General features: G+C 42.1%; 3 protein-coding genes across 11 annotated transcripts; 1 reads left to right on the forward strand and 2 right to left on the reverse strand.

Moving 5' to 3' along the window:
- Positions 1 to 18,966: 18,966 nt before the first annotated feature.
- BAMBI (BMP and activin membrane bound inhibitor) lies at positions 18,967 to 23,678 on the reverse strand. Its single transcript, XM_038129499.1, has 3 exons — positions 23,339 to 23,678; positions 20,220 to 20,510; positions 18,967 to 19,767 (listed from the first exon to the last, which is right to left on the reverse strand). Exons 1-3 carry the CDS (start codon positions 23,412 to 23,414, stop codon positions 19,349 to 19,351), a joined length of 786 nt encoding a protein of 261 aa, XP_037985427.1. The 5' UTR covers positions 23,415 to 23,678; the 3' UTR covers positions 18,967 to 19,348.
- A 26,854-nt stretch (positions 23,679 to 50,532) lies between these two features.
- Positions 50,533 to 108,863, reverse strand: WAC (WW domain containing adaptor with coiled-coil). 5 transcript variants are annotated; one of them, XM_038161956.1, is made up of 14 exons: positions 108,733 to 108,863; positions 107,674 to 107,710; positions 106,091 to 106,286; positions 88,053 to 88,159; positions 87,162 to 87,277; positions 86,473 to 86,585; positions 84,735 to 85,043; positions 68,937 to 69,182; positions 66,873 to 66,995; positions 65,791 to 65,939; positions 62,234 to 62,352; positions 57,317 to 57,503; positions 54,100 to 54,227; positions 50,533 to 51,776 (listed from the first exon to the last, which is right to left on the reverse strand). In XM_038161956.1, the coding sequence occupies exons 3-14, from the start codon at positions 106,227 to 106,229 to the stop codon at positions 51,707 to 51,709; spliced, it is 1,806 nt and encodes a 601-aa protein (XP_038017884.1). In that variant the 5' UTR covers positions 106,230 to 106,286; positions 107,674 to 107,710; positions 108,733 to 108,863; the 3' UTR covers positions 50,533 to 51,706. The 5 variants fall into 5 exon arrangements, with proteins under 5 accessions (XP_038017884.1, XP_038017875.1, XP_038017859.1 ...); XM_038161947.1 differs by lacking the exon at positions 108,733 to 108,863 and adding an exon at positions 108,458 to 108,594; XM_038161931.1 differs by lacking the exon at positions 108,733 to 108,863 and adding an exon at positions 107,850 to 107,985.
- Positions 108,532 to 111,257, forward strand: LOC119711595 (Sjoegren syndrome nuclear autoantigen 1 homolog). Of its 5 annotated transcripts, none has more exons than XM_038161974.1 (2): positions 108,532 to 108,669; positions 109,633 to 111,257. In XM_038161974.1, exon 2 carries the CDS (start codon positions 109,674 to 109,676, stop codon positions 110,016 to 110,018), a length of 345 nt encoding a protein of 114 aa, XP_038017902.1. In that variant the 5' UTR covers positions 108,532 to 108,669; positions 109,633 to 109,673; the 3' UTR covers positions 110,019 to 111,257. The 5 variants fall into 5 exon arrangements, with proteins under 5 accessions (XP_038017902.1, XP_038017911.1, XP_038017937.1 ...); XM_038161983.1 differs by having other exon boundaries at positions 108,533 to 108,665; XM_038162009.1 differs by having other exon boundaries at positions 108,535 to 108,665; positions 109,636 to 111,257.
- Positions 111,258 to 121,896: the final 10,639 nt, after the last annotated feature.

Raw genomic sequence — 121,896 nt, forward strand, 5'->3', positions numbered from 1 at the left:
CAGGATATTTCTCTCTGAAGTTAACCCTGTTAAATCATTCCTAAGCTGTCTTCAAGTAAAGAATGAACCCTCTGAATAACCCTTGCTTTGGTTTTAAATACTCTCTTTTCCCTTTGCAAGTCAGCTGATCTTCAGAGCCTTCAAATCTATCAAAGCTCTTTCAGTTAAATAATCCCTATTTCTCCTGAAATGGTGCAAACATTCAACAGGAAAGCTTAGGAGAGACATTAAGAGCTGGTAGAGTCTAAGTCAAAGCTTAACACAGCTTGTGCAGAGAATATGTCCAGTTATGCTCAGCCAGACAGGATACTTTCACTCAGTTTATATCAGAGTTTTTTTGCAGAGCAAAGATTACATCAAAGCCTTGGCCAGGAGATCCAAATTCAGCTCTTGGCATTCATGTTCAGCTAAACTTTGTGCAGGTCTGAGTAGAAATGGCACTGAGCTGTGGAGCTTCTCTGCTTCACCTGCATAAATCCAGTCTGGCTCAGAAGTGGCTGTGGCCCATTAGATGACAACCTCAAAGTAGCTATGGAGAAGTGTGATGCCCAAAGAGCAAGCACCCAAGGGACTAAAGCCATGATAATGCTAAAACTAATACCCTTCTTGTCCCTCAGAGGGGAGAAAAGATGGGTAAGGAACACAAAGCTGTGATAATCTGAGTCCTGCAGTCCTAGAGGCAACTCTGTTCAGGCGGGCACTGAAACCTCCCTGGCTAGCAAGAGGTGATGCCACCCAAACCTGTGTCGTGCTTCCTCTGCAGAAGCAGAGCTCTTGGAGGCAGACACTACTCAGAAATGTTCACCTGGCCAACTTGCTGAGGAGATGCAGGTCATAAAAGACAGCTAATGCAGGCATTCCTTCCACAGTGATACATACTGATAACCTTATAAAGCCTTTTTTGCTTTGAACAAGTAACTGAAAGTTAAACAGTGTGTCACCTCATCCCCTTGCTGGGTCCTTGCATCTGTAAACTTGACTAGGCTGGGAAAGACCCCTATGCACTCTGGGCAGCCTTGACCTGGAGACAGCAGGGGCTCCAGAGATACCCAAGGAGAGGGAGGCTGCACAGCAGAGGGTTTCATCACCACAGACCCCCATTAAGAAAGAGCTGGAGATAGAATTGCTTCTAACTATTCAGGCTTCCTTTAAATTCAGTCAAGGTGAGTTTGAGCATTGATGTTTTCAGATTACCATATAAAGAAACAGAAGCAATTTTAAATTGCTCTTTTCATATTTCTCTGAGTGAAAAAAAACAAAAGGATCTTTCAAAACATATAATTTAGTTACTGCTAGGGCAAATTCACTAATATTTAGGCCTGGTAATTTTACTGTGTAATGGGGAGATAATGTTATTGTCTTTCCCAATACACTTTCTCAAGCTCAGTCCCACAGCATCCTCCACAGCTGCCCTCTCTGCATCTGAGCACGCTTGTGCCACACTTGTTGGTTTTTCCCACTGATGGACTCCATAGGGAGCCAGGGATGGGCTGAGCAAGCAACTGGGGCATTAGCAGCACTTGTGGGGCAGCTGAGGGATAAGGGGCCTCAGGGACACTCATGCTTCTCATAAAGAAGCAAATTCAGACCTGTCAGGAAGTCTGAAGACTTTTCCAAGGCAACAGAACTTATCAAACTGCAGAGAAGTGGTTGATAGAAAAACTTCCTGAAAGACAATGAAACTCTTGCTTTGTGGGGTGTCCAACAGCAGTTATCAAAGCTCTGCAGCAGGCAGTGCTGCTGAGACAGAACTGGGGAGATAAGTCACCAAATCAGCCTCTGTTAATTATCTTGGCCCTGCAGTCATTCTTTGCCAAAGTCAGGAAGGTTTCATTCAATGTGCCAAAAAGCCCTTTCTATGTCAAACAGCATCTATCCTGACCTGAAGGGATGATGGGAAGGGAAAGAAATTTTTCAATTAAAAATAATAATAAAAGGATTCATATAGACAAAGCAAAATACCTTCTGTAAGAATTGAGCAGTTCCTAAGAGACATCTTGGAGCAGCAAAGGAGTTGGGCAGGGCAAACTTTAATAAGGGAATTCTTCAGAGACTAGAGCTTTGCTTTAGTTGCTGGCTGCCTCCTGAGGAGAGAAAACACTACAGAAATGAAATATGACCTTGTATCCTTGTGGCAGTTCTTTCCCTTGCCCATGTGAGTAACCCTTCCTTGTGTAAGGAGTTGCATTTAATGGTGACCTGCATGGCAGTGCTTCACCACAGGTGACATTCATTGCTGCACTCTTTTACCTGGTACACACCACCTGGAAGCTCTAACCAAACTACTTATTTTTCCCTAAGGTTTGAAGGATGTGACTCACTTATAGCACTTGCTCATGGCATTAGAAATTTCATGTAAGTCAGAGTTTTGAGACAAAGCTCTGCTCACACGTGTGCTTTGCAGCCACTCCTGCACAGCGTGTCCTCCCAGAGCCAGCGTGCATGTGGAGAAGGGTGTCACCCCAGCCAGCCCATGCCCATGCAGAGTCCCCCCCATCAATGCAGCCTGTTCCTGCCTGTCCCCTGCCAGGGCAGAACTGGGACTCAAGTACCTAGCCCTGAGGAACAGCTCGGTGTGGGTAGAAATCCCCATCAGCCCATCTCCCCAACCTTCCTCCTAATACAGTAACTTCCAGCAATCTGTTGGTTTTGGGTTTGTTTTTGGGTTTTTTTTTTTTACTTATTTGATCATCTTGACTAAAATAATTAAAAGGGAAAAGCATTCCTCAAATAAAAATATCGACATGTGAGCTTCCCCACTTTAATCTGTGCTCCTCTGACAGCTGAAACCCTTCTGTTAGCACTGTGCCAGTGATTTTGTTACCTGAGTAGCTATTATAGAGTAATTACAACCTTCCCTGGGCTGATGATTTTTTCTGTTTGTTTCGATTTCAACTTCCACAAATAGTGGGAAGTCCCTTTTTTGTTCCTGCCTTACCTAGCTGAGGTCTGTATGTTCCCAATCCCTGATATTCCCTTCCCCCCCACCCCATAAAGGGAGGGCTGGATAGCCCTTAAGTGTAATTCCTGCCCCCACCACGTGTAATTTGGTACTGAATGAGTAAATGTTCCTGCAATTTCAGAGAGCAGCTGTCTCCCGTCTGGATGGCACCGTGATACCGTTACCTGTTTGTCTCCCGGAGGTAGAAGCAGTGCTGGCAAGCCCCTGCCCATCGCTGTTTATGTGCACGGAGTTAATACCCCAGCATTACAGTGCCCCTTGGTGAAACTATAATTAGGCAACGGTTTTATTTTACTGCCTGTGAACACTCCCTGACAGCACAGCCACTGGGTGCTTTCCAAACTGCTACAGTTTCAGGTCCCAACCTGAAATTCTCATTTAGAGGAGGACTTTTACTGCAGCTAATCCCTCAAGTACCTCACCAAGGCCCTAAATTGCAAGGGGGTGCTGGGGCGTGGGGCTGGACTGGGGCAGGGTGAGCCTCTCTGCTCTGTGCTGTGTGACGGCAGGACAGAGCCCCGGAGGGACACGGTGATGCTGCTGGGCTGAACAGGCAGGGCAGGGGCTGCAGTGCCCAGCAGCAGAGGTCTGAGCAGGCTGCTGGCCCTGGGAGCCTGCTGCTGAGTGTCGATATGGGCACGGCAGCTCCACGACCAGCAGCACTGGTGCCCATGGGAGAAGGGAAGGAGCGGCTGAACAGCAATGCTCTTTTTGTCAGGGGAGCTATTTTAAACCATCTGCTTTGTGGGTAGCCCTTTTGGCTCCCAGGTCTGTCTGAGGCAGAGGTGTAGAACATGTTGGAAGGCAGAACATCAGAGCAGCATTACAGGAGGACAAAGACAGTCTGTCTGCTGAAGCACAGGCTCGCACAGGACTGAGAGGCACACACACATTTGCTCATCTGGGACTAAGGGAACAAACATACCTAAGGCTTCTGTAGTTACCTGAGAGCTACTGTTATTAAGGCATTTATTTGGCTTTTTCTTCTCCTTCCAATACCAAATACCCATCTTGTTCCACAGTCTCCATACAAACCATGGAAACATGCAAGGCCCAGGAGGACATCAGCTCACAAGGACCTAATAAAACAAAAACTTCTTCAAACCAATGCTTTTAGGCCTACTCAGATGATAGGTAAAGGAGCAGAGTATAAGCAACTAGGGCAAAGATTTATTGGCAAGAAGAGTCACTGAATCTTTTGTCTACAGTGTTAGGGAAGAGGAAAGCCAAAAACAAGGCAGGGACAGACCCTGGAACTGCAGGCATCCCTGTGGTCACAAGGGTTGCCTAGCCTTGTTAAAGCACCTCTGCCCCCTTAGTGGGACTCATGTCACCAGCTGGGCACCTAGCAGCCCCTGGCCAGGGTCTGGAAGTCTCTCATGGCAGGGAACAAGGGCTGGGAAGTTTGAGGGGAAGGGCAGAATTGAGCCCCTGAGTGTTGGATGGCTGCCATGCCACAGCACTGCCTGAGGAGCCCAGGACCCATCTCCTAGGGGATGCCCACACTGTGGGACATCTGCTTTCTCCTGACACACTGGGCACTGTCATTCCTGGCACACATGGCAGTGGAGTTGGAAGTAGATGATCCTTTAAGTCCCTTCCCAAACCATTCTACAGTTCTGTTTCAGTCCAGCTTCAGACACATCAAGCAATTAGAGAGTGTCCAAAGGAGGCCAACAGGGATGAAGGGCCTTGAGGGGAAGCCATGTGAGGAGTGCCTGAGGTCACTTGGTTTGTTCAGTTTGGAGAAGACTGAGCAGAGACCTCATTGCAGTCTACAATTTCTTTATGAGGGGAAGAGGAGGGACAGGCACTGATCTCCCTGGTGACCAGTGGCAGGACATGAGGACATGAGGACATGAGTGACTTCATGCCTGAAGTTGTGTCAGGGGAGGTTTAAGTTGGATATTAGGAAAAGGTTCTTCACCCAGAGGGTGGTTGAGCCCTGGAACAGGCTCTCCAGAGAAGTGGTCACAGCACCAAACCTGACAGAGTTTAAGAAGCTTTTGGACAATGCTCTCAGGCACATGGTGTGACTCTTGGGGCTGTCCTGTGCAGGGCCAGGAACTGGACTCGATGATCATTGTGGGTCTGTTATAACTCAGCTTGTTCTGTGATTCTGTGACCTCATGACAAGCCAATTCCCAGCTTTCAAAAGCCTGTCAGACTGTATTTCCTTCACACATTTGCTCAGCAGTGACTTACATTTCTGACATATGGACAACATGCTTGGCTGTCCCAATAAAATATGTCTATGCTTTCCCATCTTCAGCAGAAACTGCAGGCATTTCCAGTTCACGGCAGAGCTGCAGCAACTTCTGCCTAAACTAACATTTCATTTCCTTGCTACAGCTCACTTCTATTGTCATCACTTTCATGCCTCGAATTAACTTGCATCTGTTTCGTGTTTGAAGTTTGTAACACTTGCCCACTTTGGCTACAGTAGTTTATAACCCAACGCTAAACATATGTTTATGTTTACTGCACACTAGCTCTGGATCCTTTGACTTAGCATTGTATCAGTTCATTATACCACTAATGGAGAACCTCTGAGGCAGGGCTGAAGCTTAAGTGGCAATAAATTGGGGAATCATTTGGAGGTGGTTGAAGAGAGGTGGCCAGTGAGGACGTGCCTGGCCTGACATCCAGAAATGTTGAGCTCTTGCCACCCACCCTGTAACCACTGGGATTTTTAGCACCTCCACACATGAAACCACAACAGCTTTCAGCAAAACTGTCATCTGGATCTTAAAGAAAATACTAAAATCGTTTTCCATCGTTGTTCCAGAGGCCTTCAGTACATCCCACCTACCTGTAACCTAAGCCCCCATTGTCTTTGCAATAGGGATAATGAGATCTTCAAAAGTATTTCAGAAGGCCAAGAGGGAGAGGGGCCTGTATAATGTACTATATTACACATATAATATATAGCATATTGCTAATTGGTACTTAACGCCTGCCCTAGCTGTTAGGGCTGGTATTCTGGCAACAGCTGAGGTGAATTTTAAGGTCCAGTTGGCCATTCAGACCAGCTTTACACCCATTAGCATCAGTGGAGCTTCTTCTATTTCCCACCAGGAATGGTAATGATGCCAACATCGGTGAAGTAAGCACACCGCCTCTTCATAGCCAGAGCCATTAAGGTGGTGCCTAGACAAATGTGTTTATTTTTCATACAGATAACAGGATGCTCCTTACAGCTAATAAGTATTTACTTTGCCTTGCATTGCTATTATCTCCCTCATTGAGAACTGTAATTAACATCATTGATCATTTGTGTAGTTTGCCTTCTAATCTTTTTTTTTTTTGTGCTATAGTGGACTGAAACTGCAATGTGCATTATGTCAATAATGGAAAAGTTATGTTTGATCTCTGCCTTTACACTGGTCTGATCTGCTTGGGAGCTGCACTGTTCCTGTGACACACCACAATATTTTACACAGTACCTCCAATTTAAAAGGGACAGCCATATATTTTCCATGCAACAAAAGTACCCTTGCTCATAGCACTATCACCAAACACTTGAATTAGTTGCTTCCACTTTGCTCATCGCTTCTTGGTGGGGATAGACAGCCAGACCCTGAGGTTCTTCTTCGAGCAAGTTTCTATCACCAAACCACAGGGCACATGGCATGCAAATACTGCTGGGGACCCAGAGGTGAAAGGACCTTCCCCTCACTCTCTCTGCACAGGCACCATTCTCACGAGGTTGCTTCAGACAGGACAATTTCCGCAAGAATGTGATCCCCATCCGACAATTGAAAATGTCAAGAGTCTTCCTGTTGCTGCCTTTATACAGTGAGGATTAAATAAAGCCACGACCACGATGACAAGGACATGGCTCTCTCACAGAGCCCGAGATGCAGAAATCGGTGCTGTCTTGCTGGTCAATGCCACAAAGCTGGTTTGCAGCAACAGATATTTGCCCAAGCATCTCCAGGGCTGCTGTTCTTCCTGTTCAGGAGAAAGCATCAGTTGACAGCCATCGATGGTCATTTGTTGAGAGCAAGAGCTACACAAATAATAGATTAACAATAACAAAATTTGTGCAGTAAATTGGCCTGGAAAGTAAAATCTCCTGCATGGCTTTTAATTTTTTTCTGACTCCCATATACTCGCATGAGTGTGAGCACACACTGGGAGGCACACTGTGAAGAACGTCTGCTTTCCGGAGAGTCTCTGAGGAGAAAAGCCATCCCAGGTATGAGAGCCATTGCAGGACACCAATATCCTGAAATTGTAGCTGGAAGGGGTGTCAGCTCCCTCAACATCCCCCTGCAGACAGGGCCATCATTAGAGTCCAGTCAAGGCAGTCACAGCATCTCCTAATCAAGGACAGTCCATCCCAAAGCCACTAAGCTCTGCTTCCCTTCAGTACCTGGCTGTATGTGCCTCACATGTGGGCTGCTTTCCAGTAAGAAGCAAGCTGGAAGAGAGTCACCCCAATTTCTGTTACATCTACCTGCATTGCTTCCTAACCTATTAGAAATCTGGAATGGGAAAAAAATCTTATTTTTTTTGTTTGCTTTTCTCTCATCTTGTTGGCTAGGAAATGCCCAGACTCTTCCCTAATTTGGCATAAGTTCAACGCACCTATTCTCAAACCTTCAGAGCAGAGAAGAATCCATTAAGCTTATTTCCATTTGTTCTAGCAACAAATCAGTATATGGAGACATGAAGAAAATAATTTTGAACTGCTTTTTCCATTATCTAGTTCTCACTTCCTGCCATTTCCCATTTGCCTGGCTTCTTTATTCTCCTTGTGTCTAGCCCATAGCAATTATCTCAATATCTAGGAAAAAGCATTAGGTTTTAAGATTTCAGGCTCTCTTTTGACAAAGGCTTTGCAATCTGGAGACACTAAGGGGAGAGGATTAAACTTCCATCTGTTTGCCTTGAGGGGGCAAAGCAGAAAAATCAGAGAGAGGTTTCAAGAGATGCTTGTGTGATAACATTGCACACTCACTAGGCAGGAAAGTCTCAGATAAGATGTATTTGCTTGGGAGTCATCCCAGTCACCAGCTGGAACAGATTCTTAAAAATTCACTTTATGCCCAGCAGACTAGAAAGATTCTGTTGTGGTGCGTTTTGTTTCTGTTTGTATATTCCCGGTTATGTATGCAATTTCCCAGTTATGTATACTTTCCCCCATGGTTGGTTCTGGCCAAGCTCCCTTTTCCCACCAGAAGCTCTGTTACCCCCTGGTTTCCCCAACTTGGTATTCCCCGTTTTTTGCTGTGCCATTCCCCTAACCCCTCCCCAGCTCCCTGTCCGTCACTCGGCAGCCTCTCCCCCTCTTCCAGAAGGTTCCCTAGGGATTGTTGTGTGATTGGTTCAGGGGCTGGGGCCCCTCCCGTTCCAGATACCCATTGGTTGTATCCCTTGCCTATCTTACTCCAGCCACACCCCTCTGTTATTTCATTGGTCGACTTGCTAGCCATGCCCCTTCCTGTACTACCCTTTATAAACCCTTGCGATGTTTGTCACCCTGGCTTTGCCTGGCTGGTTCCCCTGGGTTTCAGCCCTCATGCTGTTGGGAGTTAATAAACCTGGTTTGCATCCGTGGATGGAGTTCCTCTTTTCTCTGCCTTGCCTCCACTGCTTCTCACCTGCCAGCTCCAGCTAGGCGCCCCTCAGATCCTGCTGTGGTTCTGAGGAGTGGCCCCCTCGCTGCAGCACGCTGTGTCAGAGCTAGCCGCCGGCGATCCGACTCGCCCGGAGGGAAGTCGTGAGAACACACAGCGTAGCAGATTCCTGCAGGTCCCTTCCTCCAGACTGACTGGTTGCCTCTCTAGACCTTTGCATCTGCAGCTGCAATTTTTTCAGACAGCAGGGAGGAGGAAGTGGCTCAATCCTGCACTCTAGCTGGAAGCTGGAACAGAAACACCAGTGTGGCTACACCCAGAGGGAGCAGAGAAATCCCACAGAAGAGCAGTCATGTCCCTTTGTAGGCTGATCATCCCTGGCACAGACAGGGCAGTAGGTGGTGGGACCAACACCTGCCCCTGCAGCACCCCAGTCCTGGGGTCACTGCCCAAGGAGAGGGGGTGCAGGAGCCATTGCAGTCTGGCTCCTCCACCCTGAGCTGGCTCTGACCTTTCTGGGGACAAAGCTGAATGTGGCTGTGACTCAGCAGCCTCCTCTCCCTCACCAGTGGCTGGTGACTAATTGTATTTAGTCCCTTTCTTCATTCTTGTTTTGGGGAGAACAAACATAAACAGATTCAGCAGTAATTGTTGCTATGTCTCTACTGTTTCCTCCTCTGGCCGAGTAGGGGTTTTCCCACACACTCATAATTTTAAAGCAGCATTTAAAGTACTTTTTCTAATTTTTAAGAAATAGTGTGAACATTTCTTGACTGGTTGGAAAAGAAGGAAGGAAACTTCAAAGAATAATTTCTGATTTTGTGCAGAGTCTGGGGGCAAAGTTTCTCCAACCTGTCTGCAGAAGAGGGCTGGTCTGCTCTGGGCAGAGAATTTTGCCACAACACAAAGCAGATTGCTTACCAGCACCCTGGAGAAGTCCACATCAGCCCTGGAAAGATCAGTTGTAAGGATGACTTCTCTAAGGACATGGCCCAGAAACATGGTGCCCCTGGAAAAAGGTCTTCTATTTGAGGATCTCTCCTGAGATGATCTCCATCGACCATCTCAAAGGCTGATTTGGAGAACTGTGGCTGCTGCCTGGGAAGTACAAACCTCCAGACCTGTGCCTTCTCACACATGCTTGTGTATATACATGTATCACTGCACATAGTGATCCTATATTTGGGATCCCATTCCCACACCACATATTTGGTGGGAATCTGCAGTTTGTATCTGGAATGGACCTGAAAAGTTCTTAGGAAGTTCTTCGTCCTAGCTGGAGAACATATAGATTGTCCAGAGAAAGCAGGGAGAAGAGCAAAGAATAAGTATGTGGTCAGCTGGACAGGGCACTCCACTCAGGTTCTATTGGATATATTGCTAATTATACAAAAATATTTAACAATTACAAAATAATTTATTTACTACAAATATAAAAATTAATTACATAATCCTCATCCTCATACAGAAGACTAAGATGATTTTATTTATAAATTTTATAAACACATATTTTTCTGTACTTTACAATATGTTTACCCCATAGCTCACCAAATCAGATGCTTTCCTGAGAGACAGGAGACCTTTGGTCCAGCTTTCATTGATGCAATACCCAGAGGACTGTTTAGTGACAGCAATGGCAGTGACAGTGACAGTGCCCCTGCAAGGCAATGTGACCCAGAGACTGCCAGCCTTTCCAGCTTGCAGGTAGATGTTAAATTCAAAGTGTGGGATTATCTCTGTGCTCTCTCTGCAAGCTGGCCTGTTGAAGGAGCAGATCTCTTGCTGCCAGACACCTGCCTGTGCTGTGCACCCAGCGGCTCCCACCACTGCTGGCTCTGGTGGAGGATTTGCTCCCCTGTGGGAGTTATGAACTTTGGGGGTGATGCCTGGTGCAGTGCCCATGAAACACAGCATCACAAGACCCAAACTCACCTGGTCCACATGCTGTGTAATCATAGCATCAGCAAAGAGCTGTATGCAACTGAGTTCAACTCCATATGCATCCTCACGCTGGCTGCAGCCATCCCATCAGATCTTTGCCCAGTGCAGTCATCCACAGGCTGCAGCAATAGCCTCCATATGCCATGGGAGCACTGAAGGCTAAAAGCCAATTCGTCCATGTTGTATTACAGTGCTGGGATAAGTTCATGTGTTGCTATTTCTGCTAATTTTGTATAGCAACATGGATATTTTCAAGGGAGAAAATAGGTTTTCACATGCTGTGATCTTCCCTTTGTACCGAATTCTTCCGCCTTGGTCTGGGCAAAAACTACCAGTGACTTTTGCTGTCTGTACTCCACTGACCTGTTCTGAAACCCCATATTTCACTGCTGTTCAACTGTACCAGACTTTTAGAAAGCTGTTGGCAAAACACTAGCAGAAATCAAGGAAAAATGGATTTAGTATCTATGAATCCAGGTGGGCAAATGAGGAAAATGTCTGACTGTGGAAGAAACCAGTGAGATAAGATACTCAAGTGAAGACTGGAAATTACCCTTGTATATTGTATTTCTGATTAATTTTCACTCAATAATATATGTAGCAGACCCTTGTAATCTTGCTGTTGGATGTTTTTATCCACTGTGACACAAAACCACTGACAGCATCCCCAGCTGTGATCAAGCAGATACCAGTCCATCTGTCCTCACGAAGAGACAACTCACAAATCCCAGTACTGGCAACTACATACTTACAAATTTCTCTTAACGCAATGAAATACTCTGGAAACTATTTGTGAGCAAACAGTTCTCAGGATATTTCATTACTCATTACAAATTTGCAAATTGCTCATGAATGATCAAATATTAATGTGTAGCTAGGGTGCAGTCCCAGAAGGGATCCACCGCTTTGATAAGGATTAGCCATGTTCAGCAGGCACCAGCTCGCTGCTGTACTCAGGACTCCTGCAGACTCATCGATTGCCTGTGAAACAGGGAATGTCACTGAATGCTGGCTGTGTGTTGAAGATTACTGGGGCACTATAACCTGCTTGCTCAGACACTCAGAGGAGAAAGTCTAACGCTCCCCACAAAGGGCTGCTGGAGCCCTCGGGGCAGCGGCTGCGCTGGCTCCAGCACGTGTGCAGCCCCGAGGTGGAGCAGACTGTTTTTCTGATACCATGTACATAACACTCCACCCAAGCCTCCCTGTGTAAATAAAAAATAAAGTCAAATCATGTCAGTAAAGAGTGGATTACACTGGTCACTGGGAGTGCTTGTGTATGTTCAGCCATAATCTCTGATAAGGTGCTTGCCATAAAATTCCTCCTGGAGCCTGCAGCTCTCCTGGGAGCTGCAAGATGCCAGCAGAACCACCAGGGTTTTGCATCACACAGTGGGGGCAGCAAGGGGAGCACTGAAGAATGGGTCAGAGACCCAGAAGGCTGCACAAGTCCCTGGGGCCGTGGGGATCCCTCTCCCTTGCAGGAGAAAGGCGGGAGCGTCAATTGCCACCAGCAGATACAAGGAGACAAAGTTCAGTTCAAAGAGGTAAAGGGTGACAACCTTTCTACAGACAAAATTATCCTGCAGTCAGTAAAGCACAGCAGCAATTAGGACAGATAACAGAGCGAGTAATGAAGGCAGAGATTACAAAACTCCACAACCAATCCATCCCATAGCAAAAAGCTGCTGTAAAGCAATTTTAACCCAGCCTATAAACACAATTAGAAACATTATGCTTTGGTACAAGATGTTTTTTAAAACAAAAGCATATGGCAAGTTTCATTTGCATTATGATAAATGAATGTCTGAGCAGGTCCCAAATTCAGTGCATTTTTTACAAACCAAGAAAATTTATTTCTGTCATCTGTTGATGCAGAAAAAGAAAGTGTTTCCAGCTTCTGATACAAAAGCTTCACCAAAAAATCACTTACAAGAGTGTGTTTTGTACTTTTTATTTATGAAGAGGAAGACCCCCACGTTTGGGCCTGTCCCATCCTAAGAGGAGACTGCTGCTAGTCAGTGGAGGCTGGCAGAGCCTGGCTCTGGCCACCCACCTGGGAGTCTGTCGTGAGGGAGCCACTCTCCTATCTGCTCTCCCACTACCAAACAGCCAGGTGGAATTGGGTTGGAAGAAACATAATTGTGGCTGTCCCCTAGGGTCCCCCCAGGGGGAAAAAAAATCAAATAAGGGAAAGGTTATTGTGGACTGATAACAGCTAGGGAGGCTGGGAACGATACCTGTTGCCAGGGAGAGTTTGCTCCAGCGCAGGCAGGGCGCCCTGCACCTCTGGCCCTGTGAACAGAGCAGAGAAAGGCATCCAGGGGAGGGAGAGCCAGGGCAAGGACGTGAGATGAAGAGCTGCAGAGAGATTGCAGCCAGCCAGAGCAGGATCCAGATGGTTGGGGGGGAGATTCAATAAGGAGGTTTTGTGAAAAAACCATTGCATGCATTCATGTAATTAAAACCCTGACCATCATGGACTGTGTGGGACAGAGGGGGATGATGGCTGAGAGCACAGCTTTGGGCACTGGGTAGGCTTAGAGGGCTGGTCAGCTGCAGGCTTAGCACTCATGATTTCTTGTGTGCAAAATCATAAAAGGTTTCAGGTGATGGAAACCTCCCTACACCGCCTGCAGAAAGGGGCAGCAGCAGCCTAGGACAAGGCTCCAGAGCCAGGTGAGATGCTGCCCTGACAAACACACATCCACATTAATTTGGCCCCTGCATTGTGTCCAGCGTGGGCTTTTGCTCCCCCATCACTAGCCACAGCCAGGCCAGCCCGGTCACTGCTCAAGGGAAAACACCGACTAGATGGCCACCAGTGGTGTGACTGTGACTGAGCGCTGGCATTAGCTCTCAATTCCCCTCCATGCTTTAGCCAAGCAAATGCCATGGCCAGGAGGGACTCCTGAGCCTGCTGCAGCTCCTCAACAATGAGCCTGCTGCGAGAGCAGGTACCCAGCATAGAGCTCAACAAAGCCCTGCCAGCAGCAGGGACAAAACAGCCCCTGGGACCGGAATGAATTATGCACAACCTTAAGTATTTGCAGGATAGAGGCCTTAGCTCACTGGGTTAAAATACCAGAACAATATAAAACACCTCTACCTCTGGAACCCACTGCACTTCATAAAAATGCCTGGGACCCTGCTGGAGCTAAGCCATTGTCGATAGCCATAAAAAATTGGTTAATAAATCTTCTTCCACTGATGAAATAGCTACTTCACAGCCAGAACTCAACAAATTGAGCATTTCAAAGCAACCTGCTTGACACAAGCCCTGATTTGCACACCAATACAAGCATACCCAGCCTGGGCAGGACCCTGAGTCTGTTCTGTTCCTCCCTCCCTATTGTCACAGTCAAGTGCCAGGAGGAGATTTAGTGCATCAATATTTTCCTCCCGAGCGACAAGAAGGGGATTTACATCTGCAACCAGCAGGCCTTTGGAGTGAAAAAGTCCCAAAAGCAGAGACTAGCCTGGCACTCAGTAGCCACACTGGCTACACCACTGGCACTGCCAGGGTGACAATCCCCTGCCCCCCAGAGCCTCTCCCAGACAGATGCTAGTTCATCACAGTGCCTACTTTAGTTCATCATAGTGTCTACGTTTTTTTTGTTTGGAAAACAGGTAAAAATTAATGTTAAGAGAAAGGCAAGTGTTCATCACCTTGCTGCTCCACAGACGCTGTCCTGAAATTTTAATCTAATAGGTAAAAAAGCAATTACAGGAGAGGCTCCATTCTTAACACACTGTCACAACTCAGTATTTTTAAACACAGCCTATAGCCAAGGGGAATGAAACAATACATTTCACTCCAACAATACATTTCACTCAAACAATACATTTTTCCCAACTGCACAGCTGTTGATCTATTTAAGTAGCGTGATAACTAGAAAGAGGAAAATACTGTAACATTTCAGTTTTAATAAAAAACTTCTTTAAAAATTGAGTCACCCTATATTCATGCCAGTGTGGGTTTTTATGAAGTCAGGGCTGACTTGTTCTCTTCCTTTCTGCCTACAGGGAAAAGAACAGGGCTCGGCTGGGAGACAGGACCTGCTTCCAAGGCAGAAATATTTATTCAGTGAAAACTTGCATTTAAATATTGATGTTTCAACATAACTTACTATTTGCTTAGCCAAATGTTATCGATTTGCCTAGACAATCACAATGGGGAATTTTTAGGCCCTTTTAGCAACACTGAATGATTTAGAAACAGTGATGAGCAAATCCTAAATTTTTCAAATCCATGTGATTTGTGGCTCAGATTTCACGATAAGTTGTTAGCGTTTGGGTTTGCAAGACAGGTGTTTGGCATTTCTAACTCCCGGCTCCCTTTAGGAGACATCAAACCAAGCATTAAACTCCTGCGGTCTTGAAAGTTCAAGTCAAGGTGGTTTTTGTTTTGCTTTTCCCCCTGAAGGTCAGCTCAGGATTGAATCCTTTTGTCAAGGTTGGCTGGAGAGCAGAAGGCTCTGTTAATCTGCAGGCACTGCGGCTCCCTCCTGGCTTCCTTCCCTTGCAGTTTGTTTTACTTCAGGATTCACCCCCTGGGATTGTAAAGGCTGCAGATGAGGGTTAGAGGTGAAACAAAGAAAATGAGGTTGGGTGTTTATTTAGAGGGAGACAGAATTTATAATGTTGGAGACACTGGGCCCCTCCCAAGAGATAATCATAATTTACCAGCACCTCTCCACCACTTGTTTTTCCCCAGAAATAAAACACAGTGACAGATCCAAAATACTACTTCCCCAAGTAGCTCCTAGAACCAAAACAAGGAAGAGGGTTTTTTTTTTTGAAAAGTGACCAGACACTGGAACAATACAAATATGCTTCCAGTGATCTCCATGTGTTAAAGTACCTGAAAAAAGAAACAAAGGCAACTTTGCCTCCTTCAGAGACTTTATTTTTTTTTATTCACTCAGCTTGTGCCTGATGTTTCTTTCTTGGTAGATTGCCTTCTTATCGCTCCCGCCTTTTCATGAGAAGGCCAAATTTAGCTTTCATTTATTCACTGTGGAACCCTACTGACTGGTAGCTAAGGCACATCCCATCACACAGGCAGCCCGGTGATATATTTTCCCTTCTTCATACCTTGTTTTAATTATCACAAGAGCAGCGAGAGAAGGTGTAGATGCATCCATTACACCTAAGAAAAAACCTTGCTCTTTTCCCAGCCTTTTTTTTTTTTTGGTGTTTGGCCTCTAGGGCACCATCCATTTGCAATGAGATCCCGGGATTTACAACAGAGCAAGTGGTCGTACAACAAAAACTGGATTCCGGGGTCCTGATAAGAGAAGACAAGCGTCCTGCCACCTGAATCAGCTGACGTCGGGGGTTTGTGCTTAACACACAGCGGGGTGAAAAATGAGAGCGGCGCTCAGCGCCGGCAGCGCAGCCCCAGCGCTCCGCTACCAGAAGCGGCTGCTTACTTTCAAGCTCTCGGCACAGCCTGTAATCACTCAATATTGAAACCAGATTTACAAGCTCTTTAGAGGAGAAGTTTGTGATTTCCAAAGCAGACGCATTTGGTATTTCAGAAAAAGGTCAAGCCCCCTGTGGAGTAAGGGGTTTTTAATAGAATCAGTTCAGCAGGAGTTAAGAGGAGACATACCAACCCAGCGGCTCGCAAAGCCAGGAGCGGCAGAGACGCAAGAAAAGCTACAGCCATTATTGTTTTGAGGAAAGAATCAGAGAAAGAGAGAGGCACGGGGTATGCCAAACTAAATCTTGGACATTTGATTTCATTTATTCCAATCTGAGAGACTTTCTCAGTTGGAAATAGAGGGCTGTCCTTTCGCTCCCAGGCTTGCAGGGGTTTCAAAGAAAGGAGTGCTTGTTAGTGTCTGCAGGGGAAACCTGAGAGCGCTTAGCACAATGGCAAATCCAGGCTCTTAACTCAGATGCATTTAAATGGATAGCCTTCGATCACTGTCTCACCTCTTCAGCCTCCAGCCCCTGGCCGGGCTCTTCAGCTATGAATACTTGTTGCCTGCCTCACCAGGTTGGGTGAAGCGCTTTTCTAGGACTGCTTTGTTTCATGCCGGTGCAGCACCTGGCAGCCGGGAAGCCCAGGGAACACCACTAAGGACCCTCCTCGTCACAGGAGTTTCTAAGCAGTGCTGGGGCCCGCAGGCTGTGCACGCAGCCGCTGCAGAAACGCCGGCCACGAAGCTGGCTACTGCCGGCTCCAGCGCCCTTTGGACTCTGCACTCAGCGGTTTCAGTGAAAAGATTTGGGGCTCATTCCATAACTCACATAGCTGCTGCCAGACACGCCAGAGCTCGTTACACAATTTCCTGAGTATAAAGGCTTAAAAATAAATTGGAAATCCAGATTTCATACTGTCCTGGTTTTGGCCGGGAGAGAGTTAATTTTCTTCTTAGAAGAAAGCTTAGAGGACTCATAGCCCAGAAACTCCTAGGCCATATCAGCTACCAAGCAAACTCTGAGTACCGCAGCAGGTAACAGAACCCCAGGAGATGGCAGCTGCTAACCCCAGCCCCAGCGTTCTGTAGCCCTGCTGCCATGACTGCAGGGGCCGGCAAACATGCTCTTCTTTAAAACATCTCCGCAGCAAGGGGCCAATTAGAGCATCCTGGTCTTACTAGCCTTTTAACGGCAAGCATAAATAGGCCCTTATGTATTCAAATCAGCAGCAAATGAGTAGTGAAGGTCACAGGATGCTTAAATGACTATACAACATGCTCCCTCTGATTGCTGGAGGAGGCATTTAAAAGGTTTAGCCATTAGATTTTCTAACTTGTCTAGTCACAGTAACTACTGGTGCAGCTACAGACGGTATTTCAGGTTTGTCTCTTTCAGCATCGAGTTCCCAGTCAGCCATTCCCAAAAAAAAAAATAAAAAATACACTTGGCAAAGCAGACAACTGCCCTAGATTTTCAGATCAGTGCAAAGGAAGGGCAGAGCTCTTATAGGAAAGCAGCACTTGGAAAGGTCAGCCAGAAGACCACAGGCCAGATTCCAAGAGAAGTTGTGGCCACGTAATTTCTTAAACTTCAGCAGCACAAAGAGGTAGAAATCAGATATAATTCTCTGCCTTAAAAGCAACTCTCCAGGCACATTGAAATAGTAAGAAGGGTCAGCAGCTTGAGGTACACAGATGAAACTAATCCTTCTGAACTGCACTTTAATATTGCAAACATGGGCACAGTGGGACCTTGGCATTCCCAAGGCTCTCACTGCACTTGGCCCACATGAGTGTTTAACTGTAGAGGTGAATTTGCAACTTCAGTACCTCTGTTAGCACAGGCAAGTGACCATCCTATCTCCAACAAGAACCCTACCACATCGTTTAAATGTACTTTCAGGCCCATGACCCTGTGACTTAGAGGGGCAGTTTTCCTTGCTTACATCCCTTTGCATTGCAGCCTGCACATCCCAAAGCAATCTACCACAGCACAAGGGATCAGAGAATTGCTGCAAGACTGTTGTAACTCCATGTGTGCCATTCCCTTCTCACTACTGGCAACAGTAGCACCTCAACTCCATAGCCAGAACAGGAGGAAGAAGCATTTCTAACGCTTCTTAAAACATAGATGAATACTAGATTGGTGCCAGGTTTTGTCTTCTGAAGCAGCATTTTGGATGCTTCTTTCACCATGATGTGGCTTCAGCCTTTTAAGCAAGTATACTTATTAATGCAAAGTCTTATATAGCAAGAAAAATAAATACAATAAATTCCTTGAATAATCCAGAGGTTGTTTGTTTCCAGCAACTAAGTATTGAATAAATGAAATGATAAAGTGCTGCCAACTAGCAGAAGGAGTAAGAAGCAACTAAGTGCACAAATATTGGCCAGGAAAGAAAAGCCACCTATGCAAGTACAGCATAAAGGAGGAGCCAGAGATTAAAAGTACGGTGTTGTTTCTTCAGTCCCACACAAAACAAGGAGCATATGATACTTAGTTACATGATAGAAGAGCAAGGCAGATGCTTTCCACTGTGCCCAGAGGGGTTATAAACAGAAAAAAACCCCTCCACCTAACCTAATAGGCAGTGCGGTTTTGGGGTTTCCCTCTCCTCCCCAAAGAAAAGTTTGGGTGTAAAAGGTACAAAAGGAAAACAGATCATAGAAACAAGAATTGTGAGAAAAGGGAGGAAAACCAGCTATAAAGAATTAGGAGTCACTTTCTCACACATTTTGCACAGAGAAGTGTTTCTTTGTTAACAGAGGAAGAAAAAGTTATCACACAAAGCTCTGGAAGAATTCACTGAGGTTATGAACAAAATGCAAGAGCCAAGAACCAAGGATGTGGGTTCACTGCTACTTGAAGTATAAAACAAAGCTGCCACCTTCATTCTCAAATAACCACCTAAAGTCCTTTGCAGAGTAGGAAGAGTCTGCTTTCAGAATCTAATTGATATGCATGGCATTACCATGTACACCTTGATTTGTTTTCTACTGTCATCCACAAGAAAACCCATTTTCCAAAACAGAAATCACAAGCAAGTTTCAGAGAAAATATATATATTTTAAAAAATCTTTACAATACGTCAGGAAACATAGGAGCTTGCATACAGTTTATTATAATAACTCAGTTCTCGGCTCCCTACAGTTCAGATAACCCTGGTGACAGTGTTTACAACTTCTAACTTTTGCTTTCACAACTCTGAAGCAAACAATACATTTGAGTGTATTTTACTCTGTGCAAATAAGACAACTTTTGGAATCCTTCAGAAGAAATATCCAAGATTCTGTTTGCAGAGGTCCTTTGTTTCTCAAAGATGATTTATGAGAGTTTTTGTTTTAAGATAAAGTGCTCCTGTCCAGCAGAACCCAAAGGCCTTCAAGAGTTCAGAGAGTAAGTTTAGCTCAGATTAAAAAATAATTGGTCATACAAATTCCAGCTTCCCATGTCCGCTGTACATTCCCCAGTGGACTAGTGAAAGAATTTTATCATTGCTGAGGTCTGAATGTCTCATTTTATCACAGGTCATGCAGCAGTTCTCGTGACCAGTCACAGGCACCATGCATTCCAAGTCCAATTTTGCCACCTGCCCTTTTTTCGAATGATGTCCGTGAAAACTGTAGTGCAAACGAGAGAGCATTTGCTGTCGCTGATCCTGCAGTCTCTTGTTTTCACTCCTGAGCATCCTTAAGGCCAGCATGATAAGGAGCACCAAGATTAGCCCACCAGCTATTGGAACAGCAATTACAGCTGCCCTGAACCATAACTCTTTTGAAGAAGTCAATTCTTGCACCTTGGTGATAAGATTCCTACTGCTGTCGTGTTGATATCTGCTCCCTTGTCCTGCAAAGGGGAAAGATGTAAAGCTTATTTCAGGATTTATATATATACTTATTTATATATAAGCACCTCCCTTAAATCCCACACTGACAAGTTTAAGGAGCAACTGCTACACACTGCAGTATCTACAGAAAATACCCCTGTAAAGAAAAAAACTCGTCTATAAGTCTGCTTATAACATGGAATTTCTTACTCCAATAGCCACTTCAACTAGGAACACCACTGCCACTGACTCTTAGACATCATGTCAAGATGCAAGAGAAACTTCCAATATTAATGCAGACAAAAAAAAACCTGATTGGCTGAGATGTTCTCCTGCATCCAGCCACCTGCTTCTCCCTCTGGTGTCTCTACTTACATTAACAACTGAATCAATAGCAGCAGATGCACAAGGTTTTGACTGTAGCTGGCCTGATGGCCAGAAGAGGGGCTTCACTGAAACTTTATTGCCTTACCTGAAGCATCGCCCCTGGAAGGAGACAAAACATCATGTAGTCCTCTGTAATTGCACATATCTTCATGACAGCATTCCAATGTGGACATGGTGGTGGTGCCAGAGTGGTTTTGTGCTTGTTTGGCTTGGCAGATCTCAGCTGTGCTTGCAATAGAGTCCAAGCAGCCATGAGTAAGTGGGGAATGTGTATTCTGAGGATCAAGCAGTCTGGAGAAGCAGGCACTAAGCTCAGATTTGCACATATAGCCAGTTGCAACACAGTGTGCAGCATCACAGTAGCATCTGATTTCACCTAAAAAACAAAAATTGTGCAAGAAAGGTAAGAATTTGGTCCTCTGAGGACACCTCACCATATATCCTTCTTAGCTACATGTATCACACAACCAAACTCGGTGCCAGTATTGAGATATTTCTTTAGGCTGCAGATCCACAAGAGCTGGGGTTGTTCCCTTCCCATCACTGTCCAGAGCCTACCTCGCTGAAACCTTAATCCTTGTAAACGCCTTGGGGCACTTGCTTTAATGACTAGTGCTATAGTCCTTTGAATTAAAGCAAGAGCATTTCACTAAAACACGGACTGGGGGAGGGCTTGGGGGTGGGGGGGAGGTCACAGTGGCTTTTTTTTTTCCAAGGTAAATAACTAACAAGACCATTTTATATCTACTTCCACTCGCTGTCAGCAGTTGCATTTAACCACATTTAAAGTGAAATACCAGTTCTAAAAGCAACACACACTTTCAGTCCTAGAAGGAAGTCACATCTATGTTTTTAACCATTACTTCGGAAAGAGCATTCTATTTTTATAAAAGTAACGTTTCTTTAATTGCACATAAGCACACAACAAAAATACCAGGCTTAAATATTTATGTGACAAATGAAAAAGAAAAACTCGGAACTGCTGAATTGTTTATTACCTCTCAATACTGCCCCAAAATTTAAAAGGTTTAACTAACACCTTATAAAGCTATTAGCTAGAACCATTACCATCTAAGTCCCTCTGTCAGGAAGGTTTTACTGTGTGAAACTGAGCAACTATTTCTAATTTCTACAGAAAGAGAAAATCTTTAACTAGTTATTCATGCAAAAAGACTTTTTAATCAATATTATAGAACAAAAAAGTTTATTCTGCTCACCAGAGACAATGACTCTCAACTCAAATGGGAAGTTTTTTAATTGAGTGAAACTGCAATGCTAAAGGCTCCCCGTTGCCTCTCCCCAGTCTCGCATGCAATTCAACATGCAGCAGAAAAGAGGAAACACTTAAGACTGAAAATCCTCTACCGGCTCTATGAAAAATATCAGGAAACCTCAAAAATTTCTGAAGGAAGCGATAAAAAAGTTCCCTTCATAAAATTCCTCATTTTGTGCTCTCCAAACGGCTCTGGTATGAATTAAACATGACCTGTGCTGTAGCAAAAACTTACTCTTTCTAGGCAAGTTGCAACTCAAACATAATTCAATGTGCCATCGAGCCAATGTTTAAGAGAAAGCCAGATTTTGGAGACATTCTTGGAAGAATGGACTTAAAACTACTTCTGGTGTGCCTACTGTGCTTGCCACCACAGTAGCTCCAAGGCTTTCAAAGCTGACTGAACAGTCAGATGTCTTCCTCCTACAGTCTGCACTTCAAAAAAAAAAATCAATCTACAGGCTGTCCTGCTGCCACCCCTTCTTATGATGTTACCTACCACCTATATCTTAAAAAAAACCCAACTGCTCTGCAACATGTTAAAAAAATCCTCCCAAACGAGTTAGCTTCCCCTCGTCAGGCTACCTTAATACTTTCCCCAAAATGCTACTGCAGGATCCAGGCCTTGAAGTTCCCGCTGCTCTTTAATAACTCTGCTTAATAGAAGCCAAATGATGGAGTGTCTCACTGTCTCCAGTCCAATTCCCTTGGGGTTTTAGACCAAGTAACCTAATTTTTCATGAATTCACACTCACTGTCATCCAGCATGTTACAGAAAAAAAGACTCAATCATTTTCTAAGCATTCTATATGAGGTCTCCCCCCTACCCCTCTGAAAAAAATAGTTTTCCTAATTTATGCACTATTAAATTTAAGATGCAAACATGGCACAGTACCAGAGCTGACAGTTCTTTCATAAGTCTCAGCACAGTATGGGAAGAAAGAGAAACAATACACATACTTTCATTTCAACTGCTTATATAATCACGTTCAAAAATCTACATTTTATTGCCTTAAGACAATCTTACAAACAAAATCTGACAGGCTAGTCATCAGGTTAATTCAACTGCTTTTTAATTAAAGCCACGTTTTCAGTGAAACAAAATGGACTTTGTATTACTGTATTTCTGTCAATTCATAAAGTTTCTTCCTGTGCTATGCAAAAGGCCAGAAAGGGTATTTAGTATTTTGAAACAGTGAACAATGCCCTTCTGTTCCCTCCTCTTTCTTGTTACTGTATGTAGCTATTAAAGAAAAATGTCTGCTTTTAGTCAAGATGGCTACAGGAGAGACTGCAGGCTTCTCTTAAAGCTTTTGAAGTCAACAGCAGCCAGAAGTCTGTGATCCCCTAATTATATCATTATCAGGCACATAGTTTCAGTATCTGCGACTTCACATCACTCAGTCACTCCCTGTTCTGCCCGCTTTGATGGGGCCAGCAGGCTCCCCCCTGCACGCTGCAAGGCTGTTATTTAGGGTTAATTACAGCCTTCCTTCCAAAATAAATAAATACCGTCGCACATCACCACCACGCTAACTTATCCTTTACCCTCCTCCCCGGAGCACGACGATTACCGGCCGCCAGCGGGACGCCTGTGCCCCCGAGGGCGCTCCCCGGGCGGCCAGACCACAGACCACGGCCCCCAGAGTCCCCAGAGTCCCCGCGGCCCCCAGAGCCCCCAGAGTCCCCGCGGGCGGGGACAGCGCCAGGCGCGGCTGCCCCGCCGGCACACCGCGGGGCCGTGACGGCCCGGCACCGGCGGCCAGGTGGGAGGGCAGGGAGGCACAGGCCCGGCGGCTCCACCGCCAACACCGCTCGGCGCGGGATCCCGAGACAGCGCCGGGCCCGGCTGCCCTCGGGCGGCAGCCCCCCGGCACGGCCCCCGCGGACCGCGAGCCCCGCAGCGCCGGGTGCCCGCCGCAGCCCCTCACCTCTGGTGAGCAGGACGGCCATGGCGCACAGCTCCAGTTGCAGCCAGATGAAGATGTAGCTGGAATGGCGATCCATTTACCCGGCGCCGCTCGCCACAGCCCGCAGCGCAGGCACGGCCGAGCCGCCGTCGCCCGCCCGCCCGCCCCTGCCCCGCCGGAGAGCCGCTCGCCCGCGGGCAGAGCCGTGGTGCGGCCACCGCTGCGGCGACAGGCCAGGGGGGCGGCCGCGGCTCTCCGCTCTTCCCTCGCAGCTCCGCCGCGGCCGCAGGAGCAGCAGCAGGAGCGGCGGCGCTGGCGGGCCCGGCGGGCGCTGTCTCACTGACACAGCGGCGGCGGCGCCCGCCCCGTAAATACGGCCGGCGCCGGGCGCCACAGGGCCCCGCCCCGCCTCCCCTGCCCCGCCCCGCCTCCCCATTGGCTGCGCCTGCCGGGAGTGGGCGGGGACCCGTGCAGCCCCGCCCCCTCCGGCCGGCGGCGCGGCCCCAGCCCCCCCCGCGGCGCCCCCGGGCGGCGGCGGCGGCGCCGGGCGGGCCGGGAGCGCGCTGGGGCTGCGGGCTGCGGGCTGCCCTCTGCCTTCTGCCCTCTGCCTTCTGCCTTCTGCTTTCGACCTTCTGCGTTCGGCGAAGGGCTCTGAGCGCCGGCAGCCCCGGAGACCTGCCGGGACAGCGGCCGCTGGCGGCACCGAGCGCCCTCGCTCGCCGCCTTAGGTTCGGGGCTCTCCGGGGGCGGGGGAACGGGCTCCGCCGGGTCCCCGAGATAATTCCCTACGGCAGAACGAGGTTTCACTAAAAAAACAAAAAAACATCGTGATGTGACTGCGAGTTCGGCGGAGCCGCGATGGATGGATGGATGGATGGATGGATGGATGGATGGATGGATGGATGGATGGATGGATGGATGGATGGATGGATGGAGGGACGGACGGATGGATGGATGGATGAGCTGTCCTCAGCCCCAGGTCGCGGTGACGGGCAGCGCCGGAGCGGATCGAGGCGGTGTCCGAGCCCTCCCGCCCTCGCCGCTGTCCCGGCGCTGCCGCCAGCCCTGCCTCTCCGCTCCCGGCCCGCCGGGCTGCGCGAGGGCGCCGGGATGCTGCCCGAGCGGGAGCAGCGGCAGTTCGCTGCAGCCGGGGCTTTTCTCCCAAGGTTATGGAAATCCTGCGCCTGGGCTCGGCGCAGCGCGGAGCCGGCAGCCGTCGGCTGGAACCGCGGTGCGGCTGGGCTGTCCATCCCCGGCCCCACGCCAGTGTCCCGGCCTGGGATCCACCCTGCGGCTCGGGGGCTCCTGCACCTCGCACTCAGCCCCGCAGGGTCTCACCCGCTGCTGTCACATCCACGCAGCAGGGACAGGCCCATGGTACAGAGCTATTAGCGAATATACCCTGCAGTAACTACTCTCCTTCCAGAATTTCGTTTCCAAGAACAGCTGTTGGGGATGGAAGGACGAGCTGGTGCTTTACCAGTGAGCTCCGATACGGCTCCTGTGGGTCCCGTTTAGCTTGGACAGTTTTCCTTCACGTGTTGGTCCTGAAAAAAAATGTGCTCCTCAATTAAAATTTCTTTGCTAACTTAGTTTTCTTCTTTCTTTGTTTATTGCGTTTTACAAGCCTTGATTTCTACGGCACAGACGTTTCCCATTTATGGGCAAAATGCTTTACATATTTGGGTCCGCTAGTAGTATTAAAGCTGTTGGATAATGTGTAGATAATAAAAAAAAAATACTTGAGAATTTTCATTTGAATTTTTTTGTGAGTCTTTAAAGACATTTTCAATAGGGGACATAATACCTCATGTCGGAGACATTCCTCCCTGAAAGAGAAAGGAGGAAATATGAAATCTGAGATTGAGATAACTCCAGTTTACTTTGGCAGAGAGCAACAGACTGGATCTCTGGCTAATTACTGCTGATGCCATCACACGTTATAATGGTTTTACTGTGAGTCTTGTGATTTGCATATGTATAAGATAGATGCACGTGTGCTGCGAGCAGTCTTTACACTTATGTTAGACATATTTGCACTCCACCACAAAGTAATTTTCTAATTCTTGTTTCTGTTTAGAAATTACAAAAACAGCAAGAACAGCCAAGTCATATCTCGCAGTCTGGCACCGGCTATCAGACACTCATTTGCAAACATACGAAATATCATTCATTATAACTTAGAATCATTACAGCAGCATGTGCAATTCTGCTTCTCCTGTTCCTATCAACGGTGACAAGCGCATTTAACAGATCTCATTTGTTACATGCAGTACCGACAGACTGGAAATGGCTTTTATTCATGGAGCCACATTACTGCACTAAGTAACATGAGAGACTCCCTGAGTATTATAAACATCCTGGCCAAGGGAGCACAGACAGACTAACCAGAGGGCAATGTGCTTGAGATCAGTTTTGAACGGCAAATTTCATTGACAGCTGTCAAGTTTGAATTGTGAAGTACAATTTACTGTAAAAAATTTTCTAATTCTGTGTGCTACTAGTAGGCATGAAGTACCAAAAGTGAGGGAGGGACAGCAGGGATCACTACCCAGCCTTAGCTCCCCCCAAAGCAACTAAAGAACCTTTTGTATACCTGTGGATCGAGTCGAAGTGTCAGGAGGGTTTGACCGACGTACTGTGTCTCTTCACTCTCTGGTACACTGCTCAGAGAGACGTGCAAGGTTTGTGTGGGGTCCTCTGACAGACTGTAACATAAACAAGACCATTCAGCTTCTGCAGTGCTAATTTGCTTTTGTTTTAGAGACAGGAGCTAACAGGGCCAGATTGGCCTGTAAAAAAGGGACAGGAGACAGACCCAGCACAAAGCAATAATAACAACATGTTCTGCAACCAGAAGGAATGCGGGATAATGACTACAAGGAACCATCAAGGAAAGCGTCAGGAGCCTGAGGCCGCATTACGTGTCTCCAGCAGCCATGGGAGAGCAGCCTAAAGCCTCCTCTTGAACGGACTACAGAGCCTGCAGTCAGAGCCTGCAGAGCACAGCGCTGCTCCCTCCCACCAGATACGGTGAAGGCCTTTGAAGCCAGCATGAACAGAAGGACCTGGTTGCAAAATCAGCCTCTGGGCACCTCACGGAAAGGGACTGCTTTGGGCAGCATCTCACAGGAGCACGTTCTCTGCATCAGCTCAGTGCTCTGTCACAGATGCAGAATTTTGTCTTTAAGAGGAAGAAATTGCCAACTTAAACAAGAGATCCATCCACCGAGTCTTTGCAGGCCACACAAATGCTGGTTTGATTCTTTTACAAGCCAGTAGTTGCAGTGCCATGTTTCTGGCAGAAGGACTTTAGAACTGACAAGTCCTTCTAAAGGACCAATTCAGATGAGCATCCAGTGTCCTGGGTGCTGTTCCAGACCAGGATTTCTCCTATCAGGCAAGGAACAGCTCAGGACAGTACCTGCTCTCCTCTACAATCTCATTCCAGAAGAGGCTCACTATTTCCCACCAGGATGGTGTGAGCACTGCAGCCATGCAAGAGTCTTCTTCCAAATGTCAGGGTGCAGTCCCTCCAGTGAAATGCCAAACGACATCCATCACCTTCTCCAGAATCTCTGTGTGCCTGAGTCCCAGCACAGGCATGAGAGGATGGCTGCCATGAGGGCTTTAGGCCTTTCCTGCATCAAGGAAGAAAATAAAACAAGCCAAGATAGAGGTCAGCCTGGCAGCATGTTCTAAGTACAGAACTCCGAACAAGAGAAAAACTCTTCTCTGGCTGTGGGAACCCAGCTTTAGAAAATTCAACTTCCTCCCATTGTTTTGCTTCTTTCATATATTCTCTTTCTCTTTTTCACATGAATTGGCATTAATGCCTGTCCCTGCTGCTACTGCCTGCTGCTTATGTGCCACCACAGCAGCCTGTCTGCAAAATGAAGTTACAGCCTCAGCCTGCAGGTGCCCCTGATTTAGGTAACTCACCCCAGAAAAACAGTTTGGAATCAAAGATAATGCTTTCATCTGAGAGTTTTAAACATTATCATGAATTCCTCACCCCTCTATAAACTTTCATGGCATGCTGGCAACTCACCACCATTTCCCCCAAATGATTGGATGTAACCCTTCTGTCCATTTCTAGCAAAAATCCCCCTGTGTTTTCACAGTATTATTGTTTATTTGTTATATGCTTGTTTGAATCTTTCAACAATGAATGAATCCCCCCCACTCCCCCCCCAAAAAAAAAAAATTAGGCAAAAATAAAAATTTGTTAGAGCTGCAATTTGGAAATCCTTTCTACAATCACCTCTCTAGTCAAGGAATCTCTGCAGCCCTGTCCTGGGGAGACTCACATTCCTCAGGAAGATGAGGATTTGCATGCTGCTGGATCTGCATGCCCACACCAGCATTTGTCAGTACTGCCACCTCAGATGCTCACTGCACTAGCAAGGAAAGGTTAGTACTGCTGCTTTGGAGTAATTTCAAATTGGTGTCAAAAGCAGCATTTGCACCATATCCATTCCTTTTTGCACCTCGCAGTTATGATTCAGCTGGGAATTCCTCATTTGGAAATGATGTGAAGTTAAAAGCATTGGGACTGTTTAAAGCATCTTTGGAGCAACATTAATCAGAGTAGTTTGGGGTTTTTTGTTAACTGCTTAACACTAGCCAACAAACAACCATTGCTTTTTGAGTTGCTTTGCTAGCATTTGGGATATGATACACAAATGCTAATTCTACTGAATTACATTTATTTATGCTGATTATTGCCTTTAAAAAAATAATTAAGGCTTAAGCTAGCTTAGCTTGGCACAAAGGCCAGGGGGCAGGGAACATAATGTGACTGTGCAATCCTTTGGCTTCCCACTTCAGGGTCTGGCCATGGATTTCCTGAAGCAAGTAGCCATTTCAGGATCTAAGGCTATGCAGATCCCAAAGGCTGGCTCCTCCAGCCGCTCCCCTGTGACAAACAGGCTGCTGAGCAGGTTCCCTCAAGGTTAATAACTCCCAAGGAGCTTTATCCCTGTAACTGGGGCAGTTCAAGGAGGTGGATAGAGGCCTGCACATTAGTCCCTGCTCATTTTCAGCAGCAATTAGCATGTCCCAGTGAAACCCAGTTACCTTCAAACTGCAGGAGGGGAGCTGCGTTCCAGAGATGATCAGTGATACACGTTCACCTAAAATAAGTAAGAAACCAGACTGGTGTCTGTGTCGCAGGATCCACCTCTCCGCGCACGTGATATATTATCCAGATGGCACCAATCTGCATCCCCCTCAGACACAGGACATGATAAAGAGACACTGCTTAAGAGGCCCAGAAAGTGAAGCATTTCCTGCCATGCTCATCACTTTACTTTTTTTTTTTTTTTTTTTCGTTTAAAACTAATCCTCCCTCCCCCAAGCGAGATGCGCTCCCACTCCTCCCAATCAATAGGGCGATTTGCATTTATCCTCCTGGAGGCATCGCTCCTAGAATCGGGGCCAGAGCGATCCAATCGATAGGAGAAAGCTGGAGCAAGACTGGAAAAGAAGCAGCAGAGAGATTTCCCCCAGGGAGAAATGCAAAACACTGGAGAGAGGCAACAATTATTGTAATTGAAGGTAATGAGGCCGAGGCGCCAGCTCCAGCCCTGCTTAACATCATTCAATACAAAGCGAGACACGCAAGAAGGAGACGGCCCGAGCCCGGCCGGCCCCGCGGCGGCGCAGCCCGGCTCCCGCAGCCAGCCCCGCACCAGCCCCGCGGCAGCAGCACGGACGCTCCCGGGACAGGCCTGTCTGCTGTGCTGCTGCATTTGGGAGAGTCCCTCCGGACATGACTGCTGCCAGGGTCCCAAAGGCCTCCTTCCCTTGCCCTAGGAGACTCCCGTGTCCGTAAAATTCCCGGTGTGTTTATTGTCGCTGCGGTGAAAGTCACGCGCGGAGCCCCAAATCCTTCGGCCAGGGCCAAACGCCGTCCTGTCCCGAGGCAGGACAGGCTCAGCCCCAGCCCCTTAACTTTCCATCTATCAACGATTTTACACCAGTTTCGAGCCTATTTTTAACAAGCCCTTCCCTGCAGACACCCACTCAGCTCCCGGTGCGGGGCGCGTCTCCCCGGCAGCAGAGGGGCTGCGGAGAGGCGCTCCGCTGCCCTGCGGCTCTGCCGGGCACGGTGCAGGTGCTGCGGTGCCTCTGTCCCTGTGCCCTGTGCCCGCTCGCTGAGCTCGAGCACCGGCCTGAGGCGAGGGGTCTGCACTGGACGCACGCAGCTGCGCCTTCGCCTTGGATTCCTTGGGCACAGAGCCTCGGCCGCCGGGGTCAGGGAGCCACGCACACCGGGGCAGGTTTACTGAACTCTGCCCGAGATTGGGGCAGCCGGGGCCGGCGCGGGGTGGGAGCCGCAGAGGCGGCCGGAGCCCCGGCGGGGCGCGGCTGCGGCGGGCGGCGCTCCCCGGGCCCAGGGCGGCTCAGCGCGGGCACCTCTTGCCCTCTGCCGGCAGAGCCGGCCCTAGCAGGGACAGCCGGACCCTCTCCCGCCGCGAGGAACCTCTCCCCTGCCCGGTCAGGGAAAAAGAGCGCCGGGTGGAGGTACGGGAGGATGCGGCTGCCTGCCGGCGTGGAGATGAGCAATCCCATCGCCAGAAGAGTAGGAGCAGTGCGGATACACCGGGGCTCACATCAGCATCTACCCCCAGCCGCATCCTGCACACAGGAGTTAACATCCAGTATTCAGCCATCACCTTCTGAAACATCCACATAAAGGTGTTACATGTCAGGATTTATAAACGGTACCTAAAAAGTCAAGCACCACCTATCAGATCTGAGTTATCAGGTGTCTAGAGATAAGGAATGGCAAATATTAGGAATTTGCTTTAGATCCCAAGCATAAGAAACCATTAGTTACATCCTGTCACAGCATAATGTGTGTGGGGGGGAGGAGAGCTGACACTGGACGTGGCCAAAAATCCCTGGAAATCGAGCATCACTGTAGCAGGACAGAACATACAGTTCAAGTCACATTTCTTACAGAAAGCTATAGTTTGGATATAGGACATGTAGCAAAACAGTCGTGTTTGCCAGTGAAAGCAGAGCCTCTTTTGAGTAAGAGCTTATTGCCTAAGCAAGAGTCTCAGGCTTATATTTGCACATGCAAGACAGACTGTCCATGGGTCTGAACACAAACACCAGTTCCTTGAGGACTTATCCTAGCCCTTGGAAGACTTACTCCCAGCAGTCAAACCCTGCGTGCTCGGCAGGGCTATGCGAGACTGTTCTACATTCTTGCAAATCTATTGTCAGCAGCCCCTTCACAACAGCAGCTCTAAAAGCTTTTGATGCAGATAAAGAAACTCTCCAGAGATACATTACTTTGTATTAGTCAATATTTATTGCTCCAGCTGTATTTTCTGAGTCGCATATTTCAGAGTCAAATGCCAGAGCCAAGGCAGTCAATTCACATCAGGAAAGCCTATACAGATTGTAACAGACTGGAGTCTCAGCTACTTAAATAGGCAGCACTCTGCCAGATTACACCGAGCTCCAGGTCTGACAGACATTTGTAAATACACTAGAAAAAATTGAAGGCAGAGCTAGATCTCAGAGCAAGGACCAGCAGTTTCAAGAAGATGGATATGTATCTTAATTGTATCTTAATAAGATTTTAATAGTTCAGCCCCACAAAGCTGCTATTTGAAAAAGAAGGCAGCAGGACATCTAAGCATAGATGTGCAACTAAAACAAAACCTTATTTCTCACTTTATCATGAAAAGGAAAAAAAGTATTGGTGGGAGGGGACATGAAGAGTGAAGTCAGTAAAGGCTGTGGACCCACTTAAATTCTAGCAGCATGAGTGCTCCAAAGGGAGAGCGTGGACAATTCCCTGCCCTGGCTTTAGGGCAGGATCAGTAAGTACATCAGAGACAGCTTGTAATTCTGATAACTCTGAGCCAGAGCAATTGTAAAAAGGACAACTAACAGGGCAAGGGGAGCTGCAGTGAGCTTTGGCAAATATGTAAGAAGCTGAAGGCATTCAATATCCGGGATGCCAGGCAGGGCAGCATCTGAAGACCCAAGCCCACCACCTCTGGTGGGTTTAACCAGGGAGGGTGAAGGTAGTGATACCCTCAGCTTTCTGCTAGCCCTCCTTGAGGGACTCCCACCCTGACAGGGACTGCAGATGGGATCACCCATCCCTATCACCTGCAGCCTGGCACTGAAGCACTCAAGAAACAGGTTTGAGCACCCTCTGACTGAGAGGATAATCTCAGGCAGAGGAGAAGGATTCACAGCTTGCTGCCAGGAACACCTCAAGAAGCCACAAGGGTTCATCTGTAGGAGCACTGTGAGATCAAAGGCAGATCAGGCAGAGGAAAGGATGGGTGGAGAGAGAGCAGTGTTGGCAGAAAGTGATACCAAGTGCAACAGAAATTCCTCACAGTCCAGACCTCAGAGGCAACAAGGAGCCAAGGGGGCTTAGTTCAGAGAGCTGAGTGCTGGAAGGGGGGAGAAGTGTGGCCCCTATGTTTTCATAACCACGAGTGCAAGACATTAAAGTTACACAGGACTAAAACAAAATTAAGAAGCCTCATAGAGAGAAAGCAGTCCTGATTATTCTCAAAGCACATTTTGTAACAAAGAGTATTATATAGCAGAGTGGGATATTAAACCGAGGTCTTCTCCACAGGTTGCAAGGCAGTAGTGAAACATGAGAGTTGAACACACTGGAGGTGGGGAGCAGAAGAGTGCTGCCCAGAGCCCCAGAGCCAGAGCTGCTGGGCAGCCACCCCCAAGCCTTGCCCCCAGCCCCCAGATTCACATCTCTGCACTGCAGAACTGAACTGGTTCTGCCTCCACCAGGCTGCCATCCTCTTCCTCTGCCATCCCTCCAACATGCTGCTCTTCTACTTTGGTGTGTTCAATACTGCTACATGTTTATGGACAAATATTTTTCCTTCAATTTGACAGAAAGAAAGTTAAAAATGAGGTGGTGAGTGTTGCCATCTGAGACCCAAAGGGAGCTTCAGAGATGGAGTTCCAATGTACCAAAAGCAATGAAGAGACTAAACTATGGCCTTCAGCAAATCACCAGTCTGCCATGTGAACAGGCTGGCCAGCTGCTTTGTCTTCTTTGTTGCCTTTGATGGTCATGGCAGCCCTGTGCTCCCTGTGGCTGCTGCAGCCATGTCTGGCACACCCCGCTCTCCCAGCAGCCCATCTATGACCACCTTCCTTTTTAATCAATTCAATAATAACCTAGTTTTCACTTCCATCTTCATTATGGAGTCCAAATGAAACAAGATTCTATCAATCTCTCTAAAGACACATTCAGACTGATATTAGTGTGTCTCTTTAGGTCCCCATGGAGAGCCTGGCAGGATGGTTGATAAAGCACAAAATGTCCTTTTTCCTCCTAAGGGCAGATTTTAAACTCATCTTGTTTTAACCATGGGAGTAACATAAGGGCTGATACTAGGAGCCCAATTAAGGGAAACTGCTGCTGAGCACTTAGCAAGTGAATGGCTATTAGCATGATAGGAATCAGACACACCGATCTGCATTAATTAGTCTCCCTGTGTTAACACTAGATACATGCATTTCTAAATAAATACATGTAATATTCATCTGAATTGCATTCCCATGAATAAAGCTGGACTCAAGCTCTGTGCCAAAGGAAGGAGGACCCTGTGGGTTGGTGTTTTCAGAGCAGGGCTGGCAGAGGGGGACACTGGCAGCAACTCTGCCCTTGTGCCCTGTCCAGCCAGGACCATTTCATTTAACCAAATCTCTTTGCCTTTCCCGAAATCCTCAGGTTAAAACAACATTGGCTGATTCATGGCACAAATGCCAACTGAAACACATCTCTTCCAGTAGCAGGAGGTAACACTTGATTCAGCTCTGAGGAGGCTGTGCAGGGTTTCTCTGCCTACCCAAATGGTGAGGAGCTGAGAATAACTACCCACCAGCTTTGCTGGGCTGCTGGGCACCCGTGTACATCTCTGCTCTTTACGTGTGGTCAGAAACAAAGTTGCTCAAGATCAGCCCTACTGACATGCTCTTCAAGCCTCTCCCCAAAAACTTGAACTTCCCTTTACCCCTGTCACTCACACTTTTTTTCCCTATGTTTACACGTGAAGCTAGAAAGTAGACACAGCAAGAAGAACTGAGCTGTTGAAAAAAGTGAAGTGGAGAGAAAACTGGCTAAAATGGAGAGGAGTCCAAAAAGCTAGCAGGGAAGAAGGATGAGGAATGAGCCACCCAAGTGAAAAGCAGTGAGAGGATCGGAGCACAAACCCTACAGTGAGAAAAGCTGGTCCTGGCACTCTGCTGAGGGAACAAGGGGTGATGTGCCAGGAAAAAGAGATGTGGTAATGAAGGCTAAGGACAGAGTGACTGACAGGCACTGGCACTGCCAAACACCGACGTGTGAAAAATTGTCCTCACCGTCCCCTCTACTGGTTTGCTGCTTGACAAACCTAGGAGCCCAGCTGGCACTGAGGAGGTGCTTGGAAGAACTGGAGACAAGGAGTAGGTACAGGGAGCGCACAAAGATGAGGTGCACCTGAAATTTGAGGAGCAGATATTTGGCAGGAGGACAGAAGCATTCAGGGACACTGTGTATGTAGGACAGTGCTGTCAGGATCCCTCTCTCAGCTGAGAGGGCCCCTCTACATCCATCTTGGCAAATCTGCAACAGTGCTTATACTTTCATTCCTAAAATCTTCTACCACGATCCAGAAACAAATCATTATTTCCAGCATACCAAGCTCAGAGTTTTTCACTGTGCCCAGTAAACAAGTTTCCCCATGGCCTACTCCATCCCTGACAGTCCTGCAGGAACGCTTGGGTGAGGAATATCTCACTGTGGCTGACTCAGTTTTTCCTTTCTGATTTCAGTGACATAATTAGGAAAGCACAAGTGATGAGGCTTTCTGAGAAGGCATGCTGCTTCCCTCTTTGCTGGCACATCTGTAGTAGTCCTCACTATATTTGTGTCATAGATTTACTTCATTTTTGTTGAAAGAAGGGGTTGTCAGAAATCTGAAAATGGAAACTGAGCCAGGGTCCTACCTTAATCCCTTAAAACTACACAGCTGCCTCAGACTCCCTCGCCCAGATTGCTTAAAAATGTGGTGGTATGCAATGACTTAGCATCATCAACCAGCAGGGAAAGGCAGATAGTGTGTCAGGAGATACTTTCAGCTTATAAAGCATCTTTCTTCTAGAACGTCCCTAAAGCCCAGTATTAAAATCAGTCAGCAAAAATTAATAATTCTCATTATATTTGATTAAAAGACCTGCATTTTCTCAACTGTGGTACAGGTGATGATCGTAAATAAAAATGCACATGCCAATTCTGAAGCAAGAGAAATAAATGTTAATTGATTCCCTATAAATTGGAAACACGTAATTCTGTCACCAGCCCCCACGGCTCTCATCACAATATCAAACTTCACTGGACCATTACCAAAAACAATCCTACAGCTGATTCAGAAAGCAGAATAACTCATTCACAAGCTTCTTATTTCCTCCAGACTCAGTGATTAAGAGTGGGACCCTTGAGGGGAATTTGAAGGTGCCAAGTTCCCATTTGCCACAGAAACCCTCATATATTATCACAGGGTGATGGGGACAGACCAGGTCTGAACGTGGTGGACACGGGAAGCAGAGCAAGTTGTCAGTAAGAGCCATGCAGCACCTACAGCCAAAATGAGCTGGTGAATTTGCACACCCAGCAGTAAATACCCATTCAAGTATCCCCACTGGAAAACATCCCATTTACTTCAGCAGAGGGTTTTCCCTCAGCAGAGGCAGTGTCCTGTGGACAGTGCTCCACTGCAGGGGTCTGGTTGACCTCCGTACAAAAGACCTTCTCTTCACCTGGCTTTCCCTCGAACAGTGCCCCTACAGAAAATCTTTAGGAAATACTAGGCATGTCCCTGCAGAAATCATCGGAGACTATCCTGCTTGACCCTTTAAGAATATATGAAAGGAACAGAAATGAACCATATTTCTCAATCGTTCTGCAGAAATAATTCAATTATTCAAAGTGCTGCCCTACCCCACACTAGACCCTTGCTCCAGTACATAAAATAATGTGTGAGACTTGTTCAGCATCCAAAGTTGAAGTCATCAAGTTCTACAGATGTTGAAAGTTCATCTACAGTCATCCAGAAATGACAAGGAAAGAGCTGCAGGCAGCTATAAAGTATCATGGCATCCATAATCACTCCAGAACCAAGGAAAAATAAAAGTAACAGTTGACTAAAAAGAGTCCCCAACATACTGCGGTCAGAGCTGCTTATTCCTTGTCCTACCAAGGACACAGAAAAACTTATGCTTCTTGCAGCAACCCTCTGCATATTTGAAGATTTAAATATTGCATGTTCCCCTCTTTCACAGGCTGCCCCAGGCTAAGCTGCCCCTGTTCTTTCAGCCCCCTCTGTCACGTCACGTTTTCGAGATCATTGTCCTCGTTCTCATCCAGATTTTTTCCAAAGTGCAGTCTACAAATACAGACTCCACCCTACACCTCAGACCCTCCTTGCCTGATTTTGCAGACAGGAGCATAGCATATATCTCTGAATTTGCTGCTTTCCTGCAACAGCAACACACCAAGACATATCCTGAACTGATCTCCACAAGGAAGAAGTTAATCTCCCTGTTGCAAATTTTAAGGCTATTCCAGAGAATATTGTTGAAGAGTTGTCTTGCTAAGGCAGTCCAAATTTCAATGTAGGAGGTAACTGCTGGCTAGGAAAGGAGTCTGGGAAAGCTGGCATCAGGCAAGGTGTGTCTGACAGATGCACAGCCAGTACCACATTCAGCTTGTGAGATACAGATGGGCTCTCAGACACCTTCCAAAGCTCTGCTCCCCAGCTGTGTTCCTGCAGTGGGCTCTCCTCTGTGCACAGTTGTTCTTTTCACCAAGGAGTTTAATCCCATGTTTTTTCAGAAAAAAATATTTTTCACTTACTGTACACCCCTGCCTTGTGAAAGAAGAGACCACATTGCAGCCAGTATAACCTCTTACTGCTTTTTCTTTCCTTGGTCCATGCTGGAACTTCTTGGGACCCATATTTTAATTATTATTTAAAGGAATTGCCAGTTCTGCTTAACTCCTTTTTCCTTCAGGCTTCCTCCCTGAAATTACCTACTAATTCTGATTTTACTCCAGACTTTTGTCTGTAGTTTGCTCTTCTCTCACTTTGTATTCCTGAACAGCAAATACTTTACCTTTTATCTTCCTGGTCAACCTGATCTGTTTTACTGGTTAGACTCAAACCTAGAATTTACCTTTTTAAATTACTTTATATATATATAAAGAAAGAGAAAAAAAATTTCCATCTCATTCATACAGGTAGGAATAGGCACATATATTTATGAAACACATTATGGCAACAAGTGCTGGAATTTCTCGCCAGTCTGCATCCCACTCATCCTCTCCCAGCCGATGTGCAAATGATTGTAGCCCTCCGTGACCGCCTGCCACACTCTGTGCTTTGGATGACACTGAAAGGCAGCCTGGTCCTCCTGATTTTCCTACTACAGAAGCCTGCAGGAACATGTGCAGCCACAGTGCTCCTTCTGACAGAGCCAGTATCTCCTGTGAAAGCCTTCAGCTCCTCTTGGGTGCAGCAGCCTCAGATCACGCAGTCACTGAGGCGTGTGCTGTTTCCTTCTGCACTGATGGGGTTCAGTCCCCACTTTGTGTTTGGGCAAGGATCTGGTCAATTTTTCCTGCTAAGGAACAGGTTCTGACTTCCCTTTGCAGCATTCCCTCTCTCATTAGCAGTGCTGCTGCAAACTCTCAGCTTCCCAGCTTTTGCATTTTCAGCATCCGCTCTATTTGGACCCCTGGAATGACGATCCTTTCTCTACCTGACTCTTCCCCACCCAGCTCTTGCAGTCTGCTTCCCCAGAAGTTTTTCCAGAACTATTCTCCACACTGGAGCATGTTGGTCTCCTCACCCTCACCTGGAGAAAAATGTGGAGTTGAGTCCTTGGTAACCCAGCCCAGGATCCAGGCTGAAACACACGTGTTTGTGGTGACCATGCGGGCCTGGCCCTCAGAGAGCCAGGTCAAGGCAGATCTGGGCTCTGCAGCACTGTGCCCCACCATTCCTGCCTCTCAGGCTGTGTCCCAGCCCACCTGTTAGCCGTGTGGAATTCTCTTTGTTACCTTATTCCCTCACAGATGCTGGGGCTGGGTGTTCACAAGCTGTCTCCCAGCCCAGCTGCCTCCTGCTCTCTTATTAGGTAGCAAAAAGAGGGCAAAGATGCTACTTCTCATAAAACTGATGTAGCTGGGGAAGCTGCAGCAGATGGCCCTGGCTGGAGGGATTATGTGGCTATGCTGGGATTCCCCATAAATTTGTCTCAGACGGAACCAGTTTTCTCGTAATCTGAAAAGGCTAAATGAGAAAGTCTCTGAAAGCAGATGAGGAGTAGGAGCAGCATTAGAGCCACAACAAATCCCCTTCATTAGTTTCTGAACAAGGGTATTGTTTCTGTCTGCCAGTGCAGCTTGTCTCACAACAGCAGAAATGGGGCTGGCTGCACCAATTCTAGACATCAGCTCTTTTCATTACAAGATTCCCTTATCAGAAGGAAAGCCAAGATTCACCTCGGTGAGCTGGTGTCTCCTCTAAGTAGGCACTTGCATTTGTGTAAGAGAAGCCCAGCATTTGAGAGACCTGTTTTTTCCTCAGTGTGTACAGGTACCATTGGCTTTGTTAGCAGATACTATCTGTGTCGGGCATTTAAACCCCTAATATTCAAAAGGAGTCAGGTAAAAGTTTTCAGCTGTGTTATTTTAGCTTTCTCACCATTTATGTTCAATATCTCTGAGAACATTATGAGGTTGGCTCTTTTTGTGTTGAACATTATGAAAGAGATGGTAACTACATTTCCCCCTACATGTCCCCCTACATTTTTACAGTCTATTCTCTATCCAGGTCATGTTTTAACCTACTACAGGTCACCAAGTTTCTCCAGTCTCACAAGGACTGGGTTAAGATCAAGGTTGTACCTCCCTAGCCCAAATGTGGGCAGGTGGCTACTAAAACAGGGCTATTTCCCTGTTTACGAGCTGATGCTTTAAATTCTTTTCCAAAGAATCAGAAATAAATAACTCAAGTTTGTGTCTCCTCTCAATGTTGAAAGAAGTGTTCCTGTGTATTTAAGTCAAGAGACTTCTGCAAGCCTATGTATTTTTCACATCTCCAGAAACACTTAGGGGTTTGGATTTTTTGTTTTGTTTTTTAAATTTGTGACACTGTGAAGTGGGCATCTGCACCATGGTACCTAAACTACAGGACCTGGGAAAGGCTGAGCTCTCAGAGGCAGAGACTGCTGGGGAGTGGGGGTGTGATAGGAAAGGCAAGCAAGCTTGTAGAGTTGTCACTGATGGGTAACTTAGATAGAGTAGCATATGCATGGGGGGAATAATCATGCCTAGGTTAGAAAATCTATTTCAAAATTCATTACTTAGATAGATGCAAATGTTAAAGGGAATTTTAGACAAGATAATTCACCTGATATACCAAATTGTTGCTGATAGGGGTTTAAACTGATTAATAATCAAGCCAAGATACCCAGTTTCCTCTTTCTTTTCTCGATACTTGTAGTGGTTGTCATTGCATCTTGTTTTAAAACATACTGGCTGTGCAGTGTGAGGGTTATTTCCTAGATTCTGAAATGCTCCAAATCTTTTTTGGGACTGAGAAACAACTATTTCTTATCCTCAACTAAAATTTTGAGGGCCGTTCCCATAATTTCTCCCAAATCTAGGCAAGTTTTCACTCAGCCTGAGCCCTGATCTAGTGTTGGCACAACTGAAACCCACAGAAGGGTCACATTGTGACCCTTTCAGCTGCAAGACTACATTTGACCCATGAATGAGCAACTAAGGGACAGGATCACCCAGGTCACTCCCAGGGAAATGTATTCTTAATTCAAGATATGGGATTGTGGCACAGAGGAGGTATTTTGGCTGAGAAACCAGCCTGTGTCCAAGCAGATTTGGGAAGTCAAATATACAGGAGCCAAGTCTCAGTTCTCACATTAAAATCAATCAGTTAGGTTGCAACATTCTGTTTATGCTGCCAAGCTGGGATGGTCAAAAGAATTTGTTTTGTCTCCAGTATAGTCCAGGATGAGCATAACAGGCTAGAAAATCCCACATCTTGTGGGAGCTGCCAGGGCCTCTTCCTTTGTGAAGACAGAAAGATGACAAATCAGGGCAGAGAGCAGAGCAAAGAGAATGGGCAGTCACAGCATTCCCAGTCTCTTATCCAAATTGTCTACCTCCCAGATTGAAAAAGCCAGAAATAAAAGGAAGTTATGCAGCCCTATAAGAAGCAAGGGACATTTAGGCAGAAATGCAGAGGAGAGCTGTGGTCACGCGGCAACAAGTTGTGCTAAAAGAGAAGATGCATCCAGGAAAACAAAGCTGACTGGCAAGGTCCAAGGGAATCTTCTGGCTTTGCACCAGTATGGATATTAATCAAAAGCACTTTCAAAAGCACATATTAACCTTCCTTCAAGAAACAAGGATTCCCCACAGAACTGCTCTCGTCCATGAATAGAAGCACCTTGTGAAAATGTCTCTGGGAGTCACAGCCTGCAGTCCCCCTGTCTCACCAGCTTTGCATTGGGAATGCACCTCCAGCAAATGCCAGCAGGAGCCAGGGCCTCCCCAGGAGAGGCTGAGCACTGCCACACTGCCTCCAAGTTCTGGGTTCTAGGCACCTAAGAATTCAAGTTCTCATTGCACAGAATGTTTTTGGCACAGGACTTTTGTCAAGCCATAGCCTTAGTAAATGGAACTTTGATCAAAAAGTATTCCTCTGTCTCTAGATACCCTCAACCCCCAGGTATATTCTCTCATGCTCAGAAACTATTAGTTTCACATCACGGTTTTTTGGCATGGCACCTCTGTAAAGAAACAGGTTGCAGCTGAAGCCAAGCATTTGGCTTAGCTCAGCACAGCAGGAGATGCTGGAAGCAGGGGGTTAAACATGTTGGAGTAACCACAGCCCTTCAACTTCCCCTTGCAGCCAAACTCAGAACCTGCCAAATGCTGCGTTCCAATAAAATGCAACTCACACGATCTGTAAGTGCAATAAAATAGCTGTTAACAATTCTGTAACTCTCCCTCTTTTAGCTTGTAAAAGCCTGAAGGTCAGCTGGAAGTCAAGCTGCATTTCTTTGGAAAGAGGGCAGGCCAATCCCGGGTGACCAGTTCCTGTCCTTTTGCCTCCTCCTCTGGGGTTTCTGAAGGGCAAGCACTGTGCCTGGAGGGGTCTTCTGCCTTATTGCCACCACAGGGGAGCAAACAGAGCATAAGGGTGTGTGGCCAAAGGGGAGCAGCTACCAAAGGACCTTGCCCATTCCGGGGCAGCTCAGCTCTGCCTTTTATCAGCAGCAACACTGAGTGAACATCTCGGTTGGTGTTCCTCCTTCTCTGGACTTGACACTGCAGACGCTCGGGACCGTGGAGTGAAAAGAGAAGCAATTTCAAGCCCTGTCCCTTAAGGAATGAGCAAGTCTTAAAATCACCTGGTGACCTCCAGGTTGGCTGAGGCCTGGGGCTAGGTATGCACACCCAAACACAGCGCTCCTGCAGTCACGTATGTTGAAATTTAGGGTCACCCATCAGGGGGCTGAAGCAGCTCTGCCTCATATGAGAGTGGGGAAGCAGGATGGGTGCAGAGAGGAAGAGCAAGGGTAGCGGAGGCAGAAAAATCTCATCACCACTCCCTCATCACAAGACACTTCATTTCTAGTTTGGCAAATCAAGTGAATTTATTTGTCATCTCCAGGGTCAAAAGCCCCCTCACATAATCACTGAGATTTGGAGGGACAGAATGTGCCCACGCTAAGAGTAAAAACAACCAGTATTAAAGCAATGTTTTCCCCAGTAATTTCCCAGTTGTGTTCCCAAGTATATAAAATTCTCGAAAGAAAGAACACTCAGACAGGCCAGACAGAGGGCTGAGCCACACCGCTGGAGCAGCCCTGCTGAAAGCTGCAGTCGTTGCAAAATGGCATAATCCACATCAGTTAATTACCAGTTGAGACAGCAAAGCCTTCATGGCAGGATCTTTTTATTGCTTTAGCACATGTTATGTCATTATATTTAAACTCTGATTGTTTCAGCTAGGAAAGGAGAGACTCAAAGGGGAAAAACAAGGAAGTGCACTGACCTGCAAAACCAGTTCAAACACAGGCTTTGAAATCAAGCATTTTTTCCAGGATGACATAGGAATACTCAAAACTCTGCTCTTCCTAACAGGCTTTTGCTCACCTTTATAGTAGCTGAAGCTGGGGCCTTGAGGGGCAGATTTGGATGAGCGCTGTGAGGGAGGAGGAAAGGTGAGGCTGAGCACCATCAGCAGGCTGAGTATTGCCCTCCCCTCCAGGTGCTGCAAGCCCATGTGAGCCGAGGAGATCCTGAGGTTTAGACAGATCTGCAACATTCACACAGACCAAGTGCCGACCTTTTAATTTTTTCTTTTTCTTTTAAGAAGTGCCCTTTAGAAATTTAATTTGCCGTAAAACTGTTGGCAGAAGGATCCAACGGCAGCTTAGGTAACAGCAACATGCACCAAAGTAATGATGAAACACATTCAGTTTTTCACCCAGCCTTGTGTCTTCAGTCCATTTATAATCAGGGAAAAATCTGGGTCCCCTGGGGGTTTGGTTACAGAAAACCAGCTGTAGTGCTGGAAGAAGACAGAGCTTTTCCAGAGGGAGCTGGTGGGGTTTGTGCCTGATGACAGAAGTTCAAATTGGCCTCGAATCGAGCTCTTCTTTGCACCCTTTTCTGGGAAACACCATGGGCATACGGTTAAGGTGTGGGAGGCAAAGAGCTGGGGAAACAGCACATGAGTATGGAAAACAGCCCCAGGATGTGTCTCTCAAGGCTGGCATTCCATCACCTTCATCCACCAGTGCACGCCTCCCCTCCACGCTGCTGCTGCCACCACTTTGGGGAAAACCACCGGATGAGGCGAATTTTGTCCCAAGCCTGGTGGGATCCCCGCAGCCCGATCTCACTGCGCTGGGGCAGCGCGGGGCGGAGGGAGGTGGGGACGGCGGGAGTGATGGATGCGGGGGATGAGGTGGAGGCAGAGGGAAGCGACGGATGCAATGGATGCGGTGGATGTGGTGGATACAATGGATGGATACAATGCGGTGGATGCGGGGATGCGGGGGATGAGGTGGATACGATGGATACAAGGGATACAATGGATGTGGGGGATGAGGTGGATGCGATGGATACGATGGATACAATGGATGCGGGGGATGCAGGGGATGAGGGGGATGAGGTGGATACGATGGATACAATGGATGCGGTAGATGCGGGGGATGAGGTGGATGCGATGGATACGATGGATACAATGGATGCGGGGGTTGCGGGGGATGAGGTGGATACGATGGATACGATGGATACGATGGATACGATGGATACGATGGATGCGGGGGGTGAGGTGGATACGATGGATACGATGGATACGATGGATGCGGGGGGTGAGGTGGATACGATGGATACGATGGATACGATGGATGCAGGGGGTGAGGTGGATACGATGGATACGATGGATACGATGGATACGGGGGATGCGGGGGATGAGGGGGATACGATGGATACGATGGATACGATGGATACGATGGATACGATGGATACGATGGATACGATGGATACGATGGATGCGGGGGATGCGGCGCAGCCGCCGCTGCCCCGGGCGGACGGAGCCCGCGCGCGCAGCGCCACCTAGCGGCGGCCGGCGGCTCCCGCCGAACGAGGATGTCCCGGCGGGATCGGGATCGGGATCGGGATCCGGGAGCGCTCCTGGGAGACCGACGTACATCAGCAACAAAAGGAGTTCCCCGACCTCCGCTGGGTGCGGGACGAAAGGCAGTGGCAAGGGATGAGGGACAGGCTGAGGTTCCCAACGCCGTGCTGGCGCAGGGCTCCACAGAGCAGTGGCACTGATTGTCCCCCCGTGCTCTGCCCCGGTGAGGCTGCACCTCGAGCACTGGGCTCAGTTTTGGGCTCCTCAGCACTAGAACGACAGGGCTGGAACACATCCAGAGAAGGACAATGAAGCTGGGGAAGGGTCCAGAGCACAAGACTGATGAGAAATGACTGAAGAAGCTGGGGTTGTTTAGCCTGGAGTAAAGTAGGCTCAGGGGAGACGGTACCACTCTACAACTGCCTGATGGGAGGCTGTAGCAAGGTGGAGGTCAGTCTCTCCTCACACATGGGAAGGGACAGGATAAGAGGAAATCATCTCAAGATGCACGAGGAGAGGTTTAGACTGGATATTAGGAAAACTTTCTTCATGAAAAGGGTGGTCAAGCACTGGAACAGACTGTCCAGTGAAAGGACGATCCTGAAAGTGTTTGAAAGATGTATAGATGGGGCACGTGGGGACCTGGTTAAGTGGTGAATATGGCAGTGCCGAGTTAACAGTTGGATACAGTGATCTTGGAGGTCTTTCCCCTTATGATTCTGTATTTCTACATGTGCTGTCCATTGAAAACTCTGTGGGAAGGATAAGGGAATTGCCCTTTTACAGCAGAAGGAGACCGACAAAAGGGAGGTGAAGAGCAGCAGGAAAACAAACTAGGCAAAGGAACAGAGAAAGCCATGAATGTTACCTCAGAGAAAAATACAGAGAGTTAGGGGCTCATACCAAAGATTATTCTAGGTGGGGTATCAGAGCCCTAAAATTGGTGATATTGCTTTTTAAGCAAAAGGAAGCCAATTTCCAGAGGAACAGGGGTCTGGCCTAGCATTACCAAAATTAGATCTGAGTTGGCCATAATAGCAGTGCTCAATGCAGGTCAGGTGAGTGCTGACCCTGATGTGGTTTTCTGAACCCGACTTTGGTGCTTCTCTTGTTGCTCTGACCCTCCAGAGCTGGATGCCTTGCATGTGCCAGAGAGATTCCTGCACTTTGGAGCTTCCTCAGCTACTACTGCACTAAAAACTCCAACTGGGTAAAGAAGTGCCAGCTGAAGCAGAGGCCTTTTATCAGGCCATGCACTAGGTCTGTCCCTGCTGAGCCAGGGGCAGCACTGGACCAGCTCAGATACCACGTTCTGCACACCTTCCCACCCAATCTGGCCCCAAACAGTTTCAGCTGCCACAGAAGTGAGGCAGATCGTCTGGAGAGGGAGAGAAAGCCCGTGGAGAGACAGAGCCTGTGTCTCTCTGTACCAGCACAAGGCAGAGCTCTGCTGAGCACCTGAGCTGGCCAGGAGCTGTGGCAGATCCCCAGCCTGGCCGGCTGCTCAGGACCTGCAGCCAGGGCACGTGCTTGCTCACAGGGCTCCCACAGGGGAGCCTGCAAGGTCCTCACACAACAGCTAAGGAGTTCAGGAAATGCTCCAAACTCATCAGATGGCAGGTGAGGACAGCCAAGCAAATTTTCTCTCTCTCTCGAGGTTTGGTATCTGATGATACCAAATCCAGGAAAATCCAGGACAAGAATATCAGTTCAGTGTTAGTTTAACATGGAGTAGTAGTTGAAAAGGAATAGCATTTCTGTGGAGACACTGTTTCCTTTACATACCATGCCTATCAAAGATGCAGAGTTTATTTTGGGATGGGTGCTTTGTTTAAAATATATTAAGAACATGCTTGACAGTTAGACTTTGATTTATTCTCACCTGAAAGATCATGTTAAAAGAGCAGTTTGATTGTTAGAATTTTGTTCAGATGCACAGCAGGTACAAATTCAGAGATGAAATTTTCAGATGAAAACATACACACATCCAAACCCCAGAAAAACATGCTTAACTTGGAGCAGTCTCCATGTCCTAAATCCTTGCTCTCTGCATATGTAGCTCAGAGTTTTAAGAGCATTTGCCATTTGAGCTTACAGCTGACCCAAGTGTTACTCTGACCTGCCCTTCAATGTCAGAAGGTGTCAGCCCTGCCCTTGCTTGGCTCCTTGGTGTGAAGCCTGTCAGCCTCTGAAGTCAGTGACATATTTTACCAGGCAGGTTTCTGCTGGGGCTTTACTTCCTGGAGCATTTCAGGGCTGGCAAAAAGGCCTCAGCAGGAGCACATCACCAGGAGCAGGGAAGCAGTAAGCAAGGGTCTGTTCTTTCCACAAAGAACTGGGTGTCAGATGAGTGAAGAAGCCTGACCCTCACTGAGCAATTCCTTCAGTGAAACAACCTGTGAGGCAAACCAGAGTCCTGAAAGATCTTGTCCTATCGATGTGATGCATATATTCCACTCTCACTACACACTCCCACACTCCCATCTCTAATTGTTCAGGTGAGGAGGTGTCAGGGGATGTAAAAATAAAATACACAACAAATTAAACCTCTTCTTTAAATTAAATGAAATTCAGATACCACCCTAGGTCAAAGTGAACTCTGGGAGTTTTTACCCTAAAACCAGAGCAGTATCGAGAGGTTATCCATGTTTCTACTGGCAATGTTACTGCAAGCAGAAAGGCAGTTTTATTTAGCAAGTGAAGACAGGGACATGCTACCAGCGGCTTAATAACTTTTCCACTTAAAAAAAGATAGAAGACTTACTGTGAAATTGAATCTCAAACATGAACAAGAAGTTTAATAAACCTTCCAAAATATGGAAGAAAGGAAAAGCCTTTACGCTAAGGATGCAGAGCAGCAGTTAAAGAAACCTGGTGGAACTGATGGACATCGGAGCTCCTTGGCACCATCACGTAGTCCAGACTTGCTGACAACACATTCACCTTCTGTAGCACCATCTGCCATAGGCTTTGGTCATTTTACCAAGTAACTCTTCCCAGGGTAAGTTTTCTGCTACTAACAAGGATGCATCCAGCAGAACAGGAACCCCAGTCAAAGTCTGACAGCATCCCAATCACACTGAAAAAAGATCCAATCACAGATTTTTGCCCAAAGAAGCATGTAAGACCTTGTCAGCAAATCTGTCCGGCCAGGCAATAGAACTGTCCAGGCATTTCAGAACTCTGAGGCAACACACTAACTGACCTCCATGGGCCAACTTTGGATTTCGGAGAATGAGGACAATCAATTTGTGACTTGCCCTTAAATTCTAGCTGCTGATACAGAAGACTGTGACAGTATATTCCATGAGTGATTTTCTTGTAATATACAGTGAAAAGGAAGATGAGCTTAAATGAACATTCTGAGCGTCACTGTATTAACACACTTTTACACAGCCCAGATTGTGAGATTACAAACTGGAGCACAGGGATTAGTCTTTGAGCATGGCACTGCATGCAGGAGTAGGTAGCATCCCTTTTGGAAATGCTCTCTGGCACGTGTGACTAACAGAAGGTGACAAAATGCTGTCACACATACTGAGTAACTGCTGGAAAGATCAGGTTGTTCAAGCTGTGTTTGCAAACCTGCCGTGCTAACTCTGGTAAGCAGAGCTGTGTAGTACAGCTGCACACGGCCCATCAGCTCCAGGCAGGACCGTCCAGGATGCAACAAGACTTCCCAGGATGTACCTAGTTCCCATGGGAGACAAAACCTGACAGTTCATTCTCTGGAAAGTTCTAGATCAGGTGGGTTAGTGCCTTTATTAGGGAGGAGAAAAGTGCTTTGTGACTCAGATTCTCAGCTACCTGGAGCCCTGCATGGTAGAGAGTCTACATCAGTCCTTTCCCTCAGACAGGCTCCCCAGACAAAAAAGCCATAGTTGGAAAATACAGAAATCTGTATCAAGGAGCATCTAGGAAACAGTTCCAGCTGGGTTAGTACAGCAGCAGCAACACAGGCATACATGGAGGTTAGGAGGATAAAGCTGATGCCTACAGCTATGAAAGACTGAATATTTTCGAGCATCTCTTGCAGACCAGAGACAGAAGATAAACTTAGCAGATATCTAAAAAGAGCAATGTGTAACTGGAATACAAAACTAACAATGCTGAAAATATTTTTTTGCAGAAGTCAACGTCTATATGGATCTAAACTGCAAATTAAAACTTTTGCTTGACTGACTACAGAAAAACAACTGTCAAAAAAAGGGATTTTCTTCTTTTGCTAGGCAACGAAACAGATTCCTTCCACATCAAAAGCTCAAATTCTTAAGAAATAATATAAAACAAGTAAGAAAACCAAAACAAAATAAACCTCCACGCATCATTAATCAGCAGTGATGGGCAGAAGAGTAGTGCTGACGTCAATGTGATGGCACTTTCGCGCAGAAATCTCCTCTGCTGCAAACTTCCAAAAATCGAGGCATTATTTTTAAAATGTCCAGATTTGCCTCGTTATAATCTTTTATCTGTAAATGAGATTGATTTGGTCAAGGCAAAATATTATTCCAGAATCAGCAGTAAGGATGACATATTCACAGAAACATCCAGCTAATTCCAGGTGGACTTGATTTTTAACTATAACTATATATAGAACAGCTGTGTGTTGATACAGAGGTGAAGTGATTGCCCCTTACACACAGTGGACTCGCGAGTCCCTGGGCACCAGGGCAGTGATGTTCAGGGTACATCATCCCTTCCTTCCTTGCAGCAGAATATACAATACTGGCCATGGCAGCCAAACTCACAGCAACAAAGGACTCTGCTACGTCCTCAGGTTGGGTGACGCTGGAATAAAAGGGTGACAGTAAGTCATCGCCTTCTCTGAGCCACTGACTTAGAAGGCATGGCACAATGACCCAGTATTTTCTCATGTATCTTTGGGGATAGTCCTGCAATGAGGCTGCTCCAAAAAAGAATGGATATTTTACAAATTCTTCCTGGCCTCTGTTATACACTCTTCCTGAACATATTTTCAATTGCAACAGTAAAGACAGCACCAGTATCCACCAAAAGATAAGATGCTCCTGCCAAAAGAGATGCAATTAATGAAACGAGTCTGAAAAGAAAACTGCATTGCTACTGAAGATCAGTGCAGGCAGGGAAAATTGATGCAAATTGAGTTGCCTACAGCACCTTCAGGTAAGAGTCAGTGAATTCATTCACCTGCAGAAGTATTAGAGTGCCTTAACAATAAAGTAAAAATAGGAATTCCTTGGGTCAGTCATGTAATTTTATAATTGTATTAAGCTGCTCCTGCTGTAGTCCTTGAGCATGCCACAACATGATAAAGCACTAGCTCACTGGCAGGCACTGCTTGCAGTATGACTGTACCAGCTCAGACAATCTCCCCAGTCATTCTGAAGGCTGCTTTTCTATTCTACTAAATAGGTGCTGAGCAAATGCATAACAACAAAATCAAGAGCAACATATGCAACAACAGTTCTTTCCCCAGTTTCTCATCATTTTTCCTTGACCACCTCTATGAAGTAATTAATACAGAAAACACATCTCACAGCTCCAATCAACACCTTCTGAACACCTGCCTAGGAAAAATACAAGGTTTGATCCAGGGGAATTTCACTCAATTTGACTTACAGTGCAAAAGGTACAGAGCAATTCAATAAGGCCCCTTTAATTAACCAGTGTGAGGGATAGCATCAGCTTTAGGATGGATAATTAATGATAAGCTGGTTATCTAGTAATAAGTCTCAGCACACCTGCTCATTTTTGTCCAGCTTCAGATACACGATTTAATAGGGAGGAGAAAAATCCATGTTTCTTCCCCAAGAAGTTTACAGAATGTTGGTTTTGGCACACTACAGAATTCCGAGAGGGTCTCCGGATCACACAGTAAGGCCAGGATTGCATTTGCATCTTACTGAAGCCATTTTGAAGGACCTTAACCTTATCTACTTTTTGTTTAATGCTGACTTCAAAGCAGTGTCTGCAAATCCTCTTCTTGCCTATTACTAGCCAAAGTCTGGCAGGCTGTCTCTCCTCACCCAGCAACAGCTCCAGGTGTTGGAAGGGTGTGGAGGATGGGGAGGAAAGCTATTGCATGGGGAGCAAATACAGAACCCAACAAGGTGTGGACATGTCATCAGATGATGACAAAGCAGACACCTTTATAGCAGAGCTAGGGAGGGCATCACCTGAAGAAAGAGCATGTCTCTGTGCGATGGGTATTTATGCAGGTGCTTTGAGGGGGTTAAAGTGGCACATTAATCCTTGTGACTCCCAAATTATCTGTGACCGTTCGTACTTTTATGAAAGTTTTCAAGTGATAAACAGACTAGCAATTTTTAGGCTGGAAAGGACACTCTTCTGCAAAACTGCAAGATCAACAGGCAGTAGTTAAACAGAAGAAAATTAATTCAAAACAGATTTAAAAAAATTATTCTAAGTAATTTTCTAAAAATAAAATTAACTTCTGAGGCTCATTGACATAGGATGTTATAGAGGGCAATAAAACAAGCAAAAGGAAACAAAATAAGCTAATGGAAATAGACCCAGCATATCTATTAAGACAGAAACCACCTTTGCCTCAGCAAGTAACAAAACAGCAAAATACCTAAACTAAGGACAGCCACCGGTGAGAGATCCCTTGCACATCCCCATGCACTTCACATGCTATCTCCCTACACTTGGGCAACTTCCAAAAACAGAATGCAAGGCAAATATTAAAGTCTCAGGAAGAATTCTGTCACTCAGCCTTGGATCTCTAAAAACGTAGAAACAATGTATGTTTCAATTAATTCATTCAAGATTACTCCCATCTTCTGAGAAAAATCAAACATTTGCATGATATGAAACACAACAGAACATACTGGGTTAAAGAGTGAGGAAAAACTGCAAGTTCATCTGTCCCAACTTCCCATTCTTGTTGTTAGGTATTTCACCTTGCTCCATTTGCAATGTTTTGTTAAATCAGAGCATTCAACTTCTACTGATGAAAACCTGATTTTAAAAATCAGTCCAAGCTCACTCAACACAAAAATCGAGTACCATTTCTGGTGCTGAGATTATTTTTTAAGAACAAAACACAAAATATCACATGTTCACATGTCAACATCTGTATTATTCTTTTCTTTTTTTAATCCATCTCCTACTATCTTTCCTACTTAACAGACTGCTGTGACATATACACCTCTACAAATATTAAACTAGTACTGCCATCACGATTTCTGTCATTTTTAAGCAAAGAAAAAGTCACATTTATTTTGTAGTAGCAATAGTTTCTTTTTTATTTTTAATATACTTTAGGAAACAATATACAAAGCTGAGCTTTTCCACCATTTTCAAACGGTGAGTTGCTCCAATTACACAAATTCAGCGTTTTGTGATGGTTAAGAACAGCAGTCAGCACCAGACTTAAACAGTTAGCTACAACACAAACATCCTTCGAAATGAAATGTCATAATATCAAGACAGGTAAACCAGGAGTTAACATATGACAACTGTTGGGGAGGTGTCTTAAATCATCCTTGTTGAATTTTATATTTCCTTAAATATTTTATACATATTTTCCTGTTTACAAGGTTTAAACAAAACCTCCCTTGAGGAATTATTTAAGTACAAAAATGTTCAACAAGAACAGTTCTAATAAAGAATCCCCAAAAAGACCAAATTTTAATGTGTTGACCAAAGGAAATGAAAACCAGTGTTTCTTTGCTTTAACATGTTTATTACAACAGATACAATTCACATCTGACTAGCTTTTTTTTCCTCTTTCCCCTCCCACAACCATGTTAACATGTTCATTGGGCTATTTCCTTATATTTGAGCAAGTAATGTACTTTCAGCACACATGCCCAGCAGTACTCTAAGTCCATTCTTACAGGGTGCAAATGGAAATACGTTTCAATAATTTATACAAACAAGTGGGTTATGCTCAATCACTGCAATTTTAAGCTACTGTACACAGGAATGAAAAGATTATAGAAAAAGTGCCATAGCAACAGTGCCTTAAGAAAAGAGAAAATTAGAAGCATTAAAAAGCTGATAAAATCAGATTTAGGATTTCACGGGGAAATGGAACACAGAAGATGAAAAACATTTCTCTGTAAAACAGAAATGGAGAAGCACTGCTCTCGACTCGGTGCAAGTGTGGAAACAGTTGTTTCGTGGTATTTTGTACATTGCCCAAACTGTTGCAGCCTTAGACACAAATCGCCTGGCGCTTGCATTGAATTTTAGGAAATGAAAAATTTCTGAATGATAAATTAACTAAAAAAAAAAAAAAAAAAAAAAAGAAAAAGAAAAAAAAAAGAAAGAAAAAAAAAAAAAAGAAAGCTAATTTTGCAGACAGGTTTACATGTAAGAGGCTAGGTATTTAGCCACCTCAGCATTGATTAGTTTTGGATGTCTAAGCTCTGATACACATGGCTTCCCATGGCTTCACTCTACAAAATATATTTACAACGTGAAGAATACATCTACAAGAAATCTACATTTCAAGGGTTTTACAAATCATTCTTGTATCTTTCCCCTGAATTTGACTCCCTCCTGTCCCCTTCCCCATGTCAACTTTTTTTTCTGCCCAGCTCAACGGTCCAAAGTCTACTCAAATGCAGCTCAAAAGTGTTAAGACTGGGCATCAGTTTAATAGTTCCTGTACTCAAAACCATGTGCAATTGTTTACAATTTTTCACACCATGAAGGAATTCTGATTCTTTAGCTTTTCAAGTTCTTTAATTTGTTGCCTCAAAAATAGTATCCTGCAAGAGAAAAGAAATTAATTAGTATAAACATTTCCACTATACAGATGTATTAAATAAGCATCTACACAAGTACTTCTACAATTTCAGTTAAAGATATCAACTTCCTTAGCCCCATCACAATATTTAGATATCAAGTTAATTCCCAATCTGTTCAATAACATACAGCCATGTGCAGATGCACAAAGGCTTGGTGCGTTTGACACCTTAGTTCAAAAAACTACGTTGCTGCATTTCTATTACGGCTGATACACATTTGTGTTTAGGTCTGCTCTTCTCTTGAATGTAGCTCCCAGAAAAAGCACAACACTGGCAAGTAAGCCAAGTAACTGAATAATGTGGAGAACAGCATTATGCCATTGTCATGTAGTTTTCCAAATCGCAAAACAACCTGAAGTGCTCTTAAAAAAAAAAAAAAAAAAAAGTGAGTCTTCTTCTCACTTGCTTTTTTAAAAGTATTTGGCTCTGTGGCTAATGGTAGTCACTATTTATGGTAAGCTCCAATCTCAAAAACATTTGAAGCATCATTAAAGGTTATCTAAGATAAAAAGTTATAGCTACACCTTGCTTAAAAATGAATTATATTGCTCACAATTTCTTATACCTTTTTTTCTCTTCTTCTGAACTGACATAAGCAATTACCGTGACTAACAAACATCTGATTCACAGGACTGCCTCCCAGAGTTTTTAATGAACATTTTGAAACCACTTTTCATGATGCTAAAGTGTAATGCAAACATGTCAGTGAAATAAGAAAATAGTCAGCGAGAATTTAGGTTTTATATAAATATTCTATGAAGCTGAAGCAACTTTAATAAATGCAGAAAAAGAAACAATTCAGCAGTTTTGTGGAACACTTTACAAATATGTGCCCAGTTCGTTAAAAATGAATTTTCTACTGAAAAGTAGGTGGAAAAGGATATATTAATATAGAGACACTGAAAAGGTAGCATTGAGCTTCAAGGCATGGGCCATACAAAATATATCAGCCAATGAAAAGTGCCTTTTTACATGCTGTCAGTTATGATTCAAACAATGCATGTGCTTTATCTAGAGATGAAGTTCCTTCTTGGAAGGAATTTAAGTAGCACTCTCCGGTGCAGAAGTACAGAAACAGTATCAGCATTTAAATGTACTGATTTGGATAATCCCATCCTTTGCAAAAGCCTCCCCATCAACTTGGTTACTTATGCCTTGTATTCCACATCTTTGGGATTGCAGCAAAAATAAAAGATACATGTTACTATAGGCTCAAAGTCATAATAATAATTATCCATTGACAGTTTAAGGATACAAAGTGTACAAGAAAGAAGGTGCTATTTAATGAGCTGAACAATGACATTTGACATGTTATTTCAGATCAAATGTGCAGAGACAAACCTTAGGAAATTAAAACTGTAAGAAACCAAGCCATTCATGAAATACAGAAATCATAATTCATGTAGTGAAGTTATGAAAAAAAGCTTCAGAAAGAATGCGTGTTTTCAATTCTTTATCAGGAAAGGTTTACAAATATATTATAGCCTGCTTCTAAAGGATTGTTTCACTATCTCCCAAAATGCAAGAGCTTCTAGAATAAATGCAGCTATTTTAGCAGCATGCAACACAATTAAGGTGGCTTCAAATATTAAGTCAGAAGCACTGTATTCGAACTGTGGTGTGACTTAATAGTTGGGATAACATCACTGAAAGAGGAAACTGAGTATGAAAGCAGATACAAATTCATGACTACTGGTGAATATTTTGAGCATGTATTTTATGATTACAGTTTCCAATCTTGCATGAAAGTATTCAAAAGCCTGGCTGTGTATCACTGAAGTGACACACAGGACACCTGCTATCACTGACTTCAGATGCAAAATCTGCTTTGCTATAAGCAAACATTGTATTTCTCCTTTACTTGTGATGTAAATTACACCTGCTCAAACTTGCTCTGGCTTTAGATCTATTGAATCTCTCATATCAACTGTAGTGTTTCAGATCAGGATAAACTGTGCACACGTGTACCTATGTGATCTATGCATTATGTATGGGCTGATATTCTAGAAGCATGCTGAAATACTGTGAGTTCATCAGTTCTTTGTAATGCACTAAGGTTTCTGCAAAGAGAATTCTTTTCTATCCAAGTAAAAGCAGATACAGAAATTGCATATCTGGTTCTGTTTAGTGGAGAGAGACAGGCAGAATGTACACAGGCAAGAGAGCTTGCAAACACGGCAACTACTGGTGTGCTTACAGTCATCAGTAAACAGAACTCATGCAAAATAATGCAAGAATGAAAGTCTAATAACACCCTAAAAACTGAAGCAGAGCACACACTTACCTTTGCTCACGCAAAGTTGCTTGAATTTCACATACTCGAACTAAAGACCTTAAATTCTTTAATTCAGTACAAATTTCTGACATATGCACACTTCCCATGTTATGGGCTTCCTCACGTAATCTTGATGCCTGCAGTGGTTAAACAAAGGTTAGGATTTTGAATCATGCATTGGAAACAACTGGCAGTAGCCAGAGAATTGCTGCATCAGTGTCTCTTCAAACAGCAAAGCACTCTAATTTCAAAAGGCAGTATTAAATCAGAAGCACATTAAGTTCTCTACAAAAGCCCATTATGAATCACAAATAAACAACACTGCTGCCCAGAAACTGTCTAACCTACGCCTATGCTAAGGCAGGGCTAGTTTAGACTTTCTTGATCCCAAACATTTACCCAACCTAGTTGAAAGACAGTACGTGACAGGGCTTGGAGTTTCTAAAATAATTTTTTCAAGTAATTCAAAGTCTCCAACCATGATTCCAATGGCAGACTTAAATTTCCCATCTAATTAAGCCTTAGTGACAAAAATAACAGAATGCCATCTTCTTTCCAGCTACCTTCTACCTTACAAAAAACCAAACCACTTTGCACCCCTCTTCAGGTGTTCTCTAACAGACCAACTCCATTACTTTAATATTCCCACTCAGTCAGCTGGACATAAGCAGAAGTGTAAATTTAAAAAGCACAACCTATCCAATTCCCAATTTGTGCATTTCTTGAAGTGTACTGGATATGACTCCAGAGAACTCAACAGCACCAAGGAGACCAGTGTAATTATCTGAGGCCCAGTGTATTACACTGCAATAGGGAACAGGACTTCTTTCAAGTGGCACATGGAAAAACTGTTTCAAAATACAGCCTTCCCTGCAGCATTAATGTTTAGCAACGTTATCTCTGCTGCACTGGGTCTGGCTGGGATGGAATTAATTCTCTTCATGGAGAAGAGAACGGTGCCACATGGTGCCATGTTTTGAAGCTGTGACCAAGCCAGTGCTGTCAACACAGTAACATTTTAGCTATTTGTAAGCCGACCCTACACAGCATCAAGGGTTTCTCCCTTTCTCTCTCTGACCTGCTCTCCACCCAGCATATACATGGTGGGTGGACAACAGGCAGGGAGGGAACAAGCTGACTTGAACTGACCTCAGGGATATTGCACACCATACATGTGCTATGCTCAGCAGCAAAACTGGGGGACAGTGTTCCAGGGTTGCCATGGCTCAGGGACTGGCAGTGCACTGGCTGGCTGGAAGTGACTGCTTCCACATCACTTTCCTCTACCCTCTTTTACTCTTTGACCTGCTTTTACCTCAACTCCCAAGTTTTCTCGCTTTTGCCTAACTGCTTCCCGTATCCAACTGGGGCAGAGTGAGCAAGTGGCTGTGTGGTGCTTAGTTGCCTACTGGGATTCATCCACATCTGCTTAGGTACTTGTACACTTAATTTTCCTTCCCAAAAATAATGCTATTTAGCACAGGCCTTCATTAGCTTTTGGCATTTCTCCAGTTCAAAGCAGCATTTTGTGTTCTAATTCCTGACATTAAAAGTTTTCATTTCTGGAGTTTATTAACATCCAGGAGTACCCTGGTCTCCAGTAGGATGTAACTGCCCATGTCCTCTCTGCACAACTCCAGTTACTGAACTGTTTTTCAGTTTCCCATGTTAAGTGCTTTTTATGAGTTCTGTGAGGTAATTGCTGTAATTCAAGAATGTTTTAGCTATTAACTACTGCACAGCACATTTCTTCAAGTCCAACTGCTTTAGCACATACTTGTCCTGACTCTTCTAATTTACTTATTTATTTATTTTTCAGTTTACTCCAGCATGTGCTCTTCTGCTCTAAATTCAAATTACACTATATACCTGGCAGCTATCTGAAGAAACCAAGGCACAGGATTTTTAGTCTCTCCACTTTATCTATCTTAGCTTCCTCACTATGTACTGCACCTGTACTTTCATTCACTTTTATAACAAATATCTCACTTAAGTGCCTCACTCAAGTGCTACTATTCAAAACTGGTCTATAAACAACATCACCATGTGAAATCATCTGAAACAGCGGACAGAACAATACAGCATGCAGCACAAAGGGAGAAGTACCCAACTGAGTACATGACTGCTGAGATTTTTGATCTCTTCATTACCAACAAGGGAAAAAGACCCCAAAACCTATGCACTGCATAAATCTCCTTTCTATATTAAGATACCTGTGAATTCAGTAGACCATGAAAATAACACTTTCACAACCACAGACCAAGGCCATAGGTAAGTGCCTGTGCTACACCATTTCCTTCAAGACACTCCACAGCAATGCCTCAGTGTCTGACTCAGTACAGGCTGGTAATGTCTGAAAACCAACTTTAACAAACCAGTGAAAAGAAGTAAGAATCCTAACAGGGTCTCAGTTTAGACTGTGTTTGTGAGAGTCATCTCACAAGTTACTACCCAAAAGTCTCCAGTGTAGAATTGTGCCAGCACGCATCAACTCTTAAAAAGACCCAAATAAACTGGGCTAGGTAAGATTATTACCCCAAACAGACTGCATCAGATATGGCTGCCTGTGGAAATAACTTAACTAGATTCAATAACCAATATGGTTCCTTTGAGTAATACATTCCATGCAGCTGACATGCATCCAGTTTCCCTGTATTACTACAACAGAACAGGTTTCATGCAACTAGCTATAATATATGGATGGCAGTTTGACTGGATTTCCCATTATGTATTAATAGCCCAAATTCAGTCTGAGTACTCTACATCAATTCACAAACAAGGCAGAGTTTCTTTTACACTGTGTAGAACTAACACGTCAGTAACTAAAATCATGGAGTATTCTCAAATAGTTTAACTCTGTACCTAATTTATAACATTTTCCACATAACCAAAATATCATTATGAAAAAATATGTTGAACTCTATGTTCTCTGTAAATTTCAACAGAACTTCAGTAATAAGAGAATAGTTATGAGGATACCTATTCTCTGAGGGCATTTCAAAAGCACTGACACTTCAAGTGAGACTGAAAATACCCAACCACTGAAAGGCAAACACATGTAAAACCTGCAGGTCTGGCCTAATCTCCCTTTCCTCTCTTCTGGCTGAGGACAAGAATAAGGGTTTTAATACTTTTAATTCCTAGAAAAAGCAGCATTAGTAAGAAACTCAAATTTTAAGCTACATATTATGCACTCTCACAGGTAACAAAGCAAAGGAGCACTCACCTGCTTTTCTGCGTGATCTGCAGGCCAGCCTTGAACATGCTTTATAAGGTTTTCATTGAAGTGTGCTGCTAGCGTAGGTGTTAATGAACATGTGGGTCGTACAGATGTATTCTGTGGTGCAGGTGTTGAGTTTGATGCACTACTGCTAGAGGTATGATTTGGACCTGGTGATGGACTTCTTTGACTACTAGAAGAAAGAATTGAAAAAAGCAAGTGAGCGTTTAAAAACATATGTGAACCTATAGAGAAATGAATACTGAAAATTCATTGCTTCCAGGCAAGAAAATACATAAAGTGCTCAAACCACAAGTAAATACTTCTGGTAGACCAAACCTGTGCCACCTTTGCACAAACCTCGAACTTTAATTGGAACTGAATGCTACAATGTAACAGGAGGATTCTGTTGTTAGGGTTTTGTGTTTGTCTGGTTTTTAACTCTTTGAGTGCTGTTCAAGAGATGTAAGCTGTGCCTAAATGGTGCTGGGTAGAAAATATACATATATTTATGTTCTTCCTTTGAACAGCTGTAAATCTAAGATTTTCAGTAATGATGGATCAGATGGGAGGCAAACAGGTTTATTCAAAAGAGGTTTGCCAGAATAATCATTAAGAACAATGCCTGATGTCCTGATCTGAAAATACAGCCATATGGGATTTGAGAAGTTTACTACTCATGTCAAAACACAATCTACATGGTTTTGTGACATTGCATATCTTTACTGAATGCACTCAGGAGAATAGAAGTATCACAGGAGCAGGGTGTTTGTAGCCATGAAACCCGACTGCTTTACTGGAACATACTCAGCACAACAGCGACGGTACCTCACAGTTAAATGTTCTTAGGCACTACACTTACTGAGAAATAGTAGCACTAATTGTGTAAGTGCAACTCTCCCACTGGCAGAAGCTTTTCAACACAGGCCATAATTTCAGCCTATTTCTTAAAACTTTGTATCACTTACAGGAAAGAAGAAAGTATTACAAAGGAGAACCAAATTTTAAAGGACTTCTGATTCATCACCTAACCTGTCGGTCCCTTTGAAGACTGAAAACATCCTTACATAATGCAACTATCTCTCTAGTCCAATGCCCAGACACTTACCCTAATCAACTCACACTTGCAAAGAATTACAGCATTAAGAATTACAGCCAACAAATTGGATGTCTGACTGGACCTGCTGAGACAAAGCCAGAGAGTCACCAAGCCGACAAGAGGGATGAAGCACTTCTCCTATAAAAAAGGCAATTCCTCCCCTCTTTTCAGAGCTTATGAGATTCACACACAGTATCTGGAGCACTGTGAAGTGGGAAGCCTAAACGGGACAGGAATTAAACTGCTATAGCAAAGGAATATGGCAGAGGACCACACAGGTGACTAAGGGGCTGAAGCACATGCTGTATCAGAAGAAGCTTAAAGTTTATTCAGTCTGGAAAACACAAGACTGAGGGCAAGAGGACTGAGGGATCTTCTTGCAGATTTTTACTACTTTTGGGGAGAAGAGACTCTCTTCAGAGATGCACAGTGACCGCACAAGAGGCAGAGACAAGCTGCAACAAGGGAAATTCTAATTAGACATGAGGAAAAAAATCACCATAAGGGCAGTCAAATATCAGAAGATATTCTGAGATATTAAAAAAAAAAATCACCTAACTAATGCCCTTAGCAATTCCAACTTGCCAGTCCTACTCTAAGCTGGGACCAAAGTAGACCACAGCTAGAATTCTGTTCCAAAGTAATTATTCTAAGTTTCAATGTATTCGTTTACCATCAGCATAGTGACGGTGCAGAAACAGGCTACTTTTATTAATTAAGGAGAATTCAGGCATAACCTTATTTACTCCTTAGTTCTACTATAATTGAATTTGCCTCAATGACTTGCCTCCTCTTCATTTATCAGCCTGTCTTCTCCTATTCCTACCTACTTCATTAGTAAAAATTATTCTAACCTATCAGAAATGTTTCAAGAAAATAAATAAATAAAATCTGTGGGCTTCTCAAAAATGAAGCTGTATCTTAATTATGACTAAAACATACTGTCACAAAATATCCTAGGCACTGCTGTGTTAGCAGCAGGGGGAGCTATGAATGCAGCAATGACGGTTCCAAACTACCACAGTATTTTTAAATGCTTCACTAAAGGGAAATACTTGCCTTAGCTGAGTAAAAGACTGACTATGCCACAAGTAACAATGCCTCCAGAGAGGCAAAAATATCTGTATCAAGGGTATTAAAACATGATGGTTCTGAAATATACTACTACAAATGTCAGAATTTTACAACCTACAAAAAATGAAATACCTCCCTTCCCAGCACTTTCCCAAGGCAAAGGAAAATTCTTCTCAATCCTTTCTGAAAACAGAGAGAAACTACCAACCTGATAAAACCATTAGTTATGGAAGCACTAATTTAGTTTCATATTTAAACCAGCCATAATTGATTGTGTGTCTTTGGAAAAATCTCTAACAGTGAGACTTACTGTATGCCTGCACTGTGTTAATTTCCCAACTTAAAATGGCTGAAATGTTCACTTCTTGAAAGTTAACAATAGCTACTCAGGTTTTCTCACACTGTGTTTCCACCCCAACAAGTCAAAAATAATTTTACATCCATTTACTTGAAACTTTTAATGAGTCAAGGAAATGCAGCTGTGATGAACTTCTGCTCAATTAATCAGTATTTAAGCTGGAGAAAAATGCAACCTTAATTCACAGAGCTAAAAAGATTTTGGACCATTTGTCCACAGTTCACTTTGCTAAATTGTTGTTCACGCCTATAAAAGTAAAAATTGCTCCCAAGAGCAATTCCCAATCCAACCAACTATTTTCACCTACAAAGGAATCATCTGTTCCGTACCAATTCAGACATACTGCCTGGACACAGCAAATCTTCTCCAGGTAAGTAAATCAATACCTGAACTGGTCCACTTTCATTCAACTCCACTGCACTCAACAGCAGAAAATACCAGCCACACAGGTTTTTCCAAGTCACCTGTTCCTTTATCTTCCACTTGCTGTGAACGAGACGCTACCAAAGCAAACTGAAATCACATCAACTCACGATGCACAATACAGCAGAGTCACAAACGTATTAATTTCAGAGACACAGGACACTGAACAATACTGAGACTGTCTCAGTATCTTTCACCCTGGCCTGCACACTGGCTCCTGCCCTCAGCCACGGGAGTGTGCTACCTGCACCATGCCCCTGCTTCCAGCAGTGCTGGAGCACACTCAGCTTCCTCCACCAAAACGCTGATGCCAAATGGAGCAGTGGGTTGCTCCAGAGGGACAGCAGATCCCTAAACTCACTGTAGGTAAGGGTCATGCCAGAGTACAAAGCCATGTGTAACCCAAAGGAAGGGCGAGATATGGACTAGCAGGCCAAATGCCCACCAGTATTAACTCACAGAGACTCAAAGCCATGGTAAAGGTTTCCAAGAATAAGACCATCTTTCCTAAGAAGATTTCCAGTGCAGAGAAGGTGATGAGCAAAGAAAAAAAGGGTCTGTGACTGAGAGCTGTCCCCCAAAACCTCACCACTCCTCATAAAAAATAGCTTATCTTGCTGCAAAGTGTAACTTTATCTTTGGTACTGTAATTCATAAAGATTTAAATAGCACCATTCATAATTACTAGGGAGTGGAGCTGGACACTTTGCCTTTATTCTCCTAAAAGAGATAAATGAGTTATAGGCTTGTAATCAACCAAAGCTTAGAATCAAGTGTCTGTAAAATAGCCTATATTAAAAACTCAAAACTTCTGACTTGCTGGTGTTTGTACCCTCGAACTGATCAATACTCCAGGGTCTCCAGTAAAGCCAGCTTCTGGGACAGGACTGCCAAGCACACAACAGATAACCTAGTCCCCCAGAAAACCTCAAAATACACATCTCTTCTCCCCACAAAAACAGTCAAAACCAACAACAACAATAAACTACACAAAACAAACAAACAAACAAACAAACCCTGAATCAAACCAAAATCCCCTTTGTTATTAGTCCCAGAAGGGCAGACAAAAGTATCTCACTATTTTATGATCTGGAAAGCACCACCATGTGTAGCTTCAGGTATGCTGACAATACAGGAGTATTGGGTTTTGGTTTTTTTTTTTTTGTTTTAATACCATACCATACCACATACCTTATTCAATCACTCCAAAAATCCAGCTATTAAGAACTGCAGATTTACAGAACCTCTAAAAAAGTCAACTTCTTCCTACCACCATTCTATACCATGACTCCATCACATATCTGACACGACTCATGACACATCTTTGGTTAAAGTCCCTGGAACCAATGTGACAAAATGCAGAGCATCTGACACTATGAACATCATTCAAAAAAAATTTCAAAGATACAGATTCTAAACCCACCTTGTAAATCAATGGTTAAATGTTGGTATCATGCAACATCTTAATAAGTTGCAATGTTGATAAAAATATCTGGCCAAGGAAAGGTATTTGTGAAACTTACTAATTTAAATGTTTTCCTTTAGAGCAGCAATATCACCTGATAAACCAAATAATCATGCTAATTTCAAAATCAAATTACACTACAGCAAGACACTACAAACACCTAACACTAAGCATCACAGATTCTCTAACTGCAGAGAGACAAACTTCAAACTCTGAAATCACAATACAAGGAATCACTTATAAAATTGACACCAGAGTGACAGAACACAACTATGAGCTCCATTTTGCTTCTGTGAGAATGGTCTAATGATTACCCCAAAAATGGAGAATCTACCACATTAAATATGTAACAAAGGTACTTAGCTGCATCATCTCAGTAGCAGCAGATAAATATAGCAGCAGTTCAATAAACTGGCCAAAGAGAGTCCACTAACTGCAACACATACAACACACACTGAATGCAGATAAAAACTAATGACAGAACAGAGAAGCATTTCAATATACCTTGAACGCTGAAGAGTTCGTGGAGAGGCAGGTTCATGACCTGCCTGCTTGTCAGCTATTACTGGCTGCTGAGGTGCTGCCTGGGAAGCTGGTCCTTGTTTAACACCTGGAGTAGCAACCTGCAAAGTTCAAAACTTTGTAAGAAACAGAGAAAACCAAGGAAATTATAGCTTCAACATCTGTGGGGCTTTTTGATGCAAGGCCTTTTGCTTACACAATTATTATCTTCACAAGGTGTTCTTTTAAAAAAATTCTAGTTCTACAGCTGTGACAGAAAGATATTTTTTTACTAAGAAAGGGTTATTAATAGACGTAACAGAAGCAAATTTAGACCCATGTGACTTGTCAAAACATTGCAAGCTTATAAGGCAAAACAGTTCAACTCAATATTATTTTTGATTGTATCTTCCATCTGAGCACTGAGCTCATTTCAACCTCAGAAGAGGTATTCATTACCCAAATAAAATCTTCATGTACAAATTTAAGAGTTCCCTACTTGAAAACATATTACACAGTCTCTAGAACATAATTACATCACAAGCATATTAAAAACATCTCTAAACAAAAATGGAAAAGAAAATCTAAATAATATTTATCAGTTTGCTGCTCCCTTTTCTCTAAGTTCTAAACTCATGGGTGACTACAAAAATAATCATCAGTGCCTTCTTGCTTTCCCTTTGTAGTACACATTCAATGCAAGGTATTAAGATACCAGAAGTAAGATACAGTCTTTTCTGTGAATTTCTGAACTACATCAGGATGAGAAGTTTGGGAATCTAGTAATGTCTAATTTACAGCAAATGAAGTTCAAGATACTTCATCTCACCCAATGCTTTGCATACGTCATACTTCAATTTTGAAGTACGTACAAGAGAGGTTGAGCTTCAAAACTTATCCTCCACTCTGCAAAATTGAGCTAACAATATTGAGAGAAAAGGGAGAGAGCAAAGAAAAAATGGCTTCTAAGGATCCATAAAGACAAAAAAACCAAATTGTCCATAGGGATCCATAAAGACAAAAACCAAATGTCTCTCTGGCATTTGCTGACTTCACATTAGTGTAGATTACTAACTAGTGGTCTCCCAAACCTCCAGAAATTCTCTACTTCAGAAACAGACTTCCATGAAACAAACCACAGATGGTAAGGTAAACTCAAGACATAACTTGATTTATTTAAATATGCAGGGGAGGTTCTTAATGCAAATTCAAACTCTTAAATATCTAAGAGGAAAAGTCACCTTTTAAAATTATCATCAAAATGAAAATGTGTTCCTTTTGGTTTTCAGATTAATAGGTATATACTAAAGAAGTCTGAATAGCACATGAGAAGTCCATGGTACTAAAAGGGAAAAGCAAGATAATTGCAAGGTCACTCTGCTGTTGAAAGAAACAGAACTATATAGTTCAGGAGGGTGAAACAGTAGCAGATCGTAAACTGATTAATGAGAACAGACTACACAAGTACCTTTATGAAACATGTAACATGAAGAACTTTGCTATTAATGCCTGCATTTTGCCCAGTGTGTGAGCAGACATTAAACCATCAAGGCTGTTCAAACAGAACAATTTCAAAAGGGAAGTCTATCAGCAATAAAGGAATCATGCAGCAGATCCAAACTCGTAAAGTAACCAGCTCCTTGGCTGGTAAAAAATAACAAAAAAAAAAAAAAAAAAAAAAAAAAAAGGACCATAAAGAAAAGGTGGGATTTGTAAAATAAATGTACCACAAAACCTTTCAATTACTCTATGTTTTCCAAGTGTTTCAAAGACTGTAAATACATGTACCAGAAACAGAAAAATAGTAAGGGGTAAATAATTCAAAATTCAAAAAAACAAACAAACCAACCAACCAAAAAGCAACATTCTCCCTGAGCTTGACAAGTCTGTATAAAGTGCTTTACACAACTACTTTGCAGAAATTCAGAACAGTTTCTGATCACACAATACAGGCACAGCTAAAAGGCTAAAGGTGACCCCCAGGCTCCTGGAGTCTGTGACCCCTGAGCTGCCACATGCACACAGCACCCCCATGGGGAGCCACAGCAGCTTCAGACTGAAAGCAGTGCTGACATGTTCAAGCAGTCCTAAGCAGCAGCACTGTGCCAATGGCACTACTGTAGTCCCACAGCCAGCTCAAATCCCTGTGCATCTGGCACTGGGCTCTTCTTGCACAGGGCTACTTCAGCTTTGTCTGCTCTAAGCCCATGTGCTCTAAAACCAAGTGTGTCCTGGCACAGCAGCACATCTGGATTAGACATAATTTACCTCAAACTGTACAACTGGACAAGCTAGCCTGACTCACGCATCCAATGGGCTGCTACAACAAGACATGCTCACACCGGAGCTATCACCACCTAAGTTCTCATCTCATGGAACTGAGTTACACAAATACGAGAACTATCAAGACAGTTCTTTTACTGAACTGGCAAAGTATCTGCTGCAGAACCAAAATTTGTTACTTCTGGGACTAACAATCAATCTCTGGGTTGTAGAGACCAGAAAAGATCTACTTCCAGTTATTGACAATACACAACTTAAGAAGATTCTTTTTCATATCTCAGGATTTGGAAGTACCAAATATCTCAACCCTGCTATTTGATAATTTCATTACTTGCCACCTAGCTATGGGATGTGAGCACAGATTGAGGATGCAATCCAGGGTCAGAAACCAAGATAACAACCAGTACTGGTACACACATGAAGCTCTGCAATCCATTGTATCACTGTTAGTCAAAAGAAACTGGGAGAATCACTTGGTTTTCTTTGTACCCATGAAAAAATCTGATGAAAGAAAATAAAGCATTTTGAATATAATGAGGAATGCAATGTGCTCTCCTGAAGAGAAAAGTATTCCTCAAAGGCATCCAAGACATTAGAGGTTCACTTTTAAGTAGAAAATCGAGAGAAAGACACCTCAGCTAAGCAAGAGTGGTGACAGAGAAGACAGATTTTAGGAAGGTGGGGGTGTCTCACCCCAAAGTCTACAGTTATGCTTTTCAGGAAGAACCTCAGGAGCTTGTATGCTAACTTCAATTAACATTTCCTAGTCACTGATCCAATGAAGGAATTCTGAATGAACAGAGGTGAGGAGGAAGGAAAGGAAAGGGACATTATGTTATTGATCTGTAAACACCTAGAACACTTCTAAACAGAATCTGAGACAACTTCAAGTTAATTTCCCCAAGAAGTTCTCTCCCATTCCAAACATCTTTTATTGGGTAAGTCTAAATAATTGTATCAGTTGGTGCCTTTGAAGTATGCTTTTGTTTCTATTTAAATATGCTAGAATACCAATGCCTTGGTAACATCTCCAGACAGCATCTGAGGCAAGCATTAAGAATTTCCTCAAGAAAAGTAAACTAGATTTTATTCTGGAGCTGCACTGCCAAAATACAGTCAAGTAGCTGCTTCTAATTCTTTGTTTGTATTGGTAAAGAAAACATCCATATTTTATTATCCTACATACAACTGTTAGCACATGGATGTACAGGAACAATATTTAATATTCCGTATAATGGCTTCTTACTACAATATGACATAAGTCAAAAGGAGTTTACCTTCTGCTGGGATGATACTGGTGGCGTAGTCATCAAAGGTTTAAGTGGAACAGTGTTAGTCTGTGGCGTGCTTATCCTTGGAGACACATATGATCTTGGTGATGAGGCATCAGATGTTAAAGACATTGGAGACTGATTAGATGGCTGAGCTGTAAAGGAAAAAAAATGCTTTTAATTAAATCATGTCCTATCATAAATGTGAATTCGATTTTCTTTTGGTACTCTGGAGTATGCTGTATTTTAATGATACAGAAACATGCTCACTGTGAATATCTAGAACAATCTAATGTTCAACAACAATCCTAGCTAAGGAATTGTATTTCCCCCAAACTCCCCACTTCTAAAATTTCAGGGGAGGGGAAAGAAAAGAAGCTATTAGGAAATGCTTTTTACAGATGCAGAGACTAAATCAACTCCTATTTTAGAGTGCTCAACTTGATTTAACCAAAAGAAAGCATGAACAGTTTAAATAGAAACCTATTAATCCATTCTAGGCATATGCCAACAGCTCCCCATCCATGGTTAAAAATTACCATTAGCATTGCTTACCTACTCAGTAAGATGACTGCATTTATTGTTTTGGTTTAAGTTTCTAAACTTAAGTTTTAAAGGTTTTTTATCAAGTTACAAATCAGAACATATTGGAAATACCTGAAAGAGTACCTTGCCTGGAAGATGAAAAAAAAAAAGTCCCCACCAGAGAGAGGAAACTTTCTTTTAAGAATTTAAAGCCTCTCCCAAGAGTCACAGTTGCACAGTACTACAAGATGGGTTGAAGTAAGGAAGAGTTGTGTTTTATACTGTTAAGTAACACCTAATTCCAGAAGTTTCACATAACTCATGCAGAATTTCTTAACATACAAAGAAAATCCTAAAAGGTGAGACAGAGAAGCATGTTTACTTAGTAGTGGGTCAGGTTCCTGCTCCTGAATAACAGTATTTTATCCTATCTTTGGAAATAGAAGTCATTCCACATTCTCTACACCGTGTGGCCAAGAGACAGATTCCACAACTCTATCAGCCTTTTTAAAACGTTGTGTAACAAATTTACGTAAGTCAAAAACAAAAAAACCTCTGAATACCTTGCGTAGACAGTTGTGCAGCTTGAGAAATTAGGGAGGTGATATTGAAAGCAGATGGTCCAGCAGTAAGAATTTTATGGAGTATAGACTGCAGAGAGGCTTGTGTCACAGCTGCTGTTAGAACTGAAAACAAACATTCTGTTTTACTGACAATTCTAGAACAACACTTTCAACTGTTGAAACTGGCTAATTACATTTAAGGTATGTTTTCTTTCAGATTTATTTCCCATATCTACCATGATCAAAGATCCACCTGAACTGTTCTTCAGTTACTTGATTTCAAGTTGACTTGGAATGTCTAGCAAGCCCTTTCTTTAGTAGTTTGAACTTTAAGACATACACTCAACAGAATTTCTTTAAAAAAATAACATCAAGTCTTCCAGGTTGCCTTATGGATAAGTAATAATTCTTGAAACAGCAAGAGAAAATTTGTTCAATTTGCTATTGTAGGAAGCAGAACGTGTGTGAACATTTTTTTATACTACAATAATTTTTTAAAAAAGCAAAAAGCAGAATCACTAATTCACTAGAAGAGATGTGGGGCAGACTTCATGTTCAAGAAGAAGACAAATCTCTTTCCATTAAAAATCCATGTTTCTTCTTATTAATTAAAAAAACCATATCTGTTCTGGGTTTAGCTGTCCCATGTCATCCCCTCACCAGTAAAAAAACCAATCCCTCTTGAACGATTTTAAAACTGCACAATACAGGAAAAGCATATTGCAGTATGAGATGACAAGACTCTGAACTTCAAGCTTCTGAACTAATCTTTCCAAAAAGCTCTACAGGCTCTGTGGGATACTTCCTGAACATACCTTCCAGCCATGCACACTCCTAAAAAAACCTGACTCACGAGCAAAAGAACAGAGTAACTCTGAATTGCGTCCACAGTAAGGGCAGCCCTGCTGTGCAAGGTGAAGTCACTCTGCCCACGTGGACACAGCCAGGCCTTCATGCCATCAGAACAATTCTGAACACTCTTGTTCCAAGACATACACAGCTGCTGCTCATGTGGTAAGAGAAAATTACTAGAAATTTCACTGGGCAGCTTTTCAAGAAAATACAACTGGAGTTGAGTGGACCTTTCATTTTTCAACACAACCATAACACTTTTTTTTTTTATTCCAGCCTAATGCACTATGGTTTTAAAGACCTTTCCCTGCACAGGAAAAAGAAACCAGTGACCTACTCACTTATTAGTACTCAATGAAGATAGAAAATTTGCTGATTGAAAGGAAGCAATTGACCACTTTTTCTGATGAATAATTGCAAGGTATAGAATACTTTGTAAGTATATTCCCTTACTTGATTTGCACTTCCAGAAAGTTAAAGACAATTAACTCTCAGCACTCCATGCAAATGTTTTACTTCCTATTTAAATCAGTGATCCTTGCACAAGAAGCAAACAAAAAAATCCTACACCACTTTATCAGTAACCTGTCACATGCAGACACATTAGATAAAATTGCATTCAAAATGCATCAACTTTACCTGCTCTTGCAGCAAAAGGCACTACAGGAAGTGATAAACTGACTTCTAACAACCCAAGCCAATGTAACAAAAATCTAAGGGACACTGATTAAATGTACAAAATTTCACTGGCCAGTGAAGTTACTGATACGCTACCGTATTCAGAGAGGCTTTCTTTGTTATGCTAAAGAAAAAAGTTGTTAGGCAACAAGATTTAAGAACCCCTAGAAGTTTCACTATTTGCAACACACATTAATAGAACAGCAGCACAAACTACAGAAAACAAAGCACAGTGCATGAAACAAAAGAACAAAGAGCTTTAACGAAATTTGTGCAACAGACAAATGCTGATATAGTGATTAAGTCACCAGTTTCAATTACACTGCTCATGTACATCAACGTTTATTAATTTGAAAACCTTAAATGTTGAGAAGGTTAAACAGAAAAAAAAAACCATAAAAATCTCCACTTCACCTAAGGATTCATTTATTCACTTTTCAATCAAAATAAGGCTTTCATTTACTACAGCCTGGTATGCAATAATATACTAATGTATGTAAACGAGAGATTACATGAACTTTAAAGAATCCTTACCTTCATTGATTTTGGATATATCTACGCTAGAATTATTAAGCTGCAAGGTGGCTTGCAGAGCAGGCAGCAGCTGTCGAAGGAGATTTGGGTCCTGAAGTAATGGAGGAATTGGTGATTGTGGGATAGGTGAAACAGGAACTGTAGGAGCAGATGAAGCAGGCGCAGAAGTTGGATTCAGTCCAGAAGCAGAAGATGTAGAAGGAGTTGTGCAAGAATGGGATACAGACTTGTCCACAGATGCAGACTCTGAACAGAAGACAGACAGTATTTTTCATTTTCCCCAATACAACCTGACAACTCACTAGTACAATACTCAAATTCAGAAGATCAAATGCCTAACTACCATTTTAAGAAAAAAATCACACATTAATAGAACAAAAATTGAAGATAGCTGATTTCTAACGCAAATTACGCTACTGAGCCTAATATTTATTATGAGCACACAAACGCAACTTTTCCACTTAAAGATACTGGATGAAAAGCACCCAGTATTAAAAATGGGATTTTTTTTCCTTAACTCTTATGGCAAATGTGGGCCAAAAATTCCTTACTGATCACCTACACTCATATTCTACATTTTCATTTATGATCTCAATCTTTCTTTGGAAAACATACTATGAACAAAAACCTTATAGCCCATGGATTTTGCATGTAGGCTACTGCGTCAAATTTGACAGGAGGGTATAAGCCATGCTTCATTTATGAAGAGACCAGTGCAAGAAGCCACAAATGTAAGTCTATTGTACAAAATCCAGCTACATTGCTGAGGATTTAGAAAGGATAATGAGCTGTACTAGAAATGTAAAACAATGCTGTTAACATCCCCACAGCAGAGTGGAAAAATATCTAAAAATGCGTCTGCCCATAAATAATTTTTAACTTGTCAGCTTCTTCTGAAGCATTTATACTTATATTCTTTATTTTATTAATACAATTATACTATATGGCAATTTGTTCCGATTAATATGTGTTAATTAATTTTAAATATGGCTTCCACTTAGCAGAAAGTTGCTCCTCCATTCCAATATGGTGAGAAATCTCTGCAATGGAAGTATTTCAACCTACTACAGGTGTACCATCAGTCACTTCAAATATCCTTCCTTTAGGAAACCTGGACCACCATATTTCAATCTTAGCTCCCCCTTCTCTCATCCTCATTAAACCCTCAGAGACCCCTGCCCAGAAATTCAGTCAAGACTAACGCATCTATAGCACCAAAGAAGTTGGATGCAGAGCATAAAGCTATGGATCCAAGATCTCATACAGGATGTTTGCCCACAGTAATAAAGACACAGATTTTAAACCCACCTCAAACCGGGCAGAGAAAGTCAACCTGGATATTCTACATTTCAGGCAAAAGTCTAAAAGTTTTTCCCAATAGTATGGAAAATGGGCTGGGAAGTTCTTTCACTTTAGGGTGTGCTTGGTTTTTTTATTTGGAGAAATGGTCAAAGTAAGATGATGCTGACTTCATTAGTAAAGAAGTGATATGATCTGGTTTGTTTTCTATTCTACAGAAGAATACAATGTCACAGAATTTCTAACAGTTTTTGTATTCCAATAACCTTAACTGCAACTTCCAAAACTAATTTGGAGAAGAACCCTAAAAAAAAACCAAACAAAAATTATGGAAGTAACTACATGTATATCTTTTCACTAAGATTTCTAATCTCACTGGGAAGAGGATTTCTGCTTCTATGCTGTTACAGTATAAATAGCATATAAAGATCACAAATACTCCAGAAACTTTTTCCAGATAAGTAGCTGAGAAATCTGAACCAGAAAGAAAACCTGCTGAAGAATTTGAAAGCTTGCAAGGATGCAACAGCTAGGACACAGAGACATATTTAGGAGTTTCAGGCGAACTTCTGAAAAAAAATGTGCCCCTATCTAGTTACAATGGCCTCAGGGTTGGTAGCAATGTATCTGTGAAGGGATCTGGTCATTTGGCTAGGAGCTTTGGCAAGAACAACTTAAAAAAGGTACAAAGGGGTTATGAAGATTGAAGATGGGGGGAAAAAAGAAAAACCTGTTACAAAGTTTCTGTAGGGTTTTCAGTAACATGTGAAATAGGACAGCTGATTAGGTATTAGTTACCACGAAACAACAAGTCATTAGTGATAGTTTTTGTTATAAAGTATTGCATCCTATGTTATAGCATTCAAAGTGAACATTAAGACAACTTCAGGTCAAGACATATCCAACAAACAAGAATCTTCTTATACTAAACAAAAACGTGTGAAGTTGAAATTGAACTTGGATCTTCACAGTCCAAATAAGATCAAGATACACTGGCAGACAAAAGCAAGGAAAATAAGCACAATGGAGCACGTTAGTACTTACATGTACAAGCCTGCTACCTACAGTTTTGAGAACCTTACCAGAAAAACCACCATTAAAAATCCCAAAACACCCTCATTTCAAAATGAAAAAATACTGCAACTGCCAGCACTAATTTTAAAACATATTTAATGTATTTAGGCTTGTCTTCACAGTTAAATATTTAAGTTATTTTAAGTAAAGAAGTAACTCACTACTGTATTATTTACTCATGTAAGCAAATACCTGATCCTCAAACCACACCACCATACCAAACAGCTGGAAGTGCTTCTCACCCATGCTGCAGTTCTGAACAGAAAATACACTCAATCAAAGGCAAACTCAAGCTAACAATGCAGTTAAAATAAACCTCATACCTATCCAGTCCTGGGTATTCACTTATTTCTTGAATAACAGAACTCAAAACATGTCACTCAAAACCACCGAATTCCATGAGGTCTGTAAAACTACTTTAGTTAGAGTTTTTATGCTCTAAAAATGCACACTGAATTGCATCAACACAATACAGTCAAGTCATTTCTTTCAGACAATAAGGAGACACTATTTCACACAGCTGTAGTACTGCAGGTATTTTGAGTTAAAATGTATCTGTGAAAGGTATTTTTGTACAATCACCCTATCAAACCTAGAGAAAGGATACAAAGCAAGGATAATGCCTAATGCTAACATTCCAATATTCTGAGATGTTTAGCAACTCAAAAACAAAGCACTAAATGCGCTAAATAAAAGAATAAAAGTATACAAAAATAAATAAAGAAAAGAAAAAATAAAGAAACTAAAGGAAAGAATACATCTCTATGATTATGACTACATGTACATCACATTAGAACTGTTACTTAACATCGTAGAGGATGCAGAGCAAAATGACTGTTCAGAGCATCACTGCATTACACTAATTAATTTATTATCAATGAAATTTAAGTTATAAACCTGTTTCTGAAAAAAAAAAAAAAACAACAACAAAAAACACAAAAACCAAAACCCAAAACAAACTTGTAAAAATATTGGTAGAAATTCAAGTATTTCTCGTCTGTATTAACTAGCTGTGCTGGTTCTGGCCAGGACAAGGTTAATTTTTGAAGTAGCCAGAGAGGTTGGGTTATTCTATACCACCTCACTTCACTACCAGAGGCAGGGGTAAGGGAGTTGTTTTCCAGTCAGTGTAGCATGAATTGTCTCTTTTGTACATCCTTTTATTAATATTGTTGCTGTTAGCGTTCATTTCTTATTTCATTGCTGATTCCAGTAAGTTTTTTGTATCTCAACCTGCTATATTTTCCTTTTGTGCCTCCAATTCTCCTCTCTAGCCTGTCACAGGGGAGAGGGAGGAAGCACTGAATGAACAGTGCATGGGGAACACCACTCATAAACCTCAACACCGTTATTTGGCACCCAAATGGTTGAGATAATCAGATCTGACCAGAGCGGTTTGAAACAAATTTGATTTAAGCATTTGTTGTACTGGGCAGGGAGTCAACAGTCACAATGTTGTTTAAACTGTTCCCATGGTTGTGCACATAACCCTATATATATTCCTGTATACACCCTGTGTGCCCACCACGGTATCTTTTCATAGCAGGGAGAGAGAGGGATCAGGGTTGCTGTGTTGCTGTATTGTGGGAGACCAGTTTATGGCATGTGGGGGGCAGTAAGAGTCATTTGGGATGTGTGCTCAGTAATGCTCTTTTATCCTTCCTTTGGGGCCTACCTCTGGCAGTCCATTAAATTGTACCTAGTCTGTAGGGGAACAGGGGCAGCTAATTTCCCCCAGCTTTTTATGCCCTTTGTCACTTTCAGGCCTACTAAACCAGCTTTTGAGAATTTTGGATTTCCTTTGGTTGTTAAAAAAGCATGGTCTTGCTGCTATGCCTGTTGAGTAGAGTCTGTACCACATTTAGAGTCAGCGTGGCCCACACTACGCTTAGAATCCAGAGAGAGATTTCTAAGGACGTCTGCTCCACAGGTGGATTGTCACAAGTGGCATGGAATTCTGGAGAAAATGGGCCAGTTTTGGGGGAAATTCTCTGCTTCCATGGTTGGAAGTTCACCCCTGAACAACTACAGGATCCTGATAAAGCAACAGTCTATTTTCAAGGAGGATGGCACGACATCTCCAGAGGGGAGGAAATCATTGCAGTGTGTTGGGCACTGGCCATTCTTTACCAGACATAGTTCAATAATAGACAGTCCCTCGGGGAGAACAGGAGGAAAACAAACAGCAGCTGAACCATAGGATGAATCTGTGCCACTAGCAGTTGCCCTACACATAAGAAGAAACCCAAGATCAATTCAGTTCAGTTAGCGAGGGATGAAGAGGATGTAGAACCCTCACAACAGCAGGAAGAGGAGGGGCCAGAGATAATTACCCGATCCCTGTCCCTGAGTGAGTTGTGAGATATGCAGGAAGATTTCAGCTGCCAGTCAAATGAACTCCTGGTGATCTAGCTGCTCCAAGGCTGAGGTATGATGGCTCATCATATGAAATTAGATGGTAGTGAAGCCAAGCAACTGGGATCCCAGTCAAGGGACGTGGCATTACATAGGCAATTGGGAAGAAGATAAACGCTCAGCCTTTGGAAGTGACTCCTGTCATGCAGGAGTGAAGGTATCGTCTCAAGGACAATCTAGTAGTGCACCCCAGCAGGTAGAATGCCATGGAAAAAAGGTATCCAGTATGTGAATCAGATGTGATGGAGGTAATGGACAGAGATTCAAATAAAAAGGAGTCTCCTGTAGATTCAGATCAGATCCAGTGCACACAATCCATGTGGCAGAAGTTTGTACAGAGCATGCCACTGTCATACACCAACTCACTCGCATTAATGTTCAGAGAAGGAGAAACAAATAGTACTTCATGAGACTATCCAACACCAGCAATATGAAGATCATCTTGACCCACATCTCGGCTTTGGAGACTGTTCAAGACTTTGGACAGATTTAAAAAAGTCAGTGAGGTAACATCCCATGCCCTGCCAGTACGGACCAAAGCCTCTGCTATTGGGAGCAAGCACTCCCCTGCTCAAGAGAGAAGACACAGACCAGGTAATCTGTGTTTTTTCTGTAAGCAAAACAGAGGACCTGAGAAGTGGGATGGAAAATCCACCTCTGCCCTAGCAGTATGGGTATGTGAGCTGAATGTTTGGAAGAATAACCACAACAAGAAATTCTTCACAGACAAACGCCACTCCAGTTTTCAGTGGGCAAGTCCTCAGACAGAAGAGATGATGTTACATATGATTCTCTAGAAGCGACCTCCAGTTCATATTTACAAGGGGTGAGCAATTACAACTATGACCAGGACTAAGGGGGCCCTGCTCCCAGCCAGATGGGGGAAAGGGACAATCAGATCTAATGACCCAATAGAACCTATAATGGATCCAATGGCCTGGCACATCAGACCCACCAGAGTAGAAACCTTTAGTTGACAGCAGCACACAATGCACCCTGATGCCATCAAGATACGTAGAGGCAGAATCCATCTGGATTTCTGGGGTGACAGGGGCATCCCAACAGCTAAGTGAATCTGACTGGGAATGAATGGAAAAACTACCCCACTGTGACTGACCCAGAAGCACCATGCATCCTTGGCATAGATTACTTCAGGAGAGGGTATTTCAAGGATCCAAAAGGGCATTGTTGGGCATTTAGGACAGATGCTCTAGAGACAGAGGAAATTAGACAGCTGAATACCTTGCCTGGTCTGTCAAAGGACCCTTCTGTTCTGGGATTGCTGAGAGCTGAAGAACAACAGGTACCCAATTACTACCACAACAGTCACCGTCAACAATACCACACCAACTGGGACTCTGATCCCCATCCATAAAATAACTTGTGGGCTGGAGAGCCAGGGAATGTCAGCAAGGCTCACTCGTACTTGAACAGCCCATATGGCCAGTGTGTAAGTGCAGTGGAGACTGGACTGTCGTGGCCTGAATGAAGTCACACCAATAATGAATGCGCCTGTGCCAGACACGCCTGAACTTCAGTATGAACCAGAGTCCAAGACAGGGAGGTCGTGCCACCATTGACATTGCCAATACATAATTTCTCCATTCCTCTGGCAGGAGAGTGCAGACTACAGTTTGCTTTCACCTGAGGAGTGTGCAGTACACTTGGAACCAACTGTCCCAAGGGTGCAAACACAGCTGCACCATTTGCCATGGACTGATCCAGAATGTACTGGTAAAGGGTGAGGCTCCAGACCATTTGCAGTACACTGATGATATCATGGTATGGGGGAAAACAGCAGAGGAAGTTTTTGAGAAAAAGGAGAAGATAATTCAAATCCTCCAGAAGGCAAATTTTGCCATAAAGCAAAGTAGGGTCAAGGGACCTGTCCAGGAAATTCAGTTTTTAGGAGTAAAATGGCAAGATGGACATCATTAGAGTCCAACTGATCTGGTCAACAAAGTATGTCCCCACCAATGAGCAAACAGTAAGCAAAAGCTTTTCTAGGTGCTGTGGATTTTTGGAGAATGCATAATCCAGATTACAGACAGGTATTCAGACCTCTCTATCATGTGACATGGAAAAATGATTTCAAGTTGGGTCCTGAACAACAAACTTTTAAACAAAACAGAATCATGCAGACACCCTTGGGCTAGTCAAGACAGAAGATGTGAAAAATGCTCTACATTGCAGCCAGGGAGAATGGTCCTTCCTGGAGTGCCTGGTAAAAAGCACCTGGGGAGACGCAAGGACAACCCCTGGAGTTCTGGAGTCAGGATACAAAAGATTCAAGGCCTGCTACGTCCCAACTGAAAAAAAGATACTGGCAACTTATGAAGGGGTTCAAGCTGCCTCAGAAGTGATTGGCACTGAAGTACAGCTACTCCTGGCATCCTGACTGCCACTGCAGGGCTGGATGGGCAAGGGAGAAATCCCTTCCACACCTGATGCCACTGATGCTACGTGGAGCAATTGGGTCATGCTGGTTACACAGCAAACTCAAAAAGGAAATCCCCATCACCCCTGGATCTTGGAAGTCATCACTAACTGGCCCAGGGATGAAAATTTCAAACTATCGTCACCAGAGGAGGAGAAGAAGGTGACATGTGCTGAGGAAACCATACCGTATAATCAGCTACTACCAAATGAAAAGCAATAGTCTCTTCACTGGCAGTTCTTGCTGTATTGTAGGGACACACTGAAAATGGAAAGCTGCCCAATTCCTATGAGGCAAGCCACAGAAGCTATTGTGGTACAAGGTGAATCAAGTCAGGTTGTGCAGCTGAAAGCCATCCAGCTGGCTTTAGATATCACTGAGACAAAATGGCCAACACTCTTCCTCTACAGTCGCAAGTGCTCTGTAGGGGTGGCTAGACTGATGGAAAAAGACCAACTGGCACTGGAGAGGGAAAAACATCTAGGCTGCTAGTGGCAAGACGTAATTGGGTAAGGAAGTTGACTGTAAAAGTCTGTCATGCTCTCTCTGTACCTGAGAGTTGAGCTACTGAAGAACACCGCAACAACAGAGGGGTGGACCAAACTGCCAAGGTTAAAGTGTCTCAGATGCATCTAGAGTGGCAACCTAAGGGTGAATTATTTATTTCTGGCTCAGTGGGCTCATAGCACCTCACATCATCAGGAAAGAGATGCATACTAACAGGCTCAGGACTGAGGGCTGGATTTAACCATGGACAGTATCGCACAGGTTATCCACAACTGCGAATCATGCACTGTTGTACAGTGGATGATGGTGAAAACTACAGGGAAGCCTGGCAGATTGATTACATCACACTTTCACAAATCCACCACGGCAAGCTCTACATGCTTACAATGATAGGAACAACCACTGGATGGCTGGAGACATACCCTGTGCCTCAGGCCACTGCTGGAACACCACCTCAGGCCTTGAAAAGCAAGTCCTGTAGTGCCATAGTACCCTGAAAGAACTGAATCAGCCAATGGGACTCATTTCAAAAACAGCCTCATAGACATCTGGGCCACAATACTGAGTGGGTACAGAATATTCCCTATCACATAACAGCCTCTGGGAAAACTGATCTGTACAACAGACTGCTAAAAACCACATTTAAAGCAGTAAGTGGTACGGCCTTCAAATACTGCAAGATAAATCTAGCCAAGGCCACCTCGTTAGTTACCACGGGAAGCTCCACTAAGCAAGAAAGCCTTGTCCAAACAAAACTTTCATGTACCACAGAAAGAGATTAAGTCTCTGTGGTGCACATGAAGAATGTGTTAGTGAAGACAGTTTGGATTAGTCCTTCCTCAAGCAAAGGCAAAACCCATCCACAGGGTAGGCAAACCCATCCATGTTTTTGCTCCAGAACCTGGGTGCACTTGGTGAGTAATGCAGAGGGATAGGGAAACACCAGGTGTACCTCAAGGAGATTTGATTCTATTGTGAGAACAGTCTGTAATGTTGAATTTTAAAACACTGACTGCTGAATGACACTGTCACTATATGCTATAGCTACCACGGACAGTGAGTATGGACTGCTTCAGATATACCAATCAGGAGATTCTGATACATCTTGCCATTAGCCGGGAGCACACCATTTGGAAGGTGTAGGATCTGGGCATGATGTAGGAGGTGGTATAGAATAAGGAGTGGATAACGTCCTGGATCTGGCCAGCACAGGGTTAATTTCTGCAGCAGCCAGGAAGGGCAGTTACTCTGTACCACCTCACTTCACTGCCAGGGCTGGGGAAAGCAGTCTTTCTCCAGTTGGAGAAGGTGGCAGCAGCTCCCATATTGCAGCTCTCCCGTGGTGAGCTTTTGTTTGCAAGTGAATTTTTCACCTCTCTTGTACATCCTTCTAATAATATTGTTGCTTTTACTGTTCATTTCTTATTTCATTGCTGTTTCCAGTAAATTACTCTGATCTCAACCCGTGATCTTTACCTCTTCTCCACAAAGGGAAACTCCTCTGTGATGGAAACTCACACGTTAAAAATACAGACTACAAATTAGTTGCAGTTGTATACAACTTTCTTTAGCTTAATTTAAACCCATCTATCTTACTTCATGGCTCAGACAGGATACTAAATCCTAGAATTGCTGCCAACAAAACAAAGCCTCCAAATATTTTCACATCCACTTCTGAATAATCCAACTACAAAGTTTAAATAAAACCTGGTTTAATTTATGATGCTGTACAGAGCCTGCAAGTTTTGCCTTTTGAAGTTAATTTAACTAGGCAGAACTCCTCAAGATGAAATATTTGTCTGACATAAACCCTGAGATATCACTCACTGGGGTGTATGGATTTCCCCTGCTTTTTGCACAAATAGAAGCAGAAACCTCTCACTCCCTTATTTTCCTCCCTAATTGCCTTTTTCTGAGAGACTGTTTCATTGTTTATTTTGCCACAGAATTAAGTTTACTTTCCAACATCTAAACACTATTTTATGGTTTATCAGAGTTTTTAAAATGCCTATTAATAATACAATCCTGTGGCTCTTAAGTGCGCTTGAAGCCCTCAAACATCATGAAACACAGTCAAGATGAACACAGCATGCTGAGAAAAGTTAAACATCTCCATAAATTTAAATCCTGTAATTTTACAATTCTGACACACTGGTTGGTCCCTACACCTGTGTCAACATCAATTCATGGTCCCTGACAAGCAATCTACACTATCATTGCAGAATAAGGATTTGGACTACATGGCAGTCATTCATAAACCTAACCTGAATCATTAAGCATCAGACTAATTTTGAAATGACAACTGGAATTCTACCAACACAAAATGCAAATGAATCCACGTCTTACAAAAATTTTTTTGTAAAAACTTAAGACTTTTGCAGGCTTTACAGCACAGACTACGGCTGAAGAAGTGGAAGAGGGCAAGGCTACAGCCTCCTTATTGTCAACATCAATTTCAAAACAAATGCTGTGCAAATGACTCTGATCTCACCTAAAACTTTTATCATGGAAGTCCAAAGGAAAGTTTCTTAAATAAAAAAAAAATGAAATAAAAACTAAAACTAGAACACAGCATGCTGCGATCTCTTCAAGTTTAAGAACTTCATTAAATAAAATTTGGTTTATCTCTTCCTCTGAATAACTAAAAAAAAAAGAAAGAAAATTAGGTAATTTTTAAAATTACTTTTTGTCATTTTAAAAATATGACTTTGAACAAATTTTTCCATTATAAGCTATGCACAATATAGTCTCCATATCTGCAGCTTTTAAAAAAACTTTAAAAATCCATTCCTTTTGTGGCAATAACGTGAAAATACAGTTTGCTTTCTGACAATTATGCAAGTAAGTTTATTAGACGCAGCCTACATACAGACCTGTATTATAGAACTAAACAACTTTCTGGACCATCAACTTCATTCACATGGAAAAAAAATCCGACCTAAAATAAAGCCACCCAAAACAAAAAAAAACACCCCATGGAGGAAAACGAAGCAAGCAGATGGCAAAAAGAAACACCATTAGATTTGGAGATTAACTTAATGGGAAGAACTATTAATTTGTTTAATATTGAAACGGAGCAGGAAAAAACCTTTTTATAATAAAAATAATTTTTGAAAACCACAATGATTAGGAAAGAACTTTCTATTCATAACCCTCTCTGCTGGGAATGTGACCCACAATCACATCTTTTGGACAAAAAAGGAAAGAAATCCAAGTTATCAGTCAGAATTTCATATGACAAGAACCTGTATGACACAATACACGGTTTGTTTTAAGTTTTGTGAAGAGGTTTGCTGAAGTCTTTGCTGAAGTAGAAACACCAGGTCAAGTCAGAATGGGAACATTCTGGTGTGATGCTTCCAAGCACTGGGAATTTTTTTACAACATGGCCAAATGATCCTTTCAGAAAAAAAGTCAAAAAACAGATCATTTTTAGCAGTTGTGCCAAAATGATCCTCAGTTTTCTTACTAAGCACCCTTAACTTCTCAGTTAGAGTCATACATAAACATGCTACACAATCTTGCCATCACCAATCTCTGCCCGTTATGACAAGAATTTTTGCACCTAAGCGAACAGCTGATCTGCCAGGACTGACATGCTGAAAGGCAACCCTGAGCCTACAAGCAAGGGGGTGGAAAATGAAGCCTTCTGATGGTTCAGCTACTCTGCTTCAATGCAGAGGTTTGACACTGACAGTCCCACACCTCTGCTGTGTCTGCTGGAGTCCTGTGAGCACCTGCAAACTGCTTACTCTCCCCCCTGACCAGGGTGTGCTGAGCTCATCAGGCACATGAGCGACAGAGAAGTGGATGGGGAAAAAAGAACAAAACTGGGAAATGCCTTTTTTGTGGAGAAAGGACTATTTCACAGCCCTCCTTCTGACAGCTAACATACCAGTAATCCCTGCATGACTCGCTTTAAATTAATGCTGTATATTAGCTTGTTCTTACTCTGATTTATAGCAACAAAGACTTATTTTTAATGATGTGGAAATTACCGACTACTGTTGACTAGATGATGCCTAAATTATTAAAATGACCCTTTGAGTGTTCCTATATCTTTACTACTAATGTCATTTTTATCCCATTTAAAACAAAACAAATGCATCTGAAGTCCTTTGGAGTCAACACTAAAACATTACCTCACTCCCTTGTGAGCTTGAGCTGTTATCTTTGCACTGCTAGCAACTATTAAGGCACTAGTGCTCTCACAGTGTGCTCTCTGTAGGAGAAAAACTACATTACAAAATTTTCAGAAATTTTTATCTTGTTGCCCTATAAACCTCATCTCTGCTTCACTGATTAAAAACCTACTACCCAGAACAGCTAACAGCATTGCTTGATTTATTACTCGTGATTAAGAATCATAACACATTTTCTGTGCTGAAGCACCTGGAGTGTACAAACTACCAACTAAGCTCTCTGAGCACTGACAGTCACATTTGTCTGTTTTACAGTTCAGTTCTGATCTAATAAGGACTGTAAGCCACAACAAAAATACGTAAGTATTTAAAAGGAATGCATTCTGTAAACACAATTGGCCAAATGAAACCATAGTAACAATAGCAACTAGATTCTCTAAAATACTCAAATTATCTAAAATAAAAAAATAAAATTTAAAAAAAAATTCCCTATTTCTCACATTTGGATTACTCCAGTTTTAAAACTGATTTTTTTTTGTATTTTACCTCTGCTGTCAAAATAAATGTAACAGCAATGCTCAGCAAACAAGTATAAAGTATTGGAAGAAACTAACATTCTCACATGTAACTTTTCTAACCGACATATGAATTGAGTAATATACTTGAAATGGCAAAACTCAGCCAAAGAAGATGCAACAATACCAGAAGCAATGTTAATAACTGACCACTAAAGCTAGCAAGTGTTACAAGAAAACCACAAGGGTGAGAAAAGGAAAAGAAGCACCAGAGTCACAACCCACCCAGCATTGCACTGGCCAGCTTGCTGTGTTCTCATAAAAGTTTTAGAGTACTGCTGCACTAGAAACAGAAGTGCTGCCTTGATGGGACTTTGAGGAAGGTGTGAGAAGCAGTATCCTACAGACAGACACACTGTTAAGATATGTACAATACAACATTTCAATCTGAATTAGAAATAGGAAAATGTGATGTGCCCTACAGATAAAGCAGCCAAAAAGTAGGAAAAGCAACCCCACACTTTACCTGCATAAAGCACTCACAGTGAGCACAAACAGAAGCAGCAGATTCTGACTGGAACATTCAAACCAAAGGGTAGAGGTCAAATAGTTCCCCAGGAACTCTCCACTACTGCCAGCCATTGAGGGCAGAGGACTACTGCTAACAGCTGAGCTATAGTTCAGCCAGGGATTTTATTCAATCTCCTTGTGGGACTACAACATACCCCTGCAGCAAAAGAGATTGAGCTGAAAAAAGCATTGTCGTTGCGTTTTGTGTTTTTCTGCTGTTCTGCTGTTCAAAACTATTACTGCTTAAAAAAATACACACTGAAATCAGAACTATTAAAACAGTGGTACATATATGCTGGCGTAAGGCAGCCAGCAACACATTCACAAGAAGCAAGAATTCAATTAAGACTACTGCACATATTATTCAGTCATTTGTACCAATCTATTTTTTTAGGCTAAAAAATAGTTTTACCTCTTTTTAGAAAGAGAGAGGGACGGCATAATCAGTGAATAGAAAAAGAAGATCAAAGGCTATTTGCTTTACTACTGTAAACACAAATCTCTCAAACTGTTTTTCAGTTCTGCAAAGACTTTCAGAAGATTGTTTGAACCAAGTGTCTCAGGACAATTACTGTATTTTCAATTTGTATAACAGCTACAAAAAATATTTTATAAACTGCATACTTTTAGCACTGCAGGTTCACAGTCAGACCTGAGAGAATGAGTAACAGTAAATCATCCAAAGTACTGCTTCTTCCCTCTTTTAAAATTTAAATATGTAAAATGCTATGGAAAATTTACTGGTTTAATTTCCTTAAAAAGACAGTCCAACATTCACCAGAAAAAGGAAAATCAACTGAATGTACTGTTTGATGAGCTTTTATCATGACAGCACTGAATTGTTCTGTTTCTGTACAGGAGGTAAAGCAACATGTAAAAACTCACGTTTTCTACAGTAAGAATTTCAAGCCCGACATTTACCTATTCTAATTCTTCAATTATTTACTTTCTGTAATTGACCCTTTTCTGAAGCTCAGTAAGTACAGCATTTGCTCACAATCAAGTGCCATGAAACAGACCAATGAGGCAAGATTATTACAGAGAATCTATTCATTTAACCCATATAAAATTAAAAAACACCTATCTAAGAATACAGAAATTCAGTGAATTATTTAATATGGAACCATCAATGGATTCTAACGTAAGATTTACAAAACTACCCTGTGTGATTGTTTTCAATATTATACACCACTGTATGTTCTCAAATTAATGTTGTAAGAAATATTTGAACTCTCTGCCAACATCTGTGGCAGTTGTCAGAATGGGAAGTTCCTTCAATTTCTGTAAGAGTCATCTCTTCAATTAATGAGGATGCGCAGTAAAGCAGCAGAAGAATACCCAGTATGAAATCTGATCACACACCAAATGGGAATCGAGAACATGGCAGAATTGAATAGTAATAAGAGGGGTTTCAAGTGTATTTTAAATATAGAAATAGAAATGGAGTAGATATACTAAAGAAAAGAACACCTGACGTGGATGTTTTGCACTGTAGTGAGTACAAGTGCATCAAACTGCAGTCAAAAAATCCAGGCTTAACTGAAGCAGGTAACTACTGCACTCAGTACAAGAACCATGCTTGAACTAGTACACCTTACTTTGTCCTTTACTGTGCTGAATAGGAAAAGGCTTGCTGAAAATAACCTGTCCCTCTGTAGTTTACAGTCAGTATTAATGACCCAGGTTATGTAAAAACTGCATATAGTGTCAAGAAAAAAACGTAAAAAAAATTCTTTACATGCACAATTATCTTAAAGTATTTGACAATGTATGCTATTGTTTGAATATTTTGTGTGGCCAGCTGTTCTTAAGTCTGTGTAGAAGTTGGAATTCTTTAATAAACAAAAGTGGAAGAGTCGAACACAAACACAGAGCACAAGACTAATGTCAGACCAGAGTCTGTTTTGGTCTATTTTTAAAACTATTTAACTAGGCAAGTATGGACACGGCAACAAGACATCTTTCAAACAAAGAATTCAATTACATATTAAGTATACAGTATTTTAAGTTAAAACACAATATGATTAACAAAAATTATTTTCTCCCTCCCAAAGCCCTCAAAATAGAATTTTCCTACACAGTACCACTCTGAAAACTCAACTACACCAAAGTAACACACTATCATTAATGACGCACATCTCATTCTCACAATCTTCTTGAGCTCTTCATCCCTAATAATGAAGTAAATCTAACTAAAAGACAGAGGTCTGAGAGGTCATAATCAATGCACAGTGGAGTCCAGATCTTTGCTTGACTGTAACTGGATCTACCAGGTACTATCAGATAATAGAAACACATACTATCAGATTTAGAATTGAAGATCCAATATTTCTCAAGATACAGATCAAAACAGATTAGCTCTTACAAAAATGTAGAAAATTCTTGCTTTCTGTAAGAACTGTGCTTGTGTTGACTGAAAGGTTTGACACTGGCATTTCAAACAATAAGAGCAGTTCATAAAACATAATGGTCCAAAATTACTTTCAAATTGTGTAACTACATAACAACTCAAATAAATGGCAAAGATCCAAAACAACAAGAGAGAAAACAAAAATTAAAATATGTTCCACAAAAATACATCTTTCAAATTATCATTTGAAATGTTAATTTGCAGAATAAGGCCATAAATAGTAAATATCACAGTGTCAAATTGAAGTTGTATAAGACAGCAAATTGGGTTTGGGGGCAAGTAAACACATCAAAACAGTAATCAGGTTCTAAAAGCACACACAATCAAAAAGGAAAAAAAATCTTTAAATTCTAGTACTAACATACTTTGAACAAGCAATGTAACGCAATGCATCATTTTGAATACTAGAGGGAATTTCATTATACATACCTTTTCTCTCTGTTTTCTGTGCAGGGATGGAAGATGCGGATGTAGACAGTTTTGATAAAGTAGATGCTCCATTAGCATCAAAGGATTTCTTTGGCTGGTGATCAGATTGTAGAGAAAATGGACTAGGAGGAACAGTGCTTGGGGTAGCAGTTGGATGAACCACTGTTTTGATGGGATGCTGTACTGGAGTAGAACTACTGTGAGTCTCTGCTCTTGGCAGTCTGTAGTCTCTGTCATTGTGCCTGCTCGTTTGAGATAAAATATTCTGTGGGAGCATACTGCTGGTGTCACTGGAATGCTTGTCTTCCACTTTTTTTTCCGGATTCCCCAAGTAACATTGCAATAAAAAAAAAGAAAGATTAAATTAGAAACAAGTCTAAGATTGCAGTAACTGATTAATACAGCTGCACACCAACAACCAGAGCTGATTGAACTTCTTATGATTAAAAAAATCTTCAAGCAGATCAGCATCAAAAAAGGCAAAATTTAATTCTACTCACTGACAAAATGCATTTTCTCTGACCTTTGCTTGATTTAGAGCTCCAGTTAAGCACTGTATTTTGATGAAAGGCTGCTTTATAACGAGTGTTACAGTCAAGTTAACTTTTGAAGTCTCCTAAAAAGATCTAAATCAAGATCTATTATTTCCATCTTGTATTTAGTGCAAAGAGATAATTTATGCCATTTTTCTTTTGTTCATCAAAATCCCTGAACATCGAGTATCATTTAATAGTTTTACATTCTAGCCTTCAAAGAATTCCTCTTCATGTCACTTGAGTACTACTACAACAAGCTTACTTACAGTTAATTCAAGGCATTTATATATAATAAATGAATGACTCATCTGCACTGGTCACATGATTACAAACTAAAATATGCTACTCAGCATACATACCAAGTAAGCAGAGAGTAATTCTTTTATAGATTCTGACATTTTCACCTGTCACAAAACAAATACTCACTGCATTATGCATGACTGCTATCTTTTTGCAGCATCCAGTATATTTTAGCATATACACTGAGTTTCAGCGTACACAGAAAAATATCCCTTTATACATCACCTTGTCAAATCCCAAGAGCGTGGGTGAAGAATTATACTTGGGCTTCTACTTTTAAACTACCCTGAGAACTACACTACAAATTTATCCAAATTACATCAGGATACAGACAGAATCTCACAGTACAACTATTTTCCAGAAGAAAACTGACAAAGATTAAAGCTAGGTATCAGGACAAAAATCTCCTAGTTAGAGAAATTTATAGTCCAGGGAAGATTTTGCTAAAAGTATTGGTGAGGTAAAAATATACTCTCAATAATACACACAAACCTCTGAAAACCCTGATAACAAAATCCATTGAATTAGGTTGTTACTTTTAGATGTGAAATCTTTATTTTTAAGGTGAGAATATGACATTAGCAGGTCTCAATGATCACAACAGTCCAACTAAATGACAGATTATGCAGGTTAAGTAACCACTCATGAAGATAATTAAACTCAACAGTAAAAGCCACAAAAAGGAGGAGAACCATGAAAAGCATTAAGCAAATGTTGCACTAGTAAAGTTATTTAAAGAAACCACATTTGGGAGAGTTAACTGTGCTACCCACTTTGGCTTTTATATATGAAAAGGCAAGAAAAAGAGCTAAGGAAAGGGATTTTTTATAGTTTTGAAGTTTGGAAAAGAAAACAGCAATGCAAACAAGGCAAGAATATATTGCTGTAAAAAAACCACATACTTCCACTGGCAAACCCACTGGCAGCTGTCGCCTGCATCACCTCTCTTCTGTAATCCCTATCTTTTGGAAAACTGTTAACTGACATTTTGCTTGCTTCTTTTTGTCTCTGCTCTCTGAAGAAAAGAAAACAAAAGTTAGGTAAAAATGTACATTATCTAATCATAAAACAGTTTCTATAAGTTACATGAGATGAATTAAACTGTTAAGAGCTTGCTGCTATACAGCTGGGGTTGGCAAACTCCAGCCACTGCTTCCTTACATTCGTGCTTGTTGAAGCCCACAATATACCAGTTCAGCTCACTAATCTTGTCCAAAAAAAAAAAACAAAACAAAACACCCAAAAAACCCATCCAAAACAAAACATTAAAAACACTCACCCAGAAAACCAAAACAAAAAATCCAATGAAAACAAACAAATAAACCCCAGAACAAAACAAAACCCAAACCAACCAATCAAACAACAAACTCCCCCCAACAGACCATCTCCACACAAACCAACCATACTTCCCTCTCAGGCTCTGGATTGTCAAGGGATAAGAGGTGCCAGAGGTCATGGTAAGGGTAGGGACACAGCAGACTTAGAGCACAATCTTTTATAGCAGTAATCTATTAGATAAGCTCAAGTGCTCTAAAATGTGCTTAAGAATATTTGTTCTTTATGCAATTAAAACAAATAGAAACACATATACCTTTCCAGCCACTCTTTTGGTTTTTCCCACTGTGAAACTTCTGTCCGGCAGTTGTAGTAGTACTTTTTGCCTGAAGAGCTGATGTGCTCAGACCAATCATCCGCAGAATCATAAGCCTTTACAAATACAAACAGTGTTCGACGAAAGACTACTTGAGAGTTTTGATATACAAATTCAATAGCTTTCACTGTTTTTAAAACTACATGGTACCTTTTATGTACCCGTATCACTGCTTTCTACCACCTCTAAATGATAGCTTGAACATATGACCAGTATCCTCCTGCTGCATTCTGCAATAGTTTCCTCTGGTCTATTCCCATCAAACCCCTTAACAAAATCTAGTAGTACATTTAGCAGGATACAGTAAGGTCAATACTGATAACATTAGTTTCCTTCACCTTGCAACATCCTCAGAATTATTATCTTACCAAAATTTTTCCACCGATCACAAATTTACCAATTTTGGTTTTGGGCGATTTTTTACAAACACCACTCTAACTACTAAAACTTTGATACTGAAGTGACTAAAATTCACAATATGTAATGCATTTCAAGTAAGTAAAATCACACTGTCTACTCTAGATTTACCACTAAGTTCATGGAAAACATTTCTGTATCTATGTCATTTAAATAATCTAATATTTTAAAATTAGATTGACAATTAGATTATATTAGAATGACAGGTAACTCAAAGCTCTAACGACTACCAATTAGAATAGTTTTATAACATGTAACAATTGCAGGTTTGGTTTACAGAGGGTTTATAAAATAAAGACTGATGTTGGAAAACTCAAGCACAATGTATATGCTGCCTGTCTTAGACAAAATTATGAAAATATAGTGTGTATGAACAGGGCAACACATTAATAAAAATCAATCACAAATACTCACTGCATCAGAAGTTTTGCTTGGATTATTGCTGGGATTAGAAGAATGGGAATTTGAACTATGAAGAGCACTGTGGTTGTGTGAATTTTCTTGTGGAGAGTAACTGGTCCCTGAAAGAAAAGAGAAAGCCTATTCACCATGTCTGATTTCAAAGTAATCAACCATCTGCATTCTAAGGAGGTGGAAGGGCAAAGAAGAGGGAAAGGGAGAAGGAAAGTTGTCCAAAACCTGGATCACAGCCAGGTGAACCATAGTTCAGATGCAGAAGTATTTCAAGAGACCACATTTCTTTTTCACATAGCATAAAACTCACTTTGATTTTATAATTGGAGTAATGAAGTATGTCCCTTCACTGGTCTAACGCTCAAACTTTATTCAATTACTAGCAAACAAACAGCCTTTATAATTTTGATGCTTTTAAGAGTCCTAACATGCCAATTCAGAAATTAATAGACATTTTCTCCTCAATATTAGATCAGAAAACTTAAATAGGCTTATCAATAGCCCACATGCTTAGACGCATAAAATCAGGTTTTAAGTTTAATGAAGCAATGTTGTTTTCTTAAAACTGTTGTTTTCTTTTGAGACTACTTGTTACTAGTTCTAGGCAACTATTTCTGTTTATGCATACTGAGCAGACTAAATTTTCCTGCACCTCAGTCTCTGCAATAAAGGTACTGACATCTAGAACACCAGAAGCAGCACTTCCCAAATGGCCACCTGCTTCTGGCCTCCCTACCAGCTACTCTTCAAGGCAACTTGGTTTTCCTCAATATGAAAACACTTGAACAGCTGAAACGAGAAATGAGATAATTCTCAACGTCTTTTAGATCTGTATTTGTGCCTAAGCTCAAGTCACCTGAACAGTTCCATCTACAATTAAACAAGGACACCCGTTCCATGCTGCAACCTCCTTTTAAATTTCCCGCTCTTAAGCCTCCCATTTCTCTAAAATTTCTAAGCAAGTAAAAACTCTTCCATTATTCTTGATGGGATTTTTTAAAGTTCCAAATGTTCACATAAATCACACCAAACTAAGAAAAGTAATTTTCTTACATATTTCAGGGAAAAACCACGATATTGCAAATATAAAACTCTCCCAGCTTTTACTTTCCCTTTCCCTACTGAGAAATTTCTCAGTACCCAGGGGTACTGCATGAAGTACCACTAGCTTCACAAGTTGCATAGCAATCTAGTATTCATAGTAAATAAGAAGTCAAAGTGATTTGAAAATGGCAAAGCCTTTATCTTATGGGCAACTACAGTAAAGAACAGTAAAGGACTGACAGGTAGGAGTGAATGGAGTAATAAAAAAATTATTATTTCAAAGTCTTCCAAGAGCTACACACACAGAACACGGACTAAATGACACAGTATGGTGCAAAATGAGAGCCATTATAATGCAAATTCTGTCTTCTGAGCCTTCTAACTACACAAGCAGTGACAAAATTGCTATTTCAAACTTCTTTCTCCCCACCTTTAACCCTGCAGGTTAGAAAGGCAGTCCATCACAAAAGCAAAAAGAGATACACCACTACCAAACTGTTAGGTGCCCTAGAAAGATTAAAGGTCAATTTGCATAAACATGAGTTACTGCAACCCGAACAGCACTACCTCAAAACCTTACCCTACACTATGTTGGCTAAAACTGTATGTTATTCTCTGTAAAGATGTAAGGGGAAAAAAGTAAGGATAACAGACTAAATCATACTCAAATACAGTTTTCAAAAGCTAGACCATAATCCTGCACCACAAGTATCTTGCATGCTCAGAGCCAGGCAGAATGACTTAGCATGGGGGGAAGTTACGCTTGTCAAAGCAATACTTACAACCATGACACACTTGTGATGAACATGCCTAAAAACAACAACAAAACCTCATTTATACATGCATTTGATTCCCGTCTAAGATATAAGTAGTATATCATAATTAGAAGGTGTTGTACTCCTCAGTTACATCAACAGTCTCAATTTTTTTTAGACACTGATCATGTAGTGAAATAGCTGTTTAATATTCTTGTATTAGCCACTCTTTTAGCCTTTATTTACTATAGCCTTCTACTGAGGTAAAAATTAATACGTTTTCTTAATGTATTTTTGTAGGTTGCTCAACACAGACATATTTTAATTAATTTCTGCTAAGAGGTAAAATCATCTCCCTTTTCCAAGGAAAAAAAAAAGAGATGAAAATTTACCAGATGGCTTTGTCTGAACAGTCCTTTCAAAACATCAGAAAGCACCAATGCATTTAATTTACCATAATCCCATACCACAGTTGCAGTATCACTACATTTTTTTCAGCATGCTCAAGACATACATGGTGATTTTTAAATACTGTAGTGGCCTAAATACACCACCAGGTGTATTTACACTTAAATCTAACAGGCATTTCCCAAACATAAGAGCCAACAACATACCTATTATATCAATAAAATATTGTGAAGCCAATTCTATCCAGCCCATAAACAAAACCCACAAATTCACTGTGCAGACTTTTGAACCCCCACATGGTGTATCAGCTCAGCAGCGTGCCCCCATTTCACACTGTGCCCAGCCCTAGTACTGAGTCACTCTGCAGGAGTATCAGAGCAGCTGCAGCAAGTCACACCCACCTCCAGCTGGCCCCGATAGGCGAGCACTACTAGGCAGCAGCTTCTTCAAAAGGGGTCCCTGGGCCTCTCTGAGCTGCAGTCCTCCCAGACTGTCCACCCGCATGCTCCATCCATCAGGAATCCTGTCCTACCTGAGCTGGTCTTAGCTGCATAAAAACTCATCATGGCTGCTCCAGCAATGCTGACTGCCTCATGTCACCAGACAAGCGACATGGGCCTTTACAGGGCTGGCCATGAATGCATGCTGATGGTGCAGGGTAATTACAGGTGTGAGTTCTCCACCCAGACCTCCATTCTGTTTTACACATAATACCACTTTATGTTTGGATCTGTACCCAAACTTCAGGAATGAGCATACAAAAGGACTGCTGAACTGCTGTTTGCTGTTGGAAAGCTTACAAGACCAAAGCAGATGATACTCTGGAGAACAAGAATTTGAGGCACTTCAAACAAGTTAAGGGCTTAAACACTGGTATGTACACATGACAACCATATTACCAAATTACCTTTTTATACTGAGGCAGCAAAGTTTTAGTATGTGGTTAAATACAAGCACAGCTGTCACCTAGGAATCTGACATTCCAGCCAAGGAAGCAGTTCCAGCTCAAGTTCTCTGGGAAAGTTGTTGAGGCTGTTCAGAAAGCAACCCACAAGCAGAGGTCTACCTCTAAAAACAAGGGGGTTCCCCTCACTTGAATGATAATTTGAAAAGCCTAATCCCAAGCCATTTTAAGGTGGCTGTGACTTGCCACCAGCTCTGCATCTCCCAGCTGCATGCCTGGCAAAGCAGATCCTGAGAACAGGATTGCCAAGACTAGTCCATACCCCAGAAACAGGCCTGATAAGGTAGAGAGCATACTACTGTCCCTTCAGACAGTTCCTCATGGTAACTTCTCACCTCCTCCTCTCACAGTTAGACCTTCCTTACTAGCTACACTTTCCTCAGGAAAGAGGAACAAAGACTTGGTTTTGCACTCCTTATTAGCATATTTTCAGATTTAGCAGTTGCTGATATATAGCTGTGATGTGCCATAAGGAAATTCATATTGTGTTATAAATACTTCAATTCGGTTTCAGAACTCCCCATGGAAATGTTTACTGCACAATCACAGTGAGTTTCCCCAGTTTAATCATTATTTTGAAAGCAGCTGAAGCTGGAAAGACCTACTCCTAACTGGAACATGGCCAACAAGGGCATCAGCCCTACAGTTATATAAAACTGTAGTGGTGCAACTGTGTGAGCAAGTCTTCCCTAGTGATTAACAAGTCATAGGGCAGGCCAGAGTCAAGGTTAAAATATCACAACTATCTCCTAGCTTTTCCAACAAAAATTACATCTTCCTTACTAATGCATGAAAATCACCAGAAAGCACTAAGAGCAAGGGTCTGGGAACCAATTCAAAATTGACTTAATGCCTACTACAGATTTGAGATTCTGTTACACTAGGACTCATTTTAATGTTTTTGTAAGTTGTTTCCCTATCCCAACTGCTGAATCAAAGACACTTTTAACTGCAACAAGGGCTCAAAACTATCCTGGACTTGAAAAACAGATTTAACATATGCTGAAATAAGAATACTCAATTTTCCAATACAGTCAACTTTCTCTAGCAATTATCACATTTAATTAGCATCTCCATTAACACCACTTCAATCCTGAAAGTATAAGAAATTAAAATTTTGAGTTAACTACAGATCAGACTGCTCTAATAAAGCACGTGCTTTCCCCGCCTTCTCCCCTGCCATCTTCAAGACCAAACCAAAACTCCTTCCTTTCCAAAACCTGTACACCTACACTGGCAATTACAACATCCACCTGAAACCACCGAAAATAAATTTTATTGCCATTTGACTGGAATAACCTAATACATGACTGTGCATTACCCATCATCCTCTGGCATCCAAGTATCCTAGCCTAATTTACTCTTTTTTGGTTCATAACATCGTACAGTATCAGAATCATAAAATCTTCTATTCAAATGCACAAGTTGGAACAGAGAGATATTAGAGCTGCAGTATATATACTGTTGTACCAATGACAGTTAACTTTACACAGTTCACCACTGACAGAGCATTTATGTTTTCTTTTTAGCCACAAAAATACCTTGTTAATATCCTAACTCTCATTTTGTCCATACTAAAAAGTGTCAGTGCAGATATAAAATAAAGGAAGTTTACAAGTGCTCACCAGCTGGAACTCAAAGATAGTCTGCTCCTTCAGTCCCTGTAGAGGGAACTGGGTTTCAGGAAGGGCTTTAGGAGAGTCACAGTTTCTGTTTCTTTCCAGGCATGTGGAAAGAAACACTGGGCAGCAGAAAAGCAAGGAAGGTCATTACCTTTGTGACAACTCCATCCACATTTTCTATGACTCCATGTTCCACCTCTCAGCTAACATGCAATCAAATTCATTAAACTACAGACAATATCAGAATCTGAACTTCTTCAAAAGAATAAATACTACTAAATGTCAGATACCAATTAGTTGTTAACAGAAAACTTAACAACAAGGTAAGTTTATGGTGGTGATATTATATGGGGATAACTAATTAAGAAGACTTCTTCAAACAGTAAAAATTATAGAATTTTATCTAGGATAAGTCTAAATTAAAATGTCTAAAGTGTATTTCAACTGGCTTTGTTACTTCAGTGCAAATCTTTGTGCAGAACACTTTCTAAAGTACTGCATATGGGAGGAAATAAAGCAACACAATAGGAACACAATACCCAACATGCCAGCAGTAACAGAACAGCCTATCATGGTCATTTTGATTTGCCAAATGTAAAAGTAATAAGACAAAACAATTTTTCTTCACTGCATTTTTATGTGGCCTAGTGTATTGAAATAAACATGGCTGCCTTCCACATGCAACCAAAAGCATAAAAAACTTGCAATATTCCTAGCAGAGCAGTGGCCTCAGAGAATACACCAACTGTGCAGTAACATTTTCCAGAAATTCATAACCTACTAAGTTGAATGCGCAATGCTTTGCCAAAGGAAGAAAATCTAGCCTGATCACGGTACTGCCCAACTACATACTCATTACGCCCCCCCCAAATAAATGTTTTATACCAGTCAAGAAGTAGCTCTATTGAGCAAAAGATCTTACAAAGCCTTATTTCATTCCTTACCCTTCTCTCCTGCCACACTGCCAATCCAGCACAGCTAAGTCTGTACTGTTTTGCAATATCCGATTCACTGGGTAAGCACTCCAATGTAAAGAAGTTCCTTTTTTCTCCAAGTTACCATTCACACAGAATTTCACACACATCAGCCACAATCATTGCTATAAACACACCAGGAGTCATACATATATGGAGTGGCACAAATGACCAAATGCAGATGAAAATGATACTGTAAACATGTAGTTTTATTCATAATATAATTTTTCTTCTAAAATAGTAGTAAGAAAGTGACACCTTGAAAAGCGAGGAGCAGTAAACTAATGAAAGTGGAGGAGTTGTTTTACTAATGCAATACTCAGCAAATGCAAAGGCATTACTGATTATTAAAATGAAAAAGATAAAGTTAAATCTTACATATTGCATAATGTACAGTAAATTTTATTTTTCTACTTGCTGCTTACTTTTCTATTTTTAATTATACTCAATTTATTTCAGAAATTGAAGCTTAACTTTAGGGCAAGCAGACCAAACCGCTCTAGAAAGAACACCAAGTTATTCCTGCCCACCAAAAAGTAAAGCAGAAGTTAATAAAATGCCTTAAACTAAATTCAAACTTTCAGTTTTCAAATAACAATTCAGGGATTTACTACTCTAGCAGCTAACTGTTTTCCTAGGGCTGTACTTCAGCCTAAATGAGTAACATAGCTTGGGTTCTCCTCACTGATAGAGCAGATAAACTTTGCTTTGTCCAACCATCCTATCTCTTGCTCTTTTCCTTGTTACAGCTACAGCTTAATAATTGAATAATTTTGCGGTTGTTTTCTTTCTTTCTTTCTTTCTCCCTTCAGTCCACCTCCCAGCAGCAATGAGAAATCACTTTTCAACTTAACATACAACTTTGAAAATTATCAGGTTCACTAACAAGGTCCACCGAATGCAGCGAGTTTCTGTATGATCCAGTACTCAAATGTCACAAATCATAGAGCTGAAAAAAGCCTAAGAGGTGAAAAATGGATTTTCAGCACACTCCAGACTTAATTCCTACCGATTTTCTTCTTCAAAGAAAATCAGTACACGTCAGTTTTCTTCATATCACATCTATTGAAATAACAACAAACAAAGACTGGACAAATAATTTTACCATCACCCATAAAGATGTTTATTCTTTATTTTGAAGTGAGGTAAACAGTATAATTTGAAAAAATTTGCCTGTTTCTCAATAATTAAGGCAAGTTCCAACCAGCTTCTAAACATTTCTGGTAAGACTCAAATGTTACTAAAATAGATTAAACAAATTATAATGTACAAAGTGAATTTATATGGAATTAAAAACTATGGGTAGACAAGTTCTTCAGATTAACGTTTGCCATATCTTCCCTATACGGAATTTTAGGTTCAGGTCACCTAATAAAATAAAAAATGCTAGCAGCATCCTCAACACTGCTGAAGACCCACTAAGACACCTACTTCATCTGAGATCAATTGACGTGAAAAAAGCAGCTTAAGCGCTTCACCCATGGAAAATGTGAGCGAGTACTATGAATTTCAGCAACACAGTCATATTCCTAACTCTCTGGCTCACAACACCAGAAGATTTCAGCATGTTTAATAAAAAACCAAAATCCTTGTCAGTATCACTAGTGACAGTTTGAAGTTTGAATTGCAACACTAATTAACGCGACCGTATTTGTACAAGGAGTGGGACATTGCTCTAAAAAGAAAGGAGGCAAGTTGACAATAAAGCCAAACTCTACCTTTGTTCTGGACTGTGGCTCCCAAGACATTTACATGTCTAATACAGTGTCAGAGACTGCCCAAGAGAGGCTCTTCCGACCTCAACTAACAGCTTCACACAGAGACTTTTAAATTATTATGACATGCAAAACCAGATGCATTAAACTGACAGCTAGGATCCTTACCACAAACTAGTAACCACGTTATCTGAACTCCATATGGATCAGCTCAGCAAATGGGCAATGGACTGAACTTCTCCCTTCAAAGACCTCCTCAGCAATACCACAAAAACCAAATGAGCCTCCCATGAACACACTGTAATACAGCACCAAGAGCCAAGCTCAGTGATGGAAGTCTAACAGCACCACAACACATTCTCCTACCTCCAGCAACATGTCCACAAAACTCATCAATTAAGATTAAGCAGAAGACTGATACTCTATTTCTGATTCACATTAACTGTCCTCCAAATTTAGAAGTTTTTTCCTCTCAAAAGCCAAGAAAAACTAGACAAGACATTTAAAAAAAAATACATTAGTCATCTGGGGCAACAGGCACATATTCAAATGCTTTCATGAAAATTAGGCTCAAGGGATACTGAAATGAGTAACAACTCCTTTAACACTGCAGGAGGGGGAGGGGACAAGCATCATAAATTTTACTCTTCATTCAAGGAGCTTCCCAAAGAACATAAAACATTGGAAGAACTGCTGATATTTATCAACACACACCTCAGATGGGAGTTACTCAAATGCAGACACTTCATAAAACCCGTGTATTTCAGTATTTTTCTATCACAAACAGCAGAGCAGGACTGTGAAAGACTGACATACCATAACCCAGTCATCGGGAACTGTAGTTTGATTAAAATCATGGGTCATGCAAAACAATTTCTGCTTATAAAGGGAAAAAAAAGCAGCTGCCCAAACACAGCTCTGAGACTATTTCCCTTTTTTCTATATATCTCCAGCACCAAATTAGCATACCTACTCAGAAGCTCCAAACAATTAAGTAAGATATGACAACTTAATCTCCCAAACAAAATCCCCTGAGCAAAAATAAGGTTAACTAAGAACAAGGCCAGGTTGTTTAGCAACTGTCAAATTTCTTTTGATGTTTTGAAGATAGCTTCTTGAGGACAAAGAAGTTTAAACAGAAGACCCTGTGAATGCAATATTACTTACAAATGAACTTGCATTGAATGTTTCCATTACTAGAATAAGGAAGGTGAAGCTAGAAGTTTTTATGCACATAGGTAGTGCCACACAATGACAAATACTTGTGAACTTCATCCCATCTTAGGCTTCCTTCATCTCAACTGAGCAAACACTATTGACAGTCAGTAATTCAACAAGCACATGGTGTTGTAGAAGTACTAAAAAAAGGGAGTCTCTGTTACAAAACATTTGCAATCCTGCAGAAAGGTTAGTCACACACATAACACAATTATATATCCTTAATCAGAAAGCTGTGGCAGGAACAATCTCTAAGCACATTAAAATAAGGCAAGAAAAAAAAGGCACCACATATCAACCTTCTTAAATGTGTCTTAAAAATAGCAACTGTAAGTCAGATTATCTCAAATTCTTAAAATACATCAAACACAATAGAAGAGCCAACCTCCATTTCAATACCAGATAATTCCTTGAGTGCTACTAATATTTGCTATTTGAACAGAACTTTATTTTCTTCTGAGACTACAGCAATGTTCATGTGTCAATAAAACAGAGATAGCATTATTTCACCTAAAATTTAGATATTGACTGATCTGCCTACAAAGAATTCTGGAATATTTCTGTTTTCAGAAAGATTACTCTTTTTCCTGGACATGTAATTTCCTCACCACAAATGAGAAACCTAACTTGAAAATATTTAATATTAAAAGCAGCAATTGGTCACTGCATTTTTATATAACTTGAGAAATTATTAGGTTTAGACAAAATACATTTTCAGTTCTGGACATACTACACCACATGTATTATTACAGTACAGAAATGCAACAAGCATAATTTTAATTTCTTGCTTATTTAATTTTCAACTGGGAATTGTTTTTTTAAGAGATGCTAGTAATACTCAAAAAAAAGGAAAGAAAAAAGCAAGTCAAATTAATTTATTACTTTCTGTCACATAGAAATTATTCACCAACAAAGGAATGCTGGCCCACAGATCTGGGAGGAAGCAAAGATGGCAAGCAAGGACTGACCAAGAACTAATATACATAGTGGTATGGTTTAAAAAAAGCCAAATTCACATCTTTATTTCAGGCTGGCCCAGCTCAGCTTAACAAAGCTTAGCTCAGTTTAACAAAGGTATTGTGCAACAGGGCTTTCAAGCATCTAAAGCACAACAGGTGACAAGACAATTCATCCCTCTTCCCATTAAACAATTCTCAAATACATACATCAAATTCAACTGGTCTTTCCTGGAACTACCTTACTATAAAAAATAAGCCTCTCACAAAAGCTGTAGTTATGTTTACAAACTCAAAATCTATTTTACAATTGTTTGATTGCCTAAGTGTCTAATTTTATTTCTCTAGTTAAGTAAACACTCTCAAATGGACTATGCAAAAATTGCAATCATTATTATTGACAATGTCTAGCCAGTATGAAGTGAACTTTATACTACTTGAATTTGAAGAGGATCATATTATTTCTTGTATTAAAGTAAGCAGAAATAGCATTCTTTCAAATGAAAGGTTTTAAAATGAATCCTCTGTTAATCTGTCAGCAGCAGGTGTCTGAATGAGGAATCTACTCAAACAACTTAACTAGATGAGCTCTAAACTCCTCCCTATGTTATTCAAGGGGCACAGCTGGCATGGACACACCACCATCCAGAAGAACATAATTATGTGAAAAAAACACAGCAGGAAAAAAAAATAGGTAGAACACATTACCTAACTTGTATTGTGGCATTTATGCACAAATGTGAATTACTTATTATACACCTTAATAAAAAAACATTGTTTGTGGGTTTTTCCACATTTGGGAGTGAATAGGTATGTCTGAAACACAAAAATGAGATGTGCAGGACAGACCATAATTTCCTTTCCCTGTTTTTGCTACTGATAGACATGGATAATTGATAACTCTGCTGCTCCAAAAAACTCAGTAACAAACCTAGAAAAACACTGAGGAAGACTGTTGCTTTGGAGAACATAAAGCACAGTATTTATGAAATCTGGGAAACCATCACAGAGGAACTAATCTGTGTAGCTGGGATGGAACTACAAATCTGCTTCATAAAAGTATGTTCAGAAAGCCTGACATTACTAAATATATATAGCAGGTCACAGAAATTATATTGACAGGTATCAGAAAAGTAATGATAGAAGTTTAGACCAAAGTAAGAACTTTTGAAGATTTCTGCTGCCCCTCAAAGACAGGGAATTTAGCTCATTTAGCATACTGTTTGTATTTCTGGCTGCCTTTTCCTTGAACATGAAAGTTGTTTTACATCTCTTTTTTTTGAGTGATGACAAAAGGAGACTATTATCATTTTTTTATCATACCTCTGCTGTAGAAACAAAACAAGTTATGTTTTAACATTGCAACGGAAACTTTGACAGACTGTTCCTTTGCAACTCTCCTTTATAACAACAGTCACATTAAGGAACAGATTATTATTCCAAAGTACTACAGGGTCTAATCATAGATCTCTAGGCCTTATTTTTCATTAATTTCAAACATAATGTAACATTGCTGCACGCATGAAAAGGTAAGTCAAGGCCACAAAAGCTTAACAGACGTCTCTTAACACACCTGGTAAAGAGAGTCAGTCATCTGCTCAAAAATTTATCTCCCTTTCCAATGACCTGAAGGACAGACTTTCCAAGTGGACATACCAAGGGGGACCCTCATCACTGTCTGCAAGTATCTGAATGGAGGGTGTCAGAGGATGGATCCCAGCTCTTCTCAGCAGTGTCAAACAGGTCAAGAAGCAATGGGCACAAACTGTGATGCAGGAAGTTCCACCTGAATATGAGGAAGAACTTCTTTACTGCCTGAGTGACCCAGCACTGGAGACAGCTTCCCAGGGCAGTTGTGGAGTCTCCCACACTGGAGAGATTCAAGAACCACCTGGACACAATCCTGTGCCATGTGTTCAAGGAAGACAGTGCTTGAGCAGGGAGTTTGGACTCCTGTGGCCCCTTCCAATCTGACCCACTCTGTGGTTATTCTTGAACAGTATTCCATCAGTCTACTTCCAGTTAGCAGGCAAGTACAATTTGTGCTCTAGAACACGCATCTCGCTTCACAAGCTTGAAAGTAGGGAGAAAAAGGGAAACAATCCTTACTGAAGAGCTACGTAGCGATGAACTCTCTGTACAGCAAGAGGTTTTTCCCTGAAAATGCCCATGAAATTGCATAAAAGCCTGCCTTTGTAAACAAATGCAGTTACCACTGCAAGTTGGGTGCAATTAAATTACTATTATACACAGAGAAGTTATTACAGCATCACCTCCCCTCTCAGCCAAAACAGAGGCAGAGCACTCTCTTCCAAGTTCTGCACAGCTTCAGTGATACTTGTCTTACTGATATTTTACACTGTCAATAAAACTGTGTTTTATTGACTGTCAATAACTGTCATTAAACAGTGTTTCCCTTAAAAAGCAGCCATGTCCCAAAACATGGTTAAGGAATAATTCTAATCAGGGGCCATTGGGGAATGCAGAGCAAAATGCTACATAATTTACAAATTGGTATCTTGACTACCTAGTAGCAGGCAGCTCATCAGAAATGAAAAGTTTTCATTACTTCTTTTCATCTTCAGAAAAGCAACCCAAAAGTACGAGTTTAGTAAACTGTATATTCCATTTCTGTTAAGTCAGAGGCAAGAAGCATATGTTAAAGCATGATGCTAAGTAAAAATCATTCCCTTCTGATTAGCTCACATACCAAAACCAACCAAATTCACCCAATCCTGTATATTGTCAGTTATCTTTTTTTTCCCAAAACATAAAATCTGCTTATGTACAAAAGCTTACCAGGTCTAGCAGGCAGACTGACTTGAACATAATTCATTTACAATCCAATGAATTCTTAAAACTAAGAGTAATATTTGCTTAAACAGAACAACTATATATGGAAACCTTCAGAGGAGCTATTTACACATCTGAATTCTATACTCTCATATATAAAAGAATATAAAAACAATAAGTGAAAATTTTAAAGTCCTAATAGCAACAGAGGTTGGGAAGCAGCTGCATCAACAGGTAACAAACAAATAGCTCTGCTTATTAACATTTGATGTAGCCTCCATTTCAGATCAAGTCTCACACTAATACATCTTTACTCTAGCAACCTACACCAGATACTTGAACTTCATTAAAAGAAATAGATGACTCCAGCCACCTACATGAATAACGACCTACCATTTAATACCACCATATTAATATCACAATTCTTATCTAACATCAATAATATAAAATTAGGGGGTTTTATCTTCCATTCTGTGCTAGTTAAAAGCAAGCTTTGCAGGTACTTCTCAAAAGCAATTTTCAATACTAACATTCTAAACCTCTAGATTTAAAAATTATAAACACAAGTAATATCTTTTACTGTGATTCTACAAGCACATACTTTTCAATTTCCTTTCTTTTAAGAGATCCTCACAAGAGAGTAACACAAAAATGTTTATACAACTGATCTCAAAAAACTCACCTCAGAAATACTGCCAAATCCACTGGGTGAATGGAAAGCTACTTTCTATCTAAAAGTTCTAACTTTGAATGCTAACTTGAAATTAAAACCCTGTCTGAAGGCAGCAGAACTAATAAAACTTAAAAAAAAAGCTTTTATAAATATCAGAAAACAGAAACTTACTCTTCCCACTTTTTTTTTTTTTTTTTTTAATCCAAAGAAAAAAATCTAAAAAGTGAATGATCCTGGAAGCAATTCTATTTTTCTTAAAAAATGAACCAGCCAACCCATACCTCCTTTAAAGCCATCCAAACAGCCTACATTCAAGCAACAGTGAAGTGAATCACTAAATCTGCTCTTGGCTGTTAGGGGATATTCAAAGTATGTTTCATGGAGAGCTCACTCTCCTTTGTGATCAGACTTTTCCCATCCCAGCTTTGACCATACAGTTACAGTGAGGAAATGGTTTTCATAGCAATGAATAATTACTTTAAGATTAGCAGCAGTTTATAGTAACTACATAGATGGAATCTACTCCAGCTTCCTCCTGAACTTCACTACGTTCCATTACTCTCAGGCTTGCCTCTTTCCACCTGCCCTGCAATTTCCTCTCTACAAAGCCCATTGCCTGAGCATCTTCCATTCTCAAGCCCTAACACCCTGTTCATTGTTTGTTTCACTGGCCAATGATCACACTAATTTAATCAGCAGTTCCCCTTTACTGCCAGGGCTGCCACCACAGGAACCTTAACACAGTCCTCTGTTCAGGGCTGTTTGCTATCCCTTTGCTATGAGGACTCTCAACTCCTTCAGGAACCAGTGGAAACAAAGCAAGCCAACAAAGAATGACAGAAGCTCCCACCACCACTTTGATAAAAATAGGAACTCATTATTTAAAATATTTCATTCAGCTTCTAATAGCAGTAAGATTTTTAATCTTAGAACTGTATGAGTCAGCAACAGTGCTCACTGACAAATGTTCTTAATTGCCAATTAAAAAAAAACCAAAACAACTCACGTGCAAAAGAAACAGTCACAATGCTTCAATTATACTTTGGAATTGAAATACCACAAGTTATAATTGAATTTCATTAAAAGAGCCTACACTGCACAACAGCACACAATTCAGCAGAAGATTTCATGCTATGTACACTCTCCAGCTGTTATTTTAAGCATTTCAGCAAGATCATGGCATGAAGCAAAGTTTCAAAGTCTCTTAAACATAAATGTAGTGAAACACAGTATTTTCTTCACAGTAAGAAACCATTCTGTACAGGTGGCTTAAGTGAACAAACCTTATTTGCATAAAGTTCTATTGTGTATCTTACTGTGGGTCATTCTGCTCCATACAGTTAATAGAAACACCCTCTGCCCTTTTTATAACAAGGGTTGCATCTCACATTTTTAGTTTTTAATTATATATACTTATGGCTAAGTATTTCCCTTTTATTATTCGCAAAGCTACCCTACTTATCTGGCCTCTTTATTTTCTTTCCTGGACACCAGTATCTTATCATTCATTCATTTTAAAAGACCTACAACAGCTTTCCATCCTCAAGCATGAGAGTCCTCAAATCTTCGTATTTCCCTTTTTCTTTAATGCAAACATTTTTCCACATCTACAAGGCCCTTCATAGTTCTATTCCCCATAAACAATGCTGGCTTTAAGTCCCTATTTGTTACTGTTAAGAAACTTCACACTTGAGCTGGTCTCATAAGACCCCCTAATCTCTTCAAACCCCACACTTGCCTATAGCAGCTGACTTATAAATAAGAGATGCACTGAGGGGGGGAAGCTGTTCATTATGTTTTAAACACTTGCATACAGAGACAATGCCCCCATGAACAGGGACCTGAAAGCAAGAACAAAGTTAAGGCAGTTTTTTGATATGCTGCACGTACAAGTGTTCTTAGGAAACCAGGAATGTGACAAAAACTTGTAATTACTCCACGGTGTTTAGTCCAAGGTAAACTTGGAAGTCTCTCTCCAGAGAACAACTGTCTCTGTACACAGTCTCTTCCCACAGAAACCATGCAGTAAGCAACTTTGAAAAATGCTTTGTTTGCACTGTATCAGTATGGAGGGCTTACCCGTAACACGTTTTAAAACCTTAATTGAATTTCTCCCCATGGATTACAATTCTACCAAAGATTCTGCCATGAATATTACAAAAAGAAGCTGTTACCAAAAATACCTTTATACACATACTAAGGATATTAATAGGAGGTGGTTCTACCATTTTTGACTAATTAATTTTCAATCAATTCCTGCTTGTATTTTAAATGCGTACGCCTAAATCTTGAAATGACATTTAAATGACATTCTCCATTTACCACAAAAACATGAACCAGTCATGACTGAATCAGTGTGCTACTGAATCCTGTTTCTCCTCAGAGCTAAAATAAGTAAGGGATGTATAGGAGCTCTTTCCAAACATTGAGTTGAGAGGGAGAGATCAGGTTAAATCAGCTTTATGTTCAGCAGTAATACTCCAAATTTATGTCCTATTTTGTTTTCTAAGGTATGAGAAAAGAAGAGATTGTTCGTTTGGGACCTCAATTCAGTTTAGGAAAATAAATACTAGGGATATTTCAATGAAATTTGCTTTGTTAAGTTCAGCTAGATCACAGGAAGGCATAACACCTGTAGTAGTTTCAAACTGAGCAGAACCAATTTTAAAACAATGCACAGCAATTACAAAAAATAAAAACCACTCAGCTTCTTTCCTCCTCTATGAAGAATGCAAAAAGAAAACAAGACAGGCAATTATAGCAGTATCATAGCAAATTAATAGTTCTCGGTCATATAAAGGCTTAGATGAAAAATGTTAGCACTTTTGTAATGTTTTTCTTTTTTCCACTGTATGTCTCTAATTGCAAAACTAAGGAAATACCATAGCAACAGCAACCCTTTGGAGTAAATAAATAGAGAAAATGGTAAATTATTTTATTATGTCTTTTGCCTATTAGCAATATGCAAATGCTCATTACACTACAGAATTTCACCTACATTTTAACACCTACCTTCAATTCATACTGACAGAAATATTCAGTATATCAAAGAAAAATTAATACCCTTCTGCCCACATCTGCTCAGCTTTGGTTTACTACATACAGTACACAGGATTTAACATAATTTTGGTTGTTTTGACCATATTTTACAGAGGTGAAACTGCAGCCAAACTAACCTTACTAATGACACGCACAAAAAAAATCACTTATTTACACTGAACAGTACAAATGTTAAACTTTTAAAATTAATAATTTCCCTTAGACTGTTGAAGACTACTTCCTTCTTCCAGTCTGCTAACACAGGATGTGAAAACACCTGCTTTCAGATCAGAATAAATGAAACTTTCCACTGTCTTAACAACTAGGAGAAGGTACAGTGGGATGGTGTTCCTTTCATTCACAAAACTACAGATAATTCATCCTGACTGCATGCATACATGCTTCAGAACAATTCTCCAGCTATTAAAACCAGCTGGACCTTGTAAGGACTTCAGAATATCTCTCCTATCTCACAACACTTCCAAGACACAAATAAGCAGAAGCACTCCCCATATAGAGCCTCATCCTCCAGATGTTTTCACATATGCATGATTCCACTAAACGCAGCTCTGTTCAAGCAGAAAGAATTATCAACTGTAGCAAAACTAAGTAGAATTGCAAGAGAATGTGGGACTAATTTTTGGACAGGTGAACAGAAAATAAAAGGAGACACTTCTGTATCCTGAAAAGTAGCACAGAATAGCAGCATATGGGCATTGCCCATGCATTTAGTTCTGAGATTACTACACTTTCAGTTATTATCAGATACAATGAAAATCAACGTATTAACACAAGAGGCATGCTCTTATAATGCATCTACACACTTCTATGACATCAACAGAGGTCTACAGAGCCTCAGCATTAAGTCAAAGAAGGAAAAACAAATAGGATTTGTAAGAATAACTGGGTACCCATGAACACATTTGTAGGGTTAAACTAGTATGTCCTAGAAAGGTACTTGAAAGAGACTTCCTTTATTTTACTATTACTATTATATCAAGTAAAACTAGTGCAGGAATAGATGTGTATGTACATCAGAATTTGTTAGCTTTATACAGAACAAAGAAGCAATGATTTAAAGCTCCAAATTCTCTACTTGAATACTTCACCTTGTACCTTGACACAAAGACCAACCAACAAAACAAAAAAAAAAAATTTCCAAATTCAGACAGCAACTGTAATTTTCTAAACTCTGGCTGTTTGTTACCAAACACTGTTTATTACATTGCAAATCCTACTCCTTTCCTAGGAAGCAGGGATACAAAATAAGATCAGTTTAAAAATACTGGGGATACTACTACTACTGTTTATAAACCTGTAAAAACACAGGAGGCTGACTTGACTGCAAACACAATTCCTCAAGCTTCTGTCCAGAAAGGCTCTAGTATGTGCTACCTTCGATCATCTATTAACTGTTCTACACAGCAGCTAAATACAAAGAAGCTTTTTTCATTTCTGATGGGGTTTAGTCTGTGGAGCCTGTACCTTTACAGTACAGCCCCACAATACACAAAGTTATTAAAAAGGATGCAAAACAGCCAGTATTTATTGCTAATGAAAAATTCAGAAAACTATTTCATGTTATTAAACATTGCAGTATGTCTAAAAAATGAGACATACTAGTTAAAATAATAAAAAAGGGTTTATTTAATCTTTGGGGCTGTAAGGAAAACTACAATACCTGTAAAAACCAGAAAATTAATAGGTGTTACAAGGCCTCAATGATTGCTTCCAATTAAATTCCCATTTTGGGTTCATGCAGTCACCCTAGCTGAGTGCAAGGCACATTTAGTGTAAGACACCACTGGAGAGATACTGGCTAATTTTAATGAGAAATTAGTGATTGCTTAAGTAAAAGTTTGTTAAAGATAACTTACCACCATCCCTCTCTCTAACTCTGTGAGTATGCACACTTTTTGCTTTACTGTGCCCTGTGTTGTCACCGTATTTGTTTTCAGGGCTGTCAGAGCGCCGCAGCATTTTATTTGGTGGCGAGGGATCTGTGGTGTCTCGCATCTTGTCATGACGGTGATCACCACCACTGGGGTGACTCTTGGATGAGTACTTAAGAGCCTAAAACAGACCACAAGAAAATAGGCATCAACATTAGATACGAAATTTTGGACTTCTTCTTCTCTTTCAAATGTACTTTTAAAAGTTAATTAATTTTCATTTCCTATTTAAAAAAAAAAAATCAGCATTAGTCTTCATAGTTTTAATTACTTACATTAAAGCAACAAGTTCTGTAATTAGAACTTAAACCAATTTCTCCCACTATTACATCCAATGCAACCTTTGCTGTTAAGAACCTAGTTTCCCTACCTTTTCACTGATGGACTACACACTTGCAGCAGTAAATGGGCCATAGCTCTTCCACACTTTTGGGAGAAGAACTAGTCTCCACTTATTATGAGGTAAACAAACTTACAGTTACCCTGAATCAGTGTAAACTTTGAATATGTCCTCCATACTCTAGTCAAGACCACTCAGTTTCACCATTACGTTGAATTTCTGTGATTTTTTTTTTTTTTTTTTAGTACTAACATCCCTGTAACATGTGTAATTAATAAAAAAATTCTAGGGGGACAAAACACGTAACGTAATAACTCATTCTAAAGTCTTTAACAAAAATTACATGATCAGCCTCACTCTAACCTGCTTGGTTCTGTGAACTCCTAAGTGGCAAGTGTTTACATTTACAAGAACTGTCACTGACAGCTGCCTTGGACTGCCCTACTGCACTCCAGTGATTGAAATACACAGAAATGCAGTAAACCAATTCAATTCAGGGCCTACAGAGAGGAATATCACAACATACGGCTTTCCACAGACTCAAACCTCGACAACCGGATTTCTTCAGCAGACACAGCGAAGAAGTGCAGCGTCCAGCTTACAGAAATTGAGGCTTTTGTTGGTAACTCAAGGATCTGATGGTTTTTGAACATGCCTAGCAGCTGGCAACTGCAGAAATTAAAGCTCGCTTGCAACCCCAAGTTGGTCAGGGTCTAAACCCATACCCTGCTCAGGTTACAGCCCACAGCAGCAGTTTTGGGGAGAAGAAAGGGCTTTGGGAAGGGGTTGGGGGGTGTTTGGAAAAGTAAGACTCCTTTTGTTTTTAGAAGAAAAACATTCATCTCTCCAGGACCTCCGCTCCACGGCAGGTGACCCCGGCTCCCTCTCCCGCCCCTCGCACCCTCCCCGACTCCCAGGCCTGAGGCCCGCACGGGTCGCACTAGGCCGCTCCTGCTCGCCCCGGCTCCGTAGGCCTCGGCCGAGCACCGGGGCCCCGTTCCCCGGGCCAGGGCCGCTGCCGCCTCTCCGCCCCGCGGCCCCGGGCCCAGTGCGCCGCCAGGGGCCGGACCGGGGCGGCCGCGGCACCGCGGCCTGCAGCGGCCGCCGGAGCCTCTGCTGAAGTAGCACCCCCCCGCCTCCCCTGCTCCTCCTCCCGGCCCGGCGGTACCTGGTAGGGCTGCGAGTCCCCCCTGCGGTCGTGACAGCTGAGGAGAGAGCAAGAGAAAGACAGAGAGGCGTTAGCGAGCGCCCGTTACCGGCCCCGCGGCCGGGCCGAACATGGCGGAGGGGGTGGGGGGGGACGGCCCCGCGGGGCCGGGGGAGGGGGGGAGGGGGTGAATTTACCCATCACTGAGTCTCTGCTGTTTCCTCGCATACATTACCATCAATGCCCGGCCTGTGTGTGTGAGGGTGAGGGGACCAGGAGGGCACGGCCGCGGCCGGGCCACAGGCGGCGAGGGGGGAGGCGGGGGCGGCAGCGCTCCGGGGGCAGGGGCGGGGGAAGGGGGCGGCTCGGGCAGCTCGGCTGGAGCGGCGCTCACGGGCCCATCGCCTCGAGAGGGGAGACGCTGGCAGCTCGGCCCCGCGCGCGCTGAGACACACCGGGAGCACCGACTCGGCCACCGCCTCCCCCCGCCGCGCCCGCCGCCGCCGCTCCAACTACATCCGGGGAACTCGGGCGACGCCGCGCTCGGTCAACGTCGGCTCTTTCCGGCTCTTTCCGACGCGCTCCGTCCCCTCTGTCCCCTTTGCTCTCGGGCGACTCTGCCTTCGGTAAACATCGGCTGCGTCCGCCGAGCCCGACGCCCCTCAGTCCCTCCCTTCGGCAAGCATCGGCCGCCTCCGCCAAAGCGCGACGCCCTTCAGTCCCTCCCTTCGGCAAACATCGGCTGCTTCCGTAACGCTCGGCCCTCCCTGCCCCTCCCGCCTCGGCCCACTCTTGCGAGCGCTACCTGTCTTCGGAAAACATCGCGTTTTTCCGGAGAGACGTTTCCGCGCGGCCGTCAGGGCGGCGCCGCGTTCGGAAGCGCTCGGGTATTTCCGTGACCCCTCACGGGCCGGCGCGGTCGTTGGCGGGCGAACGGGGCCGGATAGCCGAGGGCAGCGCGGCCTCGGTGGCAGAGCCGCTCCCTCGGTGGGGAGGAATCGCGATCCTGCCAGGCAGGTGGGGGCAACAGGGGGAATTGCGGGAGGGGAGCTAGGAATGGGACGGTCTCCTCTTACCTACCCCCTCCTCCCCTTCCGCCCGGGCACTCGATGTGCAGGCAGGAGCCATTTTGTGCGCGGCGCGTGTTCCGCGGGGCCGCGCTCTGCGGCGCGGAGGGTGTTAAAATGTCCCTGGGTCGGCGGCCGCGCGGCTCGGGCCTCGGCCCCGCCGTGCCTCCGAGGGGCGGCACACGGCGCGGTCCCGGCACACGCGATCCGCGTCACCCCAGTGTTGGGAAGCTCCGGGCGCTCGCTGTGTCGGGAAGGTTCCCTGGTGTTGTCAGCGCCTGCTGAGCCCTTCAGGGTGGTGCCCGGTGACAGGACGGCGAGTAATGGACGTAAACTAAAACACAAGAAGTTTCACCTCAGAGTGAGGAAGAACTTCCTCGTGTTGGGGGTGGAAGAGCACTGGATTAGGCTGCCCGGGAAGGGCGCGGAGTCTTCCTCTGCGGAGACATTCAAATCCCACTTGCATGCTCCAGGTGACCTTGTCTTGCCAGGGGGTGGATTGGATGATCTCCAGAAGTCCCTTCCAACCCTAACTATTCTGTGATTCTGTGATTTTTGCTTATTTCTGACCAGGTCCTCGAAGTTTGAGGTACAAAGCATCCAGGATTGGATGCTATATTCAGGATTGTATAAAGGTATTATGAAAAATGTCATAAATACTTCGATACTGTTACCATGACAGTGTCATAGGGGCCAGCAGTTTTTAGTAAAGATTTAAGAGCATTTGCCAAATATTCTCCTGTTCCCCTCCTGAAAAGGGAAGAGATGTGGCGCATGTGAGAATAGGCATGTTAACCTTAAATAGAGCACCTTGTCCGGTGGCTCCATCTGTGCTACTGAAGCATCATTCACGGCAGCATCTTACAGATTTGTTTTCTGTTTCTTTGTTTGTTTTCCTTTAATTTGCGTGCAGAAGGCCATTGCTGAAAGGGGACTTCAGGGAGTGAATGCAGGATGACTCAGCAGGGAGCTGTTCTTCAGGGTTACAATAATGAACTAGTGAAATGCATTGAAGATTTATGTATGCAAAAAGAAGAACTGAACAAACAAATCCAGCAAGCAGAAGAGGAAAAGAATAAACTCCAGCATGAAATCCAAGTCCTCAGTGAACAGCTGGAGTGTGTATGTGAAAACCTGGCCCAAAAAGTGGCTTCACGGAATGAGCTTGATAAAATACTTGCTGAAACTGAAGCTGCTTACATGAAGATTTTGGATAGCTCTAGAACTTTACTTAATGTCCTGAAGAAGGAAGTGGGAAGCTTAAAGCATTCACCAGATCTGAAAACCAATGTAACGTGAAACAGTCAAATGTTTGGACTCTGCAGTGCTAAAATTCCACTAGGTGAGAAATGTGGTCAGCCACAGAACCTTACAGCCACAGTATAAGCAGACAGGGATTTTCTTCCAGTCTTTCTGTATGTTTTATTATTTTCAAATGCACTAGAAAATAGATTAAATAAAGTTACTGTTTTGCTTTAAAAATCTACTTAATTGAACACTACAAAAAATAGCTGATAGGTGGTTGAGGCAGATGGGAGACTGTCAGTTTTGACATCATTAGGCTTCAAGGCTTAGAAAAAAGGCATGTTTTATTGGTTGACTTCAGGTGGCTCCCAGTAAATGATTCTTTGAAAACTAGTGGATGCAAGTCAATCAGATGCTGCTTCTTTTCACTTTGCAAATGCTCAGGCTTTACTGTTGGGACCAAGTAGAAATGAGCTATTCAGCTTCCTCTAGGAGCTTGGAGTTCTGTCTGCTGCATGCACAAAGCCCCGTTTACAAGAATTGCCTCCTTGAATAGTAGAGCAATAAGGTGAGAAGTCAGGAGTAATGCAGGCCATGGAGGCTTAAAATTTAGCACTGTATGTGGTTCGTGCATCTTCTGAGGCTATTCTTCAAAGTCTTGTTTAGAAAGGAGGTGTGCTACAGCGAAAGGTTTGGTGCAAGTGCAAAGACACCTACACCATAAAGGCTTGGACCAGGAATTTACTTGGGGTAAAAAAACATATCAGTAGCAAATAGAAGTCCTGAAAAACCACTGGGGTCCAGTTAAAAATACAGAGCTAAATACAAGACCAAAGAAAATAATCCTGGCTAAAAGCCAGTAATAGAATGTCTGGAAGCCTTTTTAGTGCCTTTTAGCTCTATACTGTTCTGATAAATAATTGTAGTAAGATTGTGGAGAATAGTGAACATCCTGAAATGATGTGAAAAAAAATACGAGTGAAAGGTGAAAGAAGAAAATGAGAAGTGGTTTACAGCTGTCAGCCATTCTTATAGAGGGCATTAAAATAGAACTTAGTTTAGAGATCAGGGATGACATAACAGCATGGCATAAATTTCAGTTTAATGCTATTTTTTGTTTCTGCTGAACCTCTCTATTCTGCAGAAATCTCTTTCAGCAGTGTGTGCATGTATACATGGATTTTGAACAATTTATTTGTGTGTTACAATAGTAACTTTTTAAACTGTGTCTTGTCAAATCTTCATTCAATACCAATTAATTAAATTGGAAGAAGTGCAATTGAAATCTCCTGACTTGATAGTGGTGTGTCTGTCAGGTGCACATATAGAGGGAATGGAGATGTGAATAGTTTTGGTAATAGCTCGTCATCAATAATAGGGAGCAAATTTTATGTTCTTCTGGTTGCCAAGCTACATCAGGGATGAGTGTGACTGAGCTAATCACAGTTTACTTGTGTTGCACTTCCAGGGGCTTCCCTCTGGAGAATTCCCAGTGGGTAACGCAGAGGTGATAAAAGTACACTGTCTCAGGGGCAGTGCTGTTGTACTGCAGCACTCAGGACCACCTTGTTTGTGTTGAAGGGAAACATGAACATTTTGCTATTTTTAGTAGCAAAAAAGTGATTTATTTGACTGGACATTTTATGACATTCTGTCTGCCCTTAGACTCATAGTAGTAACTGATTTACAAGAAATAGGACGATTCGGGAAAGTACTAACTGAAGAGCAAGAACTTTGAGTTTCAAATGTAAGCTGCTGCTTCTTATTAGCTGCATTGGAAGTCGAAATTGTGAAAAACAATTTGTGTCATAGAAGGCTCATTTATAGAGACCAGTACAGTTAATTTCTACAATTGGTCTCACACAATAATTATAGGTTTGTTTGCCTTCGAGTAATCATAAATAATGCTTCTTGTTCTACTGAAGCTGATAAAACTAAAGAAGCTTTAAGAGAAGCCTTCTAAGACTTTAAAGAAATCTACTTCACAGCCATTATTATGTCTAGTTGTAGCTGTGTCAAAACTAAATAACTGGAGATGGTTGATTTTTTTTCTTTTTTTTTTACTAAAAAAACTAAGGGAAAAATGTAACTGTTGACGAGTGCTTATGCACATACAGGGGCCTCCCAATATTCAAATAAAAAGTTGAAATGTTGCTAGAATTCCATTCAGTGATCCCAATCTAAAATTTCCATTTAAATTCACATTTAAAAGTGGAGAGAAATAATAGATCTCTAGGGCCTGCCTCTTTTTATAATAACTCCCTAGTGTAGCAGTCATCGTGCACCTGTAGAGTTGCTACTCAGAAATAGTGTTTAGCATTATATTGTTTATTTACCTAAATGAACCCTTTTATTGAAGTGGTAACCTTTTCCACTGCTTTTTCAGACACTATAAATCTTGACGTGAATAGCTTTTGTTAAACAACTCCACTTTGTTCAGAAGACATGTAGACTAAGTTGGTCCAAAGTATTGCTGGAAAAGAAGTGATAATTTGCAGATGGCAGCAGCTCTGCAGGGATAGCCTGAAACAGAAATTTACCTGGAATAAGGCAGGTCATGAGTTCAAAGTATCATACTTATTCCTAATTTAATTTTTATATTGAATTTTATGACTCTCTGAGTTTGACTCGGTGCTTTACTGGAGTGCTTACAGTCTAGGAGCCGTACTGACAAAAGTTGGGTTCCTAATCTAAACTGCTGTGTTGGGTGTTCTGTATCTTATTTAGTGTGTGAGGAGACAGTTTTTGAAACTCTTACCTGTGCCTCATTCAGAGGTTTAGTGAAATGCATCTAGATCAGTTGTCTAAAGTCCTGAATTTATGTAAAGGCAACTTTACCTGGCTTCCAAATAACAGAACATAACTGGAAGAGATCTGATGATTCCCTGCTATAATAGCAATGCTTCTTGAAAATGTGCCCAGCACTTAACACACCAATGATCAACAGTTTTTTCAAAACATTTGACTGTTGACTCCGTGCAAGTAAACTGAAGAGATTTTGGCAGTTACCAAAGAAGCTGCTTGTGGGTGGTATGTTGAAGTGGAAGTAATTTTCTGTGTGGAAGTGATGATAGGAACCACTGGGTGAAGTGCTTATGCCAGCAGCCATTCACACCCCTTTACTGTCTCTTTTCAAAGGTGCTTACCCTGCAGTTCTGGTGCCTCTCACATCCAGTTTCTGTTAATCACCTTACAGAAAGGGAGGTGAGTGGACTAGGGGTTCACCCTAATTGTAAGGGTAGGAATAAAGAGAAGGTATGGATGTGAAGTCCCGGTTAGGGAAGACTGCAGCATGAGGGGGTGGGATAGAGAGGTGAAATTTCTCCTAATTTCTGTCAGCTCTAAGTGTACTTGTACTGAGCTACTGCCTACAGTTCTTGCTACCCAATAAATCAAATTCTAGAAACCATCTGAGCTTCATCTGAACTCTGGACATTCTCTGCCTTCCTTTAAGCCCACGGATGGTCAGCGAAAGAGGCAATCTGTGTTTTGTTTTCTCTTTCTGTCTTTTATTTCTTTCTGCTCCAGCAGGAGGCTGTGGAATCAGCCTCCTGTTTGCTGGGTAAGTGTGCTGCCAGGCTCACACAGGATGTTGTTTCTTGTCCTGGTTGCTCTCCTGTGAACAGTCTTCAGGGAATTGCTCGGGTTCTATAAAGAACCTCCAGTTCTGTGTGTACTTGGTGTAGTCTGTATGTCAGATTGACCTTGGAGAGTTTAGGCAGAAGATTGGCAGGTTTTTGGGTTTTGATGAATGCAAGAGATTTGTTTCCTTGTGCTAGGAATTCTTCAGACCAGGAATACTAGGCATCTTCAAATAACCAAAGAACTGTACATTTAAACAATGGAGCAAGCTGTAGTCTAAACCCAGGCGACTGGACCTTGGATTGCTGTTTCAGAATTGAGAATCATTTCCATCTAGGTCTTGGGGTACAAGTGTGTTCCACTCCACATCGAGTAAGTGGATTAAGCTGACCTGGCAATTCTGTAACAAGAACATTCAGAGGATTGTTAGCCGAAGGATTAAATGTCTACAGTTAATTCATCCTACAGATGAGTCTTGTGCAGAACACCAGTGTCTATTACTCCTTAGATGATTTTGCTGGTTAGGAGAGATTTGAGTCATAAGGTGTAGCTTGTGGCAGTTGCCTTAACTTTGAGCAGATCCTAAATTCTTGCAGTTTTATGCAAGAAGTAGACAAAACAGTTCTTTTTTTTATAATTTATTTTCTTTTTTAATTTCTTCCTTTTCAGGAATGAGCAAAGAATTATTAATAAAGACTTCAGTGTTGATTTATTTGTGTATGTATTGGTGGTTTTCTTAATGGATGAGTAGGCAAATTTTCCTAAAATCAGAGTGCTCTTCCAGCTTTAATGTATGTGTGTCTTTTTAAATATAGATGTAAATATTTTTTCTCTTTTGGGTGAAGGACAGACTAGCCTTTGGTAAATTTGTGCACCAATCGCTTTGTCAGTGTCTTGTTTTACTGGGGTGGAGTCAGACACCATGGCCACTTCTTGGGTGTCTGTTCTATGCCTTTTTTAAACTTGGGATGGGTTTTTTGTTCTTTGCCCCTTACTGTCGGGGATTTCATTAGGTGCCCCAGAGTAGTCCTTGATGATTGTCTACCTCAGTTGGTTTCAGATGAAGTTTGGTTCACGGTCTAGCTGTAAAATCCAGCTACTTGCACGTTAGGCGTTGATGAAACACAGAGAGGTTCAAGCTTGCAGAACAGGGAGCTGTATGGTCGTTCATAGCTCTAGCCTGTGGGGTTTGTGTGAAGAGTAGTGCAGTGTTGTAGTGCATATTGACAAAAATAAGGTGTTAGTAGAATTGAGACTAGGAGAACACGTCCATTCTGTAGTGGTTTTGAAAAGTAGTTTTACAAGATCTTGGGGAGTGGAGCACTTTGCAGGGTTTTTTGCCTATTTGTGCAAGACTGTGGATATGCTGCAGGAATTACTACAGGAAATTTGTAAATTTTAGTACAAACTTGGGTATCTTATGTAGCAGCACAATGGAAAATAACAGGATAAAATATGTGCATTTTGATCATAGCACGCCCATTGTTTGTGACCCGATGCAAAGCTGATAATGTTTGTAAGTATGCTTAATTTGAATGTCACAAATGGGGAAAATGTTTTAGAAAAGGATTTATCCATAGTAGAGAAAAACAAGCACGTGTTGGCAGAGATCATGTTCAGGAAAAGGCATTTGAATAAAGTCCTGGCAGTCATGCTCTGGAGTTGAGGTTGATTGTGATTCCACTGATTGTGATGGGAGCTTGTTTCTCTCACATCTCACTTCAGGGCCTGTGAAATTTCGTGGGGCGGCTTCTCCTGGCCTTAGCAGCACTCGTGCACAGAGTGTGTGTGCTTGGTCCTGAAGGATTTAGAACAGTGTTGAGGGTTCTTGTTAGCTATCATGTGTGACGTAGGCATGCAGCTTCCTGGCCAGCCTATATCAAGACCACAGGAGTGTTAGAGACTATAAAACAAAGAGGCTGAACAATTTTTAATACCTACTTTGAAAAATGTTTAAATTTATGAAGCCTGGTAGACTGGTCACAGAGCATTTTAAAGTTAAATCTTCACAGGTGTTATTTTTTGAGCTTCATGTGTGTAGGTTCTCTTACTTCAGTCAGAGCTCCCATAATTGGCTTGAGGTTTTCCATTGATGTGGGATATACAGGAACACTTCTAGAAAATTATTTACATCATAGTCCATGATGGATTTGTAATTTACATTTTTTTAAAAAACATATAGTTGATTTAGTTGAAAATAGTAAAAAGTATGATATTTCTTTCCTAAAGACTTTCAAATCTCTGTATTCAGAATTAGATCAAAGTACTATTTGTTGTTGTTATATGATTATTGAAAGTTGATACAACTTGGATACTGGTTCTGATCAGGATCAGGCATGTCTGTCAGTTCCTGACACAAAATCCTCTTCATATTCTTCAAGCTTACACTTTTTTAAAACCTCTTTTTCCTTATACAGTAAGAGCACTTTAAGTTGAATTTCAGCATGAGAGAGTTTATTTTTTGAATGTTTTTAATGTAGTTAGTATTCAGGGATGAATCATACACTGTCAGGTGTTTAAAACAAAAAACTGGCAGTAATTCTTAAATGGTTTTGCAGTTTTTCAGTAACAGAAATCCTGCTAGACGTTTGTGCTGCTCACTGCCTGTAGTAAGTGAGATTAATTGCTGTAACTCATGAATCCAAGGTACTTTTTGTTAAATACTGAATCTTCCTCAAGTGTTGTTGCTAGCATGAATGGAATGGATACTCCATTCCAGGGAACACGGGGCAGAAGATGAGCTGCCTTTTTAGTAGAGACCACCATCTGGAAGGAGAGGAGCATCCTTGTTAGCCTCGTTGTAAAGTCGACTGAAGCAAGCTGAAAAAAAAAAAACCCAGTCCATGCTGTCAGTCACGAGGAATGTGGTACCCGATTGCAGCCAGGTTATCTTTACAGGCAGGAGCTCAGGTACAGCTGGAAGCAGTGCAGCTGCTGCAGAACTGGGCTCAGTGAGGGTTGTTTTCCCCTGCCAAGAAGCAGTTGGCCCTTTGGACACACTTAGGAAATCTGATACACTCTGGAGTCACTGGACTTGTGAGAAAAGTGTGATCTGTTCTTGAAACTCAGGGAATTCTGCATCTTAGTGATACATGACTTAGTGACATGATTCCATTAGAAGAATATTTATTTAAAATCCTGTACATTTTAGTGTTTTTCTCTGAAGCCCAAAGTATTCTTGCTTTAGATTCAGGTTGTTCAAGTTCAAATACCTGTGACTAAAAATACAGATGCCCAAGTTCCACGGAAGCCCACAAGCCCGTAAGTTGTTGGTACTCACTGTGTAGTACACCAAGTTCTTGGTCAAATGCAGTCTTAATCCTTCAGTCAAGTTGCAAACTTTGTGGCAGCTCTTAGTTTAATTGATTTGCATGAAGTGTTGCTTGCTCGGTTTGGAATGTGCTTTCGGTTTTTTGTTTGTTTGCTTTTTAATGAAGTATTCCACTGAGGCCTCCCGTGGCACTCTGCCATACACATTCATGGTGTGCATGTGAGAATGTTTTCTTTGAGAATGTCAGAAGGAAACCACCTGTACAGCAGCCATTTAACTGAAACAAAATTTGGTTTTATGCCATGCTGGTTTTGTTTTTAAAAGTGTTTAGAAATGACGCATCTATAAATACATATATTTATATAGGATATATAAACAAGAGCTTCCAATGAATTGATCACATAGTACCTCACAGAAAATGTTAATATCTTTATCCCCTTGATTGACAGTGACACTCAGTAGTAATCTGCCCCAAATAAGGGACAGATCTGGGAATAGAGGCTTTGCTTTTTCAGCCTTAATTGAATGCTCTGACTTGGACTGGTTCCCAGGGATTCATGTCCTGTTTGGTGTTTTGACATAAACAGACAGGATTATGCATTCTCAACCTGTGTGTTGGGGGTAGGGATATATGTAACTGATCAGAGGCACACTTTTTTGCTGTTGCTTCCTCCACATTGCATGCAGCTTGATGACGATGTTTAAATGCGTTACTCCTTTCTGCGTAGATAGACCCTGCATGACAAGATATCCCAGCTCCTGAGCAGCCGCTTTCACTTTCCAGACCTGCTCTTTTCAAGCCCTGTGGGGTCTCCCCCAGGTCAGGGTGACCCCAAAAGGTGGAAAAGTCTTTTTTCCCAACCCAGCTGTCGAAGAAAGACTCGGGAGTCTTCAGCCATTGGTCTCAAGGTTGTTTATTGAATGTTACCTAAAATATTTTCCTCCTGAACTGCCGAGGTCTGCTCAGCAGGCCAGCCAGAGGCACACTGCCCTCCCACGGGGCTGGTGTTGTCTTTTGTACTATAATCTACGTCTTTGATATTTACAGTTTTGTCCCAATACCTATCACTTATGTTAGACAGTGACTTTCTACTCTAAACCAATCTGTGAGTGCCAACATCACTCAGAACATGGAGGTTAGGAAGAAGAAAGAAGAAGGGCAGGGCACACCCAAATCCCTCCATCTTGGAGCTCCTGACCCCCCTGTACAAAACTCCAGACCCCCCTGTACAAAACTCCAGACCCCCATGTACAGAGCCCAAAACCCCCACGTACAAAATCTTAAAAACTTTTTCCTTCACCCTATGATTATTACTACTGTGTTATTTAAACTTGTGTCTTTTAATTCTTCATGTAAGGTTGGCAAATTGTTCCATGGGTCAGGCTCAGGGCCACAGGGGTCCTTGACTGCATGCCCGGATCTCCGACCCCCCTGGCCAGGGCCCGGAACATCCAGGAATGTCGGAGAGACATCCTGGGTTCCGATAAAGCCCCTGCTTTGGGACCTGTAGGAGGTGGGGCAGAGGAACAGAAAGAGCCTTTAATGGTAGTTGCTAATTAATTACCTTTCAAAGCCTAGCCTTTTTCAGGTACCTTTTCTTTATAGACCCTATTGTTTTATCAGGCTGCTTATTACCTTATACTAGTCCATGTAAGACCACCGGGTTTTTTAGGCATGGAGGCTCCTTGATGCTTAAAGGTAGTGGGAGGTCTGAATTCTAGTCCATCTATAACAGCATGCAGAGCACATATAACAGCAGCCGGCTGTGAGGCAATTGCTTTGGGTTAATGGATTGAAGTAGTATAGCAGGGGAGGAACTCTAGATATCTGGGTGGAGGGGGCTCTTCTATAGTGAAAACAAGTTGGCTGTATGAGTTCAAGTTAAGAACCTAGGACAGGTGGCACTCGACAGCAGTATTCATACATCATATATATATATATGTGTGTGTGTGTGTGTGTGTATGTATACTCACATATACATTAAAATGTATATATAAATATACTCAGCATTTTTGTAAGTATAGAGTTCTTGGTGGAAAGCTGTCTAATACTTCAGTATTATCTGCCATTAGAAAAGACAATTTGAGCAGGTTGGACACAAACATGAGGTTACCACATTGCATGAGGTTGTGTACCCTGTTTTTTCAGTACTCTTCACAGTTTTGCTTCCACATAAGCCATCATTTGTAGCATGATCCTCATCTTCCTCCTGCAACAGCTTTTGTTTCCTCTATTTCCTTGCTCCTTGTTTACCATGTGTTTAGTTATCCCAAGCTGCTGACCGGAAACATTCTGCTCTTCTGACATGTGGTGGGTCAGAGATGCTTTCACTATCTTGATATTGTCCAGACATGTTCTGGCACACTTGGCAAAATTGTTTGCATGATAAAGAAATTACATTCAATTTGACAGTGCCCCAAAAGTTATGATTGGATGGGATGATAATATTATATTCCAGAGAAACAACAGACACCTGATCTGAGTTTCATCCTAAAAAAAGGATGTAGGTCAAAGCAGTGGATGGATGGGAATTTCCCTGATACGCTATGGAGATTAAATAACAGAAGTTTATTTTGTTTGTCATTGAGTATAAATAATATAATCTTCTGCAGATAAAGGTCTTTGTAACACGCTGTAATTTAATTTGTATTAAGGCTGTGTTCAGAGTGATGTGAGTTTGTTTCAGAAATGTTTGCTCTGTGTTTGAGAAAATATTATAACTTGAAATTAGAGCAAAAGGAATAGAGTGCTGGATCTTGCAGATAATGATCTCATTGAGGAAGCTGTTATAGGTCAGCTGTGTCTTCTTCAAAGCTCTGAGTGCAATCTGTACTGCAAATTAATAAATATGTGCTAAGATAGAGTGGAGTATGGCACAATAAGGCTACTTGGAAAAAGCTATGTCAAGGCATTGTATGTATTCAGCAATTTTCTTTGCAGTCCTGCTCTATTTTACAACCTAATCTATTCCCCATGAAGATGTGCTAGAGATAAACATTGCAGATACCTTTGTGTGCAGAGAAGAAGGAGAGGCAATTAAAAGCCTGCATGCTGTGAAGTCTCTGGGTACCAACAGTGTCTGCCCAGACCTTTACAATGTTTTAGGCAACAATTGGTTTTCTTGCTGTCTGGGGTGACCAAACACGAATAGTTTTTGAACAAGGACAGTAACTCAGTTATTTTCATGCTGGCTAAAGTCCTGCTGGTTTGCATAAAGGTTTCCATTTTTATTTACTCGTAGCAAAGTCTTGGTGACAGAGTGGTTCCTCCAGATCAGACGCTGTTTTATTAGAGCACATCATTTCATTTCTGACAAAGAAAGGGCAAACTTCTGATAATGCAGAGAAAGAACCTGGGGCAGGGCAGTATCTGGTACTGGCCTCCATCAAAGACAAGGAAAAGCGCAAAAGAACCAAACTGCTGGCCGTGGTCTGAATCAAATGGGGTTGCCTCCAAGAGTAGCAAGGGGCTTTTCTTTCTTTTCTTCTTTTTCTTTCTTGCTCCCTCCTACATCATTACTGGTCTGAGTAAAAAAAAAAATTCTTTTAAATTATAATAAATGGGATAATTTGCTTCAAGAAAAGCTAGTTCCACAGAGGAGGCAGCTAAAGCTGCTCCTTGCAAGCTTTACTTTTTTTTTTTGTCAGAAATTTTTCATAATGCAAATTCTAAAAGCAAGCAGCTATTGTAAGGAAAAGAGGAGCAACAAAATGTTGTGTTTGCTTGTCATTGCAGACCTTTTATACTTCAGTACCTTCACTCCTGTGTGCAGTTTCTTGGCCTCAAGTGCTGCTTGTCCAAAACATGGATTTTTGGTCTCAGACTTGTTCAGTCTAAAGTTCCTTTTCTTATTTTAGATAACCATAATAAAGCAGTGTATGTTTTTACTTATATTGCATGTATATTACATATACATGTTATATGTTACTTATGTAAGTATGTTCTTCCTTCAATAGGTATGAAACTTAACCTATGACAATTTTAAGTACAAGGTGTTTTTCATGGTTTACTATGCCATGTATTACTACATGTGTTCCCACACTGATGTAGCTGGAGTGAGGCTTGGTTCTCAGACACTAAGATGACTTTGATTAGCTGATAAATATTTTATAGTTTCAGGTGTTGGCAAAGTCAGAAGCAGCCAAACATTGGGAAGTGTAACTTGACTGCAGATTTAAATTAGGATTTGCATATTGCCTTACACAGAACTTGCCTTTGTTTCAAATAACTTCTGCCTCTGGTTGTGTGGTGGGAGAGCACAGCCAAATGTTTTAAAGAGGTATCAAAAGTCTTAGAACCATTTAAATTGGAAAGAACCTCCCAGAAGGTCAAGTCCAACCGTTAACCCAGAACTGCCAAGCCCACGACTCAACCATGTCCCTAAGTGCCACATCTAAGTGTCTTTTAAATAAATAATAGCTGCTTGAGCTACTTGATGCTCCCTCTGTTGCACTGGGATTGTTACATTGAGAAGCTATGGTGTAACTTGTAGTTAAAATTATCTCATTAGCAAGAGCACAAATCCCCTTAAACTAACTAAAGTAGTTGTGCAGTGTTACTGGATTTCAAAATGTAAACTTCAGATTCTTGTGCTGTGGCCTGTATAAGAGCTAAGAAGGTAGCAAAAAATAATCTTAAAATTCTGGAATGAGTTTTGAGATATTAATTAGAATTTAATAGGTGCCCAAGGATTTTATGCCACAAGACTCACTGAAAGTTAGTGGGTTTTGTGCTGTGCTTGCTGTTGCTGTGGTTTTTAAGATTCGGGATTCTGGATGCATTTCTCAGAGGCCTGGCTCCTGAAAGCAGAGCATTTTCTTTGTCTTTCTTCCCCCTACCCTCTGAAGTTACATTTCTGTTTCTTGTAAAGAAAAGGCTGAAAGCGCAAAAGCAAGTAGAAAGGCTTAGAAATGCAAATATAAACAATTCTAAATCTTTTTCATTATTTAACAACAATCTCATGCTTCCTGCTTGGCCTGATGTGTGTCTTTTTCAGTGGTAATGGTCAAAGACCTATTGAAAATTTCACACCATGTTATACTTGAGTCAAGTCAGATGCATTGATGGTCTACAGCCAT

Source organism: Motacilla alba, chromosome 2, assembly GCF_015832195.1.
Source record: "Motacilla alba alba isolate MOTALB_02 chromosome 2, Motacilla_alba_V1.0_pri, whole genome shotgun sequence".
NCBI lineage: Eukaryota > Metazoa > Chordata > Aves > Passeriformes > Motacillidae > Motacilla > Motacilla alba.

Coding starts and splice junctions, on each gene's coding strand:
- BAMBI (XM_038129499.1), bottom strand. CDS start 23,414: ATGGATCGCCATTCCAGCTACATCTTCATCTGGCTGCAACTGGAGCTG. Junction 20,511..23,338: donor GGCCGTCCTGCTCACCAGAG/GTGAGGGGCTGC, acceptor TTTGTTTTTTAG/GTGAAATCAGATGCTACTGT. Junction 19,768..20,219: donor TTCCAGGGGCGATGCTTCAG/GTAAGGCAATAA, acceptor TCCCCTTTGCAG/GACAAGGGAGCAGATATCAA.
- WAC (XM_038161931.1), bottom strand. CDS start 107,890: ATGGTAATGTATGCGAGGAAACAGCAGAGACTCAGTGATGG. Junction 86,586..87,161: donor CCAAAAGAGTGGCTGGAAAG/GTATATGTGTTT, acceptor TCTTTTCTTCAG/AGAGCAGAGACAAAAAGAAG. Junction 54,228..57,316: donor CAGATCACGCAGAAAAGCAG/GTGAGTGCTCCT, acceptor TAACCACTGCAG/GCATCAAGATTACGTGAGGA.
- LOC119711595 (XM_038161974.1), top strand. CDS start 109,674: ATGACTCAGCAGGGAGCTGTTCTTCAGGGTTACAATAATGAACTAGTG.